We start from the raw sequence: 144,179 nt of genomic DNA, 5'->3' as shown, positions 1-144,179 counted from the left end.
AAACGCATTCGGAATCTCAGTGCTGTAGGTATTGATCTTTGGAAAGCACTAACAAACTTTTATCTTATATGTAAAATAAAGCTACACCGATGACTTGAGATCCTGTAATGCTGTAATCTGAAAATATTTGGGGTTGTGGATCAAACTGGAGGAACTAAGTCAGCACAGTTACAATCCTGAAGGTCAAACTTTTTGGAGTGATGTGTGTAATTTTGTGTCTGAAAGCATTGAAACTGATTTCAAATTATTTTGGAAGGATGTGTTGCTTGGTGTTTTTGACCATGTAACGATTAGAACAAAGCCAAAAGAAACATTTATTATTAATTTGTTGATTATCCTTGCAAAATTCCACATCCACAAATCCAAATTCTTACACAAAAAACACTCTTTTTTTACTTTTCATTGTGAATTCAATCAGTATCTGGACTCTATTAAGTTTTCTACAAATTCAAAAGCAATCAAAACCATAATAGCAATTTCCCCACAATATATTATACTGGACTGTCTCAGAAAATTAGAATATTGTGATAAAGTTCTTTATTTTCTGTAATGCAATAAAAAAAGAAACAAAAATGTCATACATTCTGGATTCATTACAAATCAACTGAAATATTTCAAGCCTTTTATTATTTTAATATTGCTGATTATGGTTTACAGTTTAAGATTAAGATTCCCAGAATATTCAATTTTTTTGAGAAAGGATATTTGAGTTTTCTTAAACTGTAAGCCATGATCAGCAATATTAAAATAATAAAAGGCTTGCAATATTTCAGTTGATTTGTAATGAATCCAGAATGTATGACATTTTAGTTTTTTTAATTGCATTACAGAAAATCACAATATTCTAATTTTCTGAGACAGTCCTGTATAGTTAAAACGTTGCTGTGTGTGTGTGGATCAGGTTTTAAAAGAGTGTTGCATTTGAAGGCGGAACTAAAGTTTACATCTCTGTTTCCGTCGGGCCTTTACTTTGGAACAACTCGCGGAAGTAAACAAATGGCTCTGAGCGTCGGCGTCAGTCTTGATTGATAAGATTAGGTTTATTGATGTGTTCTTTGTGGTCTGACCTGGATATCGTGGTATTTCCAGTGAGGATGAGTTCGTTTGGGTCTCTGAGAGAGTTCATCAGTCAGCGACTAACTGCTGCTGCTGAAGAAATATTCACAGAGTTTGAAAAAACCATCGTCCAGTACGAAGAAGAGATCGACCGACAGAGAAGACTGCTGGATATCACCTGGAAACCGGAGATTAAACTACACAGAACAGGTAGGAAACCACAGATTAAACTACAAGGAACAGGTAGGAAACCACACATTAAACTACACAGAACAGGCAGGAAACCGCAGAATAAACTACACAGAACAGGTAGGAAACCGCAGATTAAACTACACAGAACAGGTAGGAAACCACAGATTAAACTACACAGAACAGGTAGGAAACCACAGATTAAACTACACAGAACAAGTAAGAAACCACACATTAAACTACACAGAACAGGTAGGAAACCGCAGATTAAACTACACAGAACAGGTAGGAAACCGCAGATTAAACTACACAGAACAGGTAGGAAACTGCAGATTAAACTACACAGAACAGGTAGGAAACCACCTACTTACTGACTTAGTTACTTGAATCATGTTTTTTTTCTTTCAGTACAGATATTTTGATTTGATTGTTCTCTATATTTTCTGTACTTCATTCAACATTAAATTATAACATTAAACAACTGGTTTGCTATTTTTTAATAGAATTCAAGTCATTTCCCATCAAGATTTAAAGGAGCATGAGGCAGGATTGAGGCAGGATTTATGAAATAATTTGTATACGTTTTAAGTTTTCTAGTAATAATGTCAGATGAAGCGTTCCAAACCAAAAATAATGTTTCCTCTAGTGTATCTCTCCGTTGCCTTGAACAGGCTGTGTGCTGCAAAATGTGCTGCAATTCGGGCCCAAATTTCCCGCGCTGTCCTGTGGATGTGACGTCACATGACGCTGCATGCGCGTTCTCCCCGTTCTCCCGTGCAGGCTTCACTGTTGGCTGCAGTACCCCCGACGGCCGTCGTGGTGAAGGGTGGCGCTAGAGAGTCTCATTTCTTAAAAGGAGCTTCATGCTCCTTTAATAAAGGTGAATTGAAATTCCTGAAATTGAGTTCCTGTACAGTTTATGTTGGACTCTGAACAGGGCATTTTCTAGTCTGACCCAAACCCCAGAATCAATGAAGTTATGCACTTTTTGTAAATAAAATACATTGTCCTTTTTTTTATTTAAAAAAGAGCGCAACAACAAAGTTATTTACAAAAAAAGAAGATGACCAAAGTGCTCTGCAGTCTAAAATTCACTATCAAATGGCATTTAGGCAGTAGAGGATGAAAAAATAATTAGAATATAAATTAAGATTGCCATATAGTCAAAAAGATAAAACGCATAATTACTGCTTTTTGAAAGCTTTATTCATTTTGTGTAATTGCAGAAAAGGCCAGTTCTTTGTATTTAGTTAGTTCGTTAGTAAGTTAGTTAGTCAGGATGAATATTCAATCAATCAATCCAGTGTTTCCCCTACCATTATATAGGCCTGGCGGGGCCGCCAGGCCAACGAGACCCCCCGCCAGGCCTAAAAAAAAAAATCAATGATCATTTACGTTTAAGAGCCTCTGCAGCGCTGTTCTGCAACGGGAGTCAACCTGCTTCGTTGCCTAGTAACGCTGCTGAGAGCGCGGGCATATTATTATGGGATGTATAGAGTTTGTAGCTAGTCAAAAAAAAAAGAAAAAATATCGCGGGCGACAGACAACACGATATAAAGAAATGTTTCTGCAGGTCCGTGTGTTTGTGTTTGCATGAGACGCTGCAGGGAAGCATGAAGGTAAAAACAGCCCGACGACACACCATGCGTCCGCGGGGTCCTAGCGCCAGCCATGTATGAGCGTCAAGGCTGATTTATGGTTCTGCGGTACACCAACGGCGTAGGGTACGCGGAGACACGCACCGTACGTGCGTGTCGCCGTGTACCCTACGCCGTAGGCTCTGCGTTGGTGTAACGCAGAACCATAAATCAGCCTTTACCGTCGCTGACACCGGTCCGACTGGTGACCCAGTAAAAAACAACGCATCTAAACACAGAACATCTGGCTGGGATCCCGAATGGCTTAATAACCATAAATACAGCCCTTGGTTGTACCACAGTCCCCATGGTACATGACCAATTTGTTGTTTAGCTTACATTTTTGTGCTGATTGAGCTTCTTTTTTTGGTAAGCAATAATGATTTAAATAACACAGACAATAGATTGTCTTTCCACTAGAACCACTAAAGGTTGATTTTTCCCCCAGTCAAATGCATGTAACTCTGTTATAACAAAACGGGTAAAACAAATATACAATGTTTAAATTATTTGTAACTGATATAATCTCAATTGTGAATAGGGATGTTTTGTCACATATGCCGTCAGCACAAGCAGCCGTTAAAAGAGGACCATCCCACAGGGTTTTCATAGAGATCCCTCTGAAATATTTAGAAAAGATGCTCAATGCTCATATGGGTCAGACCTTTCAGGCCCATGACACTTTGGTTAAAGGTTAGATTAAATCTTATTATTTCATTGAAGTGATATCATTCAGCAATATAGGCCTACAATGATTTTTAATGTAAAACTTTGTTATATTGCTACATGTCGAATATGCCATCCCACGCGCCTCGTCTGTTTAGGATTTTCTTCGGTGGGTACCACCGGGCCTGAAAAAAATTCTAGGGGAAACACTGCAATCCATCAAAAACTTTATTGAAGACACATACAACAATACAGACACAATAAAATAAAGTAAACATGGGCATAATCCATAATATTGTTAGGATTTCATCAAATTGTTTAAGAGTTTGAAGGGTTTTTCTACAATATTCTACCCTGGTGGTTTTTCTCTATATGCAAAGTTATCTCCTATTCAGGAGTTCAGCTATAGTTCAGCTGTTTTCTCTAGTCGCAGAGTCAGCCCCTGTTTATGGCTAGACTGTTTTCTCTATTTGCAGGGTTTAGTTCAGATATTTACTCTTCGTTAAGTGAAGACAATGGGGAGACACAGATATTTTAACATTGAGGGGTCTTATCTGTTATCTGGGTTTGTATTAACTTTGATTCTATTCCACTGGTTTTCTTATGGTGCACCAGACAAACGAACACAAGGATCTTTCATGTCTTCAGCAGGGGGAACGTCTGGCCCCGCAGGATCTGAGTCCCTGGTGTCGTAGTGTGTTACTGATGGTTCCTTTGTTACTCTGGTCCCAGCTCTCTGCAGGTCATTCACTAGGTCCCCGTGTGGTTCTGGGATCTTTACTCACCGCTCTGGTGATCAGTTTTACCCCACGGGGTGAGATCTTGGAGCCCCAGATGGAGGGAGATTATCAGTGTCTTGTATGTCTTCCATTTTCTAATAATTGCTCCCACAGTTGATTTCTTCACACCAAGCTGCTTACCTATTGCAGATTCAGTCTTCCCAGCTGGTCCAGGTCTAGTCCTGGTCCTGGTCCTGGTGCAGGTCTACAATTTAGTTTCTCACGTCCTTTGACTCCTTGAACCGCCACCTTACTGTGGTGGAGGGGTTTGTGTGCCCGAGTGATCCTAGGAGCTATGTTGTCGGGGGCATTACGCCCCTGGTAGGGTCTCCCATGGCAAACAGGTCCTGGGTGACGGGCCAGACTAAGAGCGGTTCACAAGCTTGTTATGAGGAGGAAACCAACAAGGACCGTTACGTCGCCCGGATCGGCGTCACCGGGGCCCCGCCCTGGAGCCAGGCCTTGGGTTGGGGCTCATAGGCGAGCGCCTGGTGGCCGGGTCTTTGCCCGTGGGACCCGGCCAGGCTCAGCCCGAAACGGCGACGTGGGCCCGCCTTCCTGTAGGCCCACCACCCGCAGGAAGGACCGTGATGAGCTGGTGCCATGTGGACTTGGTAGCAGTCGTGGCGAGGTGCCTCGACGATCCAATCCCCGGACTAAAACCCTCACAGTGGGGACATGGAATGTCACCTCGCTGGGGGGGAAGGAGCCGGAGCTTGTGCGTGAGGTTGAGAGATACCAGCTACAGATAGTCGGGCTCACCTCCACACATAGCTTGGGCTCTGGAACCAGCTCCTTGAAAGGGGCTGGACCCTCCACTACTCTGGAGTTGCCCAGGGTGAGAGGCGACGGGCTGGTGTGGGCTTGGTTATAGCCCCCCAGCTCAGCCGCCATGTGTTGGAGTTCACCCCGGTGAACGAGAGGGTCGCTTCCCTGCGTCTTCGGTGCGGGAAAAGGTCTCCCACTGTTGTTTGTGCCTACGGGCCGAACAGCAGTGCGGAGTACCCGGCCTTCTTGGAGTCCCTGGGAGGAGTACTGGATAGTGCTCCAACTGGGGACTCCATTGTTCTACTGGGGGACTTCAATGCTCACGTGGGCAATGACAGTGATACCTGGAGAGGCGTGATTGGGAGGAACGGCCTCCCCGATCTGAACCTGAGCAGTTTTTTGTTGTTGGACTTCTGTGCTAGTCACAGTTTGTCCATAACGAACACCATGTTCAAGCATAAGGGTGTCCATCAGTGCAGGTGGCACCAGGACACCCTAGGCCGGAGGTCAATGATCGACTTTGTTGTCGTTTCATCTGACCTTCGGCCGCATGTCCATGTTCTCTGCCTCCATTGTCGACCCGGCGGCTCGAAGTTGTGGACGCAAGGTCTCCGGTGCCTGTCGTGGCGGCAATCCTAGAACCCGGTGGTGGACACCGGAAGTACAGGATGTTCGGGGGAGGTCATGGAGGAAGACTTTCGGTCGGCCTCAAGGAAATTCTGGAGGACCGTTCGGCACCTCAGAAGGGGGAAGCAGTACTCTGCCGGCACCGTTTATGGTGTGGGTGGGGAGCTGTTGACCTCGACTGGGGACATCGTCAAACGGTGGAAGGAATACTTCGAGGATCTCCTCAACCCGACTGACATGCCTTCCACTGAGGAAGCGGAGAGTGGGGACTCTGGGGCGGGCTCATCCATCACCCAAGCCGAGGTCACTGAGGTAGTTCGTAAGCTCCTCAGTGGCAGGACACCGGGGGTGGATGAGATTCGCCCTGAGTACCTCAAGTGTCTGGATGTCGTAGGGCTGTCTTGGTTGACACACCTCTGCGGCATCGCATGGAGGAAGGGGACAGTACCGCTGGAGTGGTAAACCAGGGTGGTGGTCCCTCTGTTTAAAAAGGGGGACCGGAGAGTGTGTTCCAACTATAGGGGGATCACACTTCTCAGCCTCCCCGGGAAAGTCTACGCCAAGGTACTGGAGAGGAGAATACGGCCAATAGTTGAACCTCGGATTCAGGAGGAACAATGCGGTTTTCGTCCCGGTCGTGGAACACTGGACCAGCTCTACACCCTCCGCAGGGTGCTCGAGGGTTCATGGGAATTTGCCCAACCAGTCTACATGTGCTTTGTGGATCTGGAGAAGGCATTTGACCGTGTCCCTCGTGCCATTCTGTGGGGGGAGCTCGGTGAGTATGGAGTCCGGGACCCTCTATTAAGGGCTGTCCAGTCTCTGTATGATTGGAGCAGGAGTCTGGTTCGCATTGCCAGCAGTAGATCAGACTTGTTCCCGGTGCATGTTGGACTCCGGCAGGGCTGCCCTTTGTCACCGGTCCTGTTCATAATTTTTATGGACAGGATTTCTAGGCGTAGCCAGGGGCCGGAGGGGATCCGGTTTGGGAACCTCAGGATTTCATCTCTGCTTTTTGCGGATGACATTGTCCGGTTGGCTTCATCGGACCGGGACCTTCAGCATGTGCTGGGGCGGTTTGCGGCCGAGTGCGACGCGGCAGGGATGAGAATCAGCACCTCCAAGACCGAGGCCATGGTTCTCCACCGGGAAAGGGTGGCGTGCCTTCTCCGGGTGGGTGGAGAAGTCCTGCCTCAGGTGGAGGAGTTCAAGTATCTCGGGATCTTGTTCACGAGTGAGGGAACGATGGAGCGGGAGATTGACAGACGGATCGGTGCAGCATCCGCAGTTATGCGGTCGATGTACTGGACGGTCGTGGTGAAGAAGGAGCTGAGTCGAAAGGCGAAGCTCTCGATTTACCGGTCAATCTACGCACCTACCCTCACCTATGGTCATGAACTTTAGGTAGTGACCGAAAGGACAAGATCGCGGATACAAGTGGCCGAGATGAGTTTCCTCCGCAGGGTGGCTGGACGCTCCCTTAGAGATAGGGTGAGGAGTTCGGTCACCCGGGAGGAGCTCGGAGTCGAGCCGCTGCTCCTTCACATTGAGGGAGGAGTCAGCTGAGGTGGCTTGGGCATCTGTACCGGATGCCTCCTGGACGCCTCCCTAGGGAGGTGTTCCAGGCATGTCCCACCGGAAGGAGACCCCGGGGAAGACCCAGGACACGCTGGAGAGACTATGTCTCTCGGCTGGCCTGGGAACACCTCGGACTCCCCTCGGAGGAGCTGGAGGAAGTGTCTGGGGTGAGGGAAGTCTGGGCATCTCTGCTGAGGCTGCTGCCCCCGCGACCCGGGAACGGATAAGCGGCGGACGATGGATGGATGGATGGATGGACGGACGTCCTTTGACAGCTCTTTGGTCTTGGCCATAGTGGAGTTTGGAGTGTGACTGTTTGAGGTTGTGGACATGTGTCTTTTATAACCAGTCTTTGATAACCAGTTAAAACAGGTGCATTAATACAGGTAACGAGTGGAGGACAGAGGAGCCTCTAAAAGAAGAGTTACAGGTCTGTGAAAGACAGAAATCTTTCTTGTTTGTAGGTGACCAAATACTTATTTTACCCAGGAATTTACCAATTCATTCAGTAAAAATCCTACAATGCGATTTCCTGGATTCTTTCCCCCCATTCTGTCTCTCATAGTTTAGGTTACCTATGATGAAAATGACAGGCCTGTTTCATCTTTTTAAGTGGGAGAACTTACACAATTGGTGGTTGACTAAATACTTGTCTGCCCCACTGTATGTGGCTATCCTGCTGGTACTGCAGGAACATGTTTCCTCAGATCAGAATGCTCTTTTAAACACACTTCTAAACTTTTCCCCATGTCCGTTTATCCTTCCAGTTCCCCAACAAACGTTCAACTGTAAAGAGGAGGAGGACGGTCCTGACCAGCAGCTCCTGGACCAGCAGCTCCTGGACCAGCAGCTCCTGGACCAGCAGCTCCGGGACCAGCAGCTCCTGGACCAGCAGCTCCGGGACCAGCAGCTCCGGGACCAGCAGCTCCGGGACCAGCAGCTCCTGGACCAGCAGCTCCTGGACCAGCAGCTCCTGGACCAGCAGCTCCTGGACCAGCAGCTCCGGGACCAGCAGCTCCGGGACCAGCAGCTCCGGGACCAGGAGAGGAACTCCAGTCCGGTCCAGGAGAAACCAGAACCTCCGCAGATTAAAGAGGAATTTAAAGAAGATTTGCTGGTACTGAAGCAGGAAACTGATATTGTCATGGTAACTCCAACTTCTGAGGACAGTGAACACAATGAACCAGAACCAAACTTGGACCAGATCCTTTTTTGCACTTCTCTGGAAGCTGAGGAGTCGAGCCGAAATGAAGAACCAAATGAGAGAAACTCCAGCAGCAGAAGTGACAGTGATAATGTGGACACGTTTCCTGTGTCAGAGAGTCATCGTAACACCGACACAATAAAACAAGCTCTGCATCACCAGATACACACCGGCGACAGGCCGTACACTTGTAAAATCTGCTTTAAGAAATTCACCCAAAGGTACAGCTTGCTGGTCCACATGAGAACCCACACAGGAGAGAAGCCATATTCATGTACAATTTGTCATAAATCGTTCACGCAGAAAGCTAACTTGATTTGCCACACCAGGACGCACACGGGGGAGAAGCCGTATGCCTGCAGGTTCTGCGGTAACAGCTTCACCCAACACCATCACCTGACCGATCACATGAGGATTCACACTGGAGAGAAACCCTACTCCTGTCAGACGTGTGACAAACGCTTCTCACGCCTTTACAGTCTGCATTTCCATCTGAAGAAGTCGTGCAGCTGAAAAACCGAACACAAAAACCCACAAGAGAAAAAAGGTTGAAAAAACCACCTCTCCTCAGAAAAAGCCGTTAAAATCCCAACTTAACACTATAATGTAAACTATGTTAGCAGTAAAGACTTTGCATTTCCTCTCCTGTGTGAAATACACCAGGTGAAACGTCCAGTTCTGCGTTTTCAAGTCCTGCAGTTCCCCTACTGACCACCAGGGGATCCAACACCGACTCCACCTGCACTTCATTGTTACCCCTTTTCCACCAAGCTGGTTCCAGGGCTGGTTCTGGGCTAGAGCCAGACTTAGCACTAGTTCTTTGGTTTTACACAGCCTAAGCACCGGCTTCTGGTTCTCAAAACTAGTGCTACAGGAGAACCGACTCTTTGCTGGGCCAGCTCAAAGAACCAGTTTCGTCGGGGGCTACGTGCTTACGTCAAGGGCTGGGGGCGGGGCTGGGGACCTTGTTACTGAACAATCAAAGCAGATAAACACGGAAGAGCGCCGTTTGGAGGCGAGGCTGCGCTCCATCGGCGGGCTCTGTCCCCGCCGATGGAGCGCAGCCTCGCGTCCGAGCCCGCTCCCAGCCCGTCCCCGCGGGCCGGGAATTTTTGTTAAATAAATGGATGTCATAATAAAAGAGTCTGCTAACTTAACCGCCGTCTTCAACGCTCAATCCATTTATTTAATAAAAATTCCTGGCCCGCGGGGACGCCTCCCAGCCCGCGGTTCTGGTTCCGCGTTACACCAACGCAGAGCCTACGGCGTATGTTACGTAGGAGGAGAGGAGAGGAGAGGAGCTCCTGAGGAGAAGAGGGGAAAGGAGCTCATGTCCCCCGGGGCTGCCGGCTCTCGAGTCAAATTTCTTAACAGGCGTTATTTGGATAAACTGAGCCCAGGTTGGGGATCTTAAAGGTTACTTTTACGCCTGGAAAAAAATATTAAAACTTAATAAAGTGCCATATTAACAGCGCTACAGCAGGAATTAAAACAGCTTTTAACTGTCGGCTTGCTCATATGGTGTGACGATCGACGCAGAGCCTACGGCGTAGGTTACGCGGCGACGGGCGCCGTACGCCGTACCCTACGCCGTAGGCTCTGCGTCGATTTAACGCGGAACCATAAATCAGCTCCGGAGCCGGCGGTCAGCCAGAAATTACGAAATTTTCAGAGCAAATTTCTTAACAGGCGTTATTTGGATAAACTGAGCCCAGGTTGGGGATCTTAAAGGTTACTTTACCTGAAAAAATATTAAAACTTAATAAAGTGCCATATTAACAGCGCTACAGCTGAAATTAAAACAGCTTTTGGCTCTCAGCTTCCTGATCAGGGTGGGGATGAAAACGAGGGGGAGTGGTGACGTGATGACGTGGCTCTCTGGCCAGCTGCAGGCTAGCACCAGCTGTGTAAAAGCAAACGGTTCTTACTTAGAACCAACCGCGAACCGGCTCTAGCACCAGCCCTGGAACCAGCTTGGTGTAAAAGGGGTATGTGTCTTGCTGCCTTTAATGTTCATGTAAAGCACTTTGAATTACCTTGTGTTGAATTGTGTTACACAAATAAACTTGCCTTGCCTTCACTGACCACCTTGTTGAAATGTCCAACTTTACAGCAGAAATGAACAGATTCATATTTAAAAAAGAGAAAACTCAACAACTGTGATTTAAATCGGTGTATTTGCATTTATTATTACTTTTGTGAGATGAAGTTATGTCAGTGACCATTGTCTTTTTCTTTTTTTTAATGAAAGGATGCAAACATATTTATTACTTTGGTCATCAGTGGTTGTTTAAAAATGCTATACAAATAAAATTGGAATGATTGAAGCAGCTGATTACCTTTGCCGGTCAGTTTTATTTTGTGATTGGATGAATTTGGAGTAAAATTGTATTCCTGAAGTTCCTCGAGATGAAATTTGCTCTGGTTTGGTGCAGACAAAATTGAATTAAATTGTATATTTATTTGTTTGTTTTTAAGAGTGAATCGGTCTGATCCAACAGATTCCGGGTGCAGCTTTATGATACAATATCCGAAGCCATTTGAAGAATTTTTAACGAAGCTTTCCTTACCTTCACAGTCAAACGTGCGTAAACTTGTGTGTTAGAGTTTGGGTTTCCGTGGAAGGTGCTGGTTCTGCCAATGTGGAACCACAAACATCATCATAACTCGGAAAACATCTGGCTTGGACACTGACAGATTTTATAATACCACTTCTTTATAGAAGTTTAAAATAAGTAATACAGAGAAAATTATGGTTTTATTAGTCATATTCTGGGGATACGCCTCTTGAGCATGTCATAAGGTGCTTTTCCACTAGTACCTACTCAGCTCTTCTCGTCTCGACTCATCTCGACTTGCCCTCGTTTCTTTTCAATACCCAGATCAGAAGTAGGAGGTTGGAGAAGCTGCTGTGACGTATTTGATTGTGTATCTAAACGAAGAAAACAACAACACTAAAGATGTAGAACCTGGAGGAGATGATAGATGTGCTGCTGGGTCTGTGACTTGTGTTTGATATCAAGTTAAAAATGAGAGAGAGAGAAGCTTCAAGCGGCAACGCTTTTTTTTTTAATTTAGTTTGTCTCGGCGCTGCTGAAAATTCAGCTGGAGCCGTGAGCAGCTATGAAGAGACAGAGCTCCTGGTAGATCTGGTCGTTCCTTATCTCCGTCTAGATCCCTTTTTAATTCTCTCCTCAGCACCAGGTTTATGAACATCTGACCCTCAGAGTTGGATCATGAAACAGACTTTTGCTGTCATTGCCTGTTGAATAAAATGAACAAGAATCCGTCAGAGTCTCTTTCTCTGATTTCCTCCTCCTGACTCAGACGTCTGACTCCAACCCCCCAATCGGGGGCCTGTAGTGTGATGATGTCAGATACAGCCGACTCAGCCGCTTAGAACCTCGGCAGAATAGTTACAGAAAAGTATCTACTCGGCACGTTAGACCCCTAGTGGAAAAGAACCAAACCGAGGTGAGTCGAGTCGGGCTGAGTAAGTTCTAGTGGAAAAGCACCAAATGATAAATCTTGTTTGTTGTGTTGTTTCAGAGACAGTTCCACATTCTGGTTCAACAAAGTCTGCACTGATGTCTCAGGTCCTGGTTCCTCCACAGTTGGAGTGTAACTGCATCACAGTGCAGGTATTCTGTCTTTCTACAGAGTCTCTGGAACCAGGACTCTCCTCCACAGAGTCCAGACCACATTCACTCAGCCGCTCTGAGCTGGATTTCAGTTTGAATACTGTCACGGAGACTGTTGCCAAGATGATGAGGTTAAAATAGACAGCAGATATTTCAGGGACAGCTGGTTAAATGTGTATTTCAGTTTCCAGTTTTCATCTCCATCGTCGTTGCTGAGAACTCACTGTTGTGACATTTCTTCACTGCTCAGAGATCAGCTGTCAATCACACTTTCTGGGCGGTACTTTGACGTCTTCTTGTTGTTTTGTTGATGTGTGAGTTTGTTTTGGTGGTGCTGTTTCCTGTGTCTGCAGGTTATCACTGCTCCTGATGGTTTTTATCCACCTAAACTACTTTTACATTTACTGGTTTATCAGAGTGAATCTATTGAAAGTGATGTACAGCTGAGCTGATGGAAGCTGAAATGATGAAGTGAATCATCCTCAAATCATTGAACTAAAGTCATTTATCAACGTTTCATGATTTAATGTGTCAAACTGAATCTTTACATGATCAATGAATCTGTCGTTTCCCTGAATCAATTATTGTCTTCCGTGTTTGTTCTGGGAGACACACTTTGAGGAAATACCAGATGAATGATTGTAGATGAATGATACTACAATCAAACCACTGACAGGGGGTTGACCAGCATCAGTTTGTGGTTACACTTGTTCCCATTAAAGGGATTTACACATTTGTTAACACGCTCAACATCATAGCCTGTCCAGTTTTGTTGTCTTCCAAATAAGAAGTAAAACACAAGTTTATCTTTATCAAAACGTGTTTTTTTTTGTATTGAACATTTTACATAAAGCAATTTAAACAAGGATTTAAATGAAGAGAAAAATAAAATGTAATAAATGATTAAAAAACAATATAAAAATGCAGATAAAATAACGTTCGGGTACGTAAGCGACTGCGTAGTTACGTTTGCACAAACGTCACACCATATCAGGAAGCCCAGAGCTAAAAGCTGTTTTAATTTCAGCTGTAGCGCTGTTAATATGCCACTTTATTAAGTTTTAATATTTTTTCAGGCGTAAAAGTAACCGTTAAGATCCCCAACCTGGGCTCAGTTTATCCAAATAACGCCTGTTAAGAAATTTGCTCCGATGTTTTCGGGATGAAAAGAGCCGCCGGCGATTTATGGTTCCGCGTTAAATCGACGCAGAGCCTACGGCGTAGGGTACGCGTTGGTGTAACGCGGAACCATAAATCAGCCTTTATTCTGGCGAGATCTGAACGCAACAACGGGCAAGCGAGTGATTATGTACATTCACTGAGTGAATATTATGAAAGTAAAATATATATTTCTCGCTAGAAATGTAATCAAAACGCATTTTTATGCAGACACTAACTCAAAATATTGATTTTATTCACAAAAAAATAAGAAATGTCTGCCATGTTTTTTGTTTGATTCAGTCTGCAAATGATGACGTAAAGCATTCTGGGAAATTTTCTCTGGCCCTCGGTCAGCGAGTCAGCATCTGAAATCCCTCGCTGTGAAGGGCTAGATTCATAAACACTAGCCCTCGTTATGCCCACTAGCCCTACATGCAAAGAGGAACTGGGACACCACTACCCTCATGGGAACACACAAGATTTAGGGGTAGTGCTGAAAAGTAGGACTAGGGGGGGATTGGGACTGGGCCTAAAAGGTAGAGGGCTGCTCTGGGGCGACAAGCCCGGCCCTGGCCAGCCATAATAGCTGCAGCACCTCCAGTGGAGCTCCGCCAGAGCCGTGGTTGTTCTCCTGTCCGGTGTTGCTTCAGCAGCGGTCATCTACGGACCAGATGCTGTTCCTCATGGTGAAAAAAAAGAAATTCCTTTAGAAACCTGTGAGTGACTTCACAGCTTTGTCCAGTTCTCTTCGTACAGCCTTTGCTGTCTACACAGCTTTCATACTAGCAGACAGAAAAAGAAGAGGTTTGTGGGTTTAAAATATATATTATGTTCAATTCAATGTAAAACTTGTTTTGAGGGGTTTAAAACATTAACATGAAGATGAAAACAGAGAGTGAAATATAAACTTCCTGTTGAACTTGCCCTTCAGCCTGAGTGTTTAAAGTAACTAAGCGCCCGACCTGAGTCAGTCACAAACTGTAGTGTGGAAATATCACTGTTGCTCTATGTTGCTCAACTCAGATTTTCTCGGGTGACTCATTTCCAGCGAATATATTGTTTTTTCTTTTTTCATTTACAATAACAGAACTCATTTTTAGGGAAATGATTTGCCCAAGGACAGTTGAGGTCAACTCCGTCCGTGACCCTGAAAGCATCAGCAGATGAATGGATGGTTGCTTATGTTTAACTACTTTAAACATTCTACATATACACACAAATCCCTCAAAGAACTTAATATGAGGTTGTTTTTTTAAATATTATTATTTTTCGTAAAATGATGTATAAAAGCAGAGGTGTTTGTCAGTTTGGACTGAACAAGGACAGTTTGTTTGGAGAAACTTTCCTCTGTCTTTAAACAGTACAATGTTCTCCATAACTGCATCTGGACAGAAGAGACCAAAGTGGAGTTGTTTGGACTTAATGTCCATAACCATTTTTGGAGAAACAGATAATGGCCGGGTTTCCCAGATCCAACCTCTCTTAAGGATTTAAGAGAGGTTCAAAGAAGGTTTGAACTAAGAGAGAACCCTAAGATACGGGTGTTTCCCAGATGACTTCTTAACACCGTTCTTTAGTTTCGCTCTTTCAGAAGCTCTTTGGAGCAGCTGTCCGGTTCTGAAACCAAATCAATCGAGGCCAGGCAAATCGATCACCGATCACTATCAGCGCATTTTCACACGCAGCACTGCTCCTTAACGCACTAATTCCCTGCTGCTTGTGCGTTATAATGAAAAATTAAGATGATAAATATAATTCAATGACCCTTTTTCATCCAAACGGTGCGTTACTCCGTTATTTCTGGCTACAGTGAGGCTTTTTTTCCCCACACGCAGAAACCGGGAGGAAACGGGGTGGGCGTTTGTGTGTGTTCAAAAACATGAGCCAAGAGAAGGCGAGTTTCGCAAATCGCAACGTGGAATTACAGCAATCCCTGGTTTTTCGCAGGGGTTATGTTCCAAAAAGAACCCGTGATAAGTGAAATTCTTTTTACAATTATGGAGGGCTTCAGATTGCAGAGATCATCCCCGCCTCGCACGTATTCCTGCTCTTCTGATGCTGCTGCATCCCGCAGGTGGGTTTTTTCAAGAGAAGAAAATAGTTATGGGTCGTTGTCTTCGCTCTTTTTTCTTCTGGGCAAAAAGATTCTTTAATATAAACCGACACCATTGATTATATTTGAGACTGTAATGAACGATTCATCAAAGGATCCCGTTGATCAGCTGCTGCTTCCCTGTCATCACATAGATGCGCTCGGGCGCGGCGCAGGAGGATCGGTGTCCCGGCTGCCTGGACAGCCCGGTCCGACACACGTCCAGGGGATGAAGTGCTGACGCACGAATGCGTTCATAAAAACAGTTCTGCTTCGCGCACGGTGACGCGGTTGATTTGCAGCGAGAACATGCTGTATAGCAGCCAAATCATCAAATAAATGATATTCATGATGATCGTTTTATTTGTGCGCATAAAGCATATACAGGAACACACTTGTTATTCCTTATTTTTCTTTTTTTTTTCCCCCTTTGCTGTCACCAATAAATGCTAAACAATATAAATCTAAAGTATAAAATAGATCAAAACTTGTGCGGGGTGCATTGTTTTAATATCTCATTGCTTGGTGTAATATTGTTTTGCCTGACGCGGCTGGATCTGTGAGTCTTTGTTCACTAAGATGGTTGTAAAGACTGGGTCAGCAGCATCTTTCATTTCCTTCTTAATGAAAGAGATACTTAAGCTAAGAGCGACTCTGGGAAACGCGATTTTCTTTCACAAGCTCCTTAAGAAGGTTTGAAAGAAGTCTTTCGCTGTTAAGAACTACTTAACTGATCTGGGAAACCCGGCCAATTTCAGCAGAAACACCTCACTGTCTAGTATGAGGGTGGTGGGATGATGGTCTGGGGTTGCAAACGTAAGGACATATGTCTGACAGGTGAGGTCTAAAACTGCCAGAGGGCGTTAAGGGCTGAGTTTACTGATGATGAAGATCAAGTGGTTTCTCACTCTTAGAAAAAACTATGTGAGTAAATATTGTCTCCATCATATAAAGAGCTTAGACAGAGACACAGAAAGATGGACAGTTACACTTTGAAGAGGAGTTTAATCAAACTGGGTGGAGAATCCCAAAGGTGGAACTGATTATACTGTCACTGATGTGGGAGAGAATAAGCTACTGCAGACACTGAGACATCCAGGTCATATCTCCAACCGGAACCACAGACTGTATACGGTTTTAGGAACATGTGTTCTACAGAGACTACTTTAATGAAGATCTCTAGTAATATAGTGATGGCTGATATACAGTTTTAACACTGCTTGATCTAGCATCTGCCTTTGGTACTGTGGATCATAGAATCTTGATAAACCGGCTCAAAACTGATATGGGGGGCATGTTCTCCCCGTGTTCCCTTGGGTAGCAATGTGAGCTACCCTCACAAAAACATGCAGCTTTGTGGGCTCTACACTGCCCCCTCTGGCCAACCGGGGAGCCAGGTGGGGTGGGGGGGATCTGGCTGGAATAATGTGGTTTTCTCTTCGGGTTCAGGGTTTAGGTTAAGGTTAGGTTTAGGGTGAAGTTTAGGATTAGGTTAATCCTAAGTAGCTGGGTTAAAATGCATAGAGAAAGCCATTATCAACCCAAAGAATAATGACAAAAATCTACCGGTAGACAGTATCCCATCTACTCACACCATTCAAGGCTCTGATTACACATGATACATTCCTATTCAGTGGACTGATAGCATTTGAAGCCGCTGCCTTAGGTAGCACTGGGTGATAAAATAGGGAAAAAAATCGGCATAAAAGATATTTTTTAAAAAAAACGGAAATAGGATTTTCTGGGTTATTTCCTGAGTGGATTCAATTTTGTCTCCCTGACAAAACTTTCAAAGTTGTTATGACCAATATTTTAACCAAGGTTATCTTTTTAAGGATTTTCTCCCACTAGGGGAGTTTCTACATGCCATTGTTTGATGTAATAATTGCTCGGGGGTCAGATACAACTTGTATTGTAATAGAGACTCTATAAATAAAATTGAACTGAATTTTGTTTAAAACATCTGCTCTGTCCGGTGGAGTCCCACAGGGCTCAGTTTTGGGTTCCGTTTTATGTTTATATTTAACTCCATTGGCCAGAGTAGTTGTTTTAAGAATGCGTCCTGTCATTTTTATGCTGATGATGTTCAACTTTATTGTTCTTTCAGTGATTCAGAATTTCAATTTTTATCAATGTCACTAATATCAGTAACTGGCTAATCAGTAACTATCTCCAGATAAATTCAAACAAGACTAAAACTTTGATCATTTGTCTAGCCACTTTCAAAATAAGGGCCACTAGAGCCACAAAAAAATCTTTAACAACAAAAGTCACTGCTGTGTTTTGTAAAGTGACAATAAGGTAACTCTAAGAGCAGTCTATGTCTCTTGATGGTCACTTAAGAGACAGTTGATCAAATATTACTTTTATTACTTAAACATTTCTATTCTGAAAAAAAATGCTAAGATTGATTACGAATGCCTTTATTTCTTCTTGGCTTAATTATTGTAATTCTGTTGTAGAAGCTTAGTCTAGTCTCCTAAAGCTACTGAGGTTCTCAGTATCCAGGTAACTTGGTTGATGCACCGTCTGCTTTACTGGTGCCAAGTTGATACACCGCTACGAAAAAATGGTGGAAGCTCCGTTACACCATTTCCTCACTGCATGCGATGCGAGCGAGCGTCAGCGACAAAATCAATTCCATGGCTTTATTTTCTATTGGACTGTCCTAACTGGCCGCAGCAACGCAGTGCTGCGTGCTGTTTAGAGCTGAACATTTGTCGGATGCCCTGCTTCTATTTTCTTCCTGTCGCTCGCGTTGAAAGCCGGTTGAAAGCGCTGTAGGAAACAGTCATGATGAGGAACGGCTGATCCAGTTAGTTGAAATGAGAAGTTATCTCTATGATTCCTCCTCATTTCACTACAAAAACCTCAATAAAGTGGCAGCTGCTGGAGGGAGATGGACAGAGAGCGTCCGATGTCACGCAGTGCTACGATAGTCGGACGCTCTCATGCAGTTAGGACACGGTGTTTAGTTGTGTTTGCATTTTGGTTACATAACGAAAATCAGCAGAATCTTATTGGCTCGTAGATCCACATCGCACTGGACGGATCATCCGGGCGGCTGTACAGACACTGCAGAATTTTGTTGCTTTCCTCCTTCTCTGAGTTGTCAGGCTGAGGGGAAACCACTTTATATATATATTTATAGAAAAAACATTTTTGAATAGTGGAGTCGGGATGGGGTCTAACATACATGTGGTTGACTTAGCTCTATTAACGAGTGAGGTCAGCTCAGGGAGGTCTACAGGATCAAAACAGTCTAGAGTCAAGTCAGCACGTGTAGATGAATTTAAGGAGGTCTTCGATTATCATCTTGGTGGTATAAAGTTAAAATCATGTGTATATCAAATGTACAATAGAAACATGTTATTATAAATAAAATCTGATGCTACTGCGATGGACTGGTGACCTGTCCAGGGTGAACACCTGCCTCTCTCCTGAAATTAGCTGGGATAAACTCCAGCAGACCCCCGTGACCCTGCAAAGGATAAAGCAGATATAGATAATGGATGGATGGATGGAAATCTGATGCAAACACTGTGATGCTTCAGCATTTTTTTATACATTAGTTGAAGTTTGAAGAAATAAAAGACAATCTAATATTGATATGTTGGATTAAAATATGTTCTTTCTTCATATTCTCGATTTGAAAAGATCTGCTTTATAATGTCATTCCAAAACCTTGATTGTTTTATTTCTCGGTCCTCCAGATTGGCTGCCGTGTTTGGGATGCTTTAGTTGTCTGGCAGAATGAGTTCAGATGAAGGGTTATTACCACGCTAGTGTCGACCCTGGTGGCAAGCTGATAGTGATCCATTCACCCGAATGGCATCAAAAAGTTGCAGGACAGCGGTCCATGAAAACCAGAAGTGAGAAACGCTGGCTAAATAGTTTAACTACCTCCCTTTCTGCTCCTTATAAAAACTGTACGCCCATGACCACAGCGATTAATTACACTGCTGAGGAACTAACCACTATCGTCAGATGCGTCTGCGGACAAGCTGAGAGAAAGTGAAAGAAGGAAGAACACCTAGTCTTCGTGGAAATTCTTCAGAGCACATTGGTTAATCATCAGAGCAGTGACGCTATCTGACCCTATAACTAATGATAATCATAGGCCACTGGTTCTTATGAACTATTTTATTATTCCCCACAACACAGACCATGTGATGCCATGAAATATGCTGTTTGAGAATTTTTATTGTGCTTTTTATTGCAAAATTTCAGGACTTGTGCACCTTTCCATTTCTGTTATCGATCACTGAGTTTCGTCCGTGTCTCCAGCTATTTTCCAGTTTTGGACCAATTACTTATTCTAATCTGTAACCCCCCTCACACACACACACACACACACACACACACACACACACACACACACACACACACACACACACACACACACACACACACACACACACACACACACACACACACACACACACACACACACACCTCCTTTTCTCTCTTCTGTGCATGTTTGCAGGCTTCAGGAGCTGCATCGTGACCTGCAGCCCCCCCCAGGTCCTGATCCAGGTCTAGGTGTCTTCCCTCTTACCACTACTATGGAACCAACTTCCAATCTGGGTTAAGGAGGCTGACACCACCTCCACCTTTAAAACTAAACTGAAACCTTTCTGTTTAGTAAAGCCTGTAGTTAGTGTTAGTAAACCTCTAGTTAGTGTTTAGTAAACCTTTAGTTAGTGTTAGTAAACCTCTAGTTAGTGTTAGTAAACCTGTAGTTAGTGTTTAGTAAACCTCTAGTTAGTGTTAGTAAACCTTTAGTTAGTGTTAGTAAACCTCTAGTTAGTGTTAGTAAACCTCCAATTAGTGTTAGTAAACCTCTAGTTAGTGTTAGTAAACCTCTAGTTAGTGTCAGTAAGCCTCTAGTTAGTGTTAGTTAACCTCTAGTTAGTGTTAGTAAACCTCTAGTTAGTGTCAGTAAACCTCTAGTTAGTGTTAGTTAACCTCTAGTTAGTGTTAGTAAACCTCTAGTTAGTGTTAGTAAACCTCTAGTTAGTGTCAGTAAACCTCTAGTTAGTGTTAGTTAACCTCTAGTTAGTGTTAGTAAACCTCTAGTTAGTGTCAGTAAACCTCTAGTTAGTGTTAGTTAACCTCTAGTTAGTGTTAGTAAACCTCTAGTTAGTGTCAGTAAACCTCTAGTTAGTGTTAGTAAACCTCTAGTTAGTGTTAGTAAACCTCTAGTTAGCGTCAGTAAACCTCTAGTTAGTGTTAGTAAACCTCTAGTTAGTGTTAGTAAACCTCTAGTTAGTGTCAGTAAACCTCTAGTTAGTGTCAGTAAACCTCTAGTTAGTGTTAGTAAACCTCCAGTTGGTGTAAACTCTAGTGTATAAAGGCTGAATTATGGTTCCGCGTCAAATCGACGCCGTGCCTACGCCGTCACCGTAAAGCCGTCGTGAACCCTTCGGACTTCTCCGTCACTCCATTTACGTCGACGCGTACCCTACGGCGTAGGCACGGCGTCGTTTTGACGCCGAACCATAACTCAGCCTTTAGAGTCAGTAGTCATAGCTGCAGCTGTAGAACAAGACTATAATAGTTAGTCTCAAACATAGCTTCATGGTAGATATGCTGCTATAGGCTTATGCTGCAGGGGGGCACCGACATGATCCGCTGGATGGTGCCTCTCAACCTTCTTCTCTTTTTCTCGCCCATTTTTTATTTATTATAAGTATCTCATAGCCATCATTTTTGTCCATCGTTCCTGTAGTTTGTGCCGGCCCCCCTTTTTTCTCTTGTGTGCATGTTTGGAGGTCAGAACTTCAGGAGCTGCATGCTGACATGCAGTCCTCCCTCTGATCATCCCACTGCTGCTTCCACCTGCCTGTGGGGATGTCTGCTATGCTTGCTGACATCCTGACCTGCAGCCGCCCTGACCAGCCCAGTCTGGCCTCAAGCAGGAGGGTCCCCCCTTATGATCCAGGTCCTGGTCCAGGTTTCTTCCCTTTTAAAGGGGAGTTTTTTCTTGCCACTGTTTGGCTTAAGGTTTTTCTCCCACTAGGGGAGTTTTTACCTGCCATTGTTTATGTAATAATTGCTCAGGTGTCATGTTCTGGGTCTCTGGAAATATCCTAGAGACAACTTCTGTTGTAAAAGACGCTATTTGAATAAAATGTAATACATTTGAATTGAATTAAAGGGTTAAAGGGGACTTTCTCATAACAGAAATACATTTTGGCTCACACTTGGAAAGTATCCATAAAAAAAAACCCCAGGATGACCTCGGTGAGTTCCCTAATGACTGTACAGTGTTGTGAATCACTTAATATGATCTCACAACAGATGTGAGCCACACAGCCTCTGGAATTTACCCAGAAAAATGATTTGTGTTTTTCCGAAATATAGCAGTTTCATCCTTACGCTAAATCCTAGGGCATAGGGTGTCATATCATCCGTCATGTCCCTGCGGTTATTGCCTAATTTTGTCTGATTTGATGAAAAATCACATCCTGGCAGGAAGTGAAGCTACCTCAACACATGATAAAATAGTTAGTCAATCTTTTTTTTAAATTTCTTTTTACTCTCCAATACAGGATGAGATGATCAAATCTACCGAGCTCCACCCTGAGGTTTTTCCTATAAAAGTGGCCTCTTTGACTCTCAAAGCACTGAATCCACCATCATCACCATCAGAGCAACTCAGAGACCCAACATACCAAAGATGGAGTCTGGTAACTTTCTTACTTCCTTTTATTTATTTTTCGTTTTTTTAAACTAGATTCTTTATATTTAATTATTTTATAAAACATTCAAAACCTTCAAGTAACTCAGATCCAACGTTTTGTTCAGAAAGCATACTAATTTACTTTTATTTCTTTCTGGACAGTTTAAACCCAATATATTTATGGTCAGCTTTTTTATCCATTTGTAAAAATGCATTAATTCTTAAATTGAATAAGTGAAAAACATTGCAAAACCAGAGGGGACTACAGAGCTTTTAGCACTTTGTAATGTTTAAGAATCCTGCTCTAAAATAATCTGTAATTTAAACCCAGTTTATCTGACCAACTACGAGGTCTGTTTGAATATATTTTTGCTTCTGACTCTTTCACACCCGATTTAAAAATCTCAGGAGCCAGTTCTCTTTGTTGTGGTGTATCGGTCACCTGGTCCTAACCTAGTTTCTCTACATTTTGCATTTTTAAAAACAATCTTACTTAGTCTTCAGTACAAATTAAGTAATCATAGTGGGAGGATTTAATATTGAAGGTGACTGAATATGGCCTTTAGTCGTACTTTGGGTCCTGAATAACCAAAACTATTTTGGACATTACGGCTCCAAAATTACGTTTATAATTTAAAATCATCTCAGTGCATCTCAGCAGCAATTTTCAGTAAAGCTGATATCAAAATAAAGGAAACATTTGAGATTACGGCATAAGAGTAAATGTACCTGCTATCAACGGTCGCAGACCAGGGTAGTAATTTGACAAGAACCTAAACCTGTAGAAGTCCATGCTAGAACATCTCAACATTTATTGGACCAAGATTTATTTTCCTTTTTCTGTTGTCTAACAGATTTTTTTTTTGTTTTTTTAAGAGGATTGTTTAGACAGACTTTCAAAATCAATCATCCAAGTCATACTTGTCATTGAAGTTTTTCAGATACTTAAATTTGTTATCATTTTTACTAGTTTCAATTCAATTCAATTTTATTCACAAAGTGTCTATTCCAACACAAGCAACAAACATTAAAGAAACAATGGCAGGTAAAAACTCCCCTCGTGGGAGTAAAACCTTTAAGCCAAACAGTAGCAGTAGAAAAAAATCTCCCCTTCAGGAGGGAAGAAACCTTCATCAGGACCTTGATGAGGAGGGACCGTCCTGCTGAAGATCAGCCAGTAGAGGAAGAAAAGATGAGGGCGATAGGATGCAATGGAGGCACATATATACGGTTCATATTATATTGGACAGATATATGTAATTATCTTTAACTGTATCATGTATCGTGACCTCTTCAGGGTGTTTTAACGCCCCCCAAAACTTAAATCGAAGTGTCATGTGCATAAATTGACATTTGTATCATTAACAGGCATTGACGCTGACTGGACGCATGTGGAATTAGAGATACCTCTGAATCCAGACACGTTGCTTCTGGACATTCGGCTATGGTTTTAAGCAGCATTTTATGCGTCATTTGTGAACGTAGCTCCATATCCTAGTGCTTGACGAAGCGTAAACATATTCTGTTGCACTTTACTCACTAATTTTCCGCAGATTCCTCAAACAGGATATTCTGCCCTGTAGAAAGAGAAGTAAGAAAATCCCATCTGGATTTTCTAACACATTTGTTGGCAGAGTGGACATCCTCCATGAAGATGCTCAGCTCTTCATGGAGGCTTCTCGTGGACCAATCAGCACTCCTTCACCTCTTTACTGACTTGAACCCACCCCTGGAAAGATTGTCTTGTTCCGTTGTTTGACTCTGTTTCAAAAATGTATATATGTTCTGTATTTAGATGTAGAAAAACAAGAATGTATATAATATATAATATCTTGGACGTATAGTATAAAATTGAGTAATTGTGAGAAGAACTTTTTTTCTTGCTTTTTCTATCTCATTGCAACATTTTTCTGATTTGGGTTTGTCAGTGAAATTCCTCTTCGTCATCATATTCTGAAAGCCTGCTCTGTGTGACGACGCGAGTCATCAATATTTCTCTGATCAACAGGAAAACGGTTGTGCTGTCAAGCCCTCTGGGCGGCACTGTGGCTTCTCTCCATCTGCTCTGGCGTCCCCACGACATCCATAGACACTGAAGGTGCGTTCACGCATGACCTGGCTCTGATCACTTATATATAAGGGTATATATGTGTGTATATATATATATATATATATATATATATATATATATATATATATATATATATATATATATATATATATATAGATAGATATAGATATATATACATATACACAGTCCAACTGAAAATAGTCCCATAATTACCTCCCATTCTTCTTCTGGTGTTCGGGGGGGTCTGGGAAATGTTCTCCAATGGAAGGATATGGAACTTGTTATCATTGGTTGATGATACTCCATATCATCTGGAGATAAGATAAGATCAGATATGATCAGATAAGATAAGATAAGAAAAGAAGGATTTATTTTGCCATGACTAAAGTTTTATAACGTGGAACATTTTGGTCCTCAGTGGATCCTCCGGATGTGTACAACTCCCTGTGGATAAACAGCACAGACATCGCCATGGAGACGCTGAGGACACCGTTTGTAAAGCACATGAAGCTGGGCGACCTGCAGTCAGACGACTACGTTAACTTCATGATCCAGGACATCAACTATCTGGTGAAGGTCACAGAAATGCTGAAGGAGATGACTGAGAAAGTGAAGAGCCCCAAAAACCTCCAAGAGTTCTTTAAAGGTCGATACGAGAGCTACAAGAAATTCGCCCAGCAGATGCTGAAACAGTTCAGCCTCAACGTAAGAAAACATCACACACAAGTTTCAGCTGAAGCTGATAATGTTGTTTTTTGGAGCCGCTTGAGGGGAAAAATTGTTTGTGAATTCGAAATTTCAGAATTTATAATGTCAGAAATTTTAGAGATTTGCATATCATGAATTAAAAATTTCCAAATTGTTTAACTCAAAATAAAGACCATAAGACTCAAGGAAAAAAACTGACATAAAAATATAAATTCCCAAAATAAAAACTTCTACACGAATATGTAAACTCTGAATGAATGTAAAATCATGTATGAGGAAATTCTGAGTTTATGAGGGCGTATTTTAAAGGTGGTATGATGACTGGTATGCTAGGTTGGACAGTAGGGAGGGGCAGACCGATCTGGACAGGTTGGTGAAGCAGAAGGACAGAGATGGAAGGATGTGCAGCAGGTCAGGGTGATGAAGGATGAAGAGGGAAATGTACTGACAGGAGGATGGAACGAGTTCTTTGGAGAGTTGATGAAGACAATTAGAGCGAACGAGGAGTAGAAGAGGTGACCGCTGTAGACCAGGAAGTACCAAAGATTAGTAAAGGTGAGGTAAGGAGCATTGAAGAGGATGAAGAGTGGAAAGGCAGCTGGTCCTGATGATAAACCTGTGCAGGTATGGAAGTGTCTGGGAGCACTAGTCTTTGACTCCCATTGAGGAGAGCGAGAGGACGCCTGAGGAACGGAGGTGAAAAGTGACGGTGCCGATCTTTAAGGGTGCTTTCACACCTGTCCCGGTTGGAGCAGTTGTTCCGAAACAGGGAGCGTTTCCCCCTAAAGATCGGTTAGTTTGGTATATGTGAACACAGCAATCGCGCTCGGAAACGGCACAAAACAAGCGAGCCGAGATCTCCTAGGAGAGGTGGTCTCGGCCCGATTCCATTCCAGATCTGGAGCGGTTCGTTTGCAGTGAGAACATAATTGACACAGCAACCGATTAACCATAGAAACAAACTAGCCACACTCACTTATGATGCTCAATAGTTGTTGTTTTTCCCGGGGTACGGAAGAGGAAACTCCTTCTGCATTAATTTCTGACTAAGGAGAGAACAGCTGGTTCTCATGGCATTTGTTATCAGCTTTGAACCGTTACAGACGGTTGCCTTGTGAACACAAACGCCACAAACGAAAAACGAAACAACTGTATCGATTTAGCCCTTGAATCGGAACAAAACAAACGGGCCACAGGTCTGAAAGCACCCTAAGAACAAGGGAGACCTGCAGAGTTGTGGCAACTTCAGGGGAATAAAGTTGATGAGTCAGACGATAAAGCTGTGGGAGAGAGTCACAGAAGCTGGACTAAGGACAGAAGTGAGCATGTGTGAGCAGCAGTGTGGCTTCATGCCAAGAGAGAGTACTACAGATTCAGTATTTCCTTTGAGAACGCTGATGTAGAAGTACAGAGCGACCCATAAGGAGTTTCATTGTGTCTTTGTAGATCTAGAAAAAGCTTCTGACAGGGTACAGAGAGAGGAACTGGGGTTCTGAATGAGGAGGTCTGGAGTAGAAGAGAAGGAGCCAGACTGAGATGGTTCGGACATGTAGAGAGGAGGGACAGGGGGGATTGGGCTAGGGGTGAATTGAGACGGATTACTTGCTGTGGTGACCCCCTGAAGGGAGCAGCTTAAAGGCAAAGAAGAGGAAGTTGTTTGTGCTTAATCAACTTTACAAGTACATTTGCTTAGCTAAGATTTACTCTGTGATATACGACTGATCCGTACAGGCTGTGTCGGAGATCAAACCCATCCCTGCCATGGAGAAGTACCTCAAGGACTACAAAGACATCAAGGACAACGACAAGCCCATCTTCTTTGCTGTCAGCCTCCTTCCCTGCTCCAGACTCTGGATTTGGCTCGCCAATGAGCTGGACATCGGCTACGGCAACGCCTACTTCATCTGGAAGAAGAACAACATGTACGGCAACCCTGAGAAACACTACAAGAAACTGCTGAACAGCTATCTGAAGACCCCGGAGGACATCAAACGAGCCAAAGAGATCTTCCACCAGCAGATGCAACATGAGCACAACTTCTTCGCAGCTGTAACAGCAGCTTAGAGATAAAATACAAAGAACATAAGGTTTCTATTTGGCTTTATCTAATGACAAAATAAGCAAGCAAACAATATATATATAATATATATAATATATAATATATAATATTAAAGATATCCTTATTTTTCTGCAGTAAGTAAGTTAAATGTGTGAATGAATGAGCTTCATGATATCGTAATTTACTGATGTCTCTGAGTCCAGCTGTTTTGCTTTCTTTGTTAACATGAATAAAACATCTGCTTGAAACATCTGGTTTAATCTCTGAGCGGAAACATGTTGGATGATGTTTTCCTTTAAACATTTCCTTGACACTCTGAGGATGATCTACGGCAGCATCAGTCCCAGAGAAGCAGAGCTTCCATAACATCACTGATTTTTTCATGTAAAAGACAATCTGAATTGGGGAAAAACCGAATTCAAGAATAAACTCTGGTGTAGGTCTTCCTAGATGGAAATAGCACACAAAAGAACAAAGTTTTTTAGAGAGATGCCAAAAAAGCTCGTTTTTTCTTCTTAAAATCTCATGTATGTCCTCATATAGATGAATTCGCTGCTCAACGTGATTGTGGGCAGCGTTTGAGGAGGTTGTCGTCCTCTACTTGACCACCAGATGGTAGTATAGCCAGGCACATTAGTGAAACGATCGTTCACTTTGTGAGACAAGCGCCAAATTTTGCACAAAGTATGTTCTAGGTCTACTTTTTCAAAAAAGCCTGTTAGCCGCGCAAAAAAAAACACAATAGGGGGCCTATGGCTGCCATTTTCCAAAATGGCTGACACAAAAGCCATTTTTATATGTTTTTTGACCTGGAATGTGATTGGAAAATCCAATTTTGATTATTCTGACATCAGACTATAATCTTGGGACCCCCCACCCCCTCCCCCATTAGCCATGCAAATAAAACAACAATATGGCTGCCATTTTCCAAAATGGCTGCAGGCAAAAGACAGTTTATATGGTTTTTGACCTGGATTGTGATTATATAATTAGATTTTGATTGTTTTGGCATCAGATTATAGTCCCCCCCTCCTCCCATTTCTGTATCACATTTTTTCTAATCATCATAATTGCAGGCACACAGCTGTGTGCACTGGAGGCCAAAACGGTAGCACTTGCATCTTCCGCAACATTCCTTTTTGCACTTGCACTTCGTGAGGTTTTTCACAGCTCTGGGCAATTGGTGGGAGTGTCATCCAATTCAATTCAATTTTATTTGTATAGTGTCGAATACAACAGATGTTGTCTCTAGACACTTTCCAGAGACCCAGAACATGACCCCCGAGCACTAATTACATGAACAATGGCAGGTAAAAACTCCCCTTTAGGAGGGAAGAAACCTTGAGCAGGACCAGGCTCATAAGGGGGGGCCCTCCTGCCAAGGGCCAGACTGGGAGGGTCGGCGACGTCAGCAGCACACAGCAGGCATGTGGAAGCAGCAGAGGGATGCCCAGAGGGGGGAGCGGGGCACAGGCAGGTGGAAGCAGCAGCGGGATGCCCAGAGGGGGTGGGGGAGGGGGTCACTGAGGTGGTTCGTAAGCTCCTCAGTGGCAGGGCACCGGGGGTGGATGAGATTCGCCCTGAGTACCTCAAGTCTCTGGATGTCGTAGGGCTGTCTTGGTTGACACGCCTCTGCGACATTGCATGGAGGAAGGGGACAGTACCGCTGGAGTGGCAAACCGGGGTGGTGGTCCCTCTGTTTAAAAAGGGGGGCCGGAGAGTGTGTTCCAACTAAAGGGGGATCACACTTCTCAGCCTCCCCGGGAAAGTCTACACCAAGGTACTGGAGAGGAGAATACGGCCGATAGTTGAACCTCGGATTCAGGAAGAACAATGCGGTTTTCGTCCCGGTCGCGGAACACTGGACCAGCTCTATACCCTCCGCAGGGTGCTCGAAGGTTCATGGGAATTTGCCCAACCAGTCTACATGTGCTTTGTGGATCTGGTGAAGGCATTTGACCGTGTCCCTCGTGACATTCTGTGGGGGGTCAGTGAGTATGGAGTCCGGGGCCCTCTATTAAGGGCTGTCCGGTCTCTGTATGATTGAAGTAGGAGTCTGGTTCGCATTGCCGGCAGTAGTTCAGACTTGTTCCCGGTACATGTTGGACTCCGGCAGGGCTGCCCTTTGTCACCGATCCTGTTCATCATTTTTATGGACAGGATTTCTAGGCGCAGCCAGGGGCCGGAGGGGATCCGGTTTGGGAACCACAGGATTTCGTCTCTGCTTTTTGCGGATGATGTTGTCCTGTTGGCTTCATCAGACCGGGACCTCCAGCATGTGCTGGGGCGGTTTGAGGCCGAGTGCGACACGGCAGGGATGAGAATCAGCACCTCCAAGACCGGGGCCATGGTTCTCCACCGGAAAAGGGTGGCGTGCCTTGGTGGAGGAGTTCAAGTATCTCGGGGTCTTGTTCACGAGTGAGGGAACGATGGAGCGTGAGATTGACAGACGGATCGGTGCAGCGTCCGCAGTTATGCGGTCGATGTACCGGACCGTCGTGGTGAAGAGGGAGCTGAGTCGAAATGCGAACCTCTCGATTTACCGGTCAATCTACGCACCTACCCTCACCTATGGTCATGGGTAGTGACTGAAAGGATAAGATACAAGCGGGCGAGATGAGTTTCCTCCGCAGGGTGGCTGGACGCTCCCTTAGAGATAGGGTGAGGAGTTCGATCACCCGGGAGGAGCTTGGAGTCGAGTCGCTGCTCCTTCACATTGAGAGGAGTCAGCTGAGGTGGCTTGGTCATCTGTACCGGATGCTTCCTGGACGCCTCCCTAGGGAGGTGTTCCAGGCATGTCCCTCCTCCCTAGGGAGGAGTTCCAGGCATGTCCCTCTGGGAGGAGACCCCGGGGAAGACCCAGGACACGCTGTAGAGACTATGTCTCTCGGCTGGCCTGGGAACGCCTCGGACTCCCCCCAGAAGAGCTGGAGGAAGTGTCTGGGGTGAAGGAAGTCTGGGCATCTCTGTTGAGACTGCTGCCCCCGCGACCCGGGAACGGGTGGACAATGCGGCGGACAATGGATGGATGGATGGATGGATGGATGGATGGATGGATGGATGGATGGATGGATGGATGGATGGATGGATGGATAAGCATCAGCAATTCAGCAATTCAAGTTCTACACGGACAACCTTGTTTTAGCTTTCATAAGACGGCCATCTTGAAAAACGGCCGCCATCTTGGATTTTCAGGTGGCTAACGGGCTTTTCTGCCATAAGTAGGTACTCGGCAATGTTCATGCAAAATTTGGTGCTTGTCTCACAAAGTGAACGATTCTCCTAAAAACCTGACTTAATTTCCCTCACTATAGTTGGGCTGTTTCTTTTAGAGGTTCCAAACCAACTGGACAAAGTCTTCTGCAACGTCACACATAAACTGCGTCCGATACCGCCCCTAGTGGCTATATTGCCAACTACAGTTCATTATGTTCATTTTGTAGTGATCTCCCTACCCTATCCAGGGTGAACCCCTGCCTCTCGCCTGCAATGAGCTGAGATAGACTCCAGCAGACCCCCGTGACCCTGCAAAGGATAAAGTGGGTATAGATGGATGGATGGATGGATGGATGGATGGATGGATGGATGGATGGATGGATGGATGGATGGATGGATGGATGGATGGATGGATGGATGGATGGATGGATGGTCCCAACCCTATAATTTCTAATGCCATTATAGTGCACTCAGTATATCCCACTATGCATCATGAAAAGTTGTATACAAGCGGAAAAAAGAAAACGACATACCAAAGAAAAACCACACAGACTGACACCAGTGAATGCCATCCATCCATCCATTTTCCGCCGCTTATCCGGAACTGGGTCGCGGGGGCAGCAGCCTCAGCAGAGATACACAGACTCTTCCTCCAGCTCTTCCTCCAGCTCTTCCTCCAGACACCAGCTCCTCCGAGGGGAGTCAGAGGCGTTCCCAGGCCAGCTGAGAGACTCTCCAGTGTATCCTGGGTCTTCCCCGGCGTCTCCTCCCGGAGGGACATGCCTGGAACACCTCCCTAGGGAGGAGGGACATGCCTGGAACACCTCCCTAGGGAGGAGGGACATGCCTGGAACATCTCCCTAGGGAGGAGGGACATGTCTGGAACTCCTCCCTAGGGAGGAGGGACATGCCTGGAACACCTCCCTAAGGAGGCGTCCAGGAGGATCCGATACAGATGCCCAAGCCACCTCAGCTGACTCCTCTCAATGTGAAGGAGCAGCGGCTCGACTCCAAGCTCCTCCCGGGTGACCGAACTCCTCACCCTATCTCTCTTTTTTTTTTTTTTTTTACCTTGTCTGCACACATATTAATGATTGATACCATGACGGTAGAAACCAAAGGTATATATATGTGCATTAATACTATATTTAATATATATACATATATATACGCATACATATGCGTACACATACATAAATATACACATACAAACCCAGTGTTTTTTTGTTTTTTTTGGGGGGTGGGGTGGGGGGGGTGACGACATCCACTGCCAATCCAGGAAGCAGGAACACACGGAAACACACGTCAAGCACTGGAAATCTGCAACAAAAAAAACACAAACAAAGCACGAAACCGGCACGGAGCCGACCAAAACATGAAGGGCAATCGACCCAAATCTTGAGATCCTCACCCTATCTCTAAGGGAGCGTCCAGACACCCTGCGGAGGAAACTCATCTCGGCCGCTTGTATCCGTGAGATCCGATCATTACCCAAAGTTCATGACCATAGGTGAGGGTAGGTGCGTAGATTGACCGGTAAATCGAGAGCTTCACCTTTCGACTCAGCTCCTTCTTCACCACGATGGTCCGGTACATCGACCGCATAACTGCGGAAGCTGCACCGATCCGTCTGTCAATCTCACGCTCCATCTTTCCCTCATTCGTGACCAAGACCCCGATATACTTGAACTCCTCCACCTGAGGCAGGACTTCTCCACCCACCCGGAGAAGGCATGCCACCCTTTTCCGGTGGAGAACCATGGCCTCGGTCTTGGAGGTGCTGATTCTCATCCCTGCTGCGTCGCACTCGGCCTCAAACCGCCCCAGCACATGCTGAAGGTCCCGGTCCGATGAAGCCAACAGAACAACGTCATCTGCAAAAAGCAGAGATGAAATCCTGAGGTTCCCAAACCGGATCCCCTCCGGCCCCTGGCTGCGCCTATAAATCCTGTCCATAAAAATTTTGAACAGGACCGGTGACAAAGGGCAGCCCTGCCGGAGTCCAACATGCACCGGGAACAAGTCTGATCTACTGCCGGCAATGCGTACCAGACTCCTGCTCCGATCATACAGAGACCGGACAGCCCTTAATAGAGGGCACCGGACTCCATACTCACTGAGCACCCCCCACAGAATGGCACGAGGGACACGGTCAAATGCCTTCTCCAGATCCACAAAGCACATGTAGACTGGTTGGGCAAATTCCCATGAACCCTCGAGCACCCTGCGGAGGGTGTAGAGCTGGTCCAGTGTTCCACGACCGGGACGAAAACCGCATTGTTCCTCCTGAATCCGAGGTTCAACTATCGGCAGAGGGCCAGACTAAAAGCAGTTCACAAAGCCAATCATGAAGAGGAAGAAATCGAGGACCGTCACGTCACCCGGATCGGCGTCACCGGGGCCCCTCCCTGGAGCCAGGCCTGGGGTTGGGGCTCGAAGGCGAGCGCCTGGTGGCCGGGTCTTTGTCCATGGGACCCGGCCGGGCTCAGCCCGAAATGGCGACCAGGGCCCGCCTTCCTGTAGTCCCACCACCTGCAGGAAGGACCGTGAGAGGCTGGTGCCATGTGATCTGGGTAGCAGTCGTGGCGGGGTGCCTCGACGACCCAATCCCTGGACCAAAACCCTCACAGTGGGGACATGGAATGTCACACCAGTGAATGCCAGCCTCTAAATGTGCAGCAGTTTAACTTGTGAATATAGTATATGTACATTTCTTAATGTTTGTTAATCACATCAAATTAATATTTAACAGCTATATACCAACATGATCACACACTGGAGTTTACTGTTTATAATATACAAACCAGATTGGGTAATTGCAACGTTTCTCCATGAGGGGACGGAGTCTGAAAGCAGCCTGACAGAAATAAGTCCAGTTTATTTCTGTTGTAAACATAACGTTACTATAAAGATTTAACTTCCTAGTTGACGGCCTCTTGCATGAACACCAGTTTCAGATATCTTTGACTCAAAATTTGTCCTTTAATCAAAATCATTTGAATGATAATCAGAAAAAAGATTACAAGGTTTATATTCCACCATATTTTCATGAAGCTGGAGAAACTGGCCTGTGATTAATCATTATTATTTGAAAACTGGTGATATGTCAAAAGCAGTGGAATGAAAGTGGATATGCTGATGCTGAACTAACAAGACTACTGGTATTAACTTGGAAAATAATAGAGATGTGTATTTATTTCCACTGATTTTGAAGTGAGTACTTAACTCTGTCAGACTGCACCACCTCCTGTAGAAACTTTGTAATTACACAACCTATTTAGCAAACAATCAGTGAAGTTCAATGTGTGATCGTATTATCATACAGATGTTACATATTTTGACTTTTACTATCATACAGATGTTACATATATTAACTTTGTCACATCGTGAGGAATGTCTTGGGTTTTTTCTCCCCTGTCTGAGTTGCCAGAGTACTTTCGTCGTCCTGTCAAGAAATCTCCAGCCTTGTCTTAAGTATTTCCAAGTCAAGAGAGAGCTATTCGACGATATAAAGCCTGCCTTAACCGCTGCCACTCTGCATCAGAGTCCTTCTTTCCGCTACAGCCTGAGAAACTTTTACTATCATACAGATGTTCTCTTTCATAATATTTCGCTCGATGTCTTACTATAGGATGCATGCCCTGCTGCAGACCTCAGAAGCATTAATCTCATTACGCCGATCCTGATTGGCTGGTGGAACATGTCTGTCCACCTCAGGTAGTACCACCTACTTTAAATATCCCGTGCAGACGACACCACATCATTTAAACACTTGTTCTCACTCGGAGCATACATCCTACATCCTGGGCTTGTTAGCTGAACTGTCCACAGACAGATCTTATTTAGCTTCTGTCGCCAGGCGCTAACTAGCCTTGGATGTTTTTTATCTGCTTCGTCGGTCACACCACATCAAATTTTGTGCCCTTGGTTGGCACTGTCCTCAATGCCTCACCACGGCTGCTCGAGTATCAAGTGTTAGCACACCAGCTAATTCTCGACTTTTCCCAGTTAGCACACCAGCTAACTGCCTTGACTGCCCGTCTGCACACCAGTTTGCGGGGCACGAAGGCAAAAAACCCTCAAATCAGAGGGCACGGAGACTCCGGGGCCCGTCCCTGTCGCTGTGGGAACAAGATATCGAGCTGGGATCCACACCAGGTCTGCTCAAGCTGCCTTGGAGCTGAAACACGCCCGGCTAGCTATCAATGTCCCCGGCTCGTGTTCACACTGTGTCTCTACATGACCCCTATCTCCCTCCTGGCGTCGAGGATGGAGAGGAGAGGGGGGTCCTTGCGGTGGAGGAACCGGAGGTTAGCCTTAGCTGGGGCTCCCAGCTCAACCAAGCCGCGGCCCCCCACAGAAGGAAGACATCCTGGAACTGGACTATGGGGACAATGAAGAAGGCACCTCGGAACTCCTCATATCAGAGGATGAAGACCAGGACGACTTCTTCATTATTCTGGCTGCACAGGCCTCCGCCTCCGTCGGCTCTCGGGATGGAGATGTGGACAGCACACGTGCTTCTCCCCTCCCCGAGAGAGACGGACATTTGACAGCAGTTCCCCCTCCTTCATGTCCACAAGCACGCATAACATACATGTTTCAGCAAAGAAAATAAATTGTGTCCCGTTGCCACATCCAGGCCTAGTGTTGAGGGTGCAGCTAATAAAAAAGGCCAAAAATATCAAAATAAACAGCGCAGTGGCAACACCCGCTGCCCTCCCTCCCTCTGTCTCTCATGGGTCATCATCTCGTGGTGAGGATAGACAATATGACGACGGTGGCGTACATCAATTGCCAGGGGGGATTACACTCCTGTCGGTTGCACAACTGTCAAGCAAACTGATCTTGTGGAGCTGCGGTCGTCTTCTGAGAGCTACGTAGGTACCGGGAGCCCTGAAAGCGGGCGTGGACCTGTTGTCCAGGGGAGACCCAGTATACGGGGAGTGGACTCAGTAGACTCCGGATCCAGAAATTGTGGAACAGACATGGGCCTGTTTTGGTCAGGCCACGGTGGATTTTTTGCATCGAGAAACAATGCGCAGTGTGCACTGTTTTACTCTCTGCACAGCATAGACACTCTAGCGAACGCCTGGCCAAGCGAGCGTCTGTACACTTTCTCTCCACTGGCCTTGATACACCCCACTCTGTCCAGAGTGAGACAGCATGGCCACGCACTGATTTTGATAGCTCCCTTTTACAGCGAGTGATTAGCACTATACAAAGTGCTCGAGCCTTCTCCACTAGGTCCCTGTATGCAAGGGCGTAGGTTTGGTCTCAACATTGGTAGGGACGATATAACAGCATAACCTGCATGTACACTTTTTGCTGGGGACGGGACATTAATAAGACCAAACAGATTGGGTTAACGGGGGTCAGGGCTACATTTGTCACGAATATGAACCTAATTAATTGATAGGCTAAATGATCAATGCAAAATAAATCTGTATTGACTTATACTAACTTTCATGTGTATTGGTTCACCTGATACACGGTTCCATTCAAACCTTTGTTTTCAAAAACTACTAAAGAAACATTTTGAAAACTTCCAGAATATTCCAGGATTTTATTAGCAATTTAAATTGCAATATTTGAACATAACTTAAATTATATTAACATACACAATAAATACAAACTTATTAATAATCAAGTCATCAGCCAATCAAACGTGCGTTTGAGGGGAAAAAAATGGACCGGCAAATTCAGCAAGTGAAAAGTGGTAAATGTAAGTCTGAACATAATGAAAATAATTCACTTAATAATGGTAGGGTCAATTCTATCCTTACAACATTTGGGAAGACAATCTAAATTACCTATATATCTGAACTCATTATATAATGCAAATAAGGTTGCTTAAAGGTTAGTGGGGACAATTTGAGCCTCCTGAAAAGTTGGTAGTGTTATGTCCCTACCGTCCCTACGCAAACCTACGCCCTTGCCTGTATGACTGTAAGTGGAGGGTGTTTGCAGAGATTGTGTCACAGAAATGGCCACATTTCATTCTTGCAGGACCTGATTGACAAACAGAAAGCCTTCTCCACGGTCAAGGTTTTACTTGGCATCCATTGCTGCCTGTCACTTGGGGTTTGGGAAGAAAACAGCCAAACACCTGCTGGTTTGCCGTTTTATGAAGGGAGCATGCAGGCTTCTCCCCATGTCCAGACCACTGGTACCACCATGGGATCTGGCTGTGGTTCTGGAAGGGCTTAAGGGCCCCCCCTTTTAGCCACTGGAGGGGGCAGACTTGAAACATGTGTCTCTCAAGGCAGTGTTGTAGCTGGCGCTGGCTTCGGCTAAGCGGATTAGTGACATCCACGCACTTTCGGTGCACCCGTCATGCGCTCAGCTTTTTCCGGGGGATGTGAGGATGATTTTGAAGCCCAACCTGGTATTTGTGCCTAAGGTGGTGGATTAATGTTCTCCCATTGACCTTGTGGCTTTTGCTGCCACACCAAGTAAGCTGCAGTCGCATGTTATGTCCAATCCATGCGGTGCACACCCCTTGATACTCCACAGCCTTCTTCCTGAGGGAAGACGGACAAACAGAGCATGTGTGGGGTGGGTGTTGTCCTTCATGATGCAGGAGGCCCGTTTCCTGCACCTGGAGGTGTAAACGTCCGTCACCACCCTCTGCAGAGCTTTCTTCTCTGCAGCAGAGCAGCTGCTGTGCCAGTTGGGGATGCAGGAGCACAGGACACTTTCCACCACACATCTGTGAAAAGAGGCCAGGACTGAGCTCCCCAATCCAGCACGCCTCAGCCTCCTCAGGAAGTAGAGGCGTTGAGGTGCCTTCCTGAACCGGCTGGGAGTGTTGGTGGTCCAGGTAAGGTCATGAGAGATGTGTACTCCCAGTTACCTGAAGCTGGAGAACATTTCAACTGCTGTCCCTCCGGTGTCCAGGGGAGGGGGGAGATTTCTGCCCCTGCTGAAGTCCATGAACATCTCCTTGGTCTTCTTTGAGTTGATGCAGAGGTTGTTTTCTCTGCACCAAACTTCCAGGTGTTCCACCTCCTGCCTGTAGTCGGACTAGTCAATGTTGGTGATGCAGATGTTACGTATATGAAATTTTACTATCGTATAGATGTTACATATATAAACTTTGACAATATCAATGTTAACAAGCTTTAAGCATTTTAAATAAAATAAACTTAAGCATACAACTAAATGTTAAACTGATAGTATATACATTTATAAGATATTTAGCTCTGATCTCTGTCTGCATGATGGTACAGATGTTTGTCACCTTCACTTTTCATGATGAATTGTGGGATACGTTGAGTGTCAAAGTGATTAGCAATTTCCACTACATGTTCTAAAACAACTAGAAAACTTACACTGGACTGTCATAAACTATGTCATGTCAAGGGTGTGATTTTTCAGACATGGCCACAGATTTCTGACCGGCGGTTTTTGAAAACCGTTTTTTTGTTGGCTTTTGTTCATCTAACTGTTTGCAGTTGTAACCAAAACTTTGTGAATTTGTGAGGCAAAAACAAAATTGACCCAAAAATTCACACTTAGTTATAGAATCAAACACTATTAAAAAATGTGTATATACTCACAAATTTGTGAAAAGTACCATGTGAACTGTTCCATGAGTCTCTAATAGCCTGTACGGAACCCTTCTCTCTTGTTTGAATGCTGTGCAGACTCCGCCCACTCATTGCTGCAGATGCAGATGCTTAACAGTTGAGTTTCCCCAGAATCACAGACCTTTACCACAGAACCTCTTGATTTTGGATAAGTAGTTTATTTTCCTTCAGTGCACTCCAGTTTATAAAGACAGTTTTCAACTAAATTGATCTTATCAAACTGTTAAAAAAGCTTCATAAAAATGCAAAAAAATGCAAATCTAAAAATATTTTGGTTTGATTTCGTTACATGTGCAGTCATTTTACAAGCTACTACATTTGCAGTAAAAAATCAGACTGTGCTGACATTTCTAACATACATATATATTGCTTCAAATACATTTGAAAATAGCAGTTGGTGTTGGTTTAAAAAAAAAAAAAAAAGAAAATGTATGGAAACTTTCCTTAAGAGGATGGATGGAGAATTTTTGAAATGTTCCGGTTAGTAATCAAATAATGTACTTAAAATAATTCTGTATAAAAAAATTAGGGGAAAAATATCTGAAAAACACTCATGCTCAGATATATAGTTAACTAAACAAATGGAATATTGTACAAGCGTGAAACTATATATGTATATTTGTATTTTTTGCATTAAGATTGTTTTTATTAAATTTTTTCACAATTTCCCACTTTATCCTTTATTCACTATGTATTACATTTCGTTAACTAGAGACACAACAGCTGCCGCAGACCATTCCACGAGTAAAGTCGATTCTGATCCTGATTTATAAGTGGTTCTGGATGAATGAATAGGCGCGAACTCCTTAATCAGGGAACAAATGTGCGTGTGTGTGTGTGTGTGTGTGTGTGTGTGTGTGTGTGTGTGTGTGTGTGTGTGTGTGTGTGTGTGTGTGTGTGTGTGTGTGTGTGTGTGTGTGTGTGTAACAAAATGTGTTTGAACCTCTTTGGAGTTAAAAAAATGTTCTGTTAATGTTGGCCAGAAAATCACATGTGTCATATATGAGAAAATCTGGTGAATAGCCTTTCACTGAACCTTGAAGAGGTTGCCCCGGTGCTGGATAGCTTACATTACGCTGTCATGTATGCGACAACATCCATTCACTTTGAGTGGAGAGACATCACGCGTCAGCGAGCTGAGCGTTGGTTCAACCCATTGCCACCGTCGAGGAATTTCAGCATTTGATGCATAAATGCATCCATCAGCCAATCACGTTGACCACGCAGTGAGCACTAGCCGATGAAATCATACATGTGGGCGGGACATTTTTGGAATACGGTCAGAGCGGGTCATTCTCCACTGACTCCCATATTGTCGTCTTGACAACTACAAGGGGGGTCAATTTTATTGTACCACATCTGTTGAATTTATATAAAGTAATACAATATATATTATTTGTATATAAGTTAATTTCTCTAAATCCCCACATATCCTGTTAATATCATCAAACCTTCTCCCAGATGCTAAAGTTTGGGCCCTAGTGTCCTACAGCCAGTACTGGAGTTGAGGGGGGATGAGGGGGGATGGCATCCCCCCCTGAAATAAAAACGGTCCAAATCATCCCCCCTGTAAAACTGCCATCCCTCCTTTCCATCCCTTATGTCATTTCATCAATGAATGTGGTTTTACTGCTATTTCAACATTTAGAGTCATCACCAGAAAAATAACACCAGAAAAATAACTTATTTGACAATTTTCACCTGTTTCAAGTAAATTTTCACTTGAAATAAGTAGGAAAATCTGCCAGTGGGACAAGATTTATCTTCTAGCAAAAAATCTTGTTCCACTGGCAGATTATTTCAAGTGAAAATCTACTTGAAACAGGTGAATTTTTTTTAATAAAATGAAACATTTTAACTAGAATTAAGACAAATATTCTTGTTAAGATTTAGAGTTTTTGCAGTGATCCATGTTACTTATCCTGTGAAGGACAGAGTCATATTGATAAGTTCAGAAAACTGTTTTTTATTGTTGTGTTTTGATGTATTTGATGTAAGCCCAGTGGATATTTAAAGCTTACAGAAGGCTGCATTTAACTGCTGCTATGTCATTCCTGCAGTATTTCTGCAGCTGTTTTGGTCACTGCTAGTATTTGTAATATATTATATTATTTGTAATCAGCACAAATTATCTGTCCCCATATGATAAAATCCACCATCCCCCCTGATTTTCTTTACAACCCGAGTACTGCCTACAGCATGACACAAGTGGGGGAGCTTTTGTCTTTGAGCATGCTCATCAGCTTTAGGTCAAACTGGGCTGGGTTAAAATCCCGGAGGTCGGACACAGATCTCTGCTGGCTGTCCGGGTCCTTGGGCCTGGAGGTGACCCGGTACTGGGCTTTGATGTTCTTCAGAGGGTTGTAGTCTGAACTGATGTGGTCTGGACAGCAGAGGACCTCCCTGATGATGGAACCCTGGTGAGACAAGGCCACGAAGCCGTTCCTTAAAGTCACCATCCGGACAACGGGGGAGTACACGCACTGGACGTACAGCAGCTTTCCTGACGGGAACAAATGGAGAATCATATTCACATGCTGTTGTGTCAGGTGTTCCTGTGTTCTGGCTTCATTTCCTTGGTTTGACAACACAGATACAGTGGTCTGCCTTGGTAACGGTTGTAACGCTCCCTCACAGGGAAATAAATCAACCAGTTTGATTGTGGTAAGTACCACAATCCTGTGGGAAAATGATAAAGAAGATAGCAGGATACAAATATCTAGCAAGATAAATGAGACATTTGGCACTTTCGCACTAGGACTTACTTGGCCCGACTCGGCTCGGTGCGGCTTTACACGGCTCTACACGTGTGTTTTCGCACTGCCAGGTGAGAAGTGGGCAGGTTGTGGTGAAGCTGCTGTGACGTACTCGATTGCGCAACCGCTTTGTTCATGTCGGCGCTGATGAGAAATCAGCTGGAGCCGCGAGCAGCTGAGTAAAACAGCCCGTCTACATCGCTTTTTTAATTTTTTCTCGTCAGTCACCAGGTTTATGAACATCTGCACCTCAGAGTTGGATCACCAAACAGACGTTTTGCGCTTCATAATAAAATCGCTGCGAGCCGCGGGTCGCTCTCGCGCTGACTCCCGCTTCCTGATTCAAACGTCTGCCGCCCCCGCCCCCCGACCAATCAGAGGCGTGGAGGGTGGTGACGTCCCCGCCCCCCGACCAATCACTGGCGCGGAGGGTGGTGACGTCAGAAATAGTCCCTGCTCAGCCCGCAAAGAACCTGGCTGAAATGGTTACAGAAAAAAGTACCGACTTGGAGCGGCTCTACCCGTCTCAGCCCTAGTGCGAAAGCGCAAAACGGGTAGAACCGAGCTGAGGTGGTACCAGTGCAAAAGCGGCAATTTATAACCAGTTTACATTAACTTACCGTCTAGCCAGCTGCTAAGCTTGGCAGTGAAGACAATATAATGACAATCTAGTTTCTGATTGTATCCGTGCTTCTTGATTCACACATCGCTTCACGTTTCAGTCAGCTAATACTCTGGTAAACGTAGGTTAAAGTTAACTAAACCGAGCTAACAGGCTTCTGTAGGCTGGCAGTATTATTCAAATTGAAGTTATATGGCTCAGGTAAATTAGTATTTGTTTAAGTTCACTAAAGGTAGATGGCTCTGTTCAAATCGCTAAAGTTAACTGGAAAATCATGTAAATTTAGCTGCACCCATCGATAGAAAATGTTATAAAATAGTGCAAACCATATTAGATCGATAGATAAAATATCGTCTCAGCTTTATAAAGTGGCAGTGAAATTCAAAAGTTGCCAATCACTGACATAAACCTGATCTTAACAGTGGATCAGATGAATTTGATGTCACCCCCTTTGAGTCTGAGTTTTCAGTAATTGCTGCACAGAGGTAGTAGAAACACAGAAACCATCTCAGTTCCCTTCACGTTGATCTAGTTGCTCTGGTTTACTTTTGACATCTACATCCCAAAAGTATGTATACCCTGTCACAGTTCCAACTTTGTCGGTTTCACCCCAAATACCCACGAACAGAAACCCATCTAGTGAGAGGACTTGAACCCAACGGAGACCTCAAAAGAGCAGAGCGTCATCCCATATGAAGAGTCTTGTTGTGGGGGAGGCCCTGGTAATGGAGACACATACCAATGGTCCAGGACAAGTAAAACCACCCTCATAATTGTGTTTGCGTAGATAAAGAATTGTGTATTAATGTCTCTCTTAATGAAGTCTGAGAGCTCGACTCAGTCCAGTCATGATCAGCTCAGCCTAGATGGTTGTAATGTACCTGGCGTGAACCATTTCTTTACAAGGCAATGAAAGAAATGACAAAACTCAAAGTTGGGAGTGCAGTTAGACAGTACATGACGGCTTGACTATGGTCTGTCTGCAGTCTATAGTGAAGATTCACCCGTTTCTGACTGTGGTTCAGGTTTGACTTTCAGAACTGGTCATAACACACCTCAACAATTATTCTTACCTGATGCTACATCCCAGACTTTAATGGTTCTGTCCTGAGATCCTGTGAAAATAAACTTGTCACTTTCGGAGAATGCAGCAGAGAGAACGCCCTCGAAGCAGAAACCCTGAATGAGAGAGCAGAGGGGAGTCACACTGAAGGCTTACATGTTCCCTACACATCTCGACATGAATCTCTACGTATTGGAAGGGAGCTCCAGGAAAGTGCGTCTACACCAGGGGTCGGCAACCCAAAATGTTGAAAGAGCCATATTGGACCAAAAGCCCAAAAAACAAATATGTCTGGAGCCACAAAAAATAAAAAGTCTTGTATAAGCCTTAGAATGAAGGCAACACATGCTGCATGTAGCTATATTAGTTAGAACTGGGGGAAGATTTTTTTTTTCATTATGCACTTCACTTGGAGAAAAAAGTCGAAATGTCGAGGAAATAGTCAAAATTTCGTGAAAAAAGTCAAAATGTTGAGAAAAAAGTTGAAATGTCGAGAAAAATTCAAAATTTCGAGAAAAAAGACGAAATGTTGAGAAAAGGAAAAAAGAAAAAAGAAAAAAGAAGGTCAAACATTTTTGAAAAAGCTCCAGGAGCCACTAGGGCGGCGCTTAAGAGCCGCATGCGGCTCTAGAGCCGCGGGGTGCCGACCCCTGGTCTACACCATACCTTGCTCTATCATTCGCAAAAAAAATGATTAAACGTTTTAAAATCCCTTTAACCTCTGTTGTTCTTATCTGAGTTTGACTTATTCATTGATTTTGAGGAATAAAGAAATGAATTTCCACACACAGCACAAATGTAAGATGAAGGCTTACAGAGAGGCCGTCTTGGGATCTTTTCATCTTATTTTTCATTGTTCTGACTGGCGAAAAGTGAATTTGTGAATTGTCAATTTATTGGCCCCTATAGTAGGGTTGATTTCTCACATCCCTAACACCATTCCTGAGATACATCCTTGTGCAAACACCTAAAGCTCAGCAACCATTCCACATCGGAGGGCTAGAACATACTCAAGAAGTCACTGATACAAACAAACTCAAAACTGTTGCATTTTTATCTCAAAAAACAGTTTGATCATTTGGTACCTGAAAAAACATGCCCACATGTACCCAAAGTCTATCAAAATATTACTTTTCAAAAACCTCCAAAAACTCTCAGAAAAACAGGAGAATTAATCTTGGTCTAATAAATGGTGAGATGTTCTACAAAAAGATTTCTAGAGGGTTCAGGTTTTAATACATGAATCCAAACAGATATAAGCTCTGAAGGTTTTCTCTTTATTTACTGTGGCCTGGTAATATGCACCTGATAAAATGTAAAATTGGGTATATTGAACCTTTGAGAGTCAGGGGAAGTCTGTACTTTAGAGACTCACTGCGTTTGTACCAAATCATCATTATACAGGACTGTCTCAGAAAATTAGAATATTGTGATAAAGTTCTTTATATATATTTGAGTTTTCTTAAGCTGTAAGCCATGATCAGCAATATTAAAATAATAAAAGGCTTGCAATATTTCAGTTGATTTGTAATGAATCCAGAATGTATGATATTTTTGTATTTTTGCATTACAGAAAATCACAATATTCAAATTTTCTGAGACGGTCCTGTAAGTGAATTCTTAAGTGCTCTAAATATTATCAGGTTATTGTATGTCAAAAATGCAACAATGGATGTACATGAACAAATTAAGTGAAGTTAACAACAAAATGAGAGACATTTTGGGTTTATACTATACTAATTGTCAGAATCACGTTTTTTTGGTATTTTTCATTTATCCTGACTTTTTCTGATTTGGAGTTCTGCAATGATCTGAGAGATTCAGTAATCCAGTAAGTCTGACCTTGTACTCCATGGTGTGATCCAGGGCCAGCGGGTTTAAGGCCCACAGCCTCTGCACAGCATTCTCCGAGCCCACCAGGGCATGTGTCCCCCAGTTACTGACCGTCACACAGGTGATTCTGCTACCATGAGGCTCCAGGTCGGAGCTCCTGTCGCTGGCAAAGTCGTACAGCTTCACCTCCCCGCAGCCCGTCCCATACAGCAGCCGCTGGTCGGAAAGCAGGGCTATGGAAGATAGCGGGGCGTGCAGGAGTGACAGGGGGAACTTCCGCCGGGGGCCGTCCACCGTGGGGAAGCTGTCTCTGGTGGTGATGTCAAACAGACACACTGAGTCATCGTAGGCCACCGCCAGGTGCTTCTCCTGAGAGCCCACAGCCAGGCAGAGCACCCTGGACAGGCTCTCCGGGGGGGGGATGCACAGGGTCTCCTGGGGTAGCGTTAACGGGTAGATGAGGACGGTGCCACTGGTCAGACCACAGAGGAGTAAGCGTTTTTGCTGAGCTAACTCCAGACAAGAAACCTCAGCAGAGACAGGCAAACGCTCCAACACAGAACCTGCTAGGAAGATAGGAATCCAGGTGTGGAGTTATCACTTCAATTTCTGAGAATATGACCACACAACAAATTTAGAAACATCCACTTATAAGACAAATGTATGAAAAAGTGCAGTTCCCCTACTGACCACTAGAGTCTGGTTCCAGACCTACAGGTCCTCAATTCTATGAAATTCAATGTTATTTATTTTTGTATTAACGTCTATTACAACACAAGTAGGCGCTTTCCAGAGACCCAGAACATTACCCCAGAGAAATTATTAAACAATCTTAACATAAACAATGGCAGGTAAAAACCAAAACCTTAAACCAAACAGTGGCAAGAAAAACTCCCCTTTAGAAGGGAAAATACATAGCCAGGCCAACTCATGGTCCAAGTTCCGGGGGCTGTCCTCGGGGCCGGGCAGACAGTTCAGGGCCGACCGGCGAGACAGTTCGGGGGGTCGCCCTCGGGGCGTAGCTGGCGGGTCAGGAGGTTGGTCTTACATTTGTAAAACATGTATTTAGGCCTACTGTTCTTAAGACTTAATGCATTTAAATAGATCTTACCACATTGGCTCCTACTGGTGTGTCTAAACTCATCTCCATTGACTCCATGTTAAAATGTCAAACTTTAAAGCAGAAATACACAGATTTCTGCTGCTAAAAAAACACTTTTGGCCTCCCTAGTACAATTTCACATCCATAACAACTGTAAGGGGGGTGGGATCTGTATGTTTCTTAGGTCATTTACTTTAAAAAAACAAATCCTACTAACCACAACTGGTAAACTAAAAATCTGAGCAGTGACTTTTCAGAGCAGAATCATTATGATACTAATGATAATATATCTTGTTTATCACTTTTATGAACATAAATTCTAAGTGAAGCTGAGGGGTGGAGAAGGTCCGGTTTGGTGACTTCAGAAATTGGGTTTCTACCTTTTGCAGATGACGTGGTTCTGTCATCAGGCAGCTGGGGTGAGAATTATCCCCTCCAAATCCAAGACCATGGTTCTAAGCCAGAAAAGGTTGGAGTGCTGTAGAGGAGTTCATGTATCTTGGTGTCTTGTCTACGAGTGAGGGGAAGAATGCAGTGTGAGATTAACAGGTGGAACTGTGCAGCGTGCACAGTTATGCTGACTCTGCATTAGTCTGTCATGGTGAAGAAGGAGCTTAATAGTTAGAGAAATAACAGGCAGAAAACCGGTGAATCGTTCAGTTGCGGCTACAAGCACCAAAATTGGCATACATACTCCTTAGGGGTTGCTCTTTTGATAAAACCATTGTGCCAAAAAAAAAAAAAAGATGGCGGCCATTTTTCAAGATGGCCGCCATCGAATATACAGTAATATTGCATTTCGCTATAAAATTCAATAGATTTGTCCTATTGGAATGATCTCGGTGTCAAATCATAACCTTTTCACTATGTAGAATCTAACTTTGGACCCATGGACTTACTTGTACCATATATCAGTCCCAGAATCCTAATATTCTGCCAAAATATAGGTTTTTTGTTATTGTTAAGCATGGTGGGCTGACCAAGTTACATCCACCGGCCCATCTGTTAAAATTACTTTCTCCAACCACTCGTACTCCATTGCCAGATGTGGCTTCAGCAGACTGGTGTATGGGGGTGTCACACCACTCTGGGGAGGAAAGGGTTTCTTCTTGGTGAAGAAGGCCGGCCGGACATTGGTGAAGGTGTCTGGAAGTTCTGGAACTCTCTTCACTATCTCTTCTCTGAACTTCAGCTTTCCACGATCTTCACCTTTGTCTTCTTTAGTTGGGTGCTGAAAAACAGAGATGCTGGTTCCATGGAAAGAAGTGGTCGCAGTTGTTGCAGTGGGGTTGTGGTCTATGTTGTCCATGGCTGATGTTGTGAACAGCCCTCTTCGCAGAAATGGTGGACAGACCACCCCGTCTTCCATGTACTTACTGACTGTTGCATCTCCCAGCTGTGCAGATATCTCTAGAACCCTGTTGTATGGAATGCTTATGCCATGCTCATCAAGCATGTCCACCAACTTTTGCTTTCTGGTCTTTGCGTAGATGGACATCCCCATGTAAACAGGGAATGGGGTCTCTCTATTTTTGGAGTGTCTGTGATTTGCACTTCCTTCTTTGTACTGAAGCAGCTGAGCAATTGCTTGATCGATCCTTGATGCCCCAACCCTCAGCTGAGATTTGATGTCTGCTCCGTGTTTAAGCATTGCCACAAACTGAAGAAGACTGTGTGGAATGGCCTCCTCAATGCAACTCTCATAGAAGGTTCCATCAAATATGGACTTGTGGTCCAACATATGTCTTCGCAAAATGTTAGCTGCTTTGCTAAGAATAATAGCTTCACTATAATAGTGAGAAGCTTCTGACAAGACAAAGCCTACCTCTTTCTGGAAAGCCAAAAGGACATCCCTTCCCTGCTTGTGAGCCTCCAACTCAGGTATTTCTTACAGCAGTTTTTCCTTCAGTCTTGTGGAGTTGACAGCAGGTGCATCAACACCCAGCTGTTTCAGGCGCTGGGCATACAGGTGAACTAGGTCTGTAAGTCGGAAGACTTAAGGACCCTCACCAGATTTGGTGGTCTCCACTAGATATGTGACTAGCTCTGAGAATGCCTGTGGGTGGTCATCCTCTTTGGTTGCATGTTCCTTTTCCAGTCTCTTGGTGGCTCTGAGGTAGGACCTCTCTCTAGTGTACAAGTCTACCAAGCATGCAGCAGGGTATTGGAGCTCCTCTGCAACAACATCTCCACCGCTGAGTCTTGCAATAAGTTTTCCATCATTTAAAGTCCGGGCACATTCATTAACCCTCTTATTGAGATTCATTTTCATAGCTTTTCTTGTCTGTTCAGAGGATGTGAGTTCTTTGTCACATATGAAACACAATGAGATTTGAATGCTGGTTCTGCTAAACTTGGTCTGTCATTCCACTTGCTGAGCACTCTCTGCCTTACGTTTTGAGGTTCTCACTCTTTCCAGTTTTGTGTTGTTGAGCATAGCACGACAACTTTGATGGTATTGAGCCTTGTTTCTCCTCAAAGTATCTTCAATGCCACCACCTTCATCCAGTCTGTCTGGATCAACTTTAATAGGCATCTCATTAATTGCATGAAAGATGGGAATATCATCCATCACTCATTTACCAATTTTCTCTTGGCAAAGACAACACTTGCTCCAGTCAGTTGTAAATTTAGGCAGTCCTGGATGTATATTTGCCATTTTAAGTTTGATTTAGATTTAGATTTGATTTTGATTAATCAAGATTTTTGGCTGCCCTTTGTCACCGGTCGTGTTCATAATTTTTATGGACAGGATTTCTAGGCGCAGCCAGGGGCCGGAGGGGATCCGGTTTGGGAACCTCAGGATTTCATCTCTGCTTTTTGCAGATGATGTTGTCCTGTTGGCTTCATCGGACCGGGACCTTCAGCATGTGCTGGGGCGGTTTGCGGCCGAGTGCGACGCGACAGGGATGAGAATCAGCACCTCCAAGACCGAGGCCATGGTTCTCCACCGGGAAAGAGTGGCATGCCTTCTCCGGGTGGGTGGAGAAGTCCTGCCTCAGGTGGAGGAGTTCAAGTATCTCGGGGTCTTGTTCACGAGTGAGGGAACGATGGAGCGGGAGATTGACAGACAGATCGGTGCAGCGTCTGCAGTTATGCGGTCGATGTACCGGACCGTCGTGGTGAAGAGGGAGCTGAGTCGAAAGGCGAAGCTCTCTATTTACCAGTCAATCTACGCCCCTACCCTCACCTATGGTCATGAACTTTGGGTAGTGACCGAAAGGACAAGATCGCGGATACAAGCGGCCGAGATGAGTTTCCTCCGCAGGGTGGCTGGACGCTCCCTTAGAGATGAGTTTCCTCCGCAGGGTGGCTGGACGCTCCCTTAGAGATAGGGTGATGAGTTCGGTCACCCGGGAGGAGCTCGGAGTCGAGCCGCTACTCCTTCACATTGAGAGGAGTCAGCTGAGGTGGCTTGGGCATCTATACCGGATCCTCCCTAGGGAGGTGTTCCAGGCATGTCCCTCCTCCCTAGGGAGTTGTTCCAGGCATGTCCCACCGGGAGGAGACCCCAGGGAAGACCCAGGACACGCTGGAGAGACTATGTCTCTCGGCTGGCCTGGGAACGCCTCGGACTCCCCTCGGAAGAGCTGGAGGAAGAGCTGGAGGAAGAGCTGGAGGAAGAGCTGGAGGGAGAGCTGGAGGAAGAGATGGAGGGAGAGATGGAGGGAGAGCTGGAGGGAGAGCTGGAGGAAGTGTCTGGGGTGAAGGAAGTCTGGGCATCCCTGCTGAGGCTGCTGCCCCCGCGGAACGGATAAGCGGCGGATGATGGATGGATGGATAATCAAGATTTCACAGTGTGATGATGTGTATTTATTGAAACAAGGCCGAGGGGTTATCCTTTGACCACCATTATGCACAATAAGGTATGGGATACAACTAGGTTCGACAATAACTTTTACAATCTACACCTAGCCCGATCGTTCATCCAGTATCATTTAAGTCCTGTGCGATCTGTACACCATCTGGGTAAGTCCATGAATAAGTCATGCTTAGCCCCCTTTACCCTTGTCTCGGCTATCCCGCGCCGGCACACCCTGTCAATTCAGGCGCGGCTGTCTAACTAAACATCAAACTACATGTAAACTACACTAGCTAACTGATGTGGGGCTTATTAGACATCATTTAGGACACTGAAGCCATTACTTAGTTACACCAAACTAATGACTCAGCTCTCAGCTGATACTGAGCCCCATACTGAGTTTCACAGCAGCGGTGCCGCCAGTGTGCCCTGGCTGTGCATTGACATCCGCTCTGTTGAGCTGCTACATTAACCCACCCCCCCACCAAACACACACACACACACACACACACACACTAAACCTCTAACAATACTAAGGTATACACTGCCATCCATTTTACCAGTGTCAAACATAACAAAAAAAAAACTCAAATTTTGCAGAATATTAGGATTCTGGGACTGATATATGGTACAAGGAAGCCAAAGTGTAAGTCCATGGGTCCAAATTTGGATTCTACATAGTGGAAAGTTTATGATTTGACACCAAGATCATTCAAATAGGAAATGTCTATGGGATTTTGTTGGGAAATGCAATATTGCTGTATATTCGATGGCGGCCATCTTGAAGAATGGCCGCCATCTTTTTTTTTTTTTTGGCACAATGGTTTTATCAAAAGAGCAACCCCTAAGGAGTATGTGTGCCAATTTTGGTGCTTGTAGCCGCAACTGAACGATTATTCCTGTTATTTCTCTAACTATAACTGAAAGGCTAAGCTTTTGATTTACCAGTCGGTCTACGTTCCTTCACCTATGGTCACGAGCTGTGGGTAGTGTCCGAAAGAATGAGATAACAGATACAAGAGGCCGAAATGAGTTTCTTTGTGAGGTGTCCAGGCTCTCACTTAGAAATAAGAGTAGAAGCTCACTCATTCGGGAGGAACTCCACGTCAGGAGTCAAATGAGGTTGCTTAAGCATCTGGTTAGGATGCACCCTGGATGCCTCCCTGCTGAAGTCTTCTAGGCATGTCCCACTGGGAGGAGACCCTGGGGAAGACCCAGGACATGCTGGAGGGACTGTGTCTCTTTGTTGGCCTGGTAACGCCTTGTAATACCCCCAGATGAGGTGGTTGAAGCGGCGGCGGGAGGTAAGACTGGGTTTCCCTGCTTAGGCTGCTCCCGCTGTGTCACGAGTCCGAATAAGAGTCAGGATCTAGTTGTGCTGTTAACTGTACAAACGGACCACCACGTTTGGCTCTAGTCAAGGGATAAAACTTCTCACTTCAGAAATAGTTTGCTGGATGTTCAACTTTGGGACATACCGTCTGTCACCAGAAAACATTAAGTAACAGTTAGTTCAGCTGGTGGTCTCTGGTTAGTCCTGGCTGGTAGTCTTCAAACTCACATGGAAATAGCTGCTTCAGATTGCTAAGATTCATTGATAAACACTTCCAGACCTACTCAGAAATGGTCACAGTAGACTCTTTGTACAATTAACATCACAAAAAAGATAAAGACATATCTTAAAAATAAGAATGTATGTGTCTTATTACATCTATAGTCACAGCACAGAAGTCAAGACGCCACAGGGGTGTGTTCTCAGCCCCCTCCTCTACTCCCTCTTCACCCACGACTGCTCCCCATCCATCCCACAAACACCATCATCAAGTTCGCCGATGACACCACCATTGTAGGACTGATTAAGAACAATGATGAGTCGGCCTACAGAGAGGAGGTCAAGCACTTGACTGACTGGTGCTCTCAGAATAACCTGGACCTCAACACATCCAAAACCAAGGAAATTATTGTGGATTACAGAAGATCTAAGTCCGTGCTCCCCACCCTCGCCATCAGAGGAGAGGAGGTGGAGAGAGTGGAGAGCTTCAAGTTCCTTGGAGTCCATATTTCAGCCGACCTCACCTGGACCACCCACACATCTGTTCAGCTGAAGAAGGTCCATCAGAGACTCTATTTTCTCAGGAAGCTCAAACAGTCTCACCTCCCCTGCCCCCTGCTGGCAAACTTCTACCGTGCGTCCATCGAGTCCATCCTGACCTACTGCTGCACAGTGTGGTCCACTAGCTGCACTGCTAAGGACAGGAAGGACCTGCAGCGTGTGGTGAGGACGGCAGAGAAGATCATTGGGACCACACTGCCCCCCCGCAGAGACATCTACACTGGTCAACTTCTAAAGAAGGCCAGAAACATCAGCACTGACCTCACACACCCCGGACACGCCTTGTTCTCCCTAGAAACATCAGCACTGACCTCACACACCCCGGACATGCCCTGTTCTCCCCAGAAATATCAGCACTGACCCCACACACCCCGGACATGCCCTGTTCTCCCTAGAAACATCAGCACTGACCCCACACACCCCGGACATGCCCTGTTCTCCCTAGAAACATCAGCACTGACCTCACACACCCCGGACATGCCCTGTTCTACCTAGAAACATCAGCACTGACCCCACACACCCCGGACATGCCCTGTTCTCCCTAGAAACATCAGCACTGACCCCACACACCCCGGACATGCCCTGTTCTCCCTAGAAACATCAGCACTGACCCCACACACCCCGGACATGCCCTGTTCTCCCTAGAAACATCAGCACTGACCCCACACACCCCGGACATGCCCTATTCTCCCTAGAAACATCAGCACTGACCTCACACACCCCGGACATGCCCTGTTCTCCCTAGAAACATCAGCACTGACCCCACACACCCCGGACATGCCCTGTTCTCCCTAGAAACATCAGCACTGACCCCACACACCCCGGACATGCCCTGTTCTCCCTAGAAACATCAGCACTGACCCCACACACCCCAGACATGTGCTGTTCTCCCTAGAAACATCAGCACTGAACCCACACACCCCGGACACGCGCTGTTCTCCCTAGAAACATCAGCACTGACCTCACACACCCCGGACACGCGCTGTTCTCCCTAGAAACATCAGCACTGACCCCACACACAACGGACATGCGCTGTTCTCCCCACTCCCACAAAAGATATTGCACACTCAAATCCAGAACCACAAGACTGAGTAACAGCTTTTTCCATCAGGCCGTCAAAGCCATCACCCCACCCCTAACCCAGCCCACCTGACATGGACTGACACCAATCCCCCAACCCCTCCCACATACACGTATATTACGATTTTGAACAAGTGATTTTATTTATTATTCTTGTTGTTTCTGTGTGTGTTGATTCTTGCTGTGTGTTATAGAGATAACCTCTATTGGTCAGCTGAAGAACTGCACTTTTTCTTACTTTCGACTTAATCAGCCCAGAAGACCAAATGCTGCTGATTGGTTGTGATCTGATCTTAATGTCTGATCATGTATTTTGATTTGTCTGAACATGAAAGATCAACATGAATACCAGAGGAACCAAACAAAATATATATCATTATCCGCTTTGGTGCAAACAAAAGTACCAAGTGTCGACACACTCCAACTGTAACTCAAGTTACACAACAATGCTGTTAGCGTATCTAAACGACCTCTGACCTGTGAGACTTTCCCAGCTAACGACCTCTCTCTGGCTCTGATCGCGGACGTAAAAAACCTTTTCGCCATCTTTGGTCACAACCGCATGGGCGGAGCCAGCAGGGATGCGGGTGGTGGGTTTGTGCCGCGTGTCGTATTCCAGATTCCACAGATGGACGGAGCCTGCAGCTGTCGAGGCAGAAACCAGGAGGCTATTGTAGAAAAACACAGAGGTGACAGGAGCGTCCGAACCACTCAAAGTATCCAGCAGGGCTCCGGTGGTCACCGACCAGATCTGACAAAAAAAGAAAAAGAAAAAAATGTTGTGTAGTTGAATGAGAGGGTTGTTCTTATGCAGCTGTAAGGAGAAAGAAAGATGTAAAAAAGACATTTATATCAACTTCTTCACCAATGTTCACCAAACAGTTTTATTCAATTCAATTTAATTCAGCTTTATCTAAGGGCCAGTCCCAATCCCCCCCTAGTCCTACTTTTTAGCCCTACCCCTAAATTGTGCGCGTTCCCGTGAGGGTAGTGGTGTCCCAATTCCTCTTTGCATGTAGGGCTAGTGGACATAACGAGGGCTAGTGTGTATCAATCTAGCCCTACAGAGCGAGGGATTTCAGATGCTGACTCGCCAACCGAGGGCCAGATAAAATTTCCCAGAATGCTTTACGTCATCATTTGCAGACTGAATCAAACAAAAAAACATGGCGGACATTTCTAATTTTTAGTGAATAAAATCAATATTTTGAGTTAGTTTCTGCATAAAAATGCATTTTGATTACATTTCTAGTGAGAAATATATATTTTACTTTCATAATATTCACTCGGTGAATGTACATAATCACTCGCTCGCTAGTTTTTTCAGATCTCGCCAGAATAAAGGCTGATTTATGGTTCCGCGTTACACCAACGCATAGCCTACGGCATAGGTTACGCGGCGACGCGTGCCGTACGGTGCGCTTCGCCGCGTAACCTACGCCGTAGGCTCTGCGTTGATTTAACTCGGAAACATAAATCGCCGGTGGCTCTTCTCATCCCCCAAAACATCGGAGCAAATTTCTTAACAGGCGTTATTTGGATAAACTGAGCCCAGGTTGGGGATCTTAATGGTTACTTTTACGCCTGAAAAAATATTAAAACTTAATAAAGTGGCATATTAACAGCACTACAGCTGAAATTAACACAGTTTTTAGCTCTGGGCTTCCTGATATGGTGTGACGTTTGTGCAAACGTAACTACGCAGTCGCTTACGTACCCGAACGTAAACCACGCAGTGACGTAGCAAGTGGTGTCCCAATCCCTAGGGAAGAGTGGTAGTGGGCGAGGGCTAGTGGTAGTGGGTGAGGGCTAGTGGTAGAAAGTAGGGGGTGTATTGGGATTGGCCCTAAATATCACCACTGTCATCTTCACTTCAACTTGTTCAACTTGTTCTAAATGAGTCAAATTAATACAAAGCCAATGTAATAATACGAATTATCGATTGCTAAGAAAACCAACAGATTGCATCAAGATGTTTCTTCCCCCATCCTAAGCAAGCACCAGGCGACTCTAGAAAGAAAAACTCCCCTTTAACTAGAAGAATCCTCTGGCAGAACCAGATTAAGGAAGGGGCGTCCATCCACCTGGACCAGTTGGAGGTTGAGAGGACAGAAAAGAGGAGAGAGGACTTCCAGGGGTCTGCCTGAAGCTGCCAGGAAAGAAACATCTCACAGATTTACAGAAATGTTAAACGCTTTCTTACTCTGATGAGCTGGTCTGCAGCTCCAGAGGCCAGTCGTCGGCCGTCCGAGGATACGCAGGCAGACAGAACGCTGTCGTCATGATGAAGGTCGAGGAATCTATCCACAGAATCGATGTTGATGTTGAAGAGACTCAGAGTCTGCTCACAGCCTGCAGAGCACAGGAAATGGTCAGCACCAAAGACGGTTACATCATGAATGTTTTCCTCAGGTTTATATGACGAAAAATGATGGGAGCTCTGCTCAAAACCATGTTAACAGGAACTGACTCCACCAAACCACAGTTAAGCCCAAAATAAGCAACAAACCACATATTGGTTGAAACCTACCCACCTCTGTTACCATAGGTTAGTTATTTTAGCTCAGTTTTCCACATATTAACATAACCTTTAACTCATAACAGGTCATTTTAGTGGGCATTGCAGAGAGTATTAATGAAACTAAGCTGTATGAAACCAGCACATTTTCTACATCACTGAGAAGGTTCCAGTTCTGCACAAGACGTCCTGTCTTATAAATAGTGTAATAGTCTTACAAAAAGGTGTAAATACCATCATTTACACAAACCCGCATAAATAGCTGTTAAGGTGCTATGAGCAGCCAAACCTACAGGGGGCAGTGTAACGAGAAGATAAAGTCATGCTAGCCAATCAGAGTCCTGGAAAAAACCATCAACAAATGACACGAGTAACTTCCAGTTACTTCCAAGATGAACGAGAGTCTTTCGTTTGGAGTGACAGAGAAGTGGAGTTACTTTTAAGTGTGACTTTAGATTCCAAAAACACAAGATGAGATGTTGATTTCCTGTGCGAGCACATGCAAATGGACTTGTCGGTGAATGATGGATGTAGTCTAGAAGGAGATTATCGGGAAGAATTGAAAAATTGTGGGACGCATCATCAGTAGTGCTCCTCTGGGTCATGGGGTGTTTCGGCCCTTTACACTATACACCCTCCCCAGAGGCGGCCAGCTGTAGGATGATCAGACCTCAGCTTGTGTCCCGAGCCCAATTAGCCGTGAGAGTCACCCATTGTCTAGTGGTGGACATCTCAGGGGACTATGCGTGGCAGGGGCGTCCTATTCCCTGAGTCAAGCCTAGACTGACCGCATACCTCCTGGCACATTACTTTGGGGCCCAGCTGGGGTCCTTTCTCTTCAGCCAGAGCCACTGGCTGCTTCTTTCTGCCGCCTCTGATGCAGCTTTGACGGCTCTGCGCTGGTTCTGGCCCTTAACCCCCAAGTCCCTCAGCAGTTTTGTGGTGGATGTTCCCACAAACCCCCGGCACCCAACCTCCACTGGGCGGACTTCCACGTTCCAGCCACGGTGTTTTGCCTCTGCGGCTAAGTCGGCATACCGCAGATGCTTCCGCTCATATGCCTCCTCCATGGAATCTTCCCAGGGTACGGTGAGTTCGATGATGTATACCTTCTTTAGGGAGGGGGACCAGAGCACCAGGTCAGGCCTCAAGGTGGTGGTGGCGATCTCTGAGGGGAAGACCAGCTGTTTGCCAATGTCTGCCAGCATCTTCCAATCACGTGCTAGGCAAAGCTGGCTTCTCTCCGATGGTGTGGAGTTGCTCCTGGTAGCTGTAGTCCCTTGACGGACAAAGGCCGTTGCCCATGGTGTTGTTGAGGTGGTAGTTGCTGGCAGAGATAGGGTGTTGATGCTAGATCGTTTTTCCTCCAGTGTGGCAGCAAGGCTCTTTAAGACTTGGTTGTGGCGCCAAGTATATCGTCCTTGGGTGAGGCTGGTTTTACACCCGGTGAGTATGTGATGGAGGGAGGCTGGCCTGGAGCACAGGACGCACCCTGGGTCTTCGCCAAACCACTGGTGGAGGTTGGTTGGTGTTGGGAGCACGTCGTAGGTGGCTCTGATGGCGAAGCTCAAACTCCTTGCCTCCATAGCCCATACATCCCTCCAGCTCAACTTCCTCTTTTCGACACCTTCCCACCGTGTCCACAGGCCCTGTTTGCCGAGGGAGACTGCCTTGGCGGATCTTGCCATCTCCTCCTGGCGCCGCACTTCCTCCACCACCATCTTCCTCCGTGCTGGAGCAGTGGCGTTTCTCCAGGCCGGGCGGCTGGTTGTTAGTCCAAGGCCTCCTCTTCCTTGCTGAACATTCCCCACGATGTCAGCATGTTTCAGAGCTGCTGTTGCCTCCTCCACTGCTCTTGCTGGTCTCCACTTGCGCCCAGTAGCCAAGGTTGGTGCATTTTCCCTGACCACCGGATCTTTGGATTCGTTCAAGGTCATCTGCAGTCGTGTTTTGGCACACTTGAACTCCTCCATAAGGCTGGTGAGGGGCAGCTTGAGGACACTGTCTCCGTACAGGCCTATGGTGGTGAGGCAGCGAGGGACTCCGAGCCACTTCTTAACGTGGACTGTGACTCTTCTCTCCAGCTTCTCTACTGTTGAGATGGGCACCTCATACACTGACAGGGGCCACAACACCCGGGGTAGTAGACCAAACTGAAAGCACCAGGTCTTTAACTTCCCAGGGAGTTGAGTGTCGTCAATCGCCTTTAGGCCTGCACTGATGTCATTCCGCAGTTGCTCCACCTGGTCTTTGTCTTTCAGGCTCGCATCGTAGAGCCTTCCAAGGCTTTTGACTGGCTGCTCAGAAACAGTGGGGATTGGGTCACCACCGATGAAGAACTGCACGTCCACAAGCACTCCCTTGACCACTGAGATGCTGCGTGACTTAGATGGTTTGAACTTCATACGGGCCCAGCTGATGTTCTCCTCAAGCTTCCTGAGTAGCCTCCTGGTGCATGGGACGGTGGTAGTCAATGTGGTGATGTCGTCCATGTAGGCTCTGAGGGGACGGAGGCGCCGGCAGGAGCCGAGTCTTTGTCCGCCTACGACCCATTTCGAGGCTCGAATGATAACCTCCATCGCCATGGTAAAAGCCAGGGGAGAAACGGTGCATCCAGCCATGATGCCTACTTCCAGGCACTGCCATGAGGTGGTAAATTCAGGCGTGGAGAAGCTGAATTGCAGGTCCTGAAAGTAGTCTTTGACCATGGTTGTGATGATATCCGGGATGTTATAGAACTCAAAGGTGGTCCATAGGAGCTCATGGGGCACAGAACTGAAGGCGTTTGCCAGATCCAGGAAGACCGCGTGGAGATCCCTTTTCTCCAGTTTTGCCATTTGGATCTGGTGCCAGATCATGCTGGAATGTTCTAGGCACCCAGAGAAGCCCGATATCCCTGCCTTTTGTACAGATGTATCGATGTACTCATTTTTGTGCAGGTACTCGGCCATCCTTTTTGCAATGACTCCAAAGAAGATCTTGCCCTCCACGTTAAGCAAGGCGATGGGGCGGAACTGGCTGATGTTTGTTGCGTCCTTCTCCTTTGGAATAAGGATCCCACCTGCCCTACGCCACGCCTTGGGTATGGTCTTCTTCTGCCACACTGTCCTCATGAGGCTCCAGAGATACCTACAGACATCTGGTGCGTTCTTGTACACTTTGTACGGGACTCCGTTTGGCCCAGGAGCTGATGCTGTTCGCGACCGATGGACGAACTTCTCCACCTCTTTCCACGTTGGAGGACCGGTCTCAAATTGATGTTCTGGGGGGTCGATTGGTGGGATGTCTGGAGGGATTTCCAGGCATTCATAGCGCTTTGGGTCCGAGTGAGTTGATCTCAAATGCTCCTCCAGGTCGTTCTTTGTTGTTGTTAGAACCCCGCTTTTCTCCTTGGTGAAGAGAGTCTTCAGGAACTTGAAGGGTTCTTTGTAGAACCGTGTTCGTGTTTGTTCTTTGTTCCTCCTTCTTTTCCGTGAATTCTCTGCCCTGCGGAGGGATGCCAGGCGTGTTTTGATGTCGGCTTGGAGGGCGCTTATGCCCTCCTTTTCCACCTCCGAGGCCTTCTTCCAGAGTTTCCTGAGTTGTCTCCTTTCTTGAACGAGGCGCTTGATCTCCTGTTGCCTCCTTGAGACCAGTGGAGTGGGAGCCTGTTTAGCTGCTTTCACCTCCAATACTCCAAAGCGTTCTGCTCCGTATTGATAGATGATGTTTGCCATTGTCTCCAACTTCTTCTCTACTGTGCCTCGAAGTTGTTGTAGGGACAGGGACAGGTCATTATTCACCGTTTCCCACAGCTTCTTCTCTGCACCGCCGGGCCACTTCACACGCAGTCTGTTGCTTTGGAGTTTCCGCTCGACTGCAGGTCGGGGAGTTTGGGTGGGTTCCACCGCTGATGTTTGTTCCACCACTAGTTCTGTGCTTGAGTTTTCCTCTTCCGTGACAGGGATGCTGATGTTCTCCAAGCTATGGTTTTCGTCCAGTTGGTGAACTTCATTCGACTTACTTGACGCTTTCCGCAGGAAGTAGAATATATAAATAAATAACTTTAGAATATAAAACAGGTAAAATACAAGAAAATATTGACGGTGGCCAAACTAATTGTAAACACAGGTCGCACACATGACGCTGGTGACGTTTCTGTCTCATAATGTGACGTTCTGAAGCCTAAATGTCCGTTTCCCTCTCTTTACAAGCAAACATGAAGACGGGGTTTTTGCAAATCTCCACTTTGGCCGGAGTTTTCACAAATGATCGTTTTTGGTGACTTTGAGCTTCGTTTTCGTGTAAACGAATGGCCAAAACGCATGAAAACACCACCGTTTTTGCTACATGTAAACAGGGCCTTAAGCACCCACCCAGTCACTGCCAGATTGTTCTCGTGTCATGCCTGACTTTCTGGCATTTTTCCCCAGACTGATCACCTGTTGCCGACCCTGCCTTTCCCGGACCTGTTCACCTGTCCCCGACAGTAACAATACCTGCAGAGTGGACTGGAGAAGCAACATTGATGCTGTTTAAAAGAAAGAGCAGACTTTACTTCCGAAGGAAGATTACGTCCTTCAGCATTTGCAGCAAGATGTCCAATATCTTCTACAAGTTCAATCACTTTTGTAGTCATCTGTTGGGGAGCAGCATCAGAACCACAGACTTGAAGAAACTGAACTGATAAAAAAAGGCTGGATCGGTTCTGTGGACTCTGGAGATGATTGAAGGAGGGTACTTCATAAAATGAAGATCATGGAAAACCCCGAACCTCCTCTTCACAACATAGTGATTCCTCTATTATGATTTTTCATTATTTTACTGCTGAGGACTACTGATCATCCCAGGTGACCTGAACTACAAATACACTGCATGGCTTTTATTTTTGTTTTGCCCATTTGCCAATTGTTGTATTGGGCAGAGTCACGTTCAGCAAAAATGGTGATGGATGCACTTTTGGTGTTGGCAGGAATCCAAATCTAGAAAGTTATACCTGCCAAGAGGATTTTTTCATCTTCAGTCACCAAAAGTAATGAAGGACAAAGAGGAAAGTCAGCAGCTGTTGGTTTACCCGCCTCAGAGACCTGCAACATGACAAATGAAAAAGCAGCATGTTTTCATTCTTTTGAATTTACAAATGTTTGTCAGTGTTTTATGCACAAACACAAACACCACTTCCCTGGTTGCTAAAGTCCTCAAAGATACACCTCTTTGTTAATTAGGAAAGCAGCATTTTTGTGGTCAGTTCGGTTCTAAAAGCCCTTTTTCCTTACCAAATATGTTAGTGGCATTATATGACCCTGCTGGCTTGACATTGGAGATGTGATGCATCTACATATGAAATTGCTCATAACTCATGATCACTACACGAACAGGCAGCAGGATAAAGGAAAAACATGATCTTGTTTGAGTCTCGATTTCTAATGCGACAGAGCTGGTAGGTTCAGAACATCATGAAAGCATGGGGATGCCTTTTATCCCAAGTCTGAGCTGCTGGTGCTGGCATCATGGTATGGGGAATATTTTCTGGGAAACTTCAGGCCCCTTAGTACCTTCAGATGTTTGTTCAAACACCACAGTCTATCTGTATAGTTGAGAACATTTCCATCATTTCATCACCACAGTGGACCATCTATTGGTGCTCACTGTCACCATGAATGATGTCTCTGAACTCATTTGATAAATGTACATACTTCAGTTGACAAAAGAGCAGCTTTGAGATGGAACAATAATTCAGAGGAATGAGATGCATCTCTGGAAAGAAAAGCAGGTCCAACCTGGTTCTAATAGAGTGGACCTAATAAAATGGTCAGTGAGTGGATATATCATTATTTTATGAGTTGATCTATTTAATAGTTGAATTTGAATTTTTAGTCGAACCATATTAGATTGGTTTGAGTCATCTGATAGATTCCATTTTGTTTATGTGAAGTAGGAATCTTCTTCACCTTATTCAAGGTGTTCCTCAAGGTTCTGTACTAAGAAATGTTTTTTGACAGTGAGACTTTGGGCCAATCCCAATACACACCCTACTTTCTACCACGAGCCCTCACTCACTACCACTAGTCGTAAAAATGAAGCCACAGGCGTAGGCCCCTTGTAATCTTCCCTAGGGATTGGGACACAACTTGCTACGTCACTGCGTGGTTTACGTTCGGGTACGTAAGCGACTGCGTAATTACGTTTGCACAAACATCACACCATATCAGGAAGCCCAGAGCTAAAAGCTGTTTTAATTTCTGCTGTAGCGCTGTTAATATGCCATTTTATTAAGTTTTAATATTTTTTCAGGCGTAAAAGTAACCGTTAAGATCCCCAACCTGGGCTCAGTTTATCCAAATAACGCCCGTTAAGAAATTTGCTCCGATGTTTTCGGGGGATGAGAAGAGCCGCCGGCGATTTATGTTTCTGCGTTAAATCGTCGCAGAGCCTACGGCGTAGGTTACGCGGCGACGCGCACCGTACGGCGCGCGTCGCCGCGTAACCTACGCCGTAGGCTCTGCGTTGGTGTAACGCGGAACCATAAATCAGCCTTTATTCTGGCGAGATCTGAAAAGACAACGACCAAGCGAGTGATTATGTACATTCACTGAGTGAATATTATGAAAGTAAAATATATATTTCTCGCTAGAAATGTAATCAAAATGCATTTTTAAGCAGAAACTAACTCAAAATATTGATTTTATTCACTAAAAATTTGAAATGTCCGGCATGTTTTTTTGTTTGATTCAGTCTGCAAATGATGACGTAAAGCATTCTGGGAAATCTTTCTAGCCCTCGGCCTGCGAGTCAGCATCTGAAATCCCTCGCTGTGAAGGGCTAGATTGATACACACTAGCCCTCGTTATGTCCACTAGCCCTACATGCAAAGAGGAATTGGGACACCACTACCCTCACAGGAACGCGCAAAATTTAGGGGTAGGGCTGAAAAGTAGGACTAGTGGGGGATTGGGACTGGCCCTTTGTTCCGAAATTATTGTTGGACGTTTCTGAGGATAAACTCACTGACAGTGCTTCTGCCTGAAGACAGGTGTGGTTGTGTGTGAAACAAACCTGGTAGAGGAATCCTTCCTCAGACACCACAAACAGTTTCTTTCGTTTTGGTGACATCACAGAATTCACCAGAGTCAGACTCCTGGAGGAATCCCCCAGCAAAGCCTTCACCATTCCAGTCCCGTTAACCGCATGAGAAATTCTGACCCGGCCAGAGTTGCACAGAGACACAACGGATTCCCCCAGAACCCCCAGAACCAGCGAGGCCTCCTCCCTGCTGCTGCTGAGCTGGAGCTCTGCTCCGTCTGGCCCCCACACCTTCACCTGCAACACCACAGCACATCTCAGGGGTTGGACAATCTTTTCAAATCTGCTAAATTTCCTTCCACGTGCCCGTATGAACAAGCCTAAAACATTTTTGTGATTACTAGCCTGTTAAATTTGATTGGTTGTTATTTTTTTTACAAAATTTTACAAAATTTGGGATGTTTTCAAATAATGTACCATCAGTGGTGAGCAAGTAAAGTTTTGTACCATTACATCTGATGACACAGGGGAAAGAGAAACTTTGGGCCCCACCCACTACATTCATTGGTGTATAACTTTGACATAGACATTGATTGTTAATAATTTCCTATCGTGGATTAATATTTTGAATTTAATTGAATAATGCTGTGATGCATGCTAATTTTACATTCAGTCTGCAAATTTGCCCAACCAACCGTATTTAAAGTGTGAATAGCGAAGCTGATACAGGACAAACAAAGGTGAAATGAGGACTAGTGGAAGTCAAACAAAGACTAGTAAAGCTTAAATCAGGGAAAAGCTGGGTTAACTAAGCCTTATTCTCTGATGCTTCTAGACCAATTAGGAACCACTCACGGTGGTCTGTTGGTAAAATTAACACCACATTTTCTTCATGGATGATTATGTTGTTAGGTCAGAAGTCAATGCGGCAGCAGGTGTTAAGTACCAGGCATTATGACAGCTGGAAAATGGCGTGTTTGGTAGATCATTTCTTTGTTGTAACAATGCCTCTTGATGTTGCCTCCGCATGTTCAGGTTCCAGGGCACGTGTTCCCAACACCAACGCAATAATCAATAGCAACAGCAAAATGAGCAGTTTTCCATTGGCATAGGAGATTTGAAAAATTTTTCGTGGATGCAACCCACATAGTCAGGTCTGCTGCGCATAACACAAATGCATGATCCTAACAAATGTGGCACCATTTAAAAGGGAAATAAACAGGCTTTCTAACGGCAGAAGATTTATGGCTAAGAAGCATTGTTACAACAGAGAAATAATCTACCAAACATTGTTTCCTTTTGTGTGCTAAGTCTATATATATACAGTTGAGGATGATTTTATTAGCCCCCTTACAAAATAGTGCTTGTTTTTCTAAGTGTTTTCCAAGTGATATTAACCAGAGCAAAATAAACTGAACACAGCTTTTTGTAGACTTTTTAGTTTTATTTTGGATGCTTACACTATTTTATATTCCACTCAGAAATGAAGATATTGTACAAAACACAAAAACTACCAGGGTCAAAATTATTAGCCCCCCATAACCTAATAGTCAATAGTGTATCCTTTTTTGCTGTATTGCTGCCTGCAGACGTTTGTTGTAGTTTACAACAAGTCTCTCACACTTCATTTGAGGAATCCTGGCCCATTCTTCTTTGGCAAATCTCTCCAGTTCCTCTAGATTTGATGGGTGCCTGGCATGGACATGTTTCTTTAGGTCACCCCACAGATTTTCTATTGGATTTAAGTCAGGGCTTTGTGCAGGCCATTCAATGACATTCACTTTGGTCGTCTGGAGATAGTTCTTCACCAATAGGGAGGTGTGTTTAGGATCCTTGTCATGTTGGAAGATGAAGTTTCACAGCTGACTGCCTAAGGTTCTCTTTCAAAATAGCCAAATATTTTTCTTTATTCATGATTCCATCCACCTTGACAAGATTTCCTGTTCCAGATGCACTGAAGCATCCCCACAGCATAATACTCCCACCACCATGCTTCACTGTGGGGATGGTGTTCTTTGGGTTGAATGCCTGTCCTTTTTTTCCCCAAACGTAAGCAGTATCCCTGTGGCCAAAGAGCTCTAGTTTAGTCTCGTCAGACCATTCCAGTATGAATAATCTTTCTCCAGGTTGTCTCGAACATACTGAAGTCTGGCTTGAAGGTGCCTCTTCCTCAAAAGTGGGGTTTTTCTTGGTCTGCACCCTCGTAGGTCATTCCTGTGCAGAGCTCTAGTTATGGTCTTCTTCCAGACAATGATTCCTGATGTGGCCAAGTCATTTGCCAGCGCCTTGGAAGTTAATCTGGGGTCTCTAGACACGTCTCTCACCAGTTTCCTCTCCAGTCTCTCTGAAATCTTTCTCTTTCTACTTCTGCCAGGCTTGTTCTGCACTGTGTTGCTGTCTTTGGAGCGTTGAATGATGCCTCTCACTCCAGTCCTTGACACCTGGAAACGGTTGGATATCTTTGTATATCCCTCCCCTGCTTTGTGGGCATCTATAATTCTTATTCTGAGGTCCACACTGATCTCCTTTGTTTTTGGCATGTTGCTTCCTCAACTGCCAGCTCCATAATGAGGCTTTTATACCATGTTTTGGCTTGAGTTAATTAACTTAACTGAATTGAGTGCAATCACCTGTTTGACCTGATTACCTTTATGCACATCACCTGTGAAGGTTAAGCACATCACTGCATAAAAGTGGCTTGTGTGATGACTTAATAAATGGTAATTTCTTAAAGGGGGCTAATAATAATGTCCCTGGTCATTTTAGCTTTTTCTTACATAATAATGTTTTGGTGCACAAATATAAATGTTTTGGCCCATATAATGACAAATTGTTCAGGAATGCTCTGTTAGAACCGCCTTGCTCTGCTAAAAAGGATCTTGCCAGAAACTTGAAAAAACTTAAAATTCCATAGGGGGGCTATATATATATATATATATATATATATATATATATATATATATATATATATATATATATATATGTATATATATATATATATAGTTGTCATGGAGGTCAATGGAGATTCACTCACTGTTGGATCCAGACCCTGGTGGTCGGTAGAGGAACCACAGATCTGGATTCTTTATCAGGTACACTTAGGGCCTGATTTACTAAAGGTTTGCGTGTGTAAAAACGTGTGCAAACTTGACATCACCCGCAAACCAAAGTGCCAGCTGATCTACTAACAGCGTGCAAAGAGGACTGCGCCTCTCAAATGAGCAAAATAGCACACGCTATTCATTTAGTACTTTTGCCCTGATGAATAATCAATATGGGGCGTACCCGCCAGAAATCGCTAAATACTGGGAGGGGAAAATGCAAATATGTCCATTTACCACGCGCAATGAGATTTACCAAGCCTGAAAGTTTTTGCGGGGATTGTGATTGCGTCTGTATTTAATACGTTCGAAAGGAAGGTGCTAATCTGCCCAGCATTACGCAGAGATGCTTGTTGGTGCCTGATTTGAGGAATGGGGTGGGGATGGCTCAACTTGTGGTGAGGATTCTCCACATGCAAAAGGAGAAATATTTTATTTGAATGTTAAATCGAGTATTATTCAGCAAAAGGTTGCCACAAGAGGCACCTTCATTTTTTTATTTGTGATAATAAATAAATCACGTGTTTTCATGGAGAAAAAAGTGTTTCTTATTGTGCGCCTACCTTGTTCTGCAGTTGTCATACCCCGGTGTTGTGCCGTATTCAGCACCCCTGCCGTGAAAGGCACCCCCTCGTCTGACAAAAATTATATTCTCATTCTGTGTCACGTTCTGTTTAGCGTCCAGTTTTGTGTTAATGATTCATGTTTAAATGCGCTCATGGATTCCACAATAGTCATACTTTCCCACAATCACAGTCACAGATAACAAAAATCGGGTAAATGGTTATTGATGTCATTAATTAATAGCCTGCTTACTGTGTTGTCTTCCATAATATTTGTCAATATATATAATATAAACGCCTAAGTATGTGTTTGTGTGAGTGTGTATATATAAATATATTGAAGTGTCAGTGTGTTGTTTTTTTTCTTGGTCTACTTATCATTGAATATACGAGGGGGTGCTTTTCACGGCAGGGGTGCTGAATACGGCACAACAATTTGCCTCTTCCACTAATATCTCTAACTCCAACTCGTCAAATTTCATTTTGCGCTCGCAAACCGTAAGACACGCAACACCTCATTTAAATACTGCGGTTTGCGCCTGTTATCAATTGCGCACGCAATCTTAGTTGATCACCCGCAAAACACACAACAACAGCACGTGCAAACTTTTTCAGTGCACACGCAATTTAGTACTCTTTATTTAGGATCTTAGTAAATCGGGCCCTTTGTGTACCTGACAAAGAAGTGTGTTTACACCAGGTTTGCTGGTGTGTCATGTACAGTTTTGTTCTGCCTACATACATCCCAAAAAAATGAAGAGAAGATGAATAATCTTTACAAAGCCATCAGTACTCCACTAGCTGTTTGGACCCTAAACATAACACTGTTAAACAATCTCCGCCCAGAATGACACACCTGTGTTCTGGTGTAGACAAACAGAAGCTGCTCCGACACATGAAGGTGCACCGACGAGGGGGCGGAGTCAACAGGTACCGCACTCTGGATGCAGAGCAGCTGTTGGCCGTTGATCAGACTCCACCTCCTCAGAGAGCCGTCAGCAGCCAATGAGAGGCAGTGGGCGGGGCTTTCAACCACCTTGACACACAAAACTGCAGCTGAATGACACAAATCAGACAGGAAGTTATTTATGCTTCAGCTGTTAGTTTTCTGCATGTTTTCTAAGTGACCTCAGAAGTGTTTTCATCAATAGGTCTTTTATACTTCAACATCACAGAAGAAAAACAAAATGATGTATCAGTGTCTTTAAACAGAGTGTTTAAACTGTAAAGAATTCACCTTTGCATCAAATCTGTAAACAAAAGGAAGCATATCTAGAAAATTACTGTCAAAGAACTACAATGATTCTTGTGGGTCCGTGTTTTTGTCAGAAGTTATACAATCAAGATGATTTGTCTTGAGATGATGTTTCAGAGATGGAATATACTGGGAGTCATTGGGAGCTGAGCTGACTGCTCAAAACAGCAATGACGCTCACACCGGGAGAGGGAAGACCAACATGGCTAGATGTGGATGTTTAAATTGTGTATGGGGATTAGAAGTTGTGGGTTTGTAGGTATTTCACAGGTTCAAAAGTTAGAGTGTGTGACATCCCCACCATCACAGAAAAATCATCCAATTTTAGCAGTGGCTTCTTGAAAACGATAAACCATCAAGACATGAATCTTGTATGTTGCAGTTCAATGTCTCCTGGCTGATCTGTTTAAAGTTTGAAACCTGCTTCTTCTGGAGAGTAAGCCAGAGATACAATGGTCCAAAGAGGGCAAGGTTTATCCTTTGTTTTAGCCAAGCCCCGTTCTTTTTCTATTGGAAAATTGTTTTGTATTTGTCTTTGTGGTTTTTGTAGATGCGACGTAATAAATCACTGCCAGCATTTTCACCGTTCAACTCTCAGACTGACCTGTGTGTCTCAGGGTGTGTTGAAGGTGGTTGTCCTCAAGGCTCCAGACCGCCACCATGCCGTCATCTGAACCTGCAACCAGTAGCTGGACCGCCACGCTGATGTCAACGCAGACCACACCTGAAAACACCACACCGGCTCTGACACGGAGCTAAACCCATAAAGTCTCAGTTGAGACAAAATGCGAAGAAATGTGCCAAAATAATGATCTTTTAGTATCCTTGCTGGTATTATTTCTGCTTTTGAGGGAATTTACGGGGTAAGAAACTAGCAGGCTGCTAAACAAATACACCAAATAACTGATCATCAGCAAACGTGAGCACTTTTCTAAAACCAGAAGTTCTGATGGTTCACTAGTTTACAGTTTTCAGGTGATTGCGAACACAAAACCGAAGAAAGGACATCAGCACTGATACCAGAGATACAATTACCGTATTTTCGCGACCATAAGGCGCAACTTTTTTTTTTTTTTTTTTTTTTAAATGTGCCGGGCGCCTTAAGAAACGGTGCGCCGTGTCTATTACCTGAATTACGGTAATGTAAGGCCGGCCATGAGAACGGTAAAGGGAGAAGGGGGCGGGTGAAGCTGAATGAGACCATCCACTGAGCTGTTTAATGCGAAACAGAAGATGAAAACTTTTAAGGATTTGCTTGATGTGTAAAGTGAAATAAAATACAATCAAACTAAGTTTTGCTCCCGCTCTATTTAAATAAGCACACTTGTTCTGCAGCGCGCGTGTGTTTTGCATGTCGGAACCGGTGACTTTCCCCGGTTAAAGCAGCGGCTGGAGCAGCGCGGTGATGGGCGCTGCTCCAGCCCGACTTCCTGGTTCCCCAAGCGGTCCAATCGACCTGGTTCCCGGCCGCTTTGCGAGCAGAGATTTCTGGGGTCTGTCTCAGGTCTGATCAGCTTCACCCTCCGAAATTTGCAGCCAAATCTGTCGGTTACAAACCCGGTACCGGACCCCGACATGCGCGGGTGTGTATTCGCGGCGACACACACAGATTCTCATTTATGTAGCGCTTGACTGGCGCAGCTGATGGACAGAAACCTATGGTGATTTTTAAAAGAAAAACTTTGCATAAGACGTTTCCAGCCGGAGTCATTATAAGGACGAATGGAAAGGGGGGGCTGGATGAAGGGATGATGATGATCAGGTGGCTGAGACAGGTCTGGAAATTCGGACTGGAGCTCCTGTCGGATACAAACCCCGACAGCGCGTGTGTGAGCGGGTCCAGCGCGGGGGAGCAGACGGGGAGCGGACCCGGGACCAGCGCGGAGCGGGACGCGGGACCCGGGACGCGGGACGCGGGACCCGGGACGCGGGACCCGGGACGCGGGACGCGGGACCCGGGACGCGGGACCCGGGACCGCCGCGGTCGGGATCCGCAGCACAACGCAGCACAACGGGGTATGAAACGTTTATTTTCTTACCTTTATTTATTCAGGGGTCTGTCCCAGGTCGGAACAACTTCACCCTGCGAGATTTTCAGGCAAATCTGTCGGTTTGATCTCTGGTAGCCTAACCAAGATGCAGAGGATGCGCTCAGGAGCCGCCAGGCTCCCGCCGCGGGTTTGCCGGGCCAGGGCGCACCATCCCCGGGGCAGATCCGGCCGAAATGCCGCTGGTCTTTCCCCGGGAGCCCTTGCTCCTATACAGGTGGGTGGCTTCGGTCCCAGCCGGTCCGAATAGGTCACATTCCCGGTTAAAGCCGCTGTGACGCGCGCTGCTCCACCCCGCTGGGGAGAGACGGGCTCTGCGCGGGGGAGGATCCGCACAACGGGGTATGAAAAGTTTATTTACTGTTGTGCAGAAAGTGACTGACACCGAGGAAATTCGGACTGGCGCAGCTGAATTAGCGGAGCTCTTTAATGCAGAAACAGAGGTTTTGCTCCCGCTCTATTTTTTAAATAAGCGCTTGTGTGCTTGTGTGTGCGTTCTGCATGTGTGTGCGTTCTGCAGCGGGTGTGTCTGTTTTCCGGCCGGCGTGTTTTGCGGCACGCGTGTGTGCAGCTCTGCTCTGTAGACTGCGCCTTTTGGGTCGGTGCGCCATATGTATGTTTTAAATCTAAAAATGACACACAAAAATGAGGGTGCGCCTTTCCACACGGTGCGCCGAATGGTCGCGAAAATACGTACTGCACATTTATTTGGGAATGATTCAAATTATTTCCTCTTTTAACTTAAAAGTAGTAATTTCTTAGTCAGAAGTTTCAACTGGAACTCCGGAGTTTAAAATTGCAATAAGTCATAGAAACCTCATCTACTCCAACTACTGGCAGCAACAAAGTAAATACTCAGCTAATCTTACTGTTTCAAACTGGGTCTTGTTTTATCACATCGGAGGTTGAACATTGAAATAACAGAAGACCTGCGGATGATGACAGTTATCCCACTACTAATTTTTGACTTTAAAGCAGCACAATGTAACTTTCAGCTTTTGTTGAGTTTGGCGGCTCCTTTTGACAAAAGCGGTAGTGCTTTACCAGAAAGAACACTACATTTCCCATGAGCACCAGCACATACTGCCGGAAAACTCCTGTCCCCGTCGCTGCATTTGTTTTGATAGTGAATGAGAGAAGACGGGACGGACTTTCAAAACTACTTTTCTGTTTTCAGCGTCATTTGCAGGATGGATAGTGAAGAGGTAATGTATCTATTTTTGGCTAAACAATATAATATGACGATGTTGAAAATCACTAAGTTCAACTTGGTTTTATTAGTGAAGTCACCCCTGCCCCTCTGTGCTGTTTCAGCCAGATAATGCTCCCCAAATTACTACTCTACCTTTTTCCTGTCACGTTTTTTAGAGGGACTTCGTCATAAAATAGTAGTCCAACATACTTACTGACAAAATAAAAAAATACTTTATAATCTGTGAATAACTGAATGCCCATTCCTTATATTTTGCAGATCAGCCATGCACAATTTTACAGTTCTCAGGAAAAATACTAGAAATGTTCTATACATTTTCTTTGCATTGCATTCTTTCCTCTAGTGCTGTAATTCAATCCAATTGTATTATCATTTTAGCTTCCTCATTGCGAATTACACAATTTTATGATCACTATTATTATTCTATTATTATTATTTTTTCGCCTCCTCGGATAAAACTTTTATTTTCTTAGTTTTTTTCGCTGCTTCGGCCATGATACCAGCTTCTGCTGAGCTCTGCGCTCCACGCCCCGCCCAGCTTTGGTCTGGACTACGAATGGGGAAGGAGGGGGAAGTGACGTATGCCGTAAAGCGGTCAAAGCCGTAAAAATGTGTAGTTTTTTAGTGTGGCAGGGTTCCTACCATGCTCCTCAAAGTTACATAGTGCCAGTGAAGGCGATACAGACCCCTCAGACCATGACAGAGGTTCATTAAACCTGTTGGAAGTTAATGTACCATCACAATGACTCTGGAAATATGATATTAAGGTGGAAAAGTTACATAGTGCTGTTTTAAGAAAATTTATGTTGGAAACCTGAGGGATCAGATACTGATGACGAGAATCTGCCCAAGACTATTGGCCAAGGGACAAAGAGCTTTACTGGCTTCAAAAGGACACTCCTACTCTGGGTGTTTTTATTGGTGTTTATTAGTGTCTTATTGGTTTTATCGTCTTGTGAGCAAGAGGAGAAAAGACATTGCGAAAAGAGGGATTATGACATGATTAACTAATGCAGGGATAGGCAACTGTGGTCCTAGAGAGCATGTTTTAGATGTCTCCTTGCATCACCACACCTGATTCTAATTAATGGTCATCATCAGGTTCTCATCAAGGTCTGCACAAGTCTGTTAATGACACAGTCCTTTGAATCAGGGTGTGATGAAGCAGGGAAACGTATATAACATGCAGGACTGTGGCTCTCTAGGACCAGGGTTGCCTACCCCTGGATACGCAAGTTGTCAGATCCTTTTATATTTTACATATACATCTTATAATTCACGACCTCGTGCTGCTTGCCCTTTATTTTCTTCTGTTTTCCTTATTTCGTGCAATGTGAAAATGCTTTTTCAAATAAAATTAAAAAAAAACATGTGTAGGCTATGCCAATTTTAGGGCGCACCTCCGTGGAGAGCAGTCAGTGTATGATGCAGCGCCCCCCCCGGCTGCTGCAGGAAGCTGCACTTTGGGATGAGGACCGGCTCTGGACATGCCAGGAACCAGTCTTCGCACTGGCTGCACAGCTGGCCAATCAGAGTGGGGAAGGCGGCGGTCAGGGCGGAGAGACGGGCCAACAGCTCGGAGTAAAACAGGGACTGGTCTGGAAGCAGAAACGGCAGCGGGCCACTAATTAATTAATCAATTAATTAATTCATAAATTAATCACTCACTGAATTATTTATGCTTGGGACTTCAAATATGAAATATGTCTTTATTTGTATTGAATTAAATTTCAGATATGCAGTTCCTCTACTGACCACTAGGGATCTAACACTGAATCAAACTCTGCTGACCCCAAACAGTTCAACTTCACAGCAGAAATAAACATTTACAGTTTACAGGACACAAAAGTCTGTTTTGGTTTCCATCAATGACAACTGTGGGGCAACATTTTATTAAACTTATCAAGTTAAGACTATCTCAAACCTCAAATCTATGCATAATTAGGGGAGCAAGCCGTTGCACAGCTTTGGGGTTGCCACTGCAAAAGCTTGATCACCTCTATGTTTGAATCTTGCCTTTCCATTTAAAACGTCAACAATAAAACAACAATAAAATCTTAAAATCAATTTCGAATCAGATGAGAAGCCAGTGGAGGGATGCCAAGAGTGGAGTGATAAGAGCTCCACAAGCTAGCTGTCTTAGCTTAGTTTAGTACCTACTAGCCTATGCTCCTTACTAACATTTTTAGGTGATTTAATCCGTCCATCCATTCCTACTTTTGTCATTTCTGTAGCAACATCTGATGACTCTGATCGACTGTCTGATTCACTGGGCCATCTGTGTTTCCTGATGTACCTAGCTAGCATTGCTGCAGAACCTGTTGAACTTGTTCTAGCACTCTAAAGCTCGCACCTAGAGACCTCCTACTTTTTATCCTTGCATGGAAAGCCTGTTACAGGGGATTGTTAGTACAGTAATAGCACAGCCTTCTTATGTTTACTTTTTTTTTTAATATAGTCTGTTGGGTCGTTATTAACATCTCCCACTCCAGCTTTACTAAAAGTGCCAAGTACATACATTGATTACAGCTAACCATTTGATACCACAGGCTACAATGTAGTTGATGCTCAAAAAGAAAGAAAAAAGCACAGTCCATCATTTTTCATAAATTAGGAGTTTTATAAAATTTAACTCACTGAGGTATATAGAAATGAACCCCTGTACGGTTGACACGGAGACTGACTCAGTTTTGGATTGATCCCCCTAGGGGTCAGCAGAGGAACTGCATGGGTTGAGTTGGTACTTGTGTGTCACCAACCTATATGACTGTCCAGGGGGTCCAGGCTGGGCCTCATCAGGACCAGAGCATCCCGGATCAATCCAGTTTCAGTACAATCCATAAGCTGGGAGCACTGGTCCAGGTCATTGATCACACTGGAAATGCCACAAACTCTGCTTTGACTGTACAACCACTCAGCTTTGCCTGAAAACACATAACAACTCTTGAGACATTTGAAATACTGGAAACACCCAACACACTGAAAACACTGGACACGCTGGACACACAATTTTATTTATTTATGATTTCTGGCTTGGCTATTTGTTTGTAGCTCTACAGCTTGAAGCTGAGTGCTGACTTTTAATATTTCTTCCTTGACTACAAACGCTTTATTTCTGTTTTGTCTTCCGGGCATGGACAAAATTCTTGAACAACCATTCTTGATTTTGATCAATGAATTAGATCCGCGCTTGAGTCGGATTATAGAGCGTATTTGCCTGTCCGGCGCCTCAGAAAGGGGAAGCAGTACTCTGTCAACACTGTTTACGGTCCAGGGGGGGAACTGTTGACCTCGACTGGGGACATTGTCGGACGGTGGAAGGGATACCTCGAGGATCTCCTACACCTGACTGACATGCCTTCCATTGAGGAAGCAGAGGCTATGGACTCTGGGATGTACTCGTCCATCACCCGAGCCGAGGTAACTGAGGTAGTTCGTAAGCTCCTCAGTGGCAGGGCACCGGGGGTGGATGAGATCTGCACTGACCACAACAAGTCTCAAAATTGCATGGAACAAGGGCAGTGGCTACCTTGGAACCTGGAGTGACAAACCGGGATGTTTGTCCCTCTTTTTAAAAAGGGGGGCCATCTTTGGACCATCTCTATACCCTCTGCAGGGTGCTTGAAGGTTTATTTATTTATGAATTTATCCAACCAGTCCACATGTGTTTTGTGGATCTGGAGAAGGCATTTGACCGTGTCCCTTGTGCCATTCTGTGGGGGGTGCCCAGTGAGTATGGAGTCCGGGGCCCTCTATTAACGGCTGTCAGGTGTCTGTATGATCGGAGCAGGAGTCTGGTTCGCATTGCCGGCAGTAGATCAGACTTGTTCCAGGTGCATGTTGGACTCCGGCAGGGCTGCCCTTTGTCACCGGTCCTGTTCATAATTTTTATGGACAGGATTTCTAGATGTAGCCAGGGGCCGGAGGGGATCCAGTTTGGGAACCAATGATTTCATCTCTGCTTTTTGCATATTAGGTTTTCCTGTTGGCTTCATCGGACCGGGACCTTTAGCATGTGCTGGGGCGGTTTGAGGCCGAGTGCGACGCGGCAGGGATGAGAATCAGCACCTCGAAAAACGAGGCCATGGTTCTCCACCGGAAAAGGGTGGCTGCCTTCTCTGGGTAAGTGAAGAGATCCTGCCTCAAGTGGAGGACTTTAAATATCTCGGAGTCTTGTTCACGAGTGAGGGAACGATGGAGCGTGAGATTGACAGCGTCCGCAGTTATGCGGTCGATGTACCGGACCGTCGTGGTGAAGAAGGAGCGAAGTCGAAAGGCGAAGCTCTCGATTTACCGGTCAATCTACGCTCCCACTCTCCCCTATGTCATGAACTTTGGGTAGTGACCGAAAGGACAAGATCGCGGATACAAGCGGCCGAAATGAGTTTCCTCCGCAGGGTGGCTGGACATTCCCTTATACCTCATTTCCACCAAAACCAGTTCCAGGGTTGGTTCTGGGCCATTGCTGTTGCTGTGAACATTAGTTATATCGCTGTAGACATCAGTTACGTGTCTGCCTTTGCATTGGCGCGAAAATCAAAATAACAACTATGAATGACTTTGCGATTGTACAGCTGCTGTTATGGTTTACAGGTTACCTATTATGGCATTTAATGTATATTTTAAACAGGCCATGAATGTCTTAAAAACACGCTTTTGATTGTTTTTTCTAAATAAATTAGAAATTCAGTCTCTGGGCCATGTCTTTATTTTTACCGTTTCTAACCTCATTATCTATGTGGGATTCTGAATGGGCGGGGCTATGATAATGAGGCTCTGAGCTGATTGGCTGCCTGACGCGATGACGCGATGATGCTAATGACGCGATACACCGCTATGAAAAAATGGTGGAAGCTCCGGCCGGCGGAGTTAAGGCTGATTTATGGTTCTGCATTACACCAACGCAGAGCCTACGGCGTAGGGTACGCAGCGACAAGCACCGTAGGCTACACCGTACCCTACACCGTACCCTACGCCGTACCCTACGCCGTACCCTATGCCGTACCCTACGCCGTACCCTACGCCGTACCCTACGCAGTAGGCTCTGCGTCGATTTAACGAGGAACCATAATTCAGGCTTCATGCGAGCTAGCGTCAGCGACAAAATCAATTCCATTGCTTTATTTTCTATTGGACTGTCTTAACTGGCAACCAACAACCCAGCTGAACCCAGCTGAACATTTGTCGAACGCCCTGCTTCTATTTTCCTCCTGTCGCTCGCGTTGAAAGCCGGTTGAAAGCGCTGTAGGAAACAGTCATGATGAGGAACGGCTGATCCAGTTAGTTGAAATGAGAAGTTATCTCTATGATTCCTCCTCATTTCACTACAAAAACCTCAATAAAGTGGCAGCTGCTGGAGGGAGATGGACAGAGAGCGTCCAATGTCACGCAGTGTGATGCGATAGTTGGACACTTGCATGCAGTTACACGGTTTTATAGTTGTGGGCGTGGTTTGCATTTTGGTTACGTAACGAAAATGTGCAGAATCTGAACGGCTCGTAGAAGTCACATGACAGTGGATGACTCATCCGGGCGGCTGTCCAGACACTGCAAAATCTGGTTGCTTTCCTCCTTCTCTGAGTTGGCAGGCTGAGGGGAGACCACTTTATATATTTTAAAGCAAGAAAAAAACTTGTTTTTCATAATAGGTCCCCTTTAACGCTGCTTCATTGAGATCAGAAAAATGCAGATCCAATGTCTTTGTCATCATCAACAGGTTTTCAGCGCACGGCGCTTATTTGAAAATGACGCCGTCTCGCAGTCTTTCTATTGCCGTTGGTCTTAACAACTCTGTCCCCCTCTGCCTACGTAACCAGTTCTTTATCCACCCCAGCAAAGAGTTGGTGCTACCGTGGAACCAGTTTTTCTGGCGTGGAGCCAGTTCTTTGTCAGTGGAAACAGAAAGCCCGGTTCCAAACTCAGCACTGCCCCAGGATCAGCCCTGGAACTGGTTTGGTGGAAAAGGGGTATTAGAGATAAGTTGAGAAGCTCAGTCACCCGGGAGGAGCTTGGAGTCGAGCCGCTGCTCCGTCACATTGAGAGGAGTCAGCTGAGGTGGCTTGGGCATCTGTACCGGATCCTCCTGGATCCTCCCTAGGGAGGTGTTCCAGACATGTCCCTCCTCCCTAGGGAGGTGTTCCAGACGTGTCCCTCCTCCCTAAGGAGGAGTTCCAGGCAGGTCCCTCCTCCCTAGGGAGGTGTTCCAGGCATGTCCCTCCTCCCTAGGGAGGTGTTCCAGGCATGTCCCTCCACCCTAGGGAGGTGTTCCAGGCATGTCCCTCCGGGAGGAGACCCCGGGGAAGACCCAGGACACGCTGGAGAGACTATGCGTCACGGCTGGCCTGGGAACGTCTCAGACTCCCCTCTGAAGAGCTGGAGGAAGAGCTGGAGGAAGAGCTGGAGGAAGAGCTGGAGGAAGAGATGGAGGAAGAGATGGAGGAAGAGTTGGAGGAAGAGCTGGAGAAAGAGCTGGAGGAAGAGATGGAGGAAGAGGTGGAGGTAGAGCTGGAGGAAGAGCTGGAGGAAGTGTGTGAGGTGAGGGAAGTCTGGGCATTTCTGGTAAGACTTCTGTCCCCGCAACCTGGTAACGAATTAACGGATGGACTGATTGACGGATGGACGGATGGATGGATGGATGGATGAAATTCAGCACTGAGATCCAGTGAGACCAATACTGAAATGTTGCCACTATCTGTTGGAGCGAATATCATTAAAGGCCTATGCAGGAGCTGTCTCAGTGCTGTGATGTGTCCAGAAAACTGGAAAACATCAAACTAGTCCTTCAGTGTATGGATGTTATACAGCTGTTGAAAGACAGCTTTTGTTATGATTGTACTAAGAAAGAGGAAGTTTGATACGAGCCTATAGCTGTTCATGAGTGACCTGTCTTGACTGTTCTTTTTCAAAAGTAGCTTAATGACGGCTGTTTTTTTTAGCTCTGAGGAAAGATACCTGAAAGCAGACATGTATTTACAGTGTCTAGCAGTCTTGGGGACATACAATGTGCACACTTTAAAAAAAAAAAAAACCCTGTTGCCAGACTATCAAGGCAGCAAGTGGTGGAGTTCAGGGGTCCATTTCACAAAGCAGGTTCAACAAACTCCCAGTCTAATCCTGAACTCTCAGTTGATCTACTCTGAGATCGGAAACTCTGAGTTTTCGGTTCCAGAACAGCGGATTTGAGGTAATTTACTCAACTCTAAGTAGTTTCACCTGGAGTTACAAGCGTGCGCCACAACTATAAAAAGCCAGTATCTATAGAGCCCTGATACAAGGATTCACCATGGCAACCGGCGACAACAAAAGATACACATACTTTTTCTTTTTTTTTAAACTTTATTTAACATTTCAATTTACAATATCCCTTTGAGGAAAAATTAGTTTGCATCTGAAGATCCACATACTTCACGCCGTGTCCTTTTTCAGCCGAATGGAATTAGAGATTTTAATGCGCGCATACGGCGAATTTGAACAAGTTTTTTGAAAAAAAGAGTAACACCGCAGCACAGAATATAATATAAAATTAATTTAACAGATCTTTACATCATTCAGCTGCAATCCTGTGGAACTCCTCCTTGGTGGCTTGGACAGGTTGATCATAAACCTGTCCAAGCCACCCGTCCCTTGAAATACGGAATTGTTCCGTAATTGGGAATTAAAAGTTGCGTTACGTATTGCAGTGTTTCCCAACCCTGGTCCTCGAGGCCCACTGTCCTGCATGTTTTAGATGTTTCCCTGCTTCAGCACACCGTGATACAAGTGGCTGTGTCATCAACAGAAGTGTCAAGACCTTGATGACAAGCTAATTAGGACCATTAATTAGAATCAGGTGTGATGATGAAGGGAAACATCTAAAACATGCAGGACATTGTGCCCCGAGGACCAGGGTTGGGAAACACTGTCGTATTGAACCAATACAGACACATATTATGCTCTTATTTATTTATGTAATAATATACAGGTGGAGGTCGGAAAATTTGAATATATTGCAAAACTTAATTCGTTCGTAGTAAATTCAACTTAAGGTGAAACAAATATTATTTCCCACTACATGCAAAGTGAGATATTTCAAGCCTTTATTTGTTATAATTTTGATGATTATGGCTCACAGTTTATGAAAACCCCAAATAAAAAATCTAAAAAAATTTGAATATATTATGAAATCATTAAACAATTCAATCATTAAAATTATAAAAAATAAAGGATTAACATATATTGCTCTGCGAGTACTGAGACTATGTAATATACATGTATTACGTGGTCTGATAACCATCTCCCGACGAATATTTATTGAGCTGCGCATTAATTCTGCACCTTCATCAATTGTGTCTTCATCAAGGACATGCCATGTTCGTGACAATGGACTTCTAATATACTGACTCTGTTTTTAATGACAGACGGCAGAACTTCGCCAAAACTCGCCTGCTGACAGAATGAATGAGGAAATCAAATATGCGTGCGGCTCTGAAAGAGGCGGAGACGGAAAGAAACTCCAGGTTCATTCATATAAACCTGGTCCCGACCAGGTTAGGTTCAGAGAGTCTGTTACTACGGTAACTGACCGAGAGCTTAAGTTACCTCTCTTTGTGAAACAGGCTAGAGTTACCTCTCTTTCTCTGGTTTGAGTTACCTCCCTTTGTGAAACGGAAAACTCAGAGTTTCCCTCATTTCAGGGTTAACAGACTCAGAGTTTTCACTAAACCTGCTTTGTGAAACGGCCCCAGGTGGTGTATGATGTCATCCAGGTTTTATGAGTGATTGGACAAAATTGTGTCCATGGTCTCTCTCAGTGGACACAAGCAGAACAAATCATGCACCTAGCATAGGAGCACTGACTGAGTATCTGATTTTTTTAATTTTGTCAGAGAAAAGCTAGAAACACTGGGCAAGCTGGACAAAATGGACATCCTTGACATCACTGGGAACTGATCTCAGTGTCCCAGCTGGACAGAAAGATTCAACTGACACCTACTCCCTACACAAACTCCCTCCCCCCTGTGCCTCCGACACACCCCCTCTGGTACGGGAGCCAGCAGGACCAAAAACAAGCGGCGCCGGATTGAAATCACTATAAAAGTCGATTGGAAAACAAATACAACGCGGAGCCGTGTGTGTTGGTATTTGTTCGTGTCTGCGTGAGAAAAACAAGAAAACACCAAGATACAACAATGGAATCACAGGTAAGATACCATGTTACTCATTCAAATGTCCACAGACGCAAATTGTCGAGACTGACAGAGCCAGTGGTCCTTCGTGTTGCCGTACTTTGGGAGGCGGGGAGTAGGTGAGGACTGTCCAATCACTGACATTCAAGCAGATTGACCAATAGGTGCCGTTCGGGCCGAATGGCGCCTATTGGTTGACCTCTTTGCAGGATTACAGCAGATAGAAGAAATATTTTCTTTTGGTTCTTTTTGCTAATCATATTTCATAGGTAACACTATTGGGCCATAACAACCTTATAAATTATTTTGATAAAATGTACAATATGTAAAATCGTAGACACTAGCTTTAAAGTCAACCAGGTGTGTTGTGGTGTGTTTTGCATTGGGGTTTTAACGCTTTTCCTACTTATCATACCTATGACCTCCTGTTGTAGTTCCTCCCACAGGTCAGCGTGCAGTAGGTGATGCGGCAGCTCCTGCAGCTTCCTGGTGTTAGCTAACCCTGGTGCGAACCACAGCGGCTGGGCCGGGACCTTTGGCAGCACAGAACCAACCAGGATTCAGAGAGAATCAAACAGGCTGAGGTGGTAAAAGTTTTCTATTGAAATTGCACAAATGTATTGTTTTTGCTGTAATATTTTTTTTATGTTATTTTTTTTATTCAATTTATGATGCAACTTTGTTTTTTCATTAGAAAACTCACAAAAGTGGAACAAAAAAGTGGAAATTTCCAGTTTTGTGTTCCATATTTGCTTATATTTCCTAGTTTACACTGAAAATTCTCAAGTTTATGACACTCCTATAATTTTTCATTTATAAAATTTTAGGTTTATAAAATCAGGAATTGTAACTTTTCTGATTCCTTTTCATGCAGTTCTTATTTGTACATATAACTGAGTACTGTGGGCAAAGTTTTCATATTATACTGCATTGTCAATCAAGAAGGTTTTGTTCACAAATTTACAGGATACAACCTTTTGGTTTCTGTTAAAAGTTTTTGAATTTACAAAGTCAGATAATCAGATAATCAACTCCTTTTACCCTTCTATCATGTGATATATTTCCCTCAAACTGACTTCTGTGTTGGTTAGCGAGGAGATAGCAGAAGAGGATAACACACTCCCAACATTTTGTGGTGAGACAATCTGGAGCACCACCAGGGTCCATATAGGACAAAAAGGAGTACACAGAACCAACAGCAATGCTGCTAATAAAAACCCTGTTTTTTGCCATGGCTGAGAGTATTTTAGGAGGAGGTGCTGTGTGGATCAATGAAAAAAGCAACCAGAGACATGGCAAAAAGGAGGCTCCAAGGGATGGTAATAAAACACTTGGATTGACCTGGATTCAGTGCTGAAGCAGCTTCAAGACTTCACCTGCTGCACAAGCAAGAGACCGGAAAATCAGGGAACTAAGAATGCACACTACACTAGGAAAAGCTCTACAAGGAAAGGAGGGTCACATTAGACAGCCACAAAGAAAAAACATTTAAAAAGCCAGAAACTGCCACTAATCGCAACTTTATTCTTTTTTCCTTTTTTGTTTGGTTTTTCCCAATGCCATTTCTTTTAGTGCAGGTAGGTTTCTTAGACGACCCTCACTTGTTTCCTCCGTCGGCTGAATCATCAATACCTTTCTGTCAGAAAGCAGCAGCGACAGACCCGGAAGATTCCCCGGCTTCAGCTTCCCCGACCAGCGTCCCAGGAAATACTCCGCCAGGATGCTGTGACTCCGCCGGCGTCGCTCCAATGTCAGATAGCGGGCTTTAACTGCCTCTGCAAAATGTCTGAACAGAAATGTTAGAGCATTATATCAGAAAAATGCGGTTTTGGATTCATTCCCATCAATCAAAAAGAGTTTTACACTGGAATCTGATTTGTGATGTGAAAGACCAAAGATCAGACTGACCTTTTTCTTTTTCAACTGCCAGCTCAGTGAGGTTTTTTTGTCTCAGACTGCTCATCTTTCCATTGTTACAATCTGTGGAGTCTAGGCGTTAAACCGCTAAAAGGCTCATGTTGGCATAATGCTGCAGCCGGTAACTACATCCATTTTTTGTTGTAATCCATTTTCCAATTAGATCACTTAACTGTTTAATGTAATCCTTATAAGATTGTAACAGGCTTTCTACTTGTCTTAACCAAAAAAAAAAATCCCTGGACAGACTACAGACAGTTCAGAACTCTGCTGCCAGGATTTTAACCAGAACAAGGACATTTGATCATGTTACACCCATTTTAGCATTGGCTGCTGCTATGTTTTATGATTAATTTTAATTTTAATTATTTTTAAAACACTTAATGGTCTCTGTCCCTCTTATTGATCCTTAATAAGACATTATTAGTCTTTATTATTTAATAGTTTTTTTTATCTAGTCTGATCACAAAGCTAAAAACAAAGGGGGACAGAACCAGAGAAATCATCTGGATAAATGAAGATAATGTAACACCAAAGTCTTATTGTGACTTTTTCAACACTTCACTTGTGCAACGAGATGTAAAACTGTTCCTATCACTAGTCAGATCTCTTACCGGTTGTTGAACGTGATGGCAGCAACTCCACTGGACCACCGCTCCTCCAGCTGATCCTTGAGGTCCCACCTGAGCCGAGCCCAGAGGATGGGGGGCAGTCGGATCAGTGAGGGGGTTGGGGGTAGGGAGTATCTGTACACCTCACTGATCACATCATCGTCCAGGGACAGGACATCACGCAGCTCCGCCTCCAGCAGACCTCCCCTGTGGAGAGACCGTGTCCTACTGGTCAGGGGCCTCATTTATAAAGCTTGCGTGCGCACAAAACAGGGCTTGAAAGATGCGCACGCCACCTTCTATGCAAAGGTTGGGATTTAAAAAAAAAAAACTAACGGAAAAATGAGCGTATCTTTACGCCAGCCCTGACCCTCCAGTAGGAACATTCTTAAGACATGGGGAACTGGCGACGCAGGTGGTGAGGTGGTGAAATGAAGCCAGATTCATGTCATACTGTTAATGTCATCACATATCAGACTTGTAATATAATAGCGTCTGGTGCTGCTGCTGCTGCAGTCACCGTGCCAGGACGCGCCATGCCGTGCCAAAAAGTTATTGCCTGCCAGAATCTGATTTCTCCCCTGAAAATGGGTCTTTTTACCTGCCAAAAATTGATTGAAGGCCAAATACAGTTAATGAAAAGTTGTTTCTGCCTAAATATGACTTGATCTCATTCTTGAGCTTCATACTCTGAAAATCTGACATTTTAGCGCTATCGCTCAACGGGCTGCTGTGTGCGCTCCCGCGGCCAGGAATCAGATTCTGGCAGGCAATCACTCGCTTTATTTTTGTTAGTGATGCCACTACTGTGACCACCAAATAATGTGGTTTTCCTGGCCTCCACCTCATCCACAACATCTCAGTCTCAGTCTCCGTGAAATTTAGTGGCACGGTTGCCCGGCTCGACACGTCTCATTCATCCTGACGTGCAGCAGAAACAGACTGCAGGAAGCCGCTGCGCATGCTCAGCAGGCTCATTTATATGTAAATACAGTCATGAACTACTTTGCATTGCCCATTTATGGTATGAAGTGGGCATGTAGAGGGCGGGATATGAGGCGAATTCACCTGCGCAACCTTCCAGCTGGACTGTGATTTATAAAGCGAACGTTGCATGCAGATGTGCGTGCACGCGGTTTTATAAATCCGGATTCTTTTTTGCGCCAGCCATTTTCGGCTTTTGGGTTTACATGCACTTTTAGTATGAATCCTACACACTCTTTTATAAATGAGGCCCCAGATGATGATGAAATCAGGCTGGGGTTTGAAATCACTCCCTTAAGGCTACATAGTGCACTATAAAAGGTTGCTATTTGTAGGGGTGTTCTGATGTATTACATAATATAAAAGTAGTGTACAATAGTGTAAACTCAGTGACTGTTTTGATGTCTTCCAGGTTTCCGGCCACATCACAGCAATGAGACAGCTCTAGTAAAGGTCCTTAATGACATCCGCTCCAATACAGATAGCGGCAACATTTCAGTCTTGTTCTTACTGGATCTCGGTGCTGCATTCGACATGGTCAGAACACCTTGATAGACCAGTTGAAGAACTAGATGGGACTTTCTGGCACAGCACTTGCCTGGAGTCCTAGAGTCTTGTCTAAAAGGCAGGGACTATTTTGTGTCTTTAGGTAACTACAAATCGGAGCTAACAAAAATAACATGTGGAGTTCCTCAAGGTTCAATTCTGGGCCTTCTGTTGTTTAGCATCTATATATCCCCACTCACTCAAATTATGAAAAAAAACAACAACCAAAAATCAAGAGATCAAGAGACCCGAGTCCTCACTAAGATTGATCCAAAATGGATTGATTAATACGTAATCGATGCATTTTGTAATCTGTTTCATCTTTGTGACAGCAATAATGCTATTAAAAGTTCCCAAAACGTTAAACCAGTAGTGTCTGAAAGCTCCCTCCATAGTTCACTTTACAGAATGCCCCTATGTTGAGACTGTGAAGTAGTGCTCCCCATAGTGAGTAAAGAATAATTATACATTTTCCTGAGAACTTAAGATCTTTGACATGTTCCCCAAGGTGTTCTAATGTTCGTTTAAAATATGAGCATCTGAGTTTCAGTGTTTAAATTTACAGTTTTCTGTCACCCAGAGAACTGTGATTTTGAAGTTTTTGCTGCAAAATTTGCATGCTTATGTTTATTTGAAGTTTATAAGTCACATCTTCCGTTTTGAAAAAAAAAAAAATGCTTTTCGTGAGTATGTTTTGGAAAAATTCCCAAATTTTTGTGCAGCAGTTTCAGCTTTTGTCTGGAAATTTGTTGTCACTTGCAAATTTAAGTTAATGAAGTCATAAAATGTGACTAATTTTCATAGGTAATAAGGTTAAAAACAAAAGGAGATTTTTGTTGGAAATGTCTCCAAATTTGCATTTTAATGTGTTATTGCTTGAAAATTATTTCTTTTACATAGTAGTAATTTTTGATCAATTCCTTTTTCTTGTAAATTAAAGCATAAGCTCATGTGTTTTGTTTCGTGAATTAGAGTTACACGCAAAATACAAGATTAAACACTTGTTTATTATTTTCCATTTTTATTTTAATTTTTTTTGCAATTTTTGTGGTTTTGTTTGGGAAGCTGCTATTCTAAAAAGCTGCAATTAAAATTGTTTTGCTTGAAAGTTTTTTTAAAGTTGCAATTTGCAAGTTTTTTTGTTGAAAAGAAAAGTTTTGCTCTAAATCTAAATTTACATTTAAATAAGCTATTTTCAAAATGTTCTTAAAATTTTGATTCTTTAGTTTTGACTTTTGCGTTTTTGTTTAAAAGTTTAAAAGAGTGAAGATTTGCACCAGGGTACAAATATCAGCCCCCACCAGCTGAGCTATTCACACCCTGTTGACATATGAAAACAAATGCGTTGCCCATGCGCATGTGCACCAACGTGTCTGCAACAGAAGCCGCTTTTTCACTTGCCCATGCGCATGTGCACCACTCTAAAATTGGAACCATGTCAAACAATAGAGCCAGGCAAACGTCTGCTCTCACACTTTTGTATGAACAATTTTTGTCATTATAAGATATTTTGAAGAGATTAAATTAAGTTTATCAAAAGTGGTGTGAATACCTGTCAATTACTATTTTTTTTACATTTTGTTTTTCTAATAATACATGGGTCAAATAGCATACATTGATATTGGTAGCAGGGTCTAAATAGCCTATGCATCTGTACTTGCACCCGGGTGTAAATAACCTAAGCCTTAAAAGTTTGTGAGGTTATAAAGTCACAAAGTTTAAATTTTCCCTTGAAAATTGGCTGAGGGTTTCTTATTCACATGTCATATTGAGGCCTTTTAGGACCAACCTCAAGATTCTAAGTCTGGGGAAAATTTCAAATACCGGTAGTAACAATTGCCTGCGTATGAACAACAGTAACAAGTAAAACATTACTGCCCAATGATGCTTGGATGACAGAAAGGCAAAGAATTTAAAATTACAATGTAAATACAAACTAAGAGTCTTCAATAATTTCAATTATCTTTTTATACAAAAAACTAGACACTAAAGATGGTGCACTAACTTTTGCAGATGACTGATGTCTGTGGAGTAACTTGAGTGTCACCTCACCTTGCCAGAGTGATGTACCCCAAGGCCCCGCCCACGATTTCCTTCCCATGTTTCTCCTCAAGCCTCAACAAGAGCTGTGACATCACTTCCTGTGCACTATTTCCCAGCTGCAGCTCAGTCCTCATGGTGAAAGATGTCCAGCGTTTGGCTACAGATAGGATGAGTTTGAGGTGAAGAGGACATCCAGTTGACTCGAAGCTCTGCAGCACGGCATCTTTCTGCTCCTGGGTCAACGTTCGCTCAGACTCCTGCAGGTATGACTCCATTATCCGTTCACCTTCAACACGAGACAAACGCTCCACTTTAAAGAATCTCCCTGGATTGTCCAGCTTCAGCTGCATGTTAGTGAAGGCCTCACTGCCTGTGTCTATGGAGACCAGAAAGTGGACATTGGGTGGGACATCAGCAGGCAGCCAGTGCAGTTTGTGAGCCTGGTGTTGGTCTGCAAGCTGCTCCAGTGAGTCCAGAATGACAATGAGACTCTTTCCCTGCTGTGAAATCTCCTCAAGAAGGTTCCTGAAAAACTGAAGCAACTCCAGGTGAGTCCCAGAAGTCAGTGGAAAGGGCAGAGCTAGGCCACAGGTGAGGCACAGCTGCCCACAGATGCCGCGGATTATGTGGTCAATATCCGGTCTGTGAGGGTGACTAGATTCCATCAATCTGATCACAACCAATGCCTGAGCCTCTAGGACACTATGCATCTCTTGTGCTACTTTGCACAACAGAGCGGTTTTGCCCATTCCGGAGGTGCCGTGGACCACCAGCGGGCCATGCCGGGTGTTGGTAGACTCCCACATGGCGAGGCAGATCTTTCCCAGAATCCCATCTCTTCCGTAGAGACCCTTACAGAGCCGAGCGCTCACGATGCCATGCTGCCTTGCCTCCTGTAAAACTGAGTCTGACATCTCCTTCCTCTGTGAGTCAATGGTAGCTTCGATCTGGGCCTTCATCTGCGAGACAAACTGCTGGCAGATGCTGTGCAGGTACTGAGCATGCTCTTTGCATTTCGGGTCTACACCTCCCTTGCTAAGCTCCACACAGTGCAGGTTGAGGATGTTCTTCTGTGTGGAGTACAGTTGGGACTTTAGCCCTGCGAGAAGCCTCTGAGCCTCGCTATCCATCAGCCCGTCGGCAGTTACATCCACAAACTTGGCGAGACGTTTGGCTGCGTTCTTGGCTTTCTGGCGGGGAATCTCTCGGAGGAAGAGCAGAGACTGCTTGTGGTCATCCCTCAAAAAACCCAGCTGAAACTCCTGCTCTGTGACTTTGGACAAAAGCAGAAAACACAAAAATTTGACCACTTTTAAAAAACATCCTGGACTAACCCGTCTGTGATGTAATCCACAACTTTCTGCAATGTGGTTTTAATTCCATATTGTTGAGCTCTGGTTAGATGGCAGTTCCTTATATCAGTCACCACAAAATTAGCTAACATCTTTAGCATTGGTTGCCAGGGGTTACAGCAATAGGTCTTTATTGACAACTCAAACGTTAGTTTCAATTAAAGCAATAAATAGCTAGTAATAAGGATAGTTTAGCTAATAGCCAAAGTGATTAACAATTCACACCCACACAGTTGTCATGGACAGTGAAATTTAGCTATGTAGATCAAAACAACACTTCAGAATATAAAAATATATGTATATGTAGATTTTGCAGTCCTCAAGGGCCACTGTATGTTTTGACTTTGGTGGGAGGTCTCCACCTCTCTGACCTGAGGTTTGGAGGTGGTGCTTCTGTTCGGCTGTGATGTCACCAGCAGCTTCGGCAGCCGTCGCTGCAGTACGCAGGAGCTGCAGCAGCCGACCCTCCATTAAACGCCAGGAAAGAACGTCTTTGTCGTGCTGCTGCTTCCATTCCGGCCGAAAGTCCCTATAGTAGGGGAAGTAAGCCATGACTGGCTGCAGGACGTATGTAATCGGGAGGGCGTTGTTGTCCCTCAGGAACCACTTCTGCATCAGCTTGACGCCTTCTGGGTTCTTGGAAAGTTTGGACAACAGGACCTCAAACTGTTTTTCTGGGATGAGACGAGGAAGAGCTCGGTGGCCATACCTGTTCCCCAGCAGGGCCTTGGGAGCCCAGAGAAAGAAAAATTAAGAAAACAAACATGAGCTTGAATGCCAAGGGGATCATAGAATCATGAATGGAAGTCACAACTTTGTTCAGTCAGAGTGAAGAAAAAATCAGCTACGACATCTTGTCTAGACTAACTGAGACAAGGTTTCCACTGGGATATGATTTCCGCGGATAAACGATTGATAATGAGTCTGAATTCAGAGAAGGGCTCCATGAAATGAAATTTTTTTTGTTTTTTTTTTACTTCCACCTCAACAGAAAACAAAGTAGAGAATCGTCAGGCCATATTCAACAACATTATGTTGAATAATCTTATGAGCCTGGTCCTGCTCAAGGTTTCTTCCTCCTAAAGGGGAGTTTTTCTTGCCACTGTTTGGCTTAAGGTTTTTCTCCCACTAGGGGAGTTTTTACCTGCCATTGTTTATGTAATAACTGCTCGGGGGTTTATGTTTATGTTCATGTTCTGGGTCTCTGGAAAGCGTCTAGAGACAACTTTTGTTGTATTAGACGCTATATAAATAAAATTGAAAAATTGAAAAATTGAACATCAAACCTTCAAATGAAACACTCACGATGAAAGACGGGCCTGCAGAAATCCTCTGACTACGCTGGATCTCCTCCCGGGAGATCTCACAGGCTTCGTGGTCTCCGAAGGTGTCATTTCGAATACCCCAACGCAAATCCACCACCTGGACAGGAAGTGACCTCGATCACTCTGCATGTCTTTTAGAGATTCTTCAGACAGCCGCTTCTCAACATTACTTGTGAGATATCATCAGCTGCAGCTGAAGTTCTGTTCTAGTTCAAAGTCCACATCTCATAGAATACTTATCCCTGCCTAGCTCCACCCATTTTATCAAGGATTCATCCCGGAGAAACTTGTGTAGACTTGAGATGGCAGTATCACGAAATGCGTTAAACATCAACAGTTTTGGCCTGAAGCTCCACCCCCCACCTATCTCCCAATCACCAAGTCAGTATTGTTTCTGAAGCTCCACCCTCCACCTATCTCCTAATCACCAAGTCAGTATTGTTTCTGAAGCTACACCCTCCACCTATCTCCCAATTTCATTCATTCATTCATTCATTTCATTTATTCTTTATTTCATTCAAAAAAAAAAAAAACAATTTAATACAAACACAAATACAAATGTTCCTAACTTATGAATGAAAAGGAGCAGAAAGAAGAAGAATCTTATCTGATCTGCCCCTTTCACAAATAACATAAATTAATAATAATTAAAAAACAAAAAACTAAGTGAATAAAAACAACTAAAATAAAATTAAAATAACATTAAAATAAAATTACCACCACCTACGGGTATGTCAATCAAACTCAACATTTTTCGTTATATTTCCTTAACATACAGGTTTTAATTGTTCTTTTAAATGTAATGTTTGATTTGGATTCTTTGTTTTCTCTGTTCAGATTGTTCCATAAATTGATTCCTTTCACAGAAACACAACGTTCCATCAATTTTGTCCTGCATCTTGGTTTTATAAAAATCTCTGTTCCTTTTAAGTTATACTTGCTTTTTCTTTTTTCAAATCTTTTCTGAATGTTGATTGGTAAAGTTTTTTTATGAGCTTTAAACATAATTTGCAGAATACTATAGTCTACTAATTCATGAAATTTCAACAAATTTAACTGAAGGAATAATGGATTTGTTGGATCTCTATATCGTTTTCTACTAATTATCCTTATGGCTCTTTTTTGCAGAATGAAAATTGATTGAATATATGTTTTACAGGCATTTCCCCAAACTTCAACACAGTAGGTCAGATATGGAACAATCAGAGTGTTATATAAAATGTACATTGCTTTGTTGTCCAATAAATCCTTAACTTTGTGTAACAGAGCAATTGTTTTTGATATTTTTATCTTTGTATAATTGATATGTGATTTCCAATTCAAATTCTCATCCAGCATGACACCCAAAAACTTGGTTTCTCTTACTCTATTAATTTCAATACCATCTATATTAATTGAAGAGTCCGTTTCTCTCTTTCTGTTACTAAATATCATGAAGTTTGTTTTTTCAAGATTCACTGATAATTTATTTACCTCAAACCATGTTTTTATTTTTTTAAATTCCTTTTTAACCACATTCAACACATATGTTAAATCTTCCCCAGAATAACATAAAGTAGTGTCGTCTGCAAACAAAATACATTTGAGCAGTTTGGAAACATAAACAAAATCATTAATATACAAAATAAACAGTTTTGGCCCAAGAACCGACCCCTGAGGTACGCCACACTTAATAAATTGTGATTCAGATTTGACATTATTTATCTGCACATACTGCTTTCTATTCTCTAAGTAGCTTGAGACCCATTGATGTGCCACCCCTCTGATACCGTATTTGCTCAATTTTTTTAGAAGTATGGTATGATTTATGGTATCAAAGGCTTTTTTGAGGTCAACAAAAATACTTACAAAAAAATGTCTCTTATCAATTGCAGTGCAAATTTCTTCAGTTAATTCCATAAGTGCCATTGATGTGGAGTGATTGGTTCTAAATCCATACTGACCATTGTTTAAAACATTGTATCTGTCTATAAATGTATCTAACCTAACTACAAATAATTTCTCTAATATTTTTGAAAATTGTGGAAGCAAGGATACTGGTCTGTAGTTGGAAAAAACATGTTTATCTCCATTTTTATAGAGTGGAATTACTTTTGCTGTTTTCATATTATCAGGAAATATCCCAGTTGAAAATGATAGATTGCATATATATGTAAATGGTTCAATAACCAATTCAATTATATTCTTTACTAATATCATGTCCATATCTGCACAGTCAGTAGATCCTTTACTTGCACAACTTTTTACAATATTCAGTATTTCTTCTTTTTCTACCTTCCCAAGAAAAATGCTATTCACATTATCCATTATTGTGTTTTCATTTGTATTGTCTTTTATTGTTGGTATGTTTGCTGCAAGACTAGGGCCTATGTTTACAAAAAAATCATTAAACTCGCTTACTATTTCAGTTTTGTCATTAATGTCATAGTTATCTTTCACAAAATAATTTGGAAGAGCTGATTTTATTTGATCATTTTTTATTACACCATTTATTATTCCCCATGTAGCCTTTATATTGTTTCTATTTTTATTTAGTAAATCACCATAGTATTCCTTTTTATGTCTTCTTATTATCCATACTAATTTATTTTTATATTTCTTATACCTTTCTTCTGCTTCTTTTGACCTTAGTTTTAAGAAACATCTATATAAATAGTTTTTCTTCTTGCAGGCATTTCGTAGTCCTTTGGTCATCCATGGTTTGTCAATAGCATTTTTCTTGGCAATACTCCTGAGTCTACAGTGTTTTTCATACAAATCTATCAATAGCGTCATGAATGAATCATAAGCTATATTTACATCATTTACATACACTCCATCCCAATTCTGTTTTTTTAGGTCTGCTTTCAGTGCCTCCATTGCTTCGTTAGATCTGTTTCTTATTAATTTTTCTGAGGTGATTCCCGTTGTTTTACATTGATAATTTTTATAAACTGTGAAAACAGGTAAATGATCACTTACATCAGTTATCAAGATCCCACTCTCTACTTTTCCATCAACTGCGTTTGTAAAAATGTTGTCAATGACAGTTGCACTCTGTGATGTAATTCTCGTTGGTTTAGTTATCACTGGAAAGAGACTCAAGGTATACATTGAATTTATAAATTCACTTGTTGTGTTCATTGAATTTGGATTTTCAAGATCAATATTAAAGTCTCCACATAAAAACACAATCTTATTTTGGCTTCTGTCAAACAGCTCCATTATTTTGTCTGTAAATGTCTCTACGCAGGAACCTGGTGATCTATAGACACAACTGATTATAGCATTTTTAGCTTTTTCATTGATAATTTCCACTGTGATAATTTCCATAATACTGTCAACAACAGTTGTCATATTGCTAATGACATTACATTTCAAACTAGTGTTGATGTACAAAGCTACTCCTCCACCTTTTTTAATCATTCTATTTACATAATATAACTCATATCCATCTATCTGAAATTCATCCATATCCCCATCCTTCAACCATGTTTCTGATACTGCAATTATACTAAAACTATTTCTGAAATACTAAAACTATTTCCAATCACCAAGTCAGTATTGTTTCTGAAGCTCCACCCTCCACCTATCTCCCAATCACCAAGTCAGTATTGTTTCTGAAGCTCCACCCTCCACCTATCTCCCAATCACCAAGTCAGTATTGTTTCTGAAGCTCCACCCTCCACCTATCTCCCAATCACCAAGTCAGTATTGTTTCTGAAGCTCCACCCTCCACCTATCTCCCAATCACCAAGTCAGTATTGTTTCTGAAGCTCCACCCTCCACCTATCTCCCAATCACCAAGTCAGTATTGTTTCGGCATCGTATTTAGTTAAATACGTTTTACTTCTACCTGCTCCTTTTCGGACACTGTTCTTTTTTTTCCCCCTGTTTGTATTACATTTTTGTTGTTGCTTTTTTTCTGTATGTTTTGAATTTGTTTCAGAATTTTATATTTTTCCCTTATGTGTTCGAAATAAACAATTCAATCAATCAATCAATCAATCAATCAATCAATCAATCAATCAATCAACTTTTCCTTAAAGAAACAATTTTAAAAACTTTATCTAGAGGAGATATATTAGTTGCATTCATGTTTGTGATGGGGTTTTTATACCCAAAAATTTATTTATGTGGCAAACTTAAAATGATTTTGTACGACCATCCCCAGGTCTTGGATGTTCTGCTCCAAATGGTCATGATGTGTATGACAATATGACGTTTAATGACTGGTCAGGATTCGTAGACAACCGACCTCAAAGTGCAGTCCCAGGCAGCGACAGAAGGACAGGACTTCTGGATAAGCTCTCTCCAACAGGGCTTTCCTCTCGCTGCTCATATCTGAACACAGGAGAAATCCACTCGGTCATGAGATTGTTCAGTTCAGAGGCAGTTTAGAGATATTGTTAAAGATTTTTAATAAGGCTAGATATATTTGGTGAATATTAGGTGTCTGTTACTGTTAAAAGGACAAGCGTTAAATGCTGGGATCGGCCAATGTAAAAAGGGGCTAATGATTTTCTCACGTATTCTTTGTCAGCGTGGAGCTTCTCCATCCGACTTTGCTCCTATAACATACTTCTTTTGGACCAAATCACAATTACAATCAGGGGATTCAATCCTTACTAGCAAAATCGGAATCTGTTACACATCCAAAATGCAAAAAATGTATACTAAAGAAAATGAAGTTGAGTGAAAAACGGAAAACCGGAGCTATCACAGGTTCATACTGTTTATGAAGAAGTAAAAGTTAAAAGGAAGAATCACTGCATTTTTTTCTTTCCATATTGCCTTACTGGTTTTACCCCTCACACCAATACACTCTCTTTGAGCCATAAGTGGCTCGAACATGCGGTTAAGCCAACTCTGCTAGAATACTTTATCTAAGCAAACTTCATTTAATTTACCATCTTGAATTCATATTTTCGATACATGAATCCAGCGTGATTTCTTCTTCAGTATGTATTGTATCAGATAAACACAGCGGGTCTGAACTCCCCAATCTTTACTCCGGCTCTCCACAAACATCTGTGACTCTGAGACGTGAGGTGAATCTGCCCTTACCTGTGGAAGCGGAGCTGACGAACACTCGGATCATGTTTGTCTTCTGAGCTCCGTCTGTCGGTGCTGCTGCTGCTGGAACCTCCGCCATCGTCCTCGGCCTGGAACCACTGCCTTCCCCTGCTTGTTTTTCTGCCAGGTCTTTCCTCTCTCAGCTGTTTCCACATGCTTCCCTCAGGGAGTTCCCTACACAACATCCAGTTCTCCCCGTGGAGCTGCAGTTGTTTCACCCTCCACTGTTACTGTACACTGTTGTCAACAAGTTGGTGCAACTACCAGACAACTGAACCAACACTGTGATACATTAAATTAAGCAGGTGTGGAGGGTGCAGTTAAATATACAGCCATGTCCTTTTTCTTTGTGACAGATGGACTTGTGGGGGTTGTTTCTTATAAACCAAACAGCATTTCAGTAGAAACATGTCATGCCGACTGTTTTGCTTCTTGCAGACCCCTGGGTGGTAACTTTTGTGGCCATTTGTGGACCAAACAATGGACCATCCTTCATGGTTCATGTTTTGGGTCTCTGGAAAGCGCCTAGAGACAACTTCTGTGTAATAGACGCTATATAAATAAAATTGAATTGAATTGAAATGGTTCCTGTCACAGTTGAGTTCATGTCCGTTTTTGAGTTTGAGTTTTTAAGTTCCTTGTTTATTTTGAAACCCCATTTCCTTGTGTTTAAGTTATGTCATTTGGTGTATATCTTGTCTGTCCCTTGCTCCCTGCTGGCCCGTACTGTTTCTCCCCCTCCATGGTTCAGGTCAGGTTTTTTTTTTTTTTTTTGTCCAGTTTAAGCTCAGCTTTTTGGTTAATCCTGCTCAGTAGCGCTTTTGCTTTTCTAAGTTAAATAAAATGACTGTTCTTAAGAACTCCTGCCTACTCATCTCCTGCATCTGGGTCCAACTCTACCACTCCTTGAGAGCAGAGACCAGCAGGGAGCGAGGGAAAGACAAGACACAGGTGCACACGATCAGGGCAGATGGGAACAAGTGAAGTCAAGACATAACTTAAACACAAGGATATGAGGTTTCAAAATAAAACAGGAACCTAAACACTAAATGTAAAAACTGACATTAAAACTGGGACAGTTCCAGACATACGCCGGTTTATGGCATTCTTGAATCCAAGGCTGAGTAGCTTGCAGATCTCCTCGTCTCCCCAGTCACTAATTTTGCAAATATAGATCCTACCTGTGATGTCCTAGTGCTACTGTTACTCTCATCAGCTATTTCCTTATTTTATAAAATAATAAATAAATAAAAACTCCCCTGGTGGGCTGTACTCAGGTTACGTGATCGACAAACCCCTCCCACGACCCGCCACCCCGGGTTAGTTCTGTTTACATTAGACCTGAGCCACGGTCAAGGCTACCCTCAGAGGAGAGTTATTCATGGGGCAGCTTGACACGCCACCCCATGTCAGTCGATGTAAAAGGATAAAAAAAAAAGTTAAACAAAAACAACAGTAAATGCACGTTAAAGCTTTGGCTGAAGGTTTAAGTTTAAGTCCAGGGACTTACGCGAGGATCCTGTTCGTGGACTTCAGTTTGGCGTTCAACACCATCGCTCCTGTAATCCTCCACCAGAAGCTCACCCAGCTCACCGTGCCGGCCTCCACCTGTCAGTGGATCAGCAGCTTCCTGAGTGACAGGAGGCAGCAGGTGAGGCTGGGGAGCATCACATCCAGCACCCGCACCATCAGTACCGTACCGGTGTCCCCCAGGGGTGCTTCCTCTCACCACTGCTCTTCTCCCTCTACACCACAGGTGTCAAACTGAATCCCAGAAGGGCCGGTGTCCTGCATGTTTTAGATGTTTCACTGCTTTAACACACCTGATTCTAATTAATCATCGTCACCAGCTTGTCATCAAAGTCTGGATAGTTCTGTTGATGACACAGTCACTTGTATCATGGTGCAATGAAGCAGGGAAACATCTAAAACCTGCAGGGACACCGGCCCTCGAGGACTGGAGTCCGACACCCCTGCTCTACACCAACGACTGCACCTCAGGGTGCTCTTCTGTGAAGCTCCTGAAGTACGCGGACGACACCAACGTCATCGGCCTGATCTGGGAAGGTGACGAGTCCGCGTACAGACGGGAGGTGGATCAGCTGGTCCACTGGTGCAGTCGGAACCACCTGGAGCTGAACCCGCTCAAGACTGTGGAGTTGACAGTGGACTTCAGGAAAAACCCACCGCCACTCCCCCCCCTCACCATCCTCAACAGCACCGTCTCCACCTCAGACTCCTTCAGGTTCCTGGGATCCATCATCTCCCGGGACCTGAAGTGGTCCACCCACATCAACTCTGTCAGAAAGAAGCTCAGCAGAGGTTGTACTTTCTGCGTCAACTCACGAAGTTTAACCTCCACAGCAGCTGCTGATCACCTTTTACTCTGCCATCATTCAGTCTGTTCTCTGCTCTTCCATCACTGTCTGGTTAGGATCGGCCACCAAACTAGACAGGCACAGACTGCAACGGACAATTAGGTCTGCAGAGAGGATAATTAGGATCAACCTCCCATCTATCCAGGATCTGTACCGGTCCAGGACCAGGAAATGGGCAGGTAGCATCTCTGCTGACCCCTCACACCCGGGACACCGCCTGTTCCAACTCCTCCCCTCTGGACAGTACTACAGAACACTGTACGCTAAAACCTCCAGACACAAGGACAGTTTCTTCCCCCAAGCTGTTGCTCTGATGAACTCTCACAATTAGTAGTCTCGGAGAAATCCATCACTGTGCAATGACAATAACAATAATAACAGTAATTTAATGGCACTATCACGTGCTGTAACAATGCACCTTCCAACAATGTTAATTTCTGCCTCATTCTGCTGCACCTGCTGCACCTTTCACTTTTAAAAAATTGTACATATTTTATTTAGAGCCTACCTCATACTGCTGCACCTTTCAGTTTTTTAATGTTAATAAGTGCCACATTTGTTTATTTACTGCTTGCTATTTATTAAATCTGGGTACAGTGAGCGAAATTACCGGAGTCAAATTCCTTGTCGGGCAACGTTCAAACTTGGCCAATAAAATCTGATTCTGATTCAGATTTTTTTGTTTTGTTTAATGCAAGATCCATGCGTTAAACACCAATGTATAAGGGGCTATAGTCCGGTAGGTACACAGGTAGAAACAGTACAGAACAGCAGGGAGGAACGGAAAGACAAGACAAAATATTTTCACAGGGCTGATGAGACACAGGTGCACACAATCAAAGGAGACAAGGCCGCGGAAACAAACAAGTCAAAGAAGGACCTTCAAAGAAAAACATTAAATGAAGGTAAAAGAAACAACCGAGGACATAGGAAAGAAAACAAGACAAGACAAGAACACCAACATTGAACTAAAGCCAGATCCTAATATAAAACACCAAAACTAAAGAACCCTGTATAACAAAACAACAAAATCAGGCTCCAACCACAATAACCCTACACCATAACAATAAGACTTGTCAAACTCATGGTAAAGTAAATGGAAAAATATAAGGACAGTGCACAACATCTGTAAAACTTCATCATCCGTCCATCATCTACCTCTTATCTAGGCTCAGCTCATGGAAGCAGCAGCCTATCCAGAGAGGTCCAAGCCTCCCTTTCTTCAGCCAACTCTTTCAGGTCTCCCAGGGAAATACCAGGGTATTCCCCCAGCCAGCCAGGAGATATAATCCTGGGTGTGTCCTGGGTCAAGCAGTGGACCTCCCCCCGGCTGGGTTGAGCTACACTCAATAAACCTTTTCAAAGCTGCTTATTATACTACTGGTCCAAACAGTTGTTATCAATATGTAGTCTACAGTAGCCCAAAAGCAGCATGCCACAGTGGCATGGTGGTTAAACTGTTGCTTCACAGCTGGAGGCTTCCTGGTTCGGCCCCCAGCCGGAGTGTTTCTGGGTGGAGTTTGTATGTTCTCAACATGTTTGTAGGGGTTTTCTCCAGATACTCAAGCTTCCAGTCCAAGAACATGTACATGGGGGTGATTCTAAGTTAACCATAAGTGTGTTTAGTTGTTTGTCTTTATGTGGTCCTGTGATTGACTGGTCACCTGTCCAGGTGTTGTCCTGCATTTCACCTGAAGACAGCTGGGACAGACGTGAGACCATGCTGACTCTGAATCAGTTATTAATTATAAGTATCTCATCACCATCATTGTTCTCCATTGTTCTTGTAGTTTGTTGTGCTGTTCTGGCCCCCCTCCTTTTCTCTTCTGTACATGTTTACAGGCCAGAGCTTCAGGAGCTGCATGCTGACCTGCAGTCCCCCCTCTGATCATCCCACCGCTTGCTTCCACCTGTCTTTATGGATGTCTGGTAGATTCTGTCAAACAGCTTCCTTTGGCAGCAGAGAAAAGGGAGGCCTGAACAAACAAAGCTGTAACTACTTTCATGACCAACAACCATTCAGTATGGAAGAAACCACATGGGTTGTTTTAGGTGGTTAAACTGCAGCACATGTCCTGGAAGTAAAACTGATGTACAATCATGTCTGTTATGAGTTAATAAACATTTAATAATGTTTATTTATTTAATCTGTCCAACCATGAGCTCTATGAACCCTTCCAGTCAGCTTACAGAACCCACCACAGTACTGAGACCGCCCTGATAAAAATCACAAATGACCTCCTTACTGCTGCAGACAATGGTAAAATCAGCATCCTTATCCTCCTCGATCTCTCCGCTGCCTTCGACACCATCTCCCACTCCATCCTCCTCGAACGCCTGTTTGTTCTCCTTGGTATCTCTGGCTCTGCATTATCTTGGTTCCAATCATACCTCACCAACAGAACTCAGTTTGTCACCATCCTTGGCTCCTCCTCCCACCCTGCCCCAGTCAACCATGGTGTCTCCCAAGGCTCTGTGCTCGGTCCAACTCTCTTCACCACCTACCTGCTCCCCCTTGGCCAGATCATACGCCATCACGGTCTCAGTTTTCACTGCTCTGCTGATGATACCCAGCTTTATCTCAGCTCCTCACCATCCTCCCAGCTCCCCCCACAGTCTTTGGTTAACTGCCTTTCTGCCATAAAATACTGGTTGACAACCAACTTCCTCAAACTCAACAGCGATAAGACAGAGCTCATGGTTGTGGCCCCCAAGTCACTGCTCCGGAAGGTTGGAGATCTGCTCATCCGGGTGGACGGCTGCACCATCACGCCATCCTCCGAGGCCCGTAATCTGGGCGTCATCCTGGACTCCACCCTCTCCTTCCAGTCACACATCAAATCGGTTACCAAATCTGCCTTCTACCACCTCCTCATCACCTCCCGACTGGACTATTGTAATGGAGTCCTGTCCGGGGTTCCAAGTAAAACTCTGGACAGGCTCCAGTACGTGCAGAACTCAGCTGCCAGGGTTCTCACCCACACCAAGCCCTGGCAGCACATCACCCCCACCCTCATCCACCTCCACTGGCTACCTGTGAAGTTCCGCATACGGTAAAACTCCTCCTACTCACCTACAAATCCCTTCACACTCTCGCCCCCCAGTACCTGTCTGACCTCCTTCATCACCACACTCCCTCCCGGAACCTGCGGTCTTCAGACGCTGGTCTGCTCTCCATCCCCCGGACCAGACTGAAGACCTTTGGGGACAGAGCCTTCAGTGTTGCTGCCCCCACCCTTTGGAACTCTCTCCCTGCTGTAATCCGTGACTCCCCTTCTCTGGACAGTTTCAAGGCACAACTCAAAACCCACCTTTTCACCCTGGCCTTTCCCCATTAGTGCCCCTCCCCCCCTGTTGTTTTGTCTCGGTTGTGTTTTTGTTTTTGTTTTGTTTGTTCTTTCCCCGGTTTTCTGTAAAGCGACCTTGGGTTTCGTGAAAGGCGCTATATAAGTGCAAGTTATTATTATTATTATTATTATTATTATTATTATTATTATTATTATTATTATTATTATTATTATTATTATTATTATTATTATTATTATTATTATTAATTGCTGTTTGCAATGGTTTTCATTGTGTTTGATGTGAAGGTGTTTGTTCTGTGGTTTTTACCTTCAGGCTGTTTTTTTACCTGCAGCTCTCTGAGGACCCTTCAACTCCAGCTGGAAAACACCATTACTGAAAAAACACTGCTGAAACACACCGTTACACAAGGACTTCAGGATTATTTTTCACTTACCGGTAAAACAACAGATTATGTTTTGTTAAATTTATACTTTAAGTAACTTGAGCTTAATGCTAAACATGCAACCTATTTTATGTTGATGCAAAGTAAGTAACATCCAGAGCTTGGAAATTGAGATGATGGAGGAGTAAAGATACCTCCAGAGGAGACCAAGAACTGTAAGAAGAACTGAACAAACCCCTGTGATGTCCCCCACAGGTTTTTGGAGAGTGCTTGTGAAGTCTCTTTTTCTGTGCACTGAACACATGGTGCCGTGTTAAGGTGGCCTATTATGGCATCTAATACCTATTTTAAACAGGCCTTGAATGTCTTAAAAACAAGCTTTTGATTATTTTTGCTAAATAAATTAGAAATTCAGCCTCTAAACCATGTCTTTATCTTCCCATTCTCTAACCTCATTATCTATGCAGGATTCTGAGTGGGCGGGGCTATGATAATGAGGCTCTGTGCTGATTGGCCGCCTGAATGACGCGTAGAAAATGGCGGAAGCTCCGGCCGGCGGAGTTGTTGTTGTTGTTCCGGCCAGAGTTAGTTGTGGGCGTGGTTTCACGCATCAGAGGCCAACCGTTGTAAATCGCTCCCGTCGTTACGTAACGACGGGAGCAGCAGAATCTTATTGGCCCGTAGATCCACATGACACTGGACGGCTCATCCGGGCGGCTGTACAGACACTGCAGAATTTGGTTTCTTTCCTCCTTCTCTGAGTTGGCAGGCTGAGGGGAGACCACTTTATATATGTTAAAGCAAAAAAAAACCTGTTTTTCATAATAGGTCCCCTTTAAAAAAAACTTCTCGTATATATCGGTGGATGTTATACTTTGTTTGGTGTCAATAAGTTTAAGGAATTTAATGTACTCTTTAAACTGAAGTAAGAAACCTTTAAAGTGGGGTGGAGTTTTGGAGTATTTACATTTGTGTATGTGAAATTTGCCATACAGAATGAACAGGTTTATAATAAAAGTGATGTCATTTTCTTCATGGACAAAAAATAAAATATCACACACCTACAGTTAATTGAGATTTTTATCTTGATTTTAGACACTATATATTGTTCAAATTGAGACCAGAAATTGAGAGATCGAGCACAATGGTAGAATAAATTAGTTATGGTTTCTGGTTCCACGTTGCAAAAAGTGCAGTTATTTTCAATATTTAAGAATTTAGAAAAATAAACATTTGTTGAATTGTGCAGAATTTTAATGTGAACCTATTTTTTTTATTAGAGATACAATACTTACCAGGCAATATCCAGGCCTTCTTCCAATCAGTGTTCGTAAAGATGTTATCCCAAATCCTCTTTTCATAAAATGTATTACGTATATGTTTGTTGTTGCACTTTAAATCCAATATATCAACTCCGATTATCATTAGAAGGGGTTTTATTTTCAGCGTTTGTTCAGCAAGATCACTAATTATAGCGTATTGGTCCATTATCATGGTCTTACTTGTGAAGGTGGATCACAATTTTTTCTGTAAAAGGGTTTTAAATGGTCCTTTAACACTGAACTTTGAAAATGGTTCCCCCAAAAGCTAAACACGCCCAACACATACCGAAATAAAGTATTTAAATATGGTTATAAATAACTGAGGTAGTGTTAAAGGAGCCGTCTGTAAGAAATGTCCAAAACTGGTACTGCAGTCACTTTCAAAATATTGTTGAGCAGCGTGTACCCTCCCCCTCCTCCCCCCGACCAGAGGTTGCCAGGTAGGCTGCAGAATGCAGCAGGAACGTAGGCTGCCATGGCTGCGATAATTAGAGCCGAGCTGGCAACCCGGATGCCGAAACAATACTGACTTCATGATTGGGAGATAGGTGGAGGGTGGAGCTTCAGAAACAATACTGACTTGGTGATTGGGAGATAGGTGGAGGGTGGAGCTTCAGAAACAATACTGACTTGGTGATTGGGAGATAGGTGGAGGGTGGAGCTTCAGAAACAATACTGACTTGGTGATTGGGAGATAGGTGGAGGGTGGAGCTTCAGAAACAATACTGACTTGGTGATTGGGAGATAGGTGGAGGGTGGAGCTTCAGAAACAATACTGACTTGGTGATTGGGAGATAGGTGGAGCTTCAGAAACAATACTGACTTGGTGATTGGGAGATAGGTGGAGGGTGGAGCTTCAGAAACAATACTGACTTGGTGATTGGGAGATAGGTGGGGGGCGGAGCTTCAGAAACCATACTGACTTGGTGATTGGGAGATAGGTGGAGGGTGGAGCTTCAACATAAACATCAGTTGAGGGCTGCAACTCCTCTTTTTAAACTGGAATATCCTGGCTTGAGTGCTGTTGTCAGTGACATAAGTATTTGAAATGAACATGATTTTTAAATGTCTGTTGACATATCGGGGTCATTTTATGATTCGTTTTATTATTGCTCTTACATACAGCTCCTTTAACAAGACTAAGATTTGATCACACTGGACTAAATAAAACTTTATTTTTATTGGGAAAAGTAAATTCAGAGCTTTGTAATGTATGTAAGAAAACAAAAAAACGCTGAACATGTAATTATGCAATGTACTAAATATATCGAAGAAAGGACAAGGTTAAAAGACAGGGTGAGAGAGGCAGGTGAGTGGAATCTGAGAGGGAACTAAGGGGGATAAGGTGTGGGAGACACAGAGAGGGCTCACTGGCCGCGTCTGAAATCTCATACTTCCACCCTAATGAGTATGCAAAATGAATATGCGAGATTTTTTAGAGCGTGCGAAACATTAGAACGTACTCAATAGCTCTATCCATACTCATTCTGGAGAAATGTATTAGTGTGGATTGATGGACACTAGCCGAGCAGAAACTTCCCACAATGCAATGCAGCAGTGTTTGGTTGCTAAGTGATACATATATGTCATAAGTATAATATTAAGTATAAGAATATTATTATATAATATGAATATTATAATATTCGTATATAATAATATTATATAATGTCATCTTGTTTCGACCAGAATAAACGGCAGGAAGTGACGTGTGCGCTCTTAATAGTACGTTCAAATGAATGCATACTACTGATATTTACTCAAAAGTGTGCCGAATTTAAGTATACCTTTTTTTATTTATTTTTATTAACATACAGTGCAAACAGCGACAAAAGACGACATCAGTTACAATGATATGTATCTAGGTGTGTGTGTGTGTGTGTGTGTGTGTGTGTGTGTGTGTGTGTGTGTGTGTGTGTAAATAAGATGATGAAAGTAGATACATAAATTAAGAATATTAATTTGAGAATAAATAAGTAAACAAATAAATAATTATATAGAGTGGTGTAGCACGATATAATATAAATATAGCATAATGATATAGTAATATCCTAATATAACATAATAAGTTTTATAATATTATAACATATAACAAAATGATAGTGTTTATTATGTTTATTATGGCATTTCGGACGCATCGATAGAGTTTCTAAGAAACACTGGCTTGTTTTGCAAGATATAGTGAGTATATAGTATAGTATATAGGTCTTGTTTTGGTTTATTTGTTTTATTTGTTTGTTTGTTTAGATGTTTTTCTCTATTCATTATTATTATTATATAGATAATTTAATGTAACTAGATCCTGTCCTACATACTCCGGGTCAGTAGGTGGCGGTATGCACCTTACAGTTGCTATTGCAATCCGCCAAAAAACGCAAAGAAGAAGAAGAATGTTTATATTTTGAAACATAGGAAAAGATTCCCACGGAAAATAAAATTGATTAACTTCTTTTCACCGGAGACGTTTGGTGTAACATCCGGCGGAAGTGAACAAGCAGCGCCAGACCATCACGTGTGTTTTGAATAGTTTTTCACTTTTATTGTGTTTTCCGTGGTCTGATCTGGATATCGTGGTGTTTCCAGTGAGGATGAGTTCGTCTGGGTCTCTGAGAGAGTTCATCAGTCAGCGACTAACTGCTGCTGCTGAAGAAATATTCACAGAGTTTGAAAAAACCATCGTCCAGTACGAAGAAGAGATCGACCGACAGAGAAGACTGCTGGACATCACCTGGAAACCGGAGATTAAACTACACAGAACAGGTAGGAAACCACACATTAAACTACACAGAACAGGTAGGAAACCACAGATTAAACTACACAGAACAGGTAGGAAACCGCACATTAAACTACACAAAACAGGTAGGAAACCACAGATTAAACTACACAGAACAGGTAGGAAACCACACATTAAACTACACAGAACAGGTAGGAAACCACAGATTAAACTACACAGAACAGGTAGGAAACCGCACATTAAACTACACAAAACAGGTAGGAAACCACAGATTAAACTACACAGAACAGGTAGGAAACCGCAGATTAAACTACACAGAACATGTAGGAAACCACACATTAAACTACACAGAACAGGTAAGAAACCACACATTAAACTACACAGAACAGGTAGGAAACCACACATTAAACTACACAGAACAGGTGGGAAACCACAGATTAAACTACACAGAACAGGTAGGAAACCACACATTAAACTACACAGAACAGGTAAGAAACCACACATTAAACTACACAGAACAGGTAGGAAACCACACATTAAACTACACAGAACAGGTGGGAAACCACAGATTAAACTACACAGAACAGGTAGGAAACCACACATTAAACTACACAGAACAGGTAGGAAAAAATAAAATAAAGCTTCTTGTTCGGAGATTGTTGGTAGTAGTAGTAGTATCAGTAGTAGTAGTAGTAGTTGTAGTAGTAGCAGTAGTAGTAGTAGTAGCAGTAGCAGTAGTAGTAGTAGTAGTAGTAGTTGTAGCAGTAGCAGTAGTAGTAGTAGTAGTAGCAGTAGTAGTAGCAGTAGCAGTAGCAGTAGTAGTAGTAGTAGTAGTAGTAGCAGTAGTAGTAGTAGTAGCAGTAGCAGTAGTAGTAGTAGTAGTAGTAGTAGCAGTAGCAGTAGCAGTAGTAGTAGTAGTAGTAGTAGTAGCAGTAGCAGTAGTAGTAGCAGTAGTAGTATTCAGTGAAGGCTGGTGATAAACATTTTTTGGGGGGGGCACTGGCGAATGGAGATTACAACACAACATTTTTTATTACATATAGATATACATGTAGCATATTTTACATAAACATATTTAACATTTTTCAAGTAGCAAAATAACATATTTGAACAATTTTTCAGATTTTTTCAGTTATTATACAGAGATATTAACAGATATTGTCTGAAAAAAGGTTCAAATATGTTATTTTGTTATTTGAAAATTTGTTTTGTTGATGAGAAAATATTTTTCTCTATTTTTCTTATTTTTGTGAGGGGGGATATATATTGTTTCTCGGCACTACCTTGTTCTCTATAGCTGATATAACATGAATTACTCCTATGTGGGATCAATAAAGTTCTTATTTTTGCTATCTCAGAAAATTAAATATATTATATTTGGTCTGTTTCCCAAGTATATTAGTGCGTGTGTGAATGAATAAATCAGACGTAAAACGTACATTTCTTTGTAGAAAGGCGCTTTATGAAAATAAGTCCATTTACTTGTAGTAGTTTACAGTCTTGAACATCCAATATGGCGGCGTGGTTGACGTATCGCAGCAGCTCCATGGGAGGATACGGATACATGTCTATGGCTGTGACTCCGTTTGTAGCGAGTGACAGATACAGTCGCGCGTCTACACTGTCAGAGGTGTGACTTTGATTGACAGCTCATGAATCAATCAGATTGGATGAAGAATGACAGAAAACACAATGATTGGCCACGGGCGCAGAGAGCTGCGCCCGGAGGAGAAGCTTTGAGTAGCCAATTAGAGACCAGCATGAAGTCACATGGAAGAAAAGTTTAAGAACATACAATACACACTCATTTGGCCGGCGCCCCTCGCCATTGAAACCTATGTACTCCAGTCTGCACAAAAAATAACTCTTGAATAAACCCAGTATGGGATGGGAAGGCTTGAAAAATTAAGTCAGACACATTTTATGAGTGCACAGATGTGATAATTACTTTTTATTACGTAATTTATGTGTACTGTGTCTATATTTATTTATTTAAATTTTTTCCCCCTGTAATTTTAATGGGGGCGGCGCCCTAGCGCCCCCTATTGACAAGCCGCCACTGTCTGAAAGTACAGATAAAAGTCCTGTGATTTTGGTGAATATTGCTCTTCGTTTATGGGTTTTCAATAATTTTATAAAGTCTTGAGGTTATGCAAATGGAGATTCTCCTGTAGACGTCTGAAGGATCTCCCGTAGAGGTATGAAGGAAGAGCCCACATACCTAAGAGGTCAGCTGATCTGAACAAACCCAAAACAGTTCTGTCTGAAAGGGGCTTATACGTACATCCTTGTGTGATGTCACCTGGGCCATTTTGTTGGCAACTAAAAACTTGGACTCGTAGGTTGATTTGATAATGAATGCAACATGATCAATATGATTGTATGATTGGATAATCGCTGAAGTTAGGTTCCCTAGACCTTTTTGGGTGAGAAGTTTCCACAGAGACATCAGTCAAGCTTTTCCTGAGATATGACTTCAAACAAACAAACTAGGCCTGGGACGATAACAAATTTTGCTGGACGATATATTGTCCCACAAATTATTGACGATAAACGATATTATTGTCGACATTGTCGAGACCAAAATAAGCACTTATGTAATGTTAATATATCATAATAATGCAAGTACACCCTTTCAAATGTAATAATTAAACCTTTATTTGACATTGGAGAACTTTTAAATATGCAAAACAAATAAAACAAGCAAACGGGGGGTTCGAGCCTTCGTGCCCCCAAGTGCAGACCGTCGGGACGCCCGGTCGCGACGCCCGGTCGCGACGTGCGGGACCCGCCCGGGGACCTCCGCACCCCTCGCAGAAACCGCCACCCCCCAAACAGCAGCTCTCACCCACGGGGGTGAGAGGAAAAAGAGAGTGCCATCTCCGTCGAGCCCCCCGCTTGCGCGGTGGAAGGCAGACGCACGTTCCCATCCACTTGGGGATCTTGGCAGCGGACGCGTGGGGTGACGGAGCTCCGGCTCGTCCCGCGCCGGCACGCCTGGCAATCACCCGAGCACTGAGCCGCGGGCTGGAGGGAGAGAGACGGCCACCGCCCCTCTCCACCCGGGCTCTCCTTTTTTTTTCGCCTACGACCTCAGATCAGACGAGACAACCCGCTGAATTGAAGCATATTACTAAGCGGAGGAAAAGAAACTGGGGTCCGCGCAGTCTGCCATGGGGATTCAACTCGGGGGATTCAACCCGAGGCTCCGCCTCCCCCCACAGATACAAAGAATCTGAATGATTGACAAGATGGTTCATGTGAGGTAAATCAACCTTTGAACTTGTTTTGTCATTGTGAAACTGTCACATGCGTGGCTAACAGAAGCCACATCAGCCACTTCCTGATCTACTAGGTTTTGAACTGACCTGGTGACAGCTGACTACTGTCCTGTGACAGGTGACCACTGTAATGTCAGGACTCAATCATACTTTATCACTTCCACCCATTGTCCACTACCCAATGTCTACTGTCTACTGTTTACTATGCATTGTCCTTATATGATCAATTCCTGTCAAAGTTTCTTATTAAAAGCATCTTCTAGAGGGAGGATCTTGGGGAAGCTCAGGAGTTCTCAATGAGGGCAGTTGCCCTGCACTCCTCTGCTCTCCCCCCTCCTGCAGGAGTGCGCTAAAAACCCATTCCAAGGTAGTCTTTGTGTCTTTCCTCATTATGAATTTATGTAATGTTGATTTGGACCCAACAGTTCACTCCGTTTATTTTTTTCCGCTAAGGAACAAACGCGCCCAGGTGCTAAGACCGATGCACAGAGTGAGCCCTCTTGTCATCCAGTGTGTTTGGAGGCCGGAGACGAAGAAAACAAATATGCGTGCATATGGCCATTTATCAAGGCCGGAAAAATTATCGAGTCCATTTTCATTTATCGTGCGATTAATTGATTTATTGATTATCGTCCCAGGCCTAAAACAAACACAGCTCAGTGGTTGCTGGCTTGTCCTTAGTTTGGTTTGGGTTTGTCATTTTTGAGCAGGACTCTAAAATATGCGGCTTGTTCAGAGGGATTAATACCATTTTCCTATGTTAATTTGTCTCCCCAGAACTCCAACATGGCTTCATCCCGGATGCTAATGAGGTTCTTCCTGGCCAGCAGCTCTGTAACCAGGACAGGAACCTTGGATTGGACCAGAAGGAACCAGATCCTCCACAGGTTAAGGAGGAAATGAAGGATGGTCAGGTTGAATGGAAGCAGGAGACTGATGTCGTCAATTATCTTAATGAAACAGGTAGGAAACCACAGATAAAACTACACAGAACAGGTAGGAAACCATTTAAAGCTTCTTGTTCGATGGATAATTTTAGCTCAATACATCACTTCAAAACCACAGTGAAGTCTGTCATTAAGACATTTAGCAGAGATTGTTGGTAGTAGTAGTAGTATGATGATGATGATGATGATGATGATGATGATGATGGTGGTTATGGTTATGATGGTTTCAACTCCAAACCACGGGACCCTGTGTCTCCCACACAAAGCTGAATTCTAGTACTACGAGAAAAATAAAAACGCATTTTGTCTGCAGGGTCTCTCTCTCTGTCTGTCTAGCTGAATAATGGATGGGTGGATGCAGGACTGCGGTACACCAAGAGGGAAATGTTATGTCATACTTAATCTCAATGACTTTAATTGTGTGACTACCAATACTATCCACATATTATTGTCGTGGCAGCTGTCCATGCAGGGGCACTGTCAGATGGGATAGCGCAGGAACTCATGGGATGCCGTATTCCTTTGGAGGTTTCCTTCACTAACTTTGGCTTTGCCGTTTTGTTTTTCTATTGTTGTTTGATATCCCAATTCCGAAAAAGTGTATGGAAAGTATATATATATATATATATATATATATATATATATATATATATATCTCAAGGGAGAGAAAATATAATAAAAATAGATAAATAATTTAGTAGATTTAATAAAAGAAAGGGGGGGGGGGTGAAGCTACTCAGAGACTACCGTTGTGGGTTTCTCAAAAAATGCCAAGAAGGGGCGTCACAATCAGTAAAATCAATTTTCTGATCCCCGGATACTGTATCGAATCTTCTCCAGATTCATGCATAACATTATTTCTTTAAGCCAATGTGAGACGGAAGGAGGACTCTAAAATATGCGGCTTGTTCAGAGGGGTTAATACCATTTTCCTATGTCCATTTGTCTCCCCAGAACTCCAGCATCATTTCTTCCGGGTTGCTAATGAGGTTCTTCCTGGCCAGCAGCTCTGTAACCAGGACAGGAACCTCAGATTGGACCAGAAGGAACCAGATCCTCCACAGGTTAAGGAGGAAATGAAGGATGGTCAGGTTGAACTGAAGCAGGAGATTGATGTCGTCATGGTGACTCCAACTTCTGGTGAAAGTGGCCACAGTGAACCAGAACCAAACATGGATCAGTTCCAACTTCAGATCTCTCCAGTAACTGGGAAACCGGATCAGCAAGAAACAAAGTACGAACAATCCACCAGAAATGAAGATGTCGGTACAGATATGGACAACTCTCCCATGACGGAGAGTCGTGGTGACTCTGATGCAGGTAATGAATCTGTAAACTTTCAGAACAAATATCTAAATGAAACAGACGGACAAATCCACTCAGAGAAAAGTCAGTTGACGTGCAGATTTTGTGGTAAAAGTTTCCTCAGACAATTATACTTGTTGGATCACACTCGTATCCACACCGGCGAGAAGCCATTTACCTGTCAAGTGTGCGGTAAGAGTTTTAACCGCAATGTGACTTTGACCACCCACATGAGAATCCACACAGGCGAGAAGCCGTATTCCTGTAACACCTGTGGTAAAAGTTTCTCCCAAACCGGTCACCTGACCAATCACATACGGGGTCACACAGGAGAGAAGCCCTTTTCCTGTGAAATGTGCGGTAAAACCTTTGCCGTCGGTAAGACTTTGACTATCCACATGCGGACCCACACAGGAGAGAAGCCGTATTCCTGTCACATTTGCGGTAAAGGATTCCTCAGCAGCAGCAACATGAAGGCGCACGTGAGGAGGCATGCTGACGTCAAGCCCTTTTGTTGTCAGAACTGTGGTCAATCTTTTGGACAACTGTCTGCTTTGAAAGTCCACATGAACAAGTCCTGCAGGCCACAACACCCCAGCAACAGCACCTCAGGAAATGTTTGGACCTTTTCCGAACAAGAAAACCAGAAGGAGTCTGAGCCAAAGCTTGTAACCACATAAGGATGACCACTCTGAAAACTCTGAAAACTTGATTTTCTACAGTACAGTTCTGTACAAATCTGTTTTACTTTTGAAATGTCACCATCATAAATCAGTTTCCAGTGCAAACTCAACTCCCTTCATCTCAATGTAAACAAGACGACTCTGCCCAACCCTCCCCCTCTCCCACGAACACCTGCGGATCTCCCTCCCAGAACTGTACTGAGCTGCCTGATAACACCAAGGACATTTTGGCTGGGAGCAGCTCTGGGCAAAGGTTCCTGGCTCCCCTCTTCTTATCAGCCCCCCTGACACGGACGTCGAGTTCGAGCGCCACGCGTTCGCGGCGCTCACTTGGATGAACAGTGCCGGGATCCCCCCCCCCCACCCGCGACTTGCCCACCCTCGACTTGCCCACCCTCCATCACCCACATGCAAGTCCTGTGACGTCTGTGCTTTGTGTGCTGCGAGGTGTTTTTTTGCAACTTGATAGTGTGTATTGTATGATATTCAGTGTGAAGATGTATTATATTTTAATGTCAATTTTGGAGAATTTACTTTATATTCAGATATTCTACCAAACCGGCTGATTAGATCTAACAACGCTGGTACGAAGTGTTTATTTGTTTTAGGAATAAAATTACATCATCTGCAAAGAGATTCTATGGTCTCTATTACCAATTGTAATCCCCTGAATTTGCTTACTAGATCTAATTGCTGTTGCTAATGGCTCAATTGCTAGAACAAACACAAGTGGTGACAGAGGTGAACCTTGAGGGACAACTCTTGTGATATTGAAGGGTTCAGATATCACCTCATTTGTTACTCAGCTATAGGGTTGAGGTGTAACATTTTGATCCAGATCCAAACTGTCATGAATTTCTATGGATTCTATTGGTTGTGAAGGTTCCTGAGAGTTATCAATCAAGCCACTCCTTAGATATGACTACGAGCCTCCGAAAACATGGTGATGTCATGGGTGTGTCCAGTTCGTCTGATACAGTTTATGTGGACAGGTGAGTAGTAGCAGTAGTTAAAAGTGAATGTGGCAGGGCGAGTGCCACGGGGGCCCGACCGAAGGATGGAGAGACACGGAGCTTCGTGCAGACCCTTTTTTTATTTAACAATTAAACACCACCCACAGTGCACAAGCATGACAGCAGCTCCTCCGACCCCTCTTCTGCTGTCCAGCTCCGCCTTATAAGGCAGGCAGGGTGGAGAGATCCACTCAGGCGGATGGGACACAGGTGCGCGTGTCCTATCCACCTCTCCACCCTGCCACACACCCCCAACGCCAACCTCGAGCCGGGGTCTGTCCGTCCGGCCGAGCCTACTCCCCCCCCCGCCCCCTCGGAGCGGGAGAGGAAGCCCGGAACCCTCCGGGCCTTCCTGGTCGGGGGGTCGTCCCCGGCGTCGGCCTGACCAGCGCAACGGTCGGGGGGGGCGACCCCGGCGTCGGCCCGCCCGCCGTGGAAGACGCTCTCGGGCCGGGCCCATGGTGGCCTCGGGCCACCTGGTGCGTCCAGGACCACCTCCTCCTTCGTGACGCGGCCCCGCGCCAGCTGCCGGTCCGCCTCCGGGACCGCCTCCTCCGCGACGCAGCCCTGCGCGGGCTGCTGGTCCACCCCTGTCTCCGCGGGACCCGCCGTCGGCGCAGCCGCCTCCCCAGCCAACTCCGCCTCCGTCACCACCGCTGACTCCATCCCAGGAGCCGTTGCCTGGCGGCCCGCAGCTTCTGCCTCCCGGCCTCTAAGCTGTGGCACCACCAGCGCTGCCGCGGCGAACCTCAGGCGGGGTGCAGGGGTGGGTCGCTCCGCGGGTCCCGCCGCCTCGGGAGCCGTCGCTTGGTGGCCCGCAGCTTCTCCGACCCGGCCTGTCAGCTGCGGCGCCGCCCGCTCCTCCCACGCTGCTGGCGCAGGGGTGGGTCTCCCCGCGGCCACGAGCGCTTCCATCGCGGCCAGCTGCCGCTCGCCCTGGTCGCGGAACACGGCTGTCATGCCCGCCATGGCCTGGGCGAGCGCGTCCAGGGCCCGCTCCATGCCTCTCTCGTCCGTCCTTCGAAGCCCCACGTTGGGCGCCAGATGTGGCAGGGCGAGTGCCACGGGGGCCCGACCGAAGGATGGAGAGACACGGAGCTTCGTGCAGACCCTTTTTTTATTTAACAATTAAACACCACCCACAGTGCACAAGCATGACAGCAGCTCCTCCGACCCCTCTTCTGCTGTCCAGCTCCGCCTTATAAGGCAGGCAGGGTGGAGAGATCCACTCAGGCGGATGGGACACAGGTGCGCGTGTCCTATCCACCTCTCCACCCTGCCACAGTGAATAATTAATGTAATATAGTTTCAGTGTCAGATGAGCCAGACAGCGAGAAAGAGGATGTGGACATTTGATAAACAGTTTTGGGTTATCAGGAAATAATAGAAAACAAGCTGTGGTTTATGGACCCTGTGTGTTTGTAAGCTATAAAAAAAATTGTTTGTTGCTTTTTTTGGTTATTTGTAATAAATATAGGATCGGATCAGCAGGAGATGTTGTTTTTGAATAAAAATCTTTCTAAAAAATTATAAACATGTTCTTTTTTTTATTATTGATTGTCATTTCTTCTATCATTTAATATTCAATCACACTTGGTTCTACCAAAGGTTATTGGTACGTTCCCCAGAGAGTTTCCTGAACTCTGACCGTGTGTGTGTGTGTGTGTGTGTGTGTGTGTGTGTGTGTGTGTGTGTGTGTGTGTGTGTGTGTGTGTGTGTGTGTGTGTGTGTGTGTGTGTGTGTGTGTGTGTGTGTGTGTGTGTGTGTGTGTGTGTGTGTGTGTGTGTGTGTGTGTGTGTGTGTGTGTGTGTGTGTAAATAAGATGAGGAAAGTAGATACATAAATTAAGAAATATTAATTTGAGAATAAATAAGTAAACAAATAAATAATTATCATATAGAGGGGTGTAGCATGATATAATATAAATATAGCATAATAATATAGTAATATCCTAATATAACATAATCATGTTTATAATATTATAACATATAACAAAATGATAGTGTTTATTATGTTTATTATGGCATTTCGGATGCACCGATAGAGTTTCTAAGAAACACTGGCTTGTTTTACAAGATATAGTGAGTATATAGTATAGTATATAGGTCTTGTTTTGGTTTATTTGTTTTATTTGTTTGCTTGTTTAGATGTTTTTCTCTATTCATTATTATTATTATATTAGATAATTTAATGTAAAGCTATAGATAACTAGATCCTGTCCTACATACTCCGGTTCAGTAGGTGGCGGTATGCACCTCACAGTTGGTATTGCAATCCGCCAAAAAACGCAAAGAAGAAGAAGAATGTTTATATTTTGAAACATAGGAAAAGATTCCCACGGAACATAAAATTGATTAACTTCTTCTCATCTGAGACGTTTGGTGTAACATCCGGCGGAAGTGAACAAGCAGCGCCAGAGCATCACGTGTGTTTTGAATAATTTTTCACTTTTATTGTGTTTTCCGTGGTCTGATCGTGGTGTTTCCAGTGAGGATGAGTTCGTCTGGGTCTCTGAGAGAGTTCATCAGTCAGCGACTAACTGCTGCTGCTGAAGAAATATTCACAGAGTTTGAAAAAACCATCGTCCAGTACGAAGAAGAGATTGACCGACAGAGAAGACTGCTGGATATCACCTGGAAACCGGAGATTAAACTACACAGAACAGGTAGGAAACCGCAGATTAAACTACACATAACAGATAGGAAACCGCAGATTAAACTACACAGAACAGGTAGGAAACTACACATTAAACTACACAGAACAGGTAGGAAACCACACATTAAACTACACAGAACAGGTAGGAAACCGGAGATTAAACTACACAGAACAGGTAGGAAACCACACATTAAACTACACAGAACAGGTAGGAAACCACACATTAAACTACACAGAACAGGTAGGAAACCACACATTAAACTACACAGAACAGGTAGGAAACCACACATTAAACTACACAGAACAGGTAGGAAACCACACATTAAACTACACAGAACAGGTAGGAAACCACACATTAAACCACACAGAACAGGTAGGAAACTGCAGATTAAACTACACAGAACATGTAAGAAATCATTTAAAGCTTCTTGTTCGGTGGATAATTATAACTCAATACACCATTTCAAGACCACAGTGAAGTCTGTTATTAAGACATTTAGCAGAGATTGTTGGTAGTAGTAGTAGTAGTACTAGTAGTAGTAGTGGTAGTAGTAGTAGTAGTAGTAGTAGTAGTAGTAGTATTCAGTGAAGGCTGGTGATAAACATTTTTTTGGGGGGGCGCACTGGCGAATGGAGATTACAACACAACAGTTTTTATTACATATACTACATATACATATACTATACATGTAGTGTGGTGGATATACACACACAGGACAATTGTTAATTCTCAGAGTTATAATTCACGGCGACCTCGCCCATGTTACAATGTCTTGTTGTTCCTTTTACAAGGGATATTCTTCCCTTTAATTATACGTGCTACTTTAAGAGTACAGACACACCTCGGAGGTGCTGACGTTTTTACCTGCGCGAGAGTTTGCTGTTTTGTGGTTTTTGTTTTCTCACTGTGTTAATTGAATTAAATGGAGTGCTCTCCAAAGAGGAATTAATCTCCGTCGTTTCTCTGCCTACATCCACCGCACTCCTACAGTAGCATATTTTACATAAACATATTTTAAATTTTTCAAGTAACAAAATAACATATTTGAACCATTTTTCAGATTTTTTCAGTTATTATACAGAGATATTGACAGATATTGTCTGAAAAAAGGTTAAAATATGTTATTTTGTTATTTGAAAATTTGTTTTGTTGATGAGAAATTAAGTTTCTCTATTCTTCTTATTTTTGTGAGGGGGGATATATATTGTTTTTCGGCGCTACCTTAGATAGCTGATATAACATGAATTACTCCTATGTGGGATCAATAAAGTTTCCCAAGTATATTAGTGCGTGTGTGAATGAATAAATGAGACGTAAAACGTACATTTCTTTGTAGAAAGGCGCTTTATGAAAATAAGTCCATTTACTTGTATAAGTTTACAGTCTTGCCGCATCCAATATGGCGGCGACGTTGATGTATCACAGCAGCTCCATGGAAGGATACGGATACATGTCTAAGGCTGTGACTCCATTTGTAGTGAGTCCATAGATATATATAAAGGCTACATGACTCAAGGCGGAGTCTCCAGCGTCGTTCACCGGCGGCCATCTTGCCACAGGAGAGCTCGCTCACTCATAACATTGTGTTTAATGGTGCATGTACTGCTTAAACAACCTTAAAGGAGCATGAGGCTCCTTTTAAGAAATGAGACTCTCTAGCGCCACCCTTCACTACGATGGCCGTCGGGGGTACTGCAGACAACAGTGAAGCCGGCACGGGAGAACGGGAGAACGCGCATGCAGCGTCATGTGACGTCACATCCGCAGCCCAGCGCAGGAAATTAGGGCCCAGAATTGCACCACATTTTGCAGCACACAGCCTGTTCAAGGCAACAGAGAGATACACTAGAGCCTTGATTCTTAACCATAGGGCCGCGGCCCACACTTGGACCGCGAGCGCCCCCTAGTGGGCCGCGAAAAAAATTCTGTTTTCTACGTTTGGGCCGCGGGGGCCGCGGGACTGCATCCCGACCATGTGGTGGCGCTGTTACTGACTGCCAGCCGGTGGAGGAGGGAACCCAGAGGAAGAAGATGGGGGAGCTCTATAAAAGAGGAGAATAATGCTGCGGCACGTTCTATTTACCTCGGACACTCATCTAGCTGCTTTATCCTTTATTATTTTAAGATCCTTTATTTTGCACAAAATAGTTTTAAATCCGCCAGGGTAAGGGATCGTTTACTTGGTCTGCGCTCAGAGTTGGCTTGGATCCGCCAGGATCAAGGATTGTGGTCTGCGCTCAGCAACGGGGGAGAGCGAGCGCAGTGTGATCCTTTATTTTCCAGGTATGTTTTAAATTAGTTTAACGGTGGAACTGGTACTCAATAATTTCTTAATATGTTTTAGCTTTGAGGAGAATATTTTTGTGATGTTTTATTAAGTCAAAAAGTATATTTTCTTTGTGTTCAAGAGTAAACACGTGCGTTTGCCGCCATCTTGTGGAATTACTCAATACTGACATGCGTTGTGCATGAGTGAATGTATTTTATTACATTTCGTTAAGGCAAAGACCATATTTGTTCATGTTAATTGTTTAGTTACTATGTATGTAGCAGTTTTTGTATTAAAAAGGTGAATTTCCCTGAGATAAAGTTAATTTTCACAAGACTTATTGAATGAGCTAATAAGAAATTGTTTGTTGCTTGTAGGCCATATTATTTTGTAGCTTTATTAAGATTTTGGTTTGAATGTATTTTACCATTTGTGTACTGCAGGTTAAACCTAAAGTAACTTAAGTGTGCAGTTTACAGATATGATTTAAAATATGGTTTAAACTTAACAGTTTGCAAAGAAGTGTTGATGTAAAATGTGATTTAAAAAGATAACTAAAAGCTCTGGTTTGAGGAAACACTATCACTGGCCTGATCATTTATCCTTTATTTTCCAGTGCAACATACGCCAACACGATGGATTCTCAGAGTGAGCCTTTCCCCCATTCCACCCAGACTGGACCTGATTGTGTCTCAGAGGCCCAAGTGTCTCATTAAGAGCTGCAGATAAAAAGGGAATTGTATTTTTTTTGTTAATATGTATATGAAAGAAAATAAAGATTCTTCTGGTTCTGCTATGCACAAATATAGTTTCATTTGCACTTTATTTCAATTTTATTTACAGTTTATTTAATTTAAAAACATTTTGAATGTATTTATTTTACTTTTTATTAATAATAATGACTTGGTTTTATATAGCGCCCGTCAAGGCACCCAGAGCGCTTTTTACAGAGATCATTATTCATTCTTACACATCCTCACCGGTGGTGGTAGCTACGTTTGTAGCCACAGCTGACCTGCAGACTGACAGAAGCGTCAGTCGGCCCCTTCCGACCACCACCAAACATTCAAAAACATTCACACGGGGCAAGGTGGGTAAGGTGTCTTGCCCAAGGACACTACGACAGCCACTGGGACGGAGCAGGATTCGAACTGCCGACCTTCCGATCATTGTACGACCCGCTCTACTGCCATCCATTGATTGATCTATATGTATATATTTTTTTTAATTCTGAGTCCTTCCTTTTTTATTTAAGTAAAATCTAATTATTGATCTTTTATTAATAAGCCTGAACTGATTGATTTGTCCTAGTATAAATCAAGCTTGACGTGTGCATGTTAACATTGACATGTTTCATAAAAGTCCGTGATGATCATTTTATTTGACAAGGTTTTTGCTTGGGCCCTGGGCCGCTCTGTACTGAAAAAATTGGGCCTCGAGGTCAGAAAGGTTAAGAACCCCTGCACTAGAGGGCTCATTCTTTTTGGTTTGGAATGCTTCATCTGACATTATTACTAGAAAACTTAAAACATATACACATTTTTTTCATAAATCCTGCCTCAATCCTGCCTCATGCTCCTTTAACTTGCTCAATTCTCAACAGATTTTCAAACAGTTTGGTTTGTTATGAACGTCAGAGATGTAGTTATGACACTGCATACTTGTGATCATAAACATTGAAAAACGTATATGAAAATGTGTATGAAAATAACAAGAAACAGATAGCTATGACATGGTATTTATATTAAATGAATATTTCTATAGTATTCTTAGTAATATTTATATTTACATTATAACATATATACATATATTATTACCTTATAACATGTATGTATGTATGTGTGTATATATATATATATATATATATATATATATATATATATATATATATATATATATATATATATATATATATATATACACATGTTATAATGTCATAATATAATACATGATAATGTAATAATATATAAACATGTTATAATGTAAGTATACTATAATGAAAGTATATATATATATATATATATATATATATATATATATACTTTCATTATAGTATACTTACATTATAACATGTTTATATATTATTACATTATCATAATATATATATATATATATACTTTCATTATAGTATACTTACATTATAACATGTTTATATATTATTACATTATCATGTATTATATTATGACATTATAACATGTGTATATATATATATATATATATATATATATATATATATATATATATATATATATATATATATATATATATATATATACACACATACATACATACATGTTATAAGGTAATAATATATGTATATATGTTATAATGTAAATATAAATATTACTAAGAATATTATAGAAATATTCATTTAATATAAATACCATGTCATATCTAACTGTTTCTGGTTATTTTCATACAAAAGTACGTTTATAATTAATAATAATAATAATAATGTTTATAATTATTCACAAGTATGCAGTGTCATAACTACATCTCTGACGTTCATAACAAACCAAACTGTTTGAAAATCTGTTGAGAATTGAGCAAGTTAAGGTTGTTTAAGCAGTACATGCACCATTAAACACAATGTTATGAATGAGCGAGCTGCCTGTAGCAAGATGGCCGCCGTGTGACGACGTCGCTCTGCATTGGCAGCAGCGCGGACGAGTAATCTAGCCTTTATATATGTCTATGAGTGAGTCACAGATACAGTCGCGCGTCTACACTGTCAGGGGTGTGACTTTGATTGACAGCTCATGAATCAATCAGATTGGATGAAGAATGACAGAAAACACAATGATTGGCCACGGGCGCAGAGAGCTGCGCCCGGAGAAGAGTCTTTGAGTAACAAATTAGAGACCAGCATGGATCACACATGGATAAAAGTTTAAGAACATACAATACACACTCATTTGGCCGGCGCCCCTCGCCATTGAAACCTATGTATTTCAGTCTGCACAAAAAACAACTCTTGAATAAACCCAGTATGGGATGGGAAGGCTTGAAAAATTAAGTCAGACACATTTTATGAGTGCACAGATGTGATAATTACTTTTTATTACGTCATTTATGTGTACTGTGTCTATATTTATTTATTTTTATTTTTTTTCCCTGTAATTTTAATGGGGGCGGTGCCCTAGCGCCCCCTATTGACAAGCCGCCACTGTCTGAAAGTACAGATAAAATTTTGGTGAATATTGCTCTTCGTTTATGGGTTTTCAATAATTTTATAAAGTCTTGGAGGTTATGCAAATGGAGATTCTCCTGTAGAGGTCTGAAGGATCTCCCGTAGAGGTCTGAAGGATCTCCCGTAGAGGTCTGAAGGATCTCCCGTAGAGGTCTGAGGGATCTCCCGTAGAGGTCTGAGGGATCTCCCGTAGAGGTCTGAGGGATCTCCTGTAGGGGTCTGAAAGAAGAGCCCACATACCTAAGAGGTCAGCTGATCTGAACAAACCCAAAACAGTTCTGTCTGAAAGGGGTTTATACGACGTACATCCTTGTGTGATGTCACCTGGACCATTTTGTTGGCAACTAAAAACTTGGACTCGTAGGTTGATTTGATAATGAATGCACCATGATCAATATGATTGTATGATTGGATAATCGCTGAAGTTAGGTTCCCTAGACCTTTTTGGGTGAGAAGTTTCCACAGAGACATCAGTCAAGCTGTTCCTGAGATATGACTTCCAACAAACAAACACAGCTCAGTGGTTGCTGGCTTGTCCTTAGTTTGGTTTGGGTTTGTCATTTTTGAGCAGGACTCTAAAATATGCGGCTTGTTCAGAGCGATTAATACCATTTTCCTATGTTAATTTGTCTCCCCAGATCTCCAACATGGTTTCATCCCGGATGCTAATGAGGTTCTTCCTGGCCAGCAGCTCTGTAACCAGGACAGGAACCTCAGATTGGACCAGAAGGAACCAGATCCTCCACAGGTTAAGGAGGAAATGAAGGATGGTCAGGTTGAACGGAAGCAGGAGACTGATGTCGTCAATTATCTTAATGAAACAGGTAGGAAACCACAGATTAAACTACACAGAACAGGTAGGAAACCATTTAAAGCTTCTTGTTCGGTGGATAATTTTAGCTCAATACATCACTTCAAAACCACAGTGAAGTCTGTCATTAAGACATTTAGCAGAGATTGTTGGTAGTAGTAGTCAGTGATGGGCAGAAACACGTTAGAAGTAACGCGTTACTGTAATCTGATTACTTTTTTCAAGTAACCTGTAAAGTAAGGGATTACAATTGCAAAAACAGTAATTAGATTACCTTTACTTTTCTGAAAGAAGGCTGCGTTACTGCGTTACTAAATGCAGTATTTCTTTTGTGAAAATATCTCATGAATTATGGTTCCGCGTTAAATCGACGCAGAGCATACGCCGTAGAGTACGCCGTAGGGTACGCGGCGACGCGCACCGTACGGTGAGCGTCGCCGCGTACCCTACGCCGTAGGCTCTGCGTCGGTGCGCGGAACCATAAATCAGCCTTCAGTGGTAAACCAGAGGCGACATGGAGTGCGAGAGAGAGCAGGAGCATGCAGCGTTTAACGGCTGGAATTACAGACATTATTTTGAGTTTGACTCGGTCAAAAGTGATAAAAACATTCTCGTCCGCTGTGGGAGGAAAGCTCGTTCGCGAGACCCCCGGATTCCTCCTCCCCCACTGGGGCTGCAGCGCCGGCTGCCTCATCAGACTCCAGCGGGAGAACTGCCGGTGGCCCCTCTGCTGCTAAACAGGTGAAACTAGATGTAAGACCAACGGGACTTAGTGCAGCTGAATTGAAAAAGCTTGTCGCAAGGGGCACGGTGGCGCAGCTGGTAGTGCAGCCGTCTCACAGCAAGAAGGTCCTGGGTTCGATTCCCGCCGGGGACGCTGTGGGTGCTGAAGTGCGTGTTAGTTCCCCCATGACTTCAGTGCCCACACCCTGGGTGGGGTTGGTGAAAGTGCCTTTCTGTGTGGAGTTTGCATGTTCTCCCCGTGTTCCCCTGGGTAGCTAATGGGAGCTACCCTCACAAAAAAAAACATGCACACAGTCCTGGGCTATACATGCCCCCTCTGGCCAACTGGGGTTCCAGATGGGGTGGGGAGGATCCGGCCGGAATAACGTGATCCTTCCACACGCTACGTCCGGCCAGAGAAACCCCACCCTGTCTGGTGAAAAGATGCGGCCTGCTCACTCCTCAAGTTAAGGAGGAGACCTGAGCTCAGTGCAGGGCCCTCCCGGGGTTGGTAGAGGATGGCAATGCACAGGACTGTTAGGTAGGAGCACTGGGTGATAAAATGGGGAAAAAACCGGGATAAACATATTTAAAAAAAAAAGCAGGTTATATTGTAGTTCAAGTCAGAGAGAGCTGTATTTTGCCCGACGCAATGTGCATAAATTTAAGACTGAAAATAATAAAAACAAGTTTAAAAATAGACCGTTTCATTTACTTATATGGTGGAATATGCACAAAGAATAGAATTTAAACTGAAAGTTCTATTGTTTTATATTGTTCCAGTAAAGTGTATTCAGATCATGTTTTTGAAAAGTAACTAAGTAAAGTAACTAGTAATGTAACTAATTACTTTTGAAAATAAGTAATCAGTAAAGTAACAGGATTACTTTTTTGGTTCAGTAATCAGTAACTAATTACTTTTTCAAAGTAACTTGACCAACACTGGTAGTAGTAGTATTATTATGATGATGATGATGATGATGATGATGATGATGATGATGATGATGATGATGATGATGATGGTTTCAACTCCAAACCACGCGACCTAGTGTCTCCCACACAAAGCTGAATTCTAGAACCAGGAGACAAATAAACACGCATTTTGTCTAAATTGCAGGGTCTCTCTCTCTCTGTCTGTCTAGCTGAATAATGGATGGGTGGATGGGTGGATGCAGGACTGCGGTACACCAAGAGGGAAATGTTATGTCATACTTAATCTCAATGACTTTAATTGTGTGACTACCAATACTATCCACATATTATTGTCGTGGCAGCTGTCCATGCAGGGGCACTGTCAGGTGGGATAGCGCAGGAACTCATGGGATGCCGTATTCCTTTGGAGGTTTCCTTCACTAACTTTGGCTTTGCCGTTTTGTTTTTCTATTGTTGTTTGATATCCCAGTTCCGATAGTTTTCGCAGGTGATGTTCTGGTTGCTGGTGCACCACCAAAAAGTGTATGGAAAGTATATATATATATATATATATATATATATATATATATATATATATATATATATATATATATCAAGGGAGAGAAAATATAATAAAAATAGATAAATAATTAAGTAGATTTAATAAAAGAAAGGGGGGGGGGGGGGGTGAAGCTACTCGGAGACTACCGTTGTGGGTTTCTCAAAAAATGCCAAGAAGGGGCGCCACAATTGGTAAAATCAATTTTCTGATTCCCGGATACTGTATCGAATCTTCTCCAGATTCATGCATAACATTATTTCTTTAAGCCAATGTGAGACGGAAGGAGGACTCTAAAATATGCAGCTTGTTCAGAGGGATTAATACCATTTTCCTATGTCCATTTGTCTCCCCAGAACTCCAGCATCATTTCTTCCGGGTTGCTAATGAGGTTCTTCCTGGCCAGCAGCTCTGTAACCAGGACAGGAACCTCAGATTGGACCAGAAGGAACCAGATCCTCCACAGGTTAAGGAGGAAATGAAGGATGGTCAGGTTGAACTGAAGCAGGAGACTGATGTCGTCATGGTGACTCCAACTTCTGGTGAAAGTGGCCACAGTGAACCAGAACCAAACATGGATCAGGTCCAACTTCAGATCTCTCCAGTAACTGGGAAACCGGATGAGCAAGAAACAAAGTACGAACAATCCACCAGAAATGAAGATGCCGGTACAGATATGGACAACTCTCCCATGCCGGAGAGTCGTGGTGACTCTGATGCAGGTAATGAATCTGTAAACTTTCAGAACAAATATCTAAATGAAACAGACGGACAAATCCACTCAGAGAAAAGTCAGTTGACGTGCAGATTTTGTGGTAAAAGTTTCCTCAGACAATTATACTTGTTGGATCACACTCGTATCCACACCGGCGAGAAGCCATTTACCTGTCAAGTGTGCGGTAAGAGTTTTAACCGCAATGTGACTTTGACCACCCACATGAGAATCCACACAGGCGAGAAGCCGTATTCCTGTAACACCTGTGGTAAAAGTTTCTCCCAAACCGGTCACCTGACCAATCACATACGGGGTCACACAGGAGAGAAGCCCTTTTCCTGTGAAATGTGCGGTAAAACCTTTGCCGTCGGTAACACTTTGACTATCCACATGCGGACCCACACAGGAGAGAAGCCGTATTCCTGTCACATCTGCGGTAAAGGATTCCTCAGCAGCAGCAACATGAAGGCGCACGTGAGGAGGCATGCTGACGTCAAGCCCTTTTGTTGTCAGAACTGTGGTCAATCTTTTGGACAACTGTCTGCTTTGAAAGTCCACATGAACAAGTCCTGCAGGCCACAACTCCCCAGCAACGGCATCTCAGGAAATGTTTGGACCTTTTCCGAACAAGAAAACCAGAAGGAGTCTGAGCCAAAGCTTGTAACCACATAAGGATGACCACTCTGAAAACTCTGAAAACTTGATTTTCTACAGTACAGTTCTGTACAAATCTGTTTTACTTTTGAAATGTCACCATCATAAATCAGTTTCCAGTGCAAACTCAACTCCCTTCATCTCAATGTAAACAAGACGACTCTGCCCAACCCTCCCCCTCTCCCACGAACACCTGCGGATCTCCCTCCCAGAACTGTACTGAGCTGCCTGATAACACCAAGGACATTTTGGCTGGGAGCAGCTCTGGGCGAAGGTTCACGGACTTATCGCACACACACACTCACTGACAACCACAACCCTCCCACCCCATCCAACGCCTTCCTGGCTCCCCTCTTCTTATCTGCCCCCCTGACACGGACGTCGAGTTCGAGCGCCACGCGTTCGCGGCGCTCACTTGGATGAACAGTGCCGGGATCCCACCCGCGACTTGCCCACCCTCCATCACCCACATGCAAGTCCTGTGACATCTGTGCTTTGTGTGCTGCGAGGTGTTTTTTTGCAACTTGATACTGTGTATTGTATGATATTCAGTGTGAAGATGTATTATATTTTAATGTCAATTTTGGAGCATTTACTTTATATTCAGATATTCTACCAAACCGGCTGATTAGATCTAACAACGCTGGTACGAAGTGTTTATTTGTTTTAGGAATAAAATTACATCATCTGCAAAGAGAGCTATTCTATGGTCTCTAATACCAATTGTAATCCCCTGAATTTGCTTACTAGATCTAATGGCTCAATTGCTAGAACAAACACAAGTGGTGACAGAGGTGAACCTTGAGGGACAACTCTTGTGATATTGAAGGGTTCAGATATCACCTCATTTGTTACTCAGCTATAAGGTTGAGGACGTGTAACATTTTGATCCAGATCCAAACTGTCATGAATTTCTATGGATTCTATTGGTTGTGAAGGTTCCTGAGAGTTATCAATCAAGCCACTCCTTAGATATGACCGTGTACAAATACCCACAGCTACGAGCCTCCGAAAACTTGGTGATGTCATGGGTGTGTCCAGTTCGTCTGATACAGTTTATGTGGACAGGTGAGTAGCAGTAGTTAAAAGTGAATAATTAATGTAATGTAGTTTCAGTGTCAGATGAGCCAGACAGCTAAAAAGAGGATGTGGACATTTGATAAACAATTTTGGGTTATCAGGAAATAATAGAGAACAAGCTGTGGTTTATGGACTCTGTGTGTTTGTAAACTATAAAAAAAATAGTTTGTTGCTTTTTGTGGTTATTTGTAATAAATATAGGATCGGATCAGCAGGCGATGCTGTTTTTGAATAAAAATCAAACCTCGCCACCTGCGAGACCAGAGGCCGACAAGGAAGAACCCGGAACCCAGGCCACCGGCAACCCCACAGAGGGGAGAAGAGGGCGGGAGGAAACCCACCGCCAGCGAGGCCACCGTGAGTGGTAGACGAGGGGACCCGTGGGAGGGGCCCCCACGACCATGGGAAGAGGCAGCCAGGGAATCCACAGTGGCGGCATGTGGCCAGGAGGCCCTCCCCCCCCAGGCCAACGACCCCCACCCAGCGAGAGGCCAGCCTGCCCGGAGAGACAGAGCCCCCACAAAAGCGGCCCTCCAGGACCAGAGGGGCGCCCCCCTGCAGAGGCAGTAGGGGGGACCCCCCAACAGGGCGACACCCGCGCGGACCCGACAACGGAGGGCCCCAGACCCAGGCATCCCATTCATCCATCCATTCACCCATCCGATTCCTATAATAATAATAATAGTATAATATATTAACAACAATAATAATAATATAACAATAATATTAATAACCATCTTTGTATAATAATAATATTAATAAATTATTACACTTTGTTGTCCTGCCAATGGAGGCCCAAATCCTCCAAGGCAGGACCCTTTCATACCACATTCTCACCGACAGGGATGCACATTCACGGCACTTCCTCGCAAGGGCAGGAAGTGTGCGCTCTGAATAGTACGTCCAAATTAATGCACACTACTGATATTTACTCAAAAGTGTGACGAATTTAAGTATACTTTTTAGTATATTATGTTTAGTATGGCATTTCGGATGCACCGATGGTCTTGTGAATGTGGATCACAATTTTATCTGTAAAAGGGTTTTAAATGGTCCTTTAACCCTGCCTTTTGAAAGTGGTTCCCCCAAAAGCTAAACACGGCCGAGTACATACCGAAATAAAGTATTTAAATACAGTTATAAATAACTGATCCAACAAAATGTTTATATTTTGAAACCAAGACCAGGAAAAGAGAGAGACAATATTCCCACGGAACAAAAAATGTATTCACTTTTTTTCACCGGAGACATTTGGTGTAACACCCGGCGGAAGTGAACAGGGGGCGTCAGAGCATCACGTATGTTTTGAATAGTTTTTCACTTTTATTGTGTTTTCCGTGGTCTGATCTGGATATCGTGGTGTTTCCAGTGAGGATGAGTTCGTCTGGGTCTCTGAGAGAGTTCATCAGTCAGCGACTAACTGCTGCTGCTGAAGAAATATTCACAGAGTTTGAAAAAACCATCGTCCAGTACGAAGAAGAGATCGACCGACAGAGAAGACTGCTGGACATCACCTGGAAACCGGAGATTAAACTACACAGAACAGGTAGGAAACTGCAGATTAAACTACACAGAACAGGTAGGAAACCGCAGATTAAACTACACAGAACAGGTAGGAAACCACACATTAAACTACACAGAACAGGTAGGAAACCACACATTAAACTACACAGAACAGGTAGGAAACCGGAGATTAAACTACACAGAACAGGTAGGAAACCACAGATTAAACTACAGGTCTGCAGACCCTGGGTGAAGTAAAATCCTCATTTAAAGGAGACCTATTATGGCATGTAATGTATATTTTAAACAGGCCTTGAATGTCTTAAAAATAATCAAAAACTTGTTTTTTGTACATAAATCAGAAATTCATCCAGTCTCTATTTTTACCGCTTCTAACCTTCTTCATAAGGGATTCTGAGGGTTCATGACGGATTCTGAGGGTTCATGACTGGGATTCTGCCAATGCAGAGCGACGTCGTCACACGGCGGCCATCTTGCTACAGGCAGCTCGCTCATTCATAACATTGTGTTTAATGGTGCATGTACTGCTTAAACAACCTTAACTTGCTCAATTCTCAACAGATTTTCAAACAGTTTGGTTTGTTATGAACGTCAGAGATGTAGTTATGACACTGCATACTTGTGAATAATTATAAACAATGAAAAACGTACTTTTGTATGAAAATAACAAGAAACAGTTAGATATGACATGGTATTTATATTACATCAATATTTCTATAGTATTCTTAGTAATATTTATATTTACCTTATAACATGTATATATATTATAACATTATAACATGTATTTATATGACATTATAACATGTTTATATATTATTACATTATGATGTATTTATATTATGACATTATAACATATGTGTATATATATATATATATATATATATATATATATATATGTATGTATACAGTGGGGAGAACAAGTATTTGATACACTGCTGATTTTGCAGGTTTTCCCACTTAAAAAAGCATGTAGAAGTCTGTAATTTTTATCATAGGTACTCTTCCACTGTGAGTGATGGAATCTAAAAAAAAATCCAGAAAATCACATTGTATGATTTTTAAGTAATTAATTTGCATTTTATTGCATGACATAAGTATTTGATACATCAGAAAAACAGAACTTAATATTTGGTACAGAAACCTTTGTTTGCAATTCCAGAGATCAGACGTTTCCTGTAGTTCTTGACCAGGTTTGCACACACTGCAGCAGGGATTTTGGCCCACTCCTCCATACAGATCTTCTCCAGATCCTTCAGGTTTCGGGGCTGTCGCTGGGCAATACGGACTTTCAGCTCCCTCCAAAGATTTTCTATTGGGTTCAGGTCTGGAGACTGGCTAGGCCACTCCAGGACCTTGAAATGCTTCTTACGGAGCCACTCCTTAGTTGCCCTGGCTGTGTGTTTCGGGTCGTTGTCATGCTGGAAGACCCAGCCACGACCCATCTTCAATGCTCTTACTGAGGGAAGGAGGTTGTTGGCCAAGATCTCGCGATACATGGCCCCATCCATCCTCCCCTCAATACGGTGCAGTCGTCCTGTCCCCTTTGCAGAAAAGCATCCCCAAAGAATGATGTTTCCACCTCCATGCTTCACGGTTGGGATGGTGTTCTTGGGGTTGTACTCATCCTTCTTCTTCCTCCAAACACGGCGAATGGAGTTTAGACCAAAAAGCTCTATTTTAGTCTCATCAGACCACATGACCGTCTCCCATTCCTCCTCTGGATCATCCAGATGGTCATTGGCAAACTTCAGACGGGCCTTGACATGCACTGGCTTGAGCAGGGGGACCTTGCGTGCGCTGCAGGATTTTAATCCATGACGGCGTAGTGTGTTACTAATGGTTTTCTTTGAGACTGTGGTCCCAGCTCTCTTCAGGTCATTGACCAGGTCCTGCCGTGTAGTTCTGGGCTGATCCCTCACCTTCCTCATGATCATTGATGCCCCACCAGGTGAGATTTAGCATGGAGCCCCAGACCGAGGGAGATTGACCGTCATCTTGAACTTCTTCCATTTTCTAATAATTGTGCCAACAGTTGTTGCCTTCTCACCAAGCTGCTTGCCTATTGTCCTGTAGCCCATCCCAGCCTTGTGCAGGTCTACAATTTTATCCCTGATGTCCTTACACAGCTCTCTGGTCTTGGCCATTGTGGAGAGATTGGAGTTTGTTTGATTGAGTGTGTGGACAGGTGTCTTTTATACAGGTAACGAGTTCAAACAGGTGCAGTTAATACAGGTAATGAGTGGAGAACAGGAGGGCTTCTTAAAGAAGAACTAACAGGTCTGTGAGAGCCGGAAGTCTTACTGGTTGACAAGTGATCAAATACTTATGTCATGCAATAAAATGCAAATTAATTACTTAAAAATCATACAATGTGATTTTCTGTATTTTTTTTTTAGATTCCATCACTCACAGTTGAAGAGTACCTATGATAAAAATTACAGACTTCTACTTGCTTTTCAAGTGGGAAAACCTGCAAAATCGGCAGTGTATCAAATACTTGTTCTCCCCACTGTATATATATATATATATATCATTATATATATATATATATATATATATATATGCATATATATGTATATATATATATATATATATATATATATATATAACATATATGCATCTCGTATTTCAGCTGACAAATTCTCTGTCAAAAAACAGCAATGAAAAGTAGTTATTTCATGAAAATACAACGAACTCCCGAGATATAACGTTGTCCTAACTCTTAAATCACTTTTATTTACTTAGCAAGCATGCTAAGATAACTAACAAAAACCTAACATACTATTAAAAACCTAACTTAAATCCTTTTTGGGCAGCATTTGGCCGCCCACTGAAGAGGCTTCGTTGTCAGCGACTAACTGCTGCTGCTGAAGAAATGTTCACAGAGTTTGAAAAAACCATCGTCCAGTACGAAGAAGAGATTGACCGACAGAGAAGACTGCTGGACATCACCTGGAAACCGGAGATTAAACTACACAGAACAGGTAGGAAACCTCAGATTAAACTACACAGAACATGTAGGAAACCACACATTAAACTACACAGAACAAGTAGGAAACCACACATTAAACTACACAGAACAAGTAGGAAACCACACATTAAACTACACAGAACAAGTAGGAAACCACACATTAAACTACACAGAACAGGTAGGAAATCATTTAAAGCTTCTTGTTCGGTGGATAATTTTAGCTCAATACATCATTTCAAGACCGCAGTGAAGTCTGTCATTAAGACATTTAGCAGAGATTGTTGGTAGTAGTAGTAGTAGTAGTAGTAGTAGTAGCAGTAGCAGTAGTATTAGTATTATTGTGGTTTCAACTCCAAACCACGCGACCCAGTGTCTCCCACACAAGTGAAGCTGAATTCTAGAACCAGGAGACAAATAAACACTAATTTTGTCTAAATTGCAGAGTCTCTCTCTCTCTGTGTGTCTAGCTGAATAATGGATCGGTGGATGCAGGACTGTGGTACACCAAGAGAGAAATGTTATGGCATACTTAATCTCATCGAACCAATAAAGAAGCAAAAGTCAGAACACTAAACACAATTTGGTGGCAAATGATCTCTGACATTATTTGGAAAACTGATTTCCAAAAGTTACCTAAAGAGGGACACGGCCAATACATGTGATAGAGTGAAGCAGGTGCACTTTTACATTTGTCACATGTAGGATCGACATCAGAATATATTCAAGAGTTTAGTTTTGGATATATCGTTGCGATGCACTACTTTAAATTGCAAAAGTGAGTGTCGGGAACACAAAGACGAAGAGTGAATCCGATCAAGTACTGAGTCCCATATATCATCTGTAAAAGGCTAATTTAGGTCTTGTTCCCAAGTTGTTTTATAACTGCCATTGAGGGGGAGTGTAATCTGGAAATAAGGTTGTATAGGTTAGATATGGTACCTTTAGCTGTGGGGTTGACAGAGAGAAAAATATTGAGAGGATTGACTTGAGGTTTGTGAGGGAACTGAGGTGTTACACCCTGTATGTAATTCCTAACTTGTAGAAATCTAAAGAAGTGGGTTTTGGCAATACCATAGTCTTCTGTCAGTTGACAAAAACAAGCAAAATGATTACCAGTATAAAGGTCTTTGAAGCATTTCAGACCTTTCTTGCGCCACATTTTATATGTGCTATCTACCATAGAAGGGACAAATAAATGGTTGGCTGCAATTGGACTTTGGAGTGAGAAAAACTGCAGTCCAAAACTTCTCCTAAATTGGGTCCAAATTAGCAAGGACTGTTTTACAACTGGATTACCCTTCGGGATACTTGAAGCAAGAGGACGTGCAGCGCCCAAAAGAGCAGGCAAGGAAACCGGGCTACTTGCGCACATCTCCATTAACACCGAAGCAGGACGAGAGGGTTCAAGATGGAAATGCATCCAGTACATCAAACATTGAATATTTGCTGCCCAGTATTAATACTGGAAATTAGGCAGAGCCATTCCTCCCACCTGCTTAGGTCTTTGGAGAAAGGCTTTCCGTAACTGTGAGTGTTTACCATTCCAAATATAAGATGTCATTAAATGGTCAAGGGCCATAAAAAAAGATTTTGGGATGAAAATCGGTAGACACTGAAATAGATATAGAAACTTTGGAAGCAACGTCATTTTATTGAATTTATTTTTCTAATCATAGACAAAGATAAAGGAGACCAATTAGATAGTGTTTTCCGCCTGATTAAATAGAGTGAGAAAATTTGAATTAAATAAATCTTTAAGGTCTCTAGTTACACATATTCCAAGATAGTTTAAGTGATCTTTAACCACCTTTAATGGGAAACCTGCAAAATTAAGTTTGAGGGCTTTTTATTAATAGGAAATAGTTCGCTTTTATTGTGTATTGTAGAGTGAAAAGAGAGAGAGGCGTACTTGTAGAGAAGAGGCTGGCTTTGAGAAAAACAGAAGTAAGTCGGCCGCATACAAGGAGACCTCAAGCTCAACTCCCGCCTTCCATATCAACTGTATCTTCCTGTTGCCACGCAAGGCAATCATAGAAGGTTCTAAACTTGTCATTGATCAATTTCTGGTAAGAAGTTATACCTCCTTTATCTGTCTGTACACCAGCAATAAGTTGCTTCGCTCCCAACCCACGCAGCGGATTGGCCAGGAGTTTGCCTGTTTTTTCGCCATGTTCATAATAGTAGCTTTTAGTCCTAAGTAACGGTCTTTCGACGAGGTGAAAAGTAAGATTAAATTCTGTCTGAAGCTTCAAGCGGTCCTTGTATAATTCAGGAGAAGGCGAATTTGAATATTGTCTATTGTTGAGGAATTTATCAAACCAGTTCAGAAGTCCGCTTTTGTGGTTTTATGAGGTTTTATTGAGCCGGCGGTGAGCACGTCTACACAGACCAGGGGTCTGGTTGAAATGCTGACCTCGAGTGATGTTATAACCAGATTTTTATACAAGAAGTTTAACAACAAAATGCAGGAATACACGAATCAGGCGAGAGACAAAAAGTAATTTACAGTCGGATGTGAATCGGGCCAAATGTCATTATCAGACATTTGGCATGACTGTCACAGACCTCCAAATCACCCCATAGGGTGCTCTCTTGATTCAAGTCTGTTTGAACCAACTTCCGAGGTGTCGGGATCTGCACGGGGGGTAGGAAGCTGAAGCTACCCCAAAAGGTGTTGAGTCCAGTTCAAAGCCCTGTAGGGGGTAGGGGCTGGAGCTTCCCATGACAATGTGGCTCGACACTATCTATGTTTAAAATCCGGTTAGCTATGTCAGTCGTATGGCGTGTGTCGAAGTGGAAGTTTCAGCCATAGGGTGTGAGGTAGAGAGCTAAGCATGAAGCTTTGATCAGTCCTGCATTAAGTATCTATATCCGGCTTTGGAGTGCTGCTGCATGGGTGGACTATCAGTTTATCATGTCTGAGGAAAGCAATGTCCCCTCTCTCACTTGCTGCTCTCAACTTCGGCATAAGTTCTTTCCTTTTTTGCCTAACCGAGTCTGTGTAGTCCTCATTAATGAAGATTTTAGTCCCCTTGAGGTTTTTTGCTCTCTGAAGTACTGCAGACCTGTCTTTGTATCTTAAAAGTTTTACCACTATGGGTCTGGGTCGTTCACCCATCGATGGTTTCCCGGTGCGATGTGCTCTCTCAATCTCAATGTCTCTGTGTAACTGCAACTTCTCTGAGAAGATCTTTTTCACTTTCTCCTCCGACTCTGTCCAAGTTTCTCCTGATGTCTCTACGATGCCATCTATTACCAGGTTGTTTCTTCTTGATTGCCCTTCTAGGTACTCTAATTTATCTGAGAGTACTAGAAGACTGTCACAGATTCATTATGTCAGCTTGAAGGGCTTTGCTGTGATCAGCTAGATTTGCATTGCTGCCTTTAATTTCGTCTGCCTCCTTCTGGGTAAACTGCAGGCTAGTTGTAATGTCCTGCACTTCTCTAGTCCATTCTCAAGTTAGTCAAGTCCATAATCATTTTCACAAAGCATTGAAAATTGTCTCGTTGCTGTTGGAGCAGAACTGTGAACATTTCTTTCTGCTTAGAAAGCAGATCATTTACGTGCTCCAGCGAGACTTGCTCATCCTCGTGTATAGTTGCCGCGTTTTTGGGCCCCATTGCAGTGTCGGCGTCATGGGGGGGCACCAGGGGGCAGTGCCCGCTTACTTCAGTCACTGTGCCCCCTCACTTTTCGTCTTTGGCGGTAAACAAATTTCCCGAAAGCTAACTATTCCGAAGGAGAGATTGCGAACGAAAGAGAGATTGCGAACCTGAGCTGAGTGTGTCCTGTGTGTTTTCCTCTAAAGCCTTTTTCACATAGAAGGCGCACAGCGGCGGCCGCCGCCGGCTTTCCCATTCATTGTGTACCGTGTATACTCTTTTAACAATAAAATGTTCATTTAAAATAAAATATAGCATTTCCATGCCTCATATCAGGATCAATTGAATCATTTATCAATATGTGGTTATGAAACTTTTTTTTGGTGGCCAAGCAACTTGCAACAAACATGTTCAGGGGTGACACAGTTCCTTGTATCATGGTGTGCTGAAGTAGGGAAAGATCTCAAACATGCAGGACCAGAGTTGGAGACCCAAGCGCGCCCTGCTTTGCTCCGAGTCTGCGCCCACTCGCCCCCGACTCTGCTCCACCTGCGCGGACTCTGCGCCGAGTCTGCGCCACCCCGTTCTATGTGAAAAAGGCTAAACTCAGAGGGGGAACACTGAGTCTTTTTTTAGACATTTTGTTCACATTTTCACTGTCAACTGCGGATTCTGCAGAATCCATGGTGTTTTCCTCTTTGCAGCAAGTTTAAACAAATCCTCCTCCATTACACTATCCTCCTCTCCATCCAACACAGACTCTGCCATCTCGCTCTGTACACCGGTCGCTTCGCTCTGCACAAAAACCTGCGCCCCACTTTGCGCTTCGCCCGGCGCTTCGCCCCCTGTGATTTTGGTGAATATTGCTATTTGTTCATGGGTTTTCAATAGTTTTATAAAGTCTTGGAGTTTATGCAAATGGAGATTCTCCTGTAGCGGTCTGAACGAGGTCCTTAGTTTGGTTTGGGTTTGTCATTTTTGAGCAGGACTGTAAAATATGCGGCTTGTTCAGAGGGATTAATACCATTTTCCTATGTCCATTTGTCTCCCCAGAACTCCAGCATCATTTCATCCGGGTTGCTAATGAGGTTCTTCCTGGCCAGCAGCTCTGTAACCAGGACAGGAACCTCAGACTGGACCAGAAGGAACCAGATCCTCCACAGGTTAAGGAGGAAATGAAGGATGCTTCAGTTCAGGTTGAACTGAAGCAGGAGATTGATGTCATCATGGTGACTCCAACTTCTGGTGAAAGTGGCCACAGTGAACCAGAACCAAACATGGATCAGGTCCAACTTCAGAACTCTCCAGTAACTGGGAAACTGGATCAGCAAGAAACAAAGTACGAACAATCAACTAGAAATGAAGATGCCGGTACAGATATGGACAACTCTCCCATGCCGGAGAGTCGTGGTGACTCTGATGCAGGTAATGAATCTGTAAACTTTCAGAACAAATATTGTCATGAACGGTAACTGGAGTTGAAAGATGACGACCACGTCGACTCAATTCGGCATTTATCTGGCCGCTTATTAAAGGTATAGTCTGTAATGTTGGAGAGCTAGCAAGATTTGAAAGTGGCACCTCCTCTAAGCCCCACCCCCTCCTCCCCCTCCCGTCAGCGCTCCGTCCAAAGCCACGCCCCCACAAACTTTGGGGAACGCGCATTTGCAGGAGTCCAGTTTTCCAGGACATTTTGGACAGCACATTTTCAACAAAACTACCCCATGTCTCATTCACCTGTAAGTGAGGCCAGTTTTAGGGGGGGCAGGGGTGGGCTGTGCCCACCCAAACGTGCATCCTGCCCACCCAATCAAAGTTATGGGGATCCTTTATTTTTTTATAAATCTAAAAAAATATCACAGAATATCTGTACCGTTTCTGATTGGGTCGGCACTGCGCATCATTTTTAGACACAACAATGAACACATACCGCAAAAGTTGTGTCTCGGCGGAGGGACCCGGCGTCCCAGCAAAATGAGAAACAGAGAAGTTCAGAACAGCAGACAGAGCCCACACTGAAGGCTGATTTATGGTTCCGCGTTACACCAACGCAGAATGGTGCGCGTCGCCGCATACTCTACGCCGTAGGCTATGCCGTACCCTACGGCATAGCCGTGGCTCCAGAGCCTGCAAAGCACCGCAGCGCACCCCCACCTGCACCGGCGCTCTCCGCCCTCGCCGGGATGGAGACGCCTCCATCCCCACGGACCCCCATACTGGGGGGGTGGTATTTTTGGCTGCGTTTTCTCGTTTTCTGCGCCATTCTTCAGCAAACATGACTGAGTGTGTGAAGTTTTCCGACAAGATTTTTGACGTGACCAGTGCACGCATGGGACAGAGGGGGGCATGGGCGGGACTTAAAATGAAGGCATCTGATTGGCCAATCCTCTGGTCCTCTGACCAATCCGTGACGTTCGGTGCGCAAAAAACAGATTGGTCAGAGTTTTTACAGGCTGTCATAAGAGGTCGGATTTTTTTCTTTCCTTTTTCTGAACACATTATTCACTGGCTACTCTCAGGATGGAAGGACCATTTCACTCATTATAACAATAAATGTTTTTGAATACGGTTACAGACTATACCTTTAACTGGGAACCACACACACGGTACATACACTTGCTTGGTATGAACGCACTCTGATGACGTCACATCGCGATTACGGTAGCCTGTTTGTCGCCTATTATTACATCTCCCCCTTAAAGGAGCATGAGGCTCCTTTTTATAATAATAATAATAATAAATTGTATTTATAGAGCGCATTTTCACCTGAAGAACAAGTCTCAAAGCGCTTACAATAAAGATTAGAAAAAAAGAAATGAGACTCTCTAGCGCCACCCTTCACCACGACAGCCGTTGGGGGTACTGCAGTCAACCGCGAAGCCGGCACGGGAGAGCGGGGAGAACGCGCATGCAGCGTCATGTGACGTCACATCTGCAGGACAGTGCGGGAAATTCGGGACCGAATTGCAGCACATTTTGCAGCACACAGCCTGTTCAAGGCAACGGAGAGATATGCTAGAGGGCTCATTCTTTTTGGTACCGGTAAGCAGACTTGGTCTGGATGTCCTTTTGCTGGACTTAATATCGGTCCGCAGGTGCAGGTTGTAACTTGTTCTCCAGCATAGGAAGTGTCGTCCGGATGCACCTCCCCACCATAAGCGAAGCTGGGCTCACCCCTGTCGAAGCACTAGGGGTCGCTCTGTAGCACATCAGAGCAAGATGTGGATCAGGCTGTTTTAAGATGTGTTTCGCAGTCTGAACGGCACGCTCCGCAGCGCTGTTAGCCTGGGGGTAATGGGGGCTAGACGTCGTGTGCACAAACCCATACTCCCGGCTGAAGTCTTGAAACCACCCACATGAGAGAAGCCGTATTCCTGTAACACCTGCGGTAAAAGCTTCTCCCAAGCCAGTCACCTGACCAATCACATACGGGGTCACACGGGACAGAAGCCTTCCTGTGAAATGTGCGGTAAAACCTTTGCCGCCGGTACCTGTTTGACTATCCGCTTGCGGACCCACACAGGAGAGAAGCCGTATTTCTGTCAGATCTGCAGTAAAAGATTCGCCAAGGCCGGCAACATGAAGGCGCACGTGAGGAGGCATGCTGACGTCAAGCCCTTTTGTTGTCAGAACTGTGGTAAATCTTTTGGACAACTGTCTGCTTTGAAAGTCCACATGAACAAGTCCTGCAGGCCACAACATCCCAGCAACGGCATCTCAGGAAATGTTTGAACCTTTCCGAACAAGGAAATCAGATGGAGTGAGAGCCAAAGCTTGTATTCACATAAGGATGACCACTCTGACACAAAAACAATAACAGCATGAAAACTTGATTTTTCTACCTTACAGTTCTGTACAAATCTGTTACTTTCGAAATGTCACCATCAGTACATATAAAAGTCCTGTGATTTTGGTGAATATTGTTATTTGTTCATGGGTTTTCAATAGTTTTATAAAGTCTTGGAGGTTATGCAAATGGAGATTGTCCTGTAGAGGTCTGAAGGGTCTCCCGTAGAGGTCTGAAGGGTCTCCCGTAGAGGTCTGAAGGGTCTCCGTAGAGATCTGAAGGATCTCCGTAGAGGTCTGAGGGATCTCCCGTAGAGGTCTGAGGGATCTCCCGTAGAGGTCTGAAGGATCTCCCGTAGAGGTCTGAAGGATCTCCCGTAGAGGTCTGAGGGATCTCCCGTAGAGGTCTGAAGGATCTCCCGTAGAGGTCTGAAGGATCTCCCGTAGGGGTCTGAAGGATCTCCCGTAGAGGTCTGAAGGATCTCCCGTAGGGGTCTGAAGGATCTCCCGTAGAGGTCTGAAGGATCTCCCGTAGGGGTCTGAAGGATCTCCCGTAGAGGTCTGAAGGATCTCCCGTAGGGGTCTGAAGGATCTCCCGTAGAGGTCTGAGGGATCTCCCGTAGAGGTCTGAGGGATCTCCCGTAGGGGTCTGAAGGATCTCCCGTAGAGGTCTGAAGGATCTCCCGTAGGGGTCTGAAGGATCTCCCGTAGAGGTCTGAAGGATCTCCCGTAGGGGTCTGAAGGATCTCCCGTAGGGGTCTGAGGGATCTCCCGTAGAGGTCTGAAGGAGGTCCCTAGTTTGGTTTGGGTTTGTCATTTTTGAGCAGGACTCTAAAATATGCGGCTTGTTCAGAGGGGTTAATACCATTTTCCTATGTCCATTTGTCTCCCCAGAACTCCAACATGATTTCATCCGGGTTGCTAATGAGGTTCTTCCTGGCCAGCAGCTCTGTAACCAGGACAGGAACCTCAGATTGGACCAGAAGGAACCAGATCCTCCACAGGTTAAGGAGGAAATGAAGGATGGTCAGGTTGAACTGAAGCAGGAGACTGATGTCGTCATGGTGACTCCAACTACTGGTGTAAGTGGCCACAGTGAACCAGAACCAAACATGGATCAGGTCCAACTTCAGAAGCCTCCAGTAACTGGGAAACTGAATCAGCAAGAAACAAAGTACCAACAATCAAGTGACTTGACCTGCAAATTTTGTGGTAAAAAATGCCTCAGAAATTCCCACTTGGTGGAACACACTCGGATCCACACAGGAGAGAAGCCGTATTCCTGTCAGATCTGCGGTAAAAGATTCGCCAGCAGCGGCAACATGAAGTCTCACGTGAGCAGCCATTCTGGATTCAGGCCCGTGTGTCCGAACTGTGGTAAATCTTTTGGACAACTGTCTGCTTTGAAAGCCCACATGATCAAGTCCTGCAAGCCACAATTCCCCGACAATTTAACATGGAGCGCACTTGGAGCGGAGCCAGAGACGGATTAAAAAAAGTGTTTCCATTAAACTTTTGCGATAAATGTCTGAAAAAGGGTTTTTGTGTGTGTGTGTGTGTGTGTGTGTGTGTGTGTGTGTTTGTGTGTGTTTGTGTGTGTGTGTGTGTGTGTGTGTGTGTGTGTGTGTGTCTGTGTCTGTGTCTGTGTGTGTGTGTGTGTGTGTGTGTGTGTAAGCTATAAAAAAAATTGTTTGTTGCTTTTTGTGGTTATTTGTAATAAATATAGGATCGGATCAGCACGAGATGTTGTTTTTGAATAAAAATCTTTCTAAAAAATGAAAACATGTTCTTTTTTTATTATTGATTGTCATTTCTTCTATCATTTAATATTCAATCACACTTGGTTCTACCAAAGGTTATTGGTTCCTTCCCCAGAGGGCCCGATTTACTAAGATCCTAAATAAAGAGTACTAAATTGCGTGTGCACTGAAAAAGTTTGCGCGTGCTGTTTGCGTGTGGTTTGCGGGTGATCAACTAAGATTGCGTGCGCAATTGATAACAGGTGCAAACAGCAGTATTTAAATGAGGTGTTGTGTGTCTTGAGGTGTTGCGTGTCTTAAGGTTTGCGAGCGCAGATCTGCGCCATGGAGAGTCTGGATGGAATGCACAGTCACAAGTCACAAGCGCAAAATGAAATTTGACGAGTTGGAGTTAGAGATATTAGTGGAAGAGGCAAATAAACACATTCATGAACTACAGAAAAGAAATTTAAACATTACCAAAAGAAACGCAATATCGGAGAAAACCTGCGATAGAATAAATGCAGTTGGTAACACAAAAAACGGAAAAACGTCTGGTTTTTCATATTTCAATTTTAGGCACAGATCAAAAATACGAAATAGAAAAACGGGCCACAGGACTGAATTTGATTTTAATATTGAATTGGTCGGGTTTGCGTGACCCGGCGGTGCTCGGCATGATCTGAGGAGAAAAAGACATCAGACACAGAGCTGGAGAGCGCTTTGATTAATCTATTTATGAGTTAAGTTTTTATTCAGATGTCCACAGTATAGGCCAATGCAAATATTATATATTATATAGCAAACACTGACAGTAAATGTGTGACAGACGGGACCATCATATGGCCGAAAGAAGAGAAGTGTTCATAACAGCGCACAGAGCGCACACTAAAGGCTGATTTATGGTTCCGCGTCACACCAACGCAGAACCGACGGCGTAGGGTACGCGGCGACGCACAACGCACCGCGACCCTACTCCGTCGATTTAACGCAGAAGTGTGGGAATTGCAGAAAAACGCGGAGACAATTTCCCATTCAAAAAACGTGTGTTGTTTTATTAGAAAACTTCAGAACACTGAAACACAAAATGGAGCTGTCCAGCAGCTAGAACCGCATGGAGCTCAACGTCATGACCACATTTAAAGGGGCCTCATCCCTGAACCATACTAGTTGCATGAAGGACAATATACTGCATTTAATAATGAACGGTGTGTGGGACCATACTTGATGAATAAGGTGAATTATGTCCGTAACATTCACTACACAGGTCCCCCCAGAATTCACCATATTTGAAAAAAAGAAAAACACATCAGTCACCGGGGAGGGGGGCGTATCAACCGTCCACAGCGGCTGCGCTGTACCGGAGGCTGATTCGAGCTGACTGCGGCAGGGGTCACGTCGTGACACAGGTGCGGGGCAGGCAGCGCGGGAGGCTGGGGAGGGGGGGGAACAGGGGGCGGGGGCCGAGCGGGAGGCCGCCCCCGTCGTGGGGGTTGGGCGAGTTCAACAGGCTTACCCACGTCTAAGTGAGCTGGTTTGAGGCGGTCGATGGAGAGGCGCTCCGGTTTACCGCCCATGTCCACCACAAAATGTTTGTCCCCTGCCTCCAAAACCCGGAATGGGCCCTCGTAGGGCGGGCGTAGCGGTCCCCGGTGGGCATTGCGGCGAATGAAAACATAATCAGCCGCCTTAAGTGCAGCCGGGACGTGCGACTGAGGCAGGCCGTGATGGGAAGTAGGGACAGGTGCAAAAAGTCTTGCATTGTCCAGCAGAGCGGACCGCTGGAGAGCAGCAGACCAAGGAACCGTGGCATTAGGGACAAAATCCCCTGGAACCCGCAGCGGCTGCCCATAAACAAGCTCGGCAGATGAGGACTGTAGGTCCTCCTTTGGCGCGGTCCTGATGCCCAGCATCACCCATAAGAATTTGTCAACCCAGTTATTGTCTTTGAGGCTGGCACGCAGGGCAGCTTTCATTGACCTGTGAAACCGTTCAATAAGACCGTTAGCCTGTGGGTGATAGGCAGTAGTGCGGTGGAGTTTAACTCCGAGGTTCTGTGCCACAGCGGTCCACAGTTCAGACGTGAACTGTGCGCCTCGGTCAGAGGATATATCTGACGGAGTGCCAAAACGAGCAACCCAGGTGCTGAGAAAAGCCCGTGCCACCTCCACAGATGCCACCGACGTCAATGGCACTGCCTCAGGCCAGCGGGTTGTCCTGTCAACCATGGTCAACAGGTACGAGAAACCGTGAGAGGAGGGCAGAGGGCCGACCAGATCCACATTAACATGGTCAAAACGTCTCTCAGGAACCGGGAACAACTCTAGCGGGGCTTTAGTGTGGCGGTGGACCTTGGCTCGTTGGCACTCGACACAGGTGTTAGCCCAGTCCCTAACGTCCTTCTTGAGGCCGTGCCGGACAAATTTTGCCGCAACCAGTCTCTGCGACGCCTTCGAACCCGGATGTGAGAGACCATGTATGGCATCAAACACCTGTCGTCTCCACCCTGAGGGAACAATGGGCCGAGGACTGCCCGTGGAGACGTCGCACAGGAGCGTGGTACTAGTATCACCAAAGACCACGTCCTCGATCTTAAGCCCTGTGGTAGAGGCCTTCAGGAGCTGCACGTCAGGGTCCATGGCCTGATCTGCTGCCATGCGGGCATAATCAAAACCAAGATGGACCGCCCGAGCCACAGCCCGTGACAGGCAGTCTGCAACGTGGTTGTTCTTACCGGCAACATGCCGCAAGTCCGTGGTGAACTCGGAAATGAACAACAGATGACGTTGCTGGCGGGCGGACCACGGCTCAGCCACCTTAGCCATGGCAAAAGTCAGTGGCTTGTGGTCGACAAAAGCAGTGAAATGTCGTCCTTCCAGCAGGGAACGAAAGTGTCTGATGGCGAGGTAGAGACCAAGCAGCTCCCGATCGAAAGTGCTGTACTTTCGCTCGCTGGGACGCAACTGACGGCTAAAGAAGGCCAGTGGCTGCCAGGCCCCGTCTACCCACTGCTCGTAAACCGCACCAACAGCGTAATCTGAGGCGTCTGAGGTGATGGCAATGGAGGCTGTTGGGGAAGGATGCGCCAGCATGGTGGCGTCCGCCAGGGCTGCTTTGGTGGCAGCAAAAGCCTTGTCCATGCACTCAGACCAGTTCACAAGGTGCTTAGGTTTACCTTTCAAGGCCTCATGCAAGGGTTGCATGAGCTGAGCAGCTTGAGGGATGAAGCGGTGGTAAAAGTTCACCATGCCAAGGAATTCTTGCAGGGATTTTACGGTCAGCGGGCGCGGGAACCGCGTGACCGCCTCCACTTTTGATGGGAGAGGGACTGCACCATCCTTAGTAACCCTGTGTCCCAGAAAGTCAATGGTGGAGAGACCAAATTGGCACTTGGCAGGGTTAACAATCAGCCCGTGTCGGCTAAGCCGCTCAAAAAGAGCTCGGAGGTGTGACAGGTGCTGAGATTTGGAAGCACTCGCTACCAAGATGTCATCCAGGTACACGAAAAGAAAAGGCAAGTCCCGTAACACAGAGTCCATTAGGCGTTGAAAAGACTGGGCTGCATTTTTAAGGCCAAATGGCATGCGCAGGAACTCGAAAAGACCAAATGGTGTGATCACAGCTGTTTTGGGAATGTCCAGCGTGTGTACCGGCACCTGATGATATCCTCGGACGAGGTCCACCTTGGAAAAAATCACCTTACCCGCCAGGTGCGCTTAAAAATCCTGTATGTTCGGGACCGGGTATCGGTCAGGTGACGTTGCGTCATTAAGCCGCCGGTAGTCACCACACAGGCGCCAGCCGCCCCCTGGCTTGGGGACAATGTGGAGAGGCGACGCCCACGGGCTGTCGGAGCGGCGGACTATACCTAGGCGTTCCATGTTTGCAAACTCAGCCTTTGCAACGCCAAGCTTGGTCGGGTCGCCGGCGCTCAAGGCCACTACTGAGCGCCGGCCCGGGCGTTTCCCGGCCCGCCAAAACTGCACGGCGAACGGCACTTGGTAGCCTTGGGTCCGAACTTTGTGTGATAAAAACACAAGCCGACCTGTTGTGGAGCAGAAGAGTGTTGCCGGGGAGAAGCGGCCGCAGCAACGAGCGCGGAGCCGTCCCGCGTCCCCGGAGCGGGCTGCGCGGGGAGAAACGCGGCCACAAACTCTCCCTGACTCGCCAGAAAAAACTTATCAGCCTCCTCAGCCAGTCTCCGACAGTCAGTGATCGCGGTGTTGGCCAGAGCAGCCCTGACTTGGGAGGGCAGCTGACGCAGAAAAAGTTGGGTGAAAAGAAAATCGGGTCTGTGTTCACCCAGGAGATCCAGCATGCGGTCCATGAGCTCGGACGGCTTGCTGTCACCCAGTCCCTGAAGGGAGAAAAGCCTGCTGGCTCTCTCAGCATCCGACAGTTCAAACGTCTTCAACAGGTGAGACTTGAGAGCTATATATTTATCCGTCGCCGGGGGATTTTTAAGAAGGCTCACCACTCTGGATGCAGTTGAATTTCCGAGAGCCGACACAACGTAGTAGTATTTCGTCGTATCGGCGGTGATCTCCCGCAGCGCGAACTGCGCTTCAGTCTGGGCGAACCATGCAGATGCCGACGATTCCCAGAATTCGGGGAGTTTGAGGGTAACAGCGTTCGTAGACATGGTCGTGTGTCGTGTCTCTGGATACGTCCAGCAGACAAACGTCGGGGTCACCAGTGTGGGAATTGCAGAAAAACGCGGAGACAATTTCCCATTCAAAAAACGTGTGTTGTTTTATTAGAAAACTTCAGAACACTGAAACACAAAATGGAGCTGTCCAGCAGCTAGAACCGCATGGAGCTCAACGTCATGACCACATTTAAAGGGGCCTCATCCCTGAACCATACTAGTTGCATGAAGGACAATATACTGCATTTAATAATGAACGGTGTGTGGGACCATACTTGATGAATAAGGTGAATTATGTCCGTAACATTCACTACAGAAGCATAATTCAGGCGAAGCTGCAGTCTCTGCGCTGATACTGACACCGGGTCGGAGCGGATTTGGTCATGATGTTTAACCTGTGTTTTGTGATTAATAAGCACGGGTTTTAATTAAATGTAATTTACGAAGGATGATTTCACGTTTCACTTATCAATATGATAAGTAATCAATAAAATACAAATTGGCACAAAGGCTTGGCCTGCTTGTGGGCGAGTGGAGGGGGGCACAATAAGAGAAGGTGGCAAGATATAAGGCGGAGAACTAAAGAAAAAGTGGCCTTTAATAAAACTTGTGCAACCATTTTTAAAATAGCATGCAGCAGAATAAAGACTCTCTCTCTGCGTATTCTTTGATTTTGGATGTCGCCTCCTTGCCACAATAACGGCAGCAGCAGATTAGCACCTTCCTTTCGAACGTATTAAATACAGACGCAATCCCAATACGCGCAATTACTTTCAGGCTTGGTAAATCTCATTGCGCGTGGTAAATGGAGCAATTTGCATCTTCCCCTCCCAGTATTTAGGATTTCTGGCGGGTACGCCCCATATTGATTATTCATCAGGGCAAAAGTACTAACTGAATTGCGTGTGCAATTTTGCTCATTTGAGAGACGCAGTCGTCTTTGCACGCTGTTAGTAGATCAGCTGGCACTTTGGTTTGCGGGTGCTGTCAAGTTTGCACAGGTTTTTACACACGCAAACCTTTAGTAAATCAGGCCCAGAGAGTTTCCTGGGGCCTCATTTATCAACTGTGCGTAGAAAAGGTTCTAAATTCTGTCGTAGGAATGAAATTTAGAATGTGTGTAAGTACAAAAAAATCTGAATTTATTGTGCGGACGCTGGTCGTACGCACATCAGTGATAATAAATCCCACCTGTTCTTAACTGCCGTGCTCGTGCATGGTGAGGGTCATTTGAATTCAGAAACGCCTCCAATTGACCATATATGGCAGCAACAACAGGAGGTTGTTTTTTTTTTCAAACTTTATTGAACAAAATTCTTTAGGGTATACAATAAATGGCACATGAAACGAAACAATCAATTATCTACAGATATTCAACATTTGGGGGGGTTGAGGGCAAAAAAAAAGATACATTTACTGACAAGCTATGGGAAGTGTATTAATAAAAATTAAGAAACAAAGACATCGTTTCATATAAGCTTTTGGCAATATCGTTTTTTTCACGCATCAGTTTTAGAGACGCTAAGTACAGTTTACATTCATTTTTCAGATGTACAAGGGAGGGTTTGCTGTTATTCCATTTGCATTTATGTATGTGATATTTACCTAGTAAAATAATTATGTTGACCATGTTTGATATATTTCTCTGAAGATTATCCATAAATTAAGATTTGGTTGGAGTCAACAGCTCCTGCTTGGAGGTGCAAACACCAACCGAGCTGTTCTGCAGAATAAATGAGTGTTGCGTTCCTCCAGGCCACCGGGCAACGACGTTTGACAGACATAGTTGCATCGCAGATTATTTGTGCATTGATTTAATGAAATCCTATCATGTTCACGTAACTGAATTCATTGTGTGATGGGGATTTTATTGCGATTTGGGTGCAATCTATAGCTCCAATTATGTTTGGGAATCCGGCGATGGCGTGAAATCCTCGTTTAATTTCGACTTGTTGGTGATGTGTGTATAGGAACTGGATGTAAATTGGTGCCAGGGAAATTATTGCATCCAACACTGCCGGCATGATTCTGCTTAGTGTCGGCTGCGAAATGCCACGTCTCCAATCTCTCTCTGAAATGTTCCAGTGGACAAAAATCCCAGAGTGGACAGGAGCTGGATGTGACTGGGATGGCTTTGGTGCATTTGGTCTCTCGCTCCAACATAGGTTGTAAATCACGGTATAGATCCATC

General features: G+C 44.1%; 6 protein-coding genes across 9 annotated transcripts; 5 read left to right on the top strand and 1 right to left on the bottom strand.

The window, feature by feature from the left end:
* Positions 1-999: 999 nt before the first annotated feature.
* Positions 1,000-9,515, top strand: LOC133458024 (zinc finger protein 892-like). The gene is made up of 2 exons (XM_061737490.1): positions 1,000-1,266; positions 8,068-9,515. Exons 1-2 carry the CDS (start codon positions 1,047-1,049, stop codon positions 9,015-9,017), a joined length of 1,170 nt encoding a protein of 389 aa, XP_061593474.1. The 5' UTR covers positions 1,000-1,046; the 3' UTR covers positions 9,018-9,515.
* Positions 9,516-21,952: 12,437 nt separating this feature from the next.
* LOC133458032 (uncharacterized) lies at positions 21,953-26,987 on the top strand. The gene is made up of 4 exons (XM_061737504.1): positions 21,953-22,090; positions 24,092-24,181; positions 24,573-24,859; positions 26,594-26,987. Exons 1-4 carry the CDS (start codon positions 22,081-22,083, stop codon positions 26,924-26,926), a joined length of 720 nt encoding a protein of 239 aa, XP_061593488.1. The 5' UTR covers positions 21,953-22,080; the 3' UTR covers positions 26,927-26,987.
* Positions 26,988-39,921: 12,934 nt separating this feature from the next.
* Positions 39,922-92,876, bottom strand: nwd1 (NACHT and WD repeat domain containing 1). The gene is made up of 19 exons (XM_061737644.1): positions 92,789-92,876; positions 91,980-92,065; positions 87,723-87,839; positions 86,789-87,155; positions 85,075-86,338; positions 81,496-81,699; positions 80,597-80,750; positions 79,380-79,497; positions 72,560-72,724; positions 71,201-71,398; positions 67,144-67,263; positions 66,141-66,340; positions 61,654-61,917; positions 59,594-59,684; positions 54,304-54,452; positions 52,578-52,851; positions 44,013-44,566; positions 42,181-42,286; positions 39,922-40,232 (listed from the first exon to the last, which is right to left on the bottom strand). The coding sequence occupies exons 1-19, from the start codon at positions 92,874-92,876 to the stop codon at positions 39,922-39,924; spliced, it is 4,830 nt and encodes a 1,609-aa protein (XP_061593628.1).
* Positions 92,877-102,569: 9,693 nt separating this feature from the next.
* LOC133458016 (zinc finger protein 391-like) lies at positions 102,570-110,540 on the top strand. Of its 2 annotated transcripts, XM_061737475.1 has the most exons (3): positions 102,570-102,945; positions 106,978-107,163; positions 108,102-110,540. In XM_061737475.1, the coding sequence occupies exons 1-3, from the start codon at positions 102,774-102,776 to the stop codon at positions 109,130-109,132; spliced, it is 1,389 nt and encodes a 462-aa protein (XP_061593459.1). In that variant the 5' UTR covers positions 102,570-102,773; the 3' UTR covers positions 109,133-110,540. The 2 variants fall into 2 exon arrangements, with proteins under 2 accessions (XP_061593459.1, XP_061593460.1); XM_061737476.1 differs by lacking the exon at positions 106,978-107,163.
* A 1,915-nt stretch (positions 110,541-112,455) lies between these two features.
* LOC133458015 (zinc finger protein 660-like) lies at positions 112,456-124,005 on the top strand. Of its 2 annotated transcripts, XM_061737473.1 has the most exons (3): positions 112,456-112,813; positions 118,902-119,087; positions 121,625-124,005. In XM_061737473.1, the coding sequence occupies exons 1-3, from the start codon at positions 112,642-112,644 to the stop codon at positions 122,653-122,655; spliced, it is 1,389 nt and encodes a 462-aa protein (XP_061593457.1). In that variant the 5' UTR covers positions 112,456-112,641; the 3' UTR covers positions 122,656-124,005. The 2 variants fall into 2 exon arrangements, with proteins under 2 accessions (XP_061593457.1, XP_061593458.1); XM_061737474.1 differs by lacking the exon at positions 118,902-119,087.
* A 588-nt stretch (positions 124,006-124,593) lies between these two features.
* Positions 124,594-137,339, top strand: LOC133458019 (zinc finger protein with KRAB and SCAN domains 8-like). 2 transcript variants are annotated; one of them, XM_061737481.1, is made up of 5 exons: positions 124,981-125,015; positions 125,087-125,263; positions 128,058-128,225; positions 132,869-133,240; positions 136,496-137,339. In XM_061737481.1, exons 2-5 carry the CDS (start codon positions 125,092-125,094, stop codon positions 137,092-137,094), a joined length of 1,311 nt encoding a protein of 436 aa, XP_061593465.1. In that variant the 5' UTR covers positions 124,981-125,015; positions 125,087-125,091; the 3' UTR covers positions 137,095-137,339. The 2 variants fall into 2 exon arrangements, with proteins under 2 accessions (XP_061593464.1, XP_061593465.1); XM_061737480.1 differs by having other exon boundaries at positions 124,594-125,263.
* Positions 137,340-144,179: the final 6,840 nt, after the last annotated feature.

Source organism: Cololabis saira, chromosome 13 (genome assembly GCF_033807715.1).
Source record: "Cololabis saira isolate AMF1-May2022 chromosome 13, fColSai1.1, whole genome shotgun sequence".
Classification (NCBI taxonomy): domain Eukaryota; kingdom Metazoa; phylum Chordata; class Actinopteri; order Beloniformes; family Belonidae; genus Cololabis; species Cololabis saira.
This window is presented reverse-complemented; position numbering and strand designations above follow the sequence as displayed.

Excerpts from the sequence above, each read along its gene's own strand:
- LOC133458024 (XM_061737490.1), top strand. The coding sequence starts at position 1,047 with ATGTGTTCTTTGTGGTCTGACCTGGATATCGTGGTATTTCCAGTGAGG. Across the intron at positions 1,267-8,067 it reads GATTAAACTACACAGAACAG|TTCCCCAACAAACGTTCAAC; the intron begins GTAGGAAACCAC and ends TTATCCTTCCAG.
- nwd1 (XM_061737644.1), bottom strand. The coding sequence starts at position 92,876 with ATGGCGGAGGTTCCAGCAGCAGCAGCACCGACAGACGGAGCTCAGAAG. Across the intron at positions 61,918-66,140 it reads TTGTCTACACCAGAACACAG|GTGAAGGTGTGGGGGCCAGA; the intron begins GTGTGTCATTCT and ends GTGGTGTTGCAG. Across the intron at positions 42,287-44,012 it reads ATCACACCATGGAGTACAAG|GGTTTCTGCTTCGAGGGCGT; the intron begins GTCAGACTTACT and ends TCTCTCATTCAG.
- LOC133458016 (XM_061737475.1), top strand. The coding sequence starts at position 102,774 with ATGAGTTCGTCTGGGTCTCTGAGAGAGTTCATCAGTCAGCGACTAACT. Across the intron at positions 102,946-106,977 it reads GATTAAACTACACAGAACAG|AACTCCAACATGGCTTCATC; the intron begins GTAGGAAACCAC and ends TTGTCTCCCCAG. Across the intron at positions 107,164-108,101 it reads CAATTATCTTAATGAAACAG|AACTCCAGCATCATTTCTTC; the intron begins GTAGGAAACCAC and ends TTGTCTCCCCAG.
- LOC133458019 (XM_061737480.1), top strand. The coding sequence starts at position 125,092 with ATGAGTTCGTCTGGGTCTCTGAGAGAGTTCATCAGTCAGCGACTAACT. Across the intron at positions 125,264-128,057 it reads GATTAAACTACACAGAACAG|CATTTGGCCGCCCACTGAAG; the intron begins GTAGGAAACTGC and ends CTTTTTGGGCAG. Across the intron at positions 133,241-136,495 it reads TCGTGGTGACTCTGATGCAG|AACTCCAACATGATTTCATC; the intron begins GTAATGAATCTG and ends TTGTCTCCCCAG.
- LOC133458032 (XM_061737504.1), top strand. Across the intron at positions 24,182-24,572 it reads GACATCCATAGACACTGAAG|TGGATCCTCCGGATGTGTAC; the intron begins GTGCGTTCACGC and ends TTTGGTCCTCAG. Across the intron at positions 24,860-26,593 it reads TGAAACAGTTCAGCCTCAAC|GCTGTGTCGGAGATCAAACC; the intron begins GTAAGAAAACAT and ends TGATCCGTACAG.
- LOC133458015 (XM_061737473.1), top strand. The coding sequence starts at position 112,642 with ATGAGTTCGTCTGGGTCTCTGAGAGAGTTCATCAGTCAGCGACTAACT. Across the intron at positions 112,814-118,901 it reads GATTAAACTACACAGAACAG|ATCTCCAACATGGTTTCATC; the intron begins GTAGGAAACCGC and ends TTGTCTCCCCAG. Across the intron at positions 119,088-121,624 it reads CAATTATCTTAATGAAACAG|AACTCCAGCATCATTTCTTC; the intron begins GTAGGAAACCAC and ends TTGTCTCCCCAG.